Source organism: Erigeron canadensis, chromosome 5 (genome assembly GCF_010389155.1).
Source record: "Erigeron canadensis isolate Cc75 chromosome 5, C_canadensis_v1, whole genome shotgun sequence".
NCBI classification, from domain to species: domain Eukaryota; kingdom Viridiplantae; phylum Streptophyta; class Magnoliopsida; order Asterales; family Asteraceae; genus Erigeron; species Erigeron canadensis.
Window position 1 is genome coordinate 28,312,325 of NC_057765.1, and position 120,018 is coordinate 28,432,342.

Here is a 120,018-nt window from a genome sequence, read left to right on the forward strand (position 1 = left end):
TTGTTTTATTTTACTTAGAACCTTTATTTATATGCTCTCTTTTTTGTATTTTAATTAGTTTTATACTTTGGGCATGTACGTACACATACCACACGATCATTATTCATTCTTGCATTGTGGTCTGAGGTCTTTCGGTATGCCGTTTTTATATACCCTAACATTGAATAAAAAAGTAAAGTTGTTTATATCTATCTCTTTAATATTGTGTTTAGATTGGTAACTATTGTTAATAGAGGGCAATCAAATAAGAACAATCTTAAAATAAAAACATGGTGAGAACACTTAAAAACTACATTTTGTATAACTAAGTATCATTATTTAAGTGTTTAAAAACACATTAATTTGTCAAAATCGAGAAAATCATGTTTTCAGTTTTTTGCATCCAGCTTGGATGCATATTCATCAAAATTGATACATCCAACAAAAATATGACTTTTTTAATTTTAACTAATCAATATGTTGTCAAACATGTTAATAATGATAATAAATCATATACAATGTTAGTTTATAGACTTTTAATGTATCAAAATAATATTTTTAAATATTCTCACTGTGTTCATATTTTAAAAATATTTTCACTAAAGTTACCATATATGTTCAAACTTTCGAAGATATTGTAAATTTTCATACATTTAATCATGCCTCCCATATTCAAAGCGATTATAGGAGGGTCTTAATTAGTCGTGTTTTCAGAAGGAAAAAGAAAAAACACATAGTCATTCAACTTTTAGGTACAATATATATATATATATATATATATATATACACACACGATATTCAATAGTCAAATTTGAGCATATATGTTCAAATATAGACATCTACAAAAAAAAATTACCATATTGGTCAATTCTTCCTTACTACCAACCCATAATAGTAAGAAAAATCATAAGCCAATTAGATATCACCATTTGTTTTTGGATCTATATTTTATACTAGTATTTTCTTTTTTCTCACAAAATAGTAAGAAATAAATAAAAAAAGATGAATGAACTTAACTAAAGAGATCAACTTAAGTATATAATAGTGACACTTGTCCTGAATTCATACCTAAATAATCTTTGATTAAATTTAATTTAATTTGATTTTCTCTTATAATCTTCTTAAAAAGCTTATTTTATTCGTTGTTTAGATTAACATCTGCTATAAATACAAACCTTTTCATCTCTGTTCTTTTGTTAATATTAACAACAATCATGTTTACATTTACTTAGTATAATCCTTTTGTACTTTTTTACGATGCTTATGATCATCTAAACACATCATGAACTAATTAAGTTGATGTACCTGAAATATTTCTCATGCAATTCACTTTCCGAATGTATTGTTTATCAGAATAACGTTATTGTCTAAATTAATAGCATTGGATCATATAGACTTTTGCAACCACAAAATAAAAAAAAGTTAATCACCTATAATAACATATAAAATATATAAAATATTAGCTCACAAATATGTTTGAAACTTGAATATAATTAAAAGAGAAATCAGAGATTTGTTAAGTGGAAAAAGAAAACTTTAACTGAGCATATCAAAAAGACTATTCCACAAAATTATTGTTAAAGGAAAAACTAAATCTCACAAAGTTACTAGTATATTATTATTGTTATATTATTATTATTTTTTACATAATATAATAAAAAATAATTTCAAAGTTGAGGTATGTATATAAAACTATGTCAGTACGATATGCAAGAGAAGATTATAGTTTTACTTTTAACAACAAAATTTTAAATAAAGTAAAATAAAATTTACAATAAAAAGATTTATGTAATTTAAATGTTAAAGGAATAATATTTAGGTTTTTAATGTGGGGCTAACAAGAACCACATGGCAACATACAATTAGCTTTTGACATTTCTTACTATGGGTAGGTGGTAAAGAAATATTGACTAATATGGTATATAATTTTGTAGTTGTCTATAACTAGACATAGAGACTTAAATTTGACTATTTGAGTAATTTTCCCTTTAATATGACTACAAAGTCAAAAAACTTTTTATCCTTTTTATTATCTTTCAAGTACGACATAGATCTTTAGTGCTTAATTTATCTTTATATTTCCACTTGATTAATTGGCTTATTTAGAAGCCATCAACCAAACCCATGCATAAAAATTGGGTAAACATCATATTTTCAACACGAGGGGGCTTGACATGTTTACTTTTAGTCCAATCCATGGAAAAGGAAGAACGAAATAAATCCAAAATACTTTTTATTAATTAAAGTTAAGGTTCATGTATTTTAACTAATCGTATTATTTTTTTGCCTAACAAAATTAAATTATAAGAATTCTAGCTATAAATTCTTGACGACTTTACTGTTTCTTCTAAATGAAGACGTACTATTATTTCATAATAATTTGATTAAACCATAACATGATGAACTCATCTAGTTTATTGTATGGATGAAATTTTATACAATATATCACAATCTCTTGATCGAGTTTCAAGTAGAATGAACAAACAACTTTGTATCTCTTTTGCAACTATTATTCTTTAAAAAAAGAGTATAACAGTAGAAAAGCTCGTTTTAAGGTAGCTTTAAACACATTTGGACCATATAAAAGGCGAATTGAGCCGCCATGCACATGGTCGTAGTAAAAGTTTTCGTTCTGTCTGATTTTCAAAACATTTTCATTGTACGTATATCCACACAAAAGTTCTGAAAAGTAATAATTTTGTAAAAGAGAAGTTACAAGAAGTTATCTCATTTCAAATTTGTCAAATAAAACAAGATTGATTGATATGGTAACAGTCTATGCACACAAGTAGTATAAAATTTTGAATTTTTGAAAAGTAAAGCATGAGATCATTTTAACCCCCACACCAAATCCAATTTTCCACAAAATTTTCGTCTGGTCATAATCTCCAACAAGTTGCTTCATGTATAAGGAAAAAATAATAATACTATTATTTTATAGACATGACAAGATACATATTAATTAATAAATTAACACGGATCAAGTTAGTGTTATTTATTGTTTATCCTTTCATTAAAGTAGAGGAATTAAGCTTGACTTCCTCCTAGAAATAATACTTGAATAATCGGTATGGATATATCCACTTACTCAATCATCATTCTTCAACTTTTACCGAAATTCACTCGCTCATTTTACATTGAACATTTGAACTCCTAAATATATAGGGGATATATTCCCTACAACGTCATGTAGTCAATTTCCTGCCATTAACCTTTTTAAAAAATTAAAACATTATCATTTTAAATAGATTTTCCTTGCTTTCTTTCATTTCGGTAAACTATGTTTGACTTTTTATTCTGTTATATATCTTTTGTTGTTTTTTTCCCTCTTGTCGCTAACTGATTATCATATATGTGTACACATAATTTTGATAGCTTATGTTGGTCACAAAGATACCACTTAGTTTTTAAAAGAAAATCAAACATCCATCTTTTATAATGAAAAGGCACTATATTATAGCATAAAATAAATCAAATAGACACAAATGAATATCTACAATGAACTAGAATTCATGAGATAGAATCTAGTGACACAAACACATCACTTCTTCCCATTGCATCAACTCATGCTATATAAATTATAGAACTTTAGAACTTAAAGTATAAAAAAACATATAAAAACAAAAATATCTTAATTTCACCATTAATTAGATATGTTAAATTTGTTATCATCGAAATTGCTTTATTTTTTACAAAAAATTGGCAGAACATGTTTGGCGGGAAAAAAAAATGACCCGGAAACACAATTTCTAGCCGACAATTTGGTAGTATGATTTGTTATTGAAATATTGTTTCTTTATATAATGAAGATTCTAATTTCTAAATCATAGCCTCTATAAAGTCGGTTGTTGAACAAATATGTTAGCCGAAGTAAACTTGGTGGTTTTGAAAGGATAATTTTTTTAAGTTTTAAAGAAGTTAATGCAGGGAATTGGCTACATGAAGTTGTAGGGAATATATCCCAAATATATATACTATTTATTTATTACTTATAATTAAATAGAAAAAAATTGAATATTAGGTTGATATATATATATATATACGAGAGCAAGTAACCGCGCGTTGCGGCGGTGAGATGATGGGGTGATACGTCATAGAGTGTGATAGCCAAATGTCTTAGCCGTACGAGCTCCGCCCTCGAATTTAAAAATTCGTCGAAAGTATATCGAATAACATCTCTAATGAAAGAGCATGAAATTTTAAAAAACACCCATATAATTTTTATAATTTATCGATGTACCGTTTGTGAGATAAAAAACTTTGAACGAATTGTAGGAATAAATGATTTATGGATGACAGAGAAAAAAAATGATTGGTTGAGATTTGAGGAGAGAGAAATGATGTTTGGTAATATATAATTGATAGAAAGAACATTTTAAAAAAGTAAATGTTGAATTGAAAGTTAAAACTATATTTGCTTTATAATATAGTACAGATATAGATATATAATATAAGGGTGGGGGAGGGGGTGCGCTCAAGTGTGATCAAACCCCTATGTGAGTGAGAACATGCAGCTTTAAAGCATATGTCCAAAAAGAAAGGCATATAAACATCCAATAATGTAAAACATATACAAGCGAGTAAATAGGCATACGGGCATACATGCATATATGCAATGGCGAATTTAGAACTAAGAAGGGACCCAACTAAGAATTAGGTAGGTCCTGTATCAACCTTGACCTGATGATATGGTAGGAGACAAAAAAGCATGGGTCATATTAACGGGTCGGGTTAAGTCATTAAAATAAACATAATACATAGATCAAAAATTGAAATAGTTTTGTGTGATTTATACAAAAGTTTTGTAATTTTGTATTGATATTCATGACATAATGAAAGAATCCGCTTATTACATTTATTTGAAAAATTGTTACAATTTTTGTGACCTTTTGATCTAAAAATTCCTTATAAAAAAAAATAGTAATAACTTAGCATTTATATATTTCGAATATACTACGGTCTTTTGAAAAAAGAAGCATAAAGCCATAAACGCTTAGAAAATTATTACTTTAGAATAGAACTACCAAAAATAAAAGTCAAAGGTTAAAAATGAAAATTTAAATAACTACAATATTAATACAATTAAAAAAGTAATAAAATACATATGAGTCATCTCCTACCTCTTTCCCCCTATAACAATTTGGCCTCCATTAGGGTGGACGGAGTGGGTGAGGCACCGGACCAGTACCGGGCCGGTATTGGATGGCATACCGCCCCGACCCTCCAGTACCGGTTGGGTGGGGAGCGGACTGGGCACCGTGGTGCAGGTTTGGGTGCCGAGTATTTGACCGTTAGAAAAAAAAAAGGGGGAGGGGCCCCACTTCCAACGTGTCTCTCTCTCTTTCTTCTTCTTTCCTTTCTTCTTCCCTTCTTCTTTCTTTCCTTGTTTCTCCTTTCTGCAATTTTGTTTAATTTTTTTTTTTCCTTTCAACACACAAATCACACACACAAATAAGACACACAAATAACACACACATATATTTATATTTTCGGAATCATGAACCATTTCTTCAACAATCCTTTATTTCTTGACAATCACGGCCCAACACCCCCAAATTTCCAATCGGACTCGAGTTCATCCGACGAGACGGAACGGTATATTAATCTATTCACAAAGACGCATTATGTGATTCAACAAGATGTCCGTGATACTGCCTCCTCTTCAAGAACGTATACAAGACGCGACGATCGCAGTGAGTCTCACAACCGTCTTTTTCGAGATTATTTTGCTGAGGAACCGAAATTTAATGAGACTTTTTTTAGACAAAGGTTTCGTATGAGTAGACGGTTGTTTGTGAAGATAGCTGCAGATTTGGAAAACAATTTTAGTGTTTTTCAAAGGAAGATCGACGCTCGTGGTAAACGGGGGTTTTCAACTTTACAGAGATGTACATCTGCAGTTCGCCAGTTAGGATACGGTAGTAATCCCGACAGTTTAGATGATTACCTAAATATGTCGGAAAGATCGTCACGTGAAACCCTTAATGCTTTTTGTGATGGAGTCATTTAGTTGTATCGGCATGAATATTTGCGTAGGCCAACGCGTACTGATACGCAACGCATTCTTGATCATCATGCTTCTTATCATGGTTTCCCCGGCATGTTAGGTATATCTTTACTTAATATATCTTTACTTAATGTATATATGTGTATATATATATATATATTACGTCGTTTAGTTAATAATGTATATATATATATATTTTACGTAGTTTAGCTAATAATGTATATATATATATATATTACGTCGTTTAGTTAATAATGTATATATATATATATATATATATATTATGTAGCTTACTTAATATTTTCGGTCTAATAAATGTGTTTATAGGGAGTCTTGATTGTACACACTGGGCTTGGGATAATTGTCCAGTAGCTTGGCGTGGCCAGTACACGCGAGGTGATCATCACGGGCCGACGATATCGCTTGAAGCAGTTGCATCACAGGATTGTTGGATTTGGCACGCATACTTTGATGTTGTCAGTTCAAACAACGACATTAATGTGTTGAACCAATCTCCTTTGTTCAATCCTTTTGAAGACGGCATAGCACCGTTGGTTCCATTCACTGTAAAGGGAACCAAATTTCAGTACCCGTATTTTCTCGTGGATGGGATTTACCCAAGATATGCGATGTTTGTGAAAACGATTTCCCATCCAACCGGTGAGAAAAGGATTCGATATGCTAAGGCACAGGAGGCTGCAAGGAAGGATGTGGAGCGAGCTTTTGGTATTATAAAAAAAAATGGAAAATACTTAGAGAACCGGCACGACAAATGGAAGAAACCCCCATCCGTAAGATTATGTATGCGTGTTGTATTCTTCACAACATGATTTTAAAAGGCGAGGACCACGCTATAAGTCCTGATTACATTCCAGATCCCCCTGTTGCGCTACAGCCATCGGATGAACGACTGTTTGAGATACAGAACCCAAACGTTCACGGCGATCTTAAGATGGATCTCATTGACCATATTCATCGCACATCATCCGGGCATCGATCGCTAGTTTATTTATGTATTGTGTTGTCGTTTCGTTTAATATTGTACTTGATGTTTATTTTGTTGTTTGTTTATATTTAATATTTGTATTAGTTTTATTTATAAAAAAATGTTTTAGTTTTAAAAATAAATAGAAATGAAATTAAATAGAAAAGGGTGGGGAGGGGAGGGGAGAGGTGGTGAAGTGCTCCTAGGTTTCGGGGAGGGGAGGGGAGGAGAAGAAAAATCAGGGAGGGGAAGGGAGGAGTGGAGAAGCCCTCCCCCCACCCTTAAAATCCAAACTCAAATTGCTTTTTTTTTTCTCCACATTAACAGTTTAGTTTACATTAAGTTCTTCATATAAATCGATTAACGTAGGTCCTAACCAAATTTTAAGGTAGGTCCTCAGAAAATACTCACTATCACTTCTAAACTTTTTTCGATACTAAGGTAGGACCTACCTAATACTACTCTAGATCCACCCTTGCATATATGAGCTTATATACGTCTATGAGTTAGAATTGCGCGCTATAATATTCATGTCCATTGGTAAAGTCTTTGTCTTTAAAATGATCCATCTGGATTCGAATCTAACTTTCTAAATTTGTATGAGTGAATTTATAGAAGATCTTACGGGAGTTTAGTGTTAAGGATACGAAAATGAAAACCATCTAAACATGTAACAATAACACAAAAAATTATAAAGGAGTAATAAGATATATAAAAAAATAGAACAATACTTATAATTAATAATTTAAATGTTAAATGAACGTAAGAGGTAACGATGAAAAAAAGTTATTGTATATTAAAAACGTTATATATCTAAAAATACGGATGAAAATAATCAGAAACCAAATATTTAAAAGTAAAATGTAACTATGTGAAAGTTGTTTGATAAAAACATGCGAACCTAAAAGTTTTGTGTTAAGAAAATGAAAACTAAAAATTTGATGTCGTGTAAAAGTTAAAAGATAGAAACTATAGAGGGTTCAAATGAAAATTAGTAAAAACTATCATGTGCTATTAGGACTTGTACATTGCATGCTTAAAGGACTTGTAAATCTTTATAAGTTTTTAGTATATCTATAATTTTTTTATGACGTACAATGGAAAAACTCAAACATTTTATAAAGATTTGTAGACAAAGTCATCAAAAGAATCATAACCAAATTTCTAATATTCGCTAAAACACCATTGAATTATTCATATATACAAAACTAAAAACAAGTTAGGCAATTGAGTATTGACACATGATTAATGTTTTTAAACATTAACCTAAAAATCTTCTTAACATCATATGAATATGAAAAATGGATTTTACTCAATTTTTTCTCTGATTTTCATATAACGAATTAAGATGATATTTAGGCTAATGAATTAAGAAGATTATTTATTTCTTTTTATTTAATAACCAAACAACAAAATACAAACTAGCATCCTAGATTCTTGGCCCATCTTAAGTCTTGAGCCCATGATTACTTATGGGTCTGTTTCCTAGTGAATGTACATTAGCCCAAATCCTAACCCGAAAGGCCGAAAGTGGTAAGACACCTAGTGACCTACTCCAATCATTTCACATATCTATTTGATACCCATATACCGTAGTCTTTAAAGTATGAATGTACTTGGCTGACTTGGGCTGGGTTTTTGAGTGGAATCAGAATCACAGATATCCCTTTTCCTCGAAATGAGAAAGAAGATGGTACAAGCATGGGGAGCGAACAGGATTAGATACCCTGGTAGCTCTCCTCTCCGCCTCGGAGGCACCTGTTTGGATGAAGGCACGGGTCGTCTAACAAGTCAAAGATTAAGAAAAATATCACAAGTATTAGAACAAATAATGAAACAAATAGCAATCACATTATGGTCTTTTCATCGATCACCATACTACCTCAATAATTAATCTTCTTTGAGTCGATCAACAAAATTACTTCAACAAATCTTTACATGAAAATATTTTTCTAGTCTCAAATGTGACCATGATGTTGCTTCTGCAACTTTATAACTAAATATAATAAAAAGGTGAATATGGGTATTAAAGAAGGTTTCAAAAAATGCATGTTACTCACCCACGATGTATTTTAGTATTTACGTTGTGGTAAATAATAATTCAGTGTATGCCCTCTTGGAGCAGGCAAGGATTTTGGTGATTTAGGTGCCTCGTTTTGTTTGATTTGGTTTGCATAATTGTCAGTCATGTTTGAGCCTCTCAAAACAGGTGGTCAAGAATAACCATCTTCATGTTTGTGCCATTTTGGAGTCTCATGTTGATGATTCCACACTCGATTCCTTATACTAACACATAATGACTACAAGCTTATCTGGTTACGTCTCGAGCTGCTTATTCATTGGATTAGAAAACGAAAAAGAAAAGTAAGTACCCATTACGATTTTAGATTCATGCGCGCATCTGAAATTTGCATACTGTCAATCGAATATTATAACATTTGACCAGGCCTTGGTACCTTAAAAAATAATTTCTTTAATATTCGCGATATATTTGTCCAAAAGACATGCCCAAATCAGAACAATATAAAATGAGTCATTGAAGTAACTAGAAAAACTTATTGGGTATAAACAACGTAGACTACAGAAGAAAATTCTGTTTGGGGGTATATAACCATGTATAAATGTAGTTACCTAGTCTCAAAATGATCTTTTAGTAACATCCTAAGTTTATGAACATTTGTGAATCTATAAACCATATACGACTTTGTTACGAACACTTGGACAATAAATAAAGAAAAACCATGTCATAAAAGAAAGAACATAGGTTTTGTAAATTGTAAGATGGCAATAACACAGCATCTCACCAACAGGCTAACCTTACTGCAATGCCTTTACCCTAACTGCAAAATGTTATATTAAGAATATATCAAGTACATATTAAGAATCGAAAAGCATACACAGTAGGTCATTAACACAACAGCCAACACAAGATAATCAAACACGACATCAAATCTGATTAGTAATCCAGAAAACACTAATTCTTAGTGGAGAACTATCGAGGCTGTGTTTCCAAGAACTTGTATAGTGATATCATCATAGAATCACCTGATATAGTAGCAAGTAGAGTCTCTTTATCTTCCGCCCGTAAAAACTGAACTCCACAAACACCATTTTGGAGATTGGTCCTGGTGGTAATTAATTTCCTTTCCTTCACGTCCCACAACTTGAAAGTCTTGTCCACGGAGCATGATACAATGGTTTTACCCTTTGGGCAAAATTCAACACTTAAAATGGAACCCAAGTGACCTGTGAGCTTGAAAGGTTCATTTTTTTCAAGATCATGTACACGAACGCACGTGTCATACGAACCCGAAACAAGAAGCTTGTCGGCTATAGGTGAATAAGCAAGAGAATTGATAGGCTCGGTTACGCAATTAAGTGTATGCAATAACTGCTTTCTAGGGACATCAAAGACAAATATAGGACCCCCCATGGACCCACATGCCACATGATCTCCACTATTATTCCATGCAACGGAAGTAATATTGCTATTCTTGATGCCCTTAAAACATTTGAGAGGTTCTTCAGTAAGAGTACAAAGTAAATCAAAATGACTATTAGAGTCACTCTTCTTCCATTCATTAACATTCCATATTTTTATGGATGCACTCACCCCTCCAGCACCAGCAAGATGGGTGCCCTGTCAAACACACATGAACGGATTTAGTTACTCTTAGTGGTTTCTTAGAAACAATCTTTCCATAGCTAAGGGATGGAATATACAGTGCATAGAAAGTGAAGGTTTGTAACTACAAATCTTGATCATAAATATTTTAAACTGCTTATAGTATGTACTATGGTTACAAGTATGACCCATATGCTTTAGTTGCTTCAGTTCAGGTACGCCCTCTTCATCTATGCTTCTGGTGCAGCTGCTAGTTTGGAACCAGCATGCTACCAGCATGTTCTGAAACTGAGTGAGCACAGCTGCAGTCAAGGCGATTGCATGGTTACAGATGCATTAGTTTTGGAACACCACTAATGGCAACCAACTGAACCATGCTATTGGGACACACTCATATCAGATGATATAACTGGAGACAAATGTGAATTCTAAAAGCATGTCCACCCTTAAAGGAAGTTCGACATACTGTAAGTCGTACTTATTATATGTTTGGACATTATGTGTACTACACGTATGTAGTGAATTAAATCATTATTTAAACTTGAATGGCAGTTTACATCGTAAAGTGTATAACTTTACACAATGCGGTTTTTCATTTAGTTGAAGATTTGTCTTCAATATTGTTTGCAGTTTGCACATATGTTAAATTGGATTGTGCCATGTTTACAAATAAACTTGTCCGTTCTTCATTTAGCCCGATTAGCATAATGGCCTGATAAAAATTTGGAGAATACTTTTGGATGGGTGATTATTATTGTACTATTCATTCAATATATGTAAATGTAAGTTTTTGGGGAAACAACAAGAAAACAGTTTAAAGAGTACACACCCGTTTTCCACAAATGACCCGGTAACCAAACCTTCCCGACCCGCCCATTTTGACACTTAATAATTGCTTAAATTGCATACAAATATGGAAGCTAATATTAGGAAAACCTAAAAATAAGATGATACCTTAGGACTGAACAATATCTGGTCGATAGCATAGTCAGATTGCAGGGCTTCGTCTTTGGGTTGCTCCAACTTATCTTCCAATTGCGGCAGAACTTCAGGTTGTGGGGCTTCATCTTTGGGTTGCGGCAGATCTTCAGGTTGTGGGGCTTCATCTTTAGGTTGCTTTTTTCTTCCTCTTCCTTTTCCTTTTGCTTCTGGTTTGACTTTTTCTTCTGTTTTTCCTTTCTCTTCATGTGGCTCGCCAAAAATGTAAAAGATTTGTCTTTTTTTAGAAATACTGCCGACTCTTACGGATCCATTTGACGAAGATACAGCTACAGTATCCCCATCTGGATGAATATCTATTGATACGATACTTCTAAAACTATCCACCCGTTCAGTTTTCATCAATGTTTGAAATTCAATTTTACTTTTCGAGAGCAAATTCCATACTTTAACATGCCCATCGAAGTCTCCGGTGACAAGACCACCGGGAATCTTCGGGTTCCAGCTGCACACAGATATGGGTGTTTCAAAAGATAGTTCTCCATTCAATTTCAGATCAATTTCCATGGGCGGCGGTTGGTGGGTTTTCGAAAGAAGAAGAAGGTTATCAGAAGAAGACGATGAAAGTCAGAAATAAACCCTAACCCTAAGATAGTAGTATGTCACTCAATGGGGAACTTTTTTTATTTTATAAATATTTTAAGGGGATGCGGAGGAGATGTGTAAGTGTGTGACAACATTACCAAATTACTTCTAAAGGTATCATGGTCGAAAATTATGTAAGGTATCATCCGTAAACTCTTCCTAATTTAATTATAATCAGTGTAAATTATTGTTAATCAAGGGATTAATAATACCACCTCTCATTTAAGGCGGTTTTGTCCACCGTGGCATGCCAAGTCAGATATCCACTACCAGTTTTCACTATATACACTGGAAAAATAAGCCCTAAAACCCTAAAACAACCAAATCGTCCCCAATCTCTCAAATCGTCCCCCCCCCCTGAAACCCTACAACAACCAACCGATCTAATTGGGTTTTACAATGAGTTCATCTTCTTCAATTCGCTCCAAACATCAAAGCCCTGTATGTTATTGTGATTGTGGCTACAAAATCTATCCTCGAACGTCGTGGACTATGAAGAACCCAGGAAGAAGATTTCTTGCATGCCTGATTTTGGTAAGTTATTTCAATTAAAAATACAACTATTTGTTTTAAAAGTTATTTCAATCGAAACGAAGGTAGTTTGCCCTTAAAATTACAAGTTTATCATATATAACTTTGAAAATCGCATTAAAGGTTAATATTCAAGGTTATTATGTATAACTTCATGTTTCATAGGATAAAAAGAAGAAGTGTGGAATGTACAAATTCCTGGATGACGAATTACCAAGTGACTATTACAAAGACTTGGTTTACGGAATGCACATGAATTTGCAAAGGTTGAAAGACAAAGATTCATCAGATATGGATGAAGATAGTGGGAATTCTGAAGCAGAGGTTTCGAAGTTAAAGGAAATTGTGACCATTACCAAATCAAAAATCAAAATCTATCAAACTTTGTGTTTCATTTTGTTAGTAATTTTGATGTTCTTGTGTATTGTCATTGGTGCCTTGGTGGCCTAGTATTGTAACCATTTTCATGAGTTTTAATGCAAAGTTATTTAGTTAACAAGATTGTCCAATAATTCTGAATATTTGTTCTTAATAAACTGCATAATGCATGAAATATAAACCTTGCAAATAAACAAGTAAAATACTGGCAAAAGCAGAATCATTTCACATAACATACAAACAAAAGAAGGCATATAAGCCTGGGTAATGAGTTTTGCCTGCCATTTAGCTACCTTACATGGACCAACCTAATACCCCTTACTACAAGTTCAAGCTACATTACTTATTACATACCAGAAACATCCCATATTTGTTAAAAGTTTTATCACCATACTTAATACAAAGGTGAAATATATTACATAAATGGGATCAAAAGACATGGCTTCAAATATGACCATGGAATTAAAGTTCCAGTGCAGTGTCAATGGTGTTCCCTGGCCCTTCAACATGCTGAGACAACTTCTTTAAAATTCTTTCGCTTGGTGGTCTGAGTTTCAATGGTATTGCATCCTTTTTACTAGTGGTTGTTTTTGCAGCAGATGTTGCCTGTTTGGTGTCCTGTCTTGCGTTTGGTTTGCTTGTCCCTTCACTAGCAGCTTTGGCAACATTCTTTCTTGTTACACCAAGTTGTTTCATTGCAGCTTTTTTGGCATCATCTTCAGCTAGCTTCTTTCTGTCTGCTTGAATTGCTCTAGTCCTTTGAGCTTCCTGTGCTGCCTTTGCTTGAGCTGCCTCCTCTGCTAACTGCTTTCTAACCAGTGCAATTGCCCTCTTCTTTTGAGTCTCCTCTGCAATTGAAGTTGCATGAACAGTTATACCTGCAACTGCCATCTTCTTCTGACATTGCTGTGTAACTGAGCTTGCATCAGGTTTAAACAATCTTTTGTTTGATGGAGCAACAACTTCACTTGCATCTTTTCTTTGTAATGCTTCTTTTGGTTGGACACCTGCTACCTTCCTTTTCATATCTTTCATTCCTTTTCATTTCTTTGTATATGTATTTTGTGTAAATAATGCACTGATATATGTGTATATATTTAAACATGTTAAATAACCCTAATATCATATGTGTATATGTATACTGAGTAAAATAATGCACTGATATATGTGTATATTTTTTGTCTAAATAATGCTCTCATTTGTGTAAATGTATACTGATGGAAGTAAAACACTGCACAACATTTGAAACACATAATAACAAAGGATATAATTAAATAATTGAAACACATACCTTATGCTGATCAGACATAATAGTAATACCCACACCACCTTCAATATCCAAGTCAGCTGCCAACAATTCCAAAAACCAAATCCAATTATCTGTATTCTCCACACTAACCAATGCCCATGCCACAGGATAAATGTGGTTGTTCCCATCTCTTCCAATTGCAGTTAGAAGCTCACCAGTATTAGGACTTTTCAGAAAGCATCCATCTAGAGCAATCACCTTCCTACATCCCACCTTCCAACCTTGTTTTAATCCTGCTAAGCATATATACATCCTGTCAAAGTATACCTTCTTGTCTGGATTCCTTGTCACTTGCAGATTAACAGTAGCTCCTGGGTTTGAAGCCAACAACTCATCAGCATAAGACCTTAGCATACCATAGTGGGCTTCTATTGATTTTGAGAACTCATTTAGTGCATAAATTTTTGCTGCCCTACATTGGTTTGCAGATACAAAACACTTGTACTTCTTCATGACAAGATCAGCAATTTCACATAACTTTATACCAGGGTGTGCCCTAATCTTGTTGCCAAATTGTATCCCAAGCCATTTATAGTTGATCAAAGAACCAAATCTGAAATTTCTTGCACAAGTATGGTTATCCAGTAAAGAGGCAACTTGGAAGGAGTTTTCATCATTCATCTTCCTGGCAAAACACCTCCATGGACACTTGGCCTCTTCACCCTTGGCAGTTGTTGGGTACATATGCTGTTTCCTTTGTTTTCCCACACTTGGGTCTTTTAGAGTAGGAGGTCTTTGGCCACATCTAGCAATCACCTTCTTCTGTGTGCTTTTCTCATACCATATGCTAAAACCATTAGCTAAACCATAGTAAGTGAGACACTATTTGAAGTCCAGATAGGTTGCAAACTTCTCACCCACTACTGGTTTCTTCAATCTCCATGGAATGCCACTGTTATGGATTGGCCATTTATCCATCTTCTCAACCATTTTGAATGGGTCTTCCAAGTCATCATCTTCATCAGTCTTAAGCTTTCTCAACAATTCCTGAATGAACTTATCATGCTCAACAATGATATCATCATGATCTTGAAACTATCTTGGTGGCTTGGTATGACCACCTCATTTTGGAAGTTTTTTCACTTTGGGTGACTTTTTATTTTCAATTTTCCTTAACCTAACCTGCCTCAATTCATGTTCACCCTCAGACAAAAATTCAACAGATGGTGCCTCACTAGTAGTGTCACTATCTGAACCAGGTTCACCTGCAATATCAAAATCACTATCATCACTGTTAGTGTCTTCAACCACTAGGTTTGCATCTCCCTGAACATCATCTCCTTGAACATTATCCATCACAATCTGTTTGCCTTTCCCTTTATCTTGGAACAACCTTCTAACAAGAGGATTGGACCTATCATCAGTCATGTTAAGGTTTCTTGGTTTATCATTCTTATTTAATTTCTCAACATGTACTTCATCCTCCACAACTGCCTTATCTAATTCACCATGTAGGAACACATTATGTTGTCAATCTGCAGACTTTGACCTACTACACTGACCTACTTCCCTTGGCCCACTATCCTCTATTTCCCCTGGGAGGATCACTACTTTGGGTTTGACAGCACAAAACTCATCAATATGATCATCCTCTAAGTGATTCAGGTAAATGTCTATCTGACCATAGCAGTAGGCCAGATCAAACATGCATGCCAACTCATGATCATCAATCACCTTAACCAACCCAGTTTCAAATTCATTTCCAGGTATTAAATAATACAAACCAACAATTATTGACTTAGTTTGTTCTTCTAAATAATCAGAAAATTCTTCAAAAGAAGTAATCTTTTTTGTAGATATATGTATGTCTATTCCAATGACATACCTCAATGGATCATAAAAGAAGGAACCGTCGAAATATATGCGGAAATCGAAACCTCTAAAATCCATCCTACAACCAAAAAAAAGAAAACAAGAATGTGCCCATTAAAAAATTAAAAAAATTAAATACAAAATAAATTTATTATTATTTAGTATATACGTTGTGGTACGTAAACCCCCATGCAAGTATTCATCTGGTAATCGACTAGAAATTTTTTTAATTTTTTTCCCCCAGATTTAGGGCATAAAAAAAAACATCCTTAAAATTAGGGGTTTTCAGTCAATGTTAATGAAAGAACATCAAGATTCGATGTGAAACCCCATGTTTTAGGTAACCGAGAAAAACCCTAATTTTATATGAAAATATAAAGAAAATCATACCTGCTAGATGAAACAATCGCTGCTGAACTAATGAAGTCAATCCATGGTTATACGTTGTAGATCCAGAAATTACGGTTTTTTCGAGAGATCCGGTGATGATATTTACTAGCAGTCAACGCGCAGACAAAGCGAAGTGTAAGTGTTATGTGTGTTTTTTTACTTTAGAAAGTGATGTATCAGTATCTATAAATAAACTAAGTGTATTGTGTATGTATATAAATATGATATATATAGATGTAATTTGTAAATAAAATTAACAAAAACATTTCCCCACTAACTCACGTGATGTTTTATCCCGCCAAAATCAAGTCAACTGACGATGTGGCAAGATGACATGGCAAGAAATTCAACCTTGGATTAAATCAAGTCAAATACACGCACAAAACCAGTCAAACGAAACCAGATAGTGGTTTTGGTCCCCGTAATAGATCGCGTAATTAGGAGGAGTTTACGGATGATACCTTACATAGTAAAATTTTTCAAGCATGGTACCTTTAGAAGTAATTTGCCCTTATTATAATGATGCAGCGTATCATTTTCCTCGTATAAAAGTCCACCTTATGTTTTTTTCTACGCGCCCTGTATCTCGACCAGCATTTTTAGTATTTTGACCAGACAGATTTTGCAGCGACCCTCGCTGCAAAAACCCTTGCCACGTCAGCATTCCACTAAGCCGCTTTAAATGGTTTGACCGACTTTTACTCCACTTATTGCAGCGAGGGTCGCTGCAATAAGTTAAACCGGAATGATATCGAATAAAAACCGATCCACCCATCAATTCCATCATTTTCCTTCCTCCACCCATCCATTCCATCATTTTCTTACACTTTTTCTTCCGATTTTGTTTAACAAAATTTAACAAATCCATCCACCAAAACACATCCGGCTACTAATAATCCAGTCCCCTTAGTATAACAATCCGGGTATCACGAAGTGTCGGGATCATCACCCCCGCCAGCCACCACTGGGTAGTACCGCCAGCCGCCGCCGCCGTCCACCGCCACCCATCATCATCTGTCTTACAGGGAAGTAGTATTAGCAGCGACATCTGGACTTTTAAGTGCCCCCGTTATTTCTCGTCCGCCGTTAGATTATCCTCCCCCAAATTCCGGCCGGTCGTCCTCCCCCAAATTTTCCGGCCATTTCAAATTCTGGTATGTATTTTATGCTTTTCCCAATATCCCAACCATTATTTTTTAGTATCTAGACCACTACCAGTTTTTGCAGCGACCCTCACTGCAAAAGGTGAAAAAATTGGGGCCTCCATTGTATGTTAGTATAGTTTTTCTATATATATTAGTTTTGTTAATTTGTTAGGATTATTAGTTGTTTATAGGATTTTAATAGGTTTGTTAGTATATTGGTATGTTATTATTAGTTTTGTTAGTTTTGTTAATTAGTTAGTTTTGTTAGAATATTGGTATGTTAGTATAGTTTTTGTATATTTATTAGTTTTGTTAATTTGTTAGTTTTGTTAGGATTCTAAGTTGTTTATAGGATTTTAATAGGTTTGTTAGTATAGTTAGCTTTGATTTGTTGATAATTTAGTGATTTGTTAGGAGCCACTAATTTATTTTGTTAGTGATTTGTTAGAATATATATCATTAAATGCAAAATTACGTAGATTAAAATTTGTTAAAAAATTGATTAAAATAAATAGGCAAGATTATGATCAAACTATATGTATTGAACTAAATACCCAAGATTATGTAAAAAAATTGATTAAAAAAGATGACTTAAAACTTATAAAAAATTAGTTTAACAAAAATATAGATAAAACTATATATAAAGATTAAGTTAAAAAGTATGACGTGTACAAAATTTAGTTAAAAAGTTAAAATATATTATAGAACTAAGTTACCAAGATTATGTAAAAATTTGATTAAATAACTACTTAAGACGTAATAAAAATTAGTTCAACAAAAATATAAATAAAACTAATTATAAAAATTAAGTTCAAAAGTATGACGTATAAAAATTAAGTTAAAAAGTTAATATATTGATTTGTTAGAATATTTTAGTCATTAGTGTTAGGTGTTTTACTTTTTGGTTAGAATATTGACAAATTAAAAATGACGTAGATTAAAATTTGTTAAAAAATTGATTAAAATAAATAGCCAAGATTATGTAAAAATATATGTATTGAACTAAATATACAAAATTATGTAAAAATTTGAATTAAAATTTTTGATTAAATAAACTACTTAAGACGTATTAAAATTACTATAAAGTTAAAATTAAAAGTATAAAAGTAAATTTATATTGTATAAACGGAGTTCTAAAAATTATTATCAAGTAAAAAAGATATATATAAAAGTAATAAAATTTGTGATAATTTTGTTATATGATTTGTATTTTGCAAAAAACGTATAATATGATTTGTATTTTGCAGTATAGATGGCGACTTACCATGGCGGTGATGGCGGCAATGAAGACCCACGTCGACCATGGTGGAAGATTACATGGGGCTGCAAAGGCAGCGGCGGTAAGGAATTTGGTTTTTTATAATTCATATTTTAATTTAATAATTTTTTACAATTTGGTTCTTTATAATTCATATTTTAATTTAATATTTTTTACTAACTTGTTTTTTTAATTTTTGCTAGCCCCACGAAAGGGAAAGAGGAGGGGGCCCTGTCAGAATTTAAATCTGGAGGCCGAGTTCGCGAAAAAAGACCGTCTGTCGATCGACTTTGACACGAGCAACTTAAAAACGTGGCAGGCGATTGGCCCAAATTCTTCTATGTATAAGAGCCTCATTGGCACATTGATCCGTCACATCCCTCAGACATACGACTCCTGGGACCATGTGCCTGCTGAAAGAAAGGAGTTTATCATCCCGACTCTGAACGTAAAATATTATTAATTTTTAACTTCTTCTTTGATGTTTGTATCAATTTTTAATTTCGCTAACTTTTACTTTTATAAATTGCAGACTCGGTTCAAATTGGACCACTTTATTCAGATTCCTAACCCCGAGGATCCTATCAGGCGGGGGTTCAGGCTGTGTGTTGATAGGGACTGTTCAGATCAGTATCGGCTCCGAAAGAGCCAGTTCAAGAGAGCCCACTTTTCCAAAAAGGGGGGCCTGGATGCAGTTCCCCAGTTGGAACAAGCTGTTCCTCCAGAGGGTATGTCACAGGAGGACTGGAGAGCTTTGTTGGGGTATTACCAGAGGGAGGACCGGGTGAAGCAGTCGGCGACAAACAAAACGAACAGGGGCAAGCAAGTTCTTGCGGGGACCCATGGTCGTAAGTCTTACTCTCAGTACGTCCACCAGGAGAAGGTTAATTATGAATTATATATGTATTAAATATATATACTTGTGTTTAAAAGTATAAGTTTAGTAATGTATATTTCTTAGATTATATATGTATTAAATATAAATACTTGTGTTTAAAAGTATAAATTAAAGAATGTATATGTCTTATGATAAATTGATGTGTTTACAGGTTGAAAAAAACCAGGACGTGGACTTGGTGGATTTGTTCGAGATTAAGCACAAGAAGAAGAAGGATAAACAATGGGAACACCCGATGGCTGAAGAAATACATGTATGTGTCTCTCTTTAGGATTTTATATTTTTAGTATTAAATGTTAATTAATCAACCTTATGTATAATGTAACGTTTTTTACAGTCTCAGCTCAAGAAGAAGAAGGAGGAAGGAGGAGGCTGAACAGGACCCCGTTCCAACACCAGATCCTGACATTGTCATGGAGGTACGGGGACCCCGGGCGGGGCATCGTCGAGGCATAGGGCGGGTCATCAGGCAGATAGGTACCGAGGCGTATGACTATACGCATCTTACCCAGGGACAGCCACGTGCATCATTCGACTTGAACAATGACCCACCTCAGCCTAGCCAGACGTCCTCCTTATTTGAGGAATTATTTAACTATTCTAGTTATGCACAGGCTCCTTTTCCTCCTCAGCCGTCCCAGCAGTTGCCCACAGCCCCTCAATACTCAGTCGGATCGTATCATGTCAATTTGGATGACGACGATGATGATGATGAGAGCGATGATGCTCATCATTAGTATCTTGTGGTTATAAACAATATATTTTGTATCGTATGAATTATGTTTGTGGTGTACATGTGTTTATCTTTTCGGATGTGCTGGTGATGATGGTCATAATAAACGAAAAAAACGTAAAAAAAATATGCCTAATCTATATAAATAAATACATCAACTATTATTAGTAATATAATACGTCAACGATATCTAGTACTTATAAAAACAAAAACATCAAAGATAGCTATAGAATACGTCAACTATTATTAGTAATCATTATAACAAATATAAGTAAAAAAATACATCAACGATATCTAGTACTTATAATAACTATTATTACATACGTTAAAGAATTACAAACAAATAATTATACGATATAAATAAACTATTCAAGGATCTCATATCCCGTAGGTGCCTTATTAGCTTGAATGTGTCTGTGGTACTCAGCCAAACGGTCTCTATACTTCGGATGTCTTACCCAGGCCTGCGATGCAGGTTTATCATGTCCCCAAGCTGAGGTGTAAGGCATTGGGCAGTCCTTATCTAAAAAAACCGTAACAAAATGTGTCGACCCTGATACCAGGGCAATGCATATCGGGTCATCTACGTATAGCTCGCCTGGCCCCTTCCAAAAAGGAAAACATGTGATGTTCTCCTCTAAACTTAAACAGATAATTATTACCCCCAACGCATTAGACAGAAGCATAGCGCAATATGGATTCATCATCCAGTAATCGTGTGGGTGACCATTTGGATAAGACATTGATAGCAAAGTGTGTATGTGTTTAGCGTCACCAGCGAATGCACTCTCATAGTATCCGCGCCTGGACTCATACTCCTCTAGCATTAGTTTGCGAATCCACTCGAATTTTTGCTCGTTTTCACCCAAAGCAACAGCCAGTGCCTGAAACCCACTGTTACCATGAGACTGTACATTTTTTATATTGACAACGTATCTTTGAAAGAACTTAGGGAGCTGGCCTAAGTAATGACTCATGTCAAACGATGTTGACTCACTTGGGAAAAATTTGTGTGTAAACGGTTCAGGGTTGTTCTGCGGATTTTGTGTATTCTGTGTAATGGGTGTCGAGAATAATTGATCAACAAAGCTATATGTTTCTTCTTGCGTTTGGTTATTCTGGTCTCCGAAATAACTTTGTGTGTCTGCGAAATGTGAATCGCTACCCACATACGAACTATGTCTGCCACTTTGTCCCCAGTATAGTTATAAGGTTCGCCAAAAGAATCTGTATTTCCCAGGATGTTAAACTCGTAACCCACATACCCACTCTGCCTACCACTTTGACCCCATAATACTTTGTTATATAGTTCGTCTACATTGTCTGGCACGTTCATTGATAGGCCCACATAATTACTTTGTCTCCCAATCTGACCCCATTCGGGCTGGCTTTAAGCCCAATATGAACTGGTTCCCACATGATCATTGTGCCTCCCACTTTGTGTGATTGTGGTTGGCTTTCAGTTTCATTGAAGAAACGTGATGGTGTTTCTGCGAAAAAAGAACTAGTGCCCACATGATCACTCTGTCTCCAACTTTCAGGTGATTGTGGTTGACTTTCCGTTTCTTCGAAAAAACGTGATTGTGTGCTCACGTATTCACCGTGTCTCGCATATTGGCCTTCTCCAAATGCACATGACGGCTGCGAAAATTGATCGGAGAACTCCCCCAAGGACTGGCTTTCCTGAAAAATCGGTCGGGAAAATTGAACCGACTTGGATTTTTAAAGACCGGAGGGTGTTGTGTTTGTCGCTGGTCTGTTATATTCGGGCGCCTGCAAAAAAAACAATTTTAATAACAGATTACACTTACAAGTATACTAACAAATAGGGGGCAATTACCAAAAAAAAAAAAAAATCAATTAATTAAATGTAGTTCGAATTATGATCCGACATACTTGAGGTATATTTTTCTTTGACCCGATTGGTCTTCCACGTTTATTTTTAATAACAGAAGGGTCCTTGATTTTCGTTCTCCCCGGATAGACGATGTCTTTTAATTTAGAAATCCAGTTTTTGCGATTTGACTTCGGTTGATCCTTAAACTGGCCTTTAACATCCTCTAGTAATTCGTCGATAGCTTCGTCATCGTCAGAGTCTTTTCGATGATCGTTGTCCGGAAGGCATGTCGACGGTGTCAGGTCTAGCTTTCTCCAAAAGTCATTTATGTTATGCACCTCAACACGTTTGTCTACATTTTTGACGAAAAATAATTACAATATTTGTGCATTTACCAAAAAAAAAAAAAATCAATTGCCTATATTTCAATAAACTTACTGCAATGTATGTACGCAGCTAGACGGCGGGCACATGGAAGGCCAAAACTAATCCACACCTTACACCCGCACTTTCTCTAGTTTTTTCTGATCTCATTTTTTAATCGTTTAATTTCATCAACCATTATATCAAGAGCTGTCACAGATACAACACAAAGCAGGTCTTTCAAACATGGGTAGTTGTGTTTACCAGCTCTATAAATCCTGCTTTCCTCCAGTTGGCCCTTGATTTCTGTATCTTGTCCGAGGAGGATATCATTAACACATTGAATTATTCTTTGAAATGTACATCTCCCCTGCAACTCGGACTTGAGGAGTGAATGCTCAGCCTCAACTCTGTTGGTAGTGTAGTTACGGTAGTTGAGGTGCTGATCGACCCAAAAGGACACAAACTTTTCCTTGTACGGGGAAAGCCACTCCTTCTGCAGGTACTTGTAAACCTCTGTCATTTTAACATTTAATTAACTTGTGTGGGTATATGTGATTTACCAAAAATTAGAAAATAAAAAACTTCAAAAGCACTTCACTTACTGTCTAAACGGGGACCCATCTTCTCTTTTAAATATGATAAATTGTTGGTGTACTCTTCTAGTGTACGGGACTCGTAAAGTTTTTTCCACCATCCGTAAAAAGGCCCCCATTTCCCTTCCCCTTTTAAAGATGGCATGCTAAATTTGTCTATGTTCCTCCATATGTGCACTCTACACAGTAAATGGTATGCTTCAGGCATAACGGTTTTGCATGCTTTCATTAGCGCCAGATCCCGGTCCGTGAGTACCACGCGCACAGCAAAGCCTTCACCTAACGTCGACTTCAAACACTCCAACACCCATCTATAATTATGCTCTTGTTCGCTTATGATAAACGCATATGATATGCTAAAGGTCCTGTTTGTTGGAGTGACACCAACGATCTCGACCAACGGCATGTTGTACATATTAGTTTTGTACGTGGCGTCTATTTGGATAACATAAGGAAATGCACGCCACAACTTAAATGATGTCGGATGTATAAAAAACAGATTCTCCAACCGACCAGATACACTGTTTGTTGTATGATAATACAAGTAATTATGCTCCTTAAGCAAACTGAACATAACCTGTTTCGTTTGAACAATATGGCGTACATATGTCGTTTCAGATACTCTATCATAGTAAATAAATAAAAAGATATGTAAATTTGATATAATATACCTGCATTGGAGTGTTTCCATGTTTTTCGGCCGCCTTCTTCCGCATAGCTTTTTGGAAATTGTAAATGTCATCACTGCGGGTCAAGTTTCCTGGAAAATTTTCTTTCAATAGCTTTAACATCTTACGGGGCGTAGTACCGCGATGATATTCTTCTTCCAGAAATAATCTCTCCTCTTCAGTCAACCTTCTTGCGTACGCGTAACCCTCCAGATTCTCAGCTGGATAGTGATTATGTGTGTCGTTGTAACACCCCAAATATTTTAAGGTAAAAGAAATTAACCCCTTCTTTTAGTTTTGACATTAAATTAACTTCCTAGTATTTTATTTTTGGATATGGGATTAATTTAGTTGGAACTTTAGCGGATAGCGGGTAAAACACCCACCAAATTGAGAAGTGGGTCGTGGCACCCATAGGAAGTGCCAGACATCTTTTGAGTATGAATCATACTTCCACTCTCATTTTCTTCTTCCCTTCATGCATTCCTTCTCATATTCTTTCAAAATCAAAGAGTAGTTCATCAAGAACAAAATCATTAATCATCTCCACCTATATTAGGAATTTACAAGCTAGGGTTTTGGTGATTTTGGGTGGTGGCTGAAAATCAAGAGGAAAAAGGGGAGAAAAAGGAATTGTAGCCTATAGTCTTGATTTAGCTCTTTGAATCTTGAGGTATTGAATTCCCTTAATTTAGTTTTATCTTCCTTTTGAAATTAGGGTTCATGAATGAACCAAATTGGGGGATTTTGCTAGAAAATGAAGTATGGTTCATTTTCTCCAATTCCTTAGTTAACCTAGTTGTCATTGAGTTATAAGATGTGTTTGATTATAAAATTGATAAGTTCATGTGATGAATTGAGTTTCTAAGAAAAGATGAATATTACTAGTTATTGTTGTGTGAATGAAAATAGTAGGTTGAACTACCTAATGTTATAGTTAAAGATGAAAGTAACTCAATGACAAATGGGTTGGGTTTTGGGTTTAGAAAAGGCTAGTGATTGTGAATGGCTAGGTTGAACTAGTCAAGTTGTGAATGTAAGCTTATGCATTTTTTCGATACGATTTTAGGTTGAAGCTTGCTTGTGCTTGTTGTTAGCGTTATTCTCTTTGTTGCGAAGGAGGTGAGTATTCTTGCATACCTTTATGTATACGTTGGGCCAATTACCATGAGATGTGAATGTTCCAAGCATGGTAATTGGTTCGGCGTTAAGCCCATGGGGGGCATTGTTTATGAGGCCTAAGAACCTCTGGGGCCTAAGAATCCCGATAGTTGATGTGATATGAGGCCTAAGAACCTCCGGGGCCTAAGAATCCCGATAGATATGATTTGTTATGATCGTTTAGCTTATATGGATCCATATATGTATTGTTTGTGTGCAAGGTGAATATGTAAATGTGACATGACGATGCCATAGGTTACATGTGAAAGCCCTTGTACTATGCCCTCCTTCGTATTCGTAAATGTATGCAAGTATATTCACTAAGCCTTTGCTTATATTTTAGATGTTTACCCTCTTATATAGGTAGTTCCGGAGGAAGGAACTAGTGAGTGTTGTTTAAAGATAGTTGATTTAGAGTTTGAAGCGATCTTTGGACGTCCTGAAGGTAATTAGGTCATTCCCGGCGAATGACGATGATTTGGTTAGAAACCTAGTTGTCCCTCTTGACATTGGCTCATGGTACATTTTGGTTGTTATTGGCCATATTTTGATATGTTTTGTAAATGGTCATGTTCATGTCTTTTGTAGTTGATAAGGATAGTTGGTTTGGTTGTAGCATGTCAAATGGGTAATCGACCCATATGGTTACGTGGTCGATCATGGATCAAACTAATTTGGCAAATATGAATGTTTTCGGGTTAACTCTCTTACTTTCAATTCTGGAATGTAATTTCTTATAATTTTGGTTGTGGTTCAAAGGTTTTGGTTAAGTCTTAAAGTGGGCAAAGTTTGATGTTGTTGGGTTGTGGGCCACTGCGGCGCAGTGGGAGCGTGCCGAGCCCACTGCGGCGCAGTGGAATCCCACTGCCAAAATTTCTTTTCTTCCCACTGCGGCGCAGTGGGAGTGTGCCAAGCCCACTGCGACGCAGGGGGGTTCTTCCAGTTTTGGCCTGAGAATTTCCACTGCGGCGCAGTGGGAGTACTCGACCTCACTGCGGCGCAGTGGGGCATATATATATATAAAAAAAAAACTTTTGTGTTTTCGAGTTATCGAGTCGTGTCGTTACAGTCGTCTACAATGGTTATCCTCCAACCATCATCAGTCAAACGACCGATTAATCTAAAGGGGCACTGACATTTAAGTGTCTTTTTAACGAGCCCGCCTATCCTATCATCCATTTTCCCAGAAAGATTACAGACTATCGTCACTTTATTTTTTACACCAACTAAGTTGGAATTTGTTCGTCGTTTGATTAACACATAACCAAGCTGCAATCCTGTACTTTTGGCCCAGTTGACCAATTCTTCGTGTGAATCGAACACCTAAATTAGTTTTTTTTTTTAAATTATCATTAATTTGTATAACTTATAAATATCTAACATTTTAAATATGCAATAAATATAACAACGAAACACAAATTAAATAGTACTAAAATATAAATATTTTAATGATATTTGCCTAAATTAGTTTTTTTTTTTTTAAATTATCATTAATTTGTATACTTATAAATATCTAACATTTTAAAATTGCAATAAATTTAAGAACGAAACACAAATTAAATAGTACTAAAATATAAATATTTTAATGATATTTGCATAAATTAGTTTTTTTAAAAAAAATTATCATTAATTTGTATACTAATAAATATCTAACATTTTAAAATTGCAATATCTAACATTTTAAAATTGCAATAAATTTAACAACGAAACACAAATTAAATAGTACTAAAATATAAATATTTTAATGCTATTTGCCTAAATTAGTTTTTTTTAAAAAATTATCATTAATTTGTATACTAATAAATATCTAACATTTTAAATATGCAATATCTAACATTTTAAAATTGCAATAAATTTAAGAACGAAACACAAATTAAATAGTACTAAAATATAAATATTTTAATGATATTTGCCTAAATTAGTTTTTTTTTTAAAAAGGCGTCTGGTAACCCGACCACCTTTTTGGTATCCCAAATTATCATTAATTTGTATACTAATAAATATCTAACATTTTAAATATGCAATAAATTTAACAACAAAACACAAATTAAATACTACTAAAATATAAACTAATAATGATATTTGCCTAAATTAGTTTTTTTTAAAGTTAACAAGGATACCTGATCGGTGTGGAAAACCCTAGCGTCGTAGTCAAAATGAGGGGCCGCCTCTGGTATCTCAAATTCTTCATCAGGTTCTTCTAAGTGAAGCTCAAAACCTTCCGCACCCATTTCGCCCCATATACTTTCAAAATCCATCTGAAATAATGATAAACTATAATAATAATACTAAAGATCTATAATTTATAGTATATTGAAAATCTAATGTATATTTATATATCTATATCTATATATATAAATGAAAACAATAACATATATATATATATATATATATATATATTGAAAACTATAACTATAATAATTATGAGAAAATAGAAAGAACTGAAAAGTGGGAAATAGAAAGAACTGAAAACTATTGTGAGAAAATGACGCTACGAGTTTCCATATATAGAATCGCCCGTACACTGTGGACTTGATGGTCCACAGTGTACGGTTACGTACAATGACTTTTTGCAGCGACCCTCGCTGCAAAAAGTGTGGTCATTTTACTAAAAAACTGGTCGGGTCACCAGGCGCCTTTTTCTATTTGAATATTGCAATTTGTTTGATTATGTGAAACGTTTAGGATATTTAAAGATTGTTTATGTGGGGTGGGTTATTTTAGGACCACCTCCTTATTTTAGACCACTTAGACCATTTTAGGATATGTAGTTTTTGTAACTTACACACCACCATCATCATCTACTATGATATACAAGACTTTTTTGTAAAAGCGCTAAGACTTTCGAGTGACGGGCCCACTGAAAAATCATGTGTAAGTTACTTACACATGTGTAAGTTAACTTACACATGATTTTTCGGCGGGCCCGTCGCCGAAAAATCATGGTGGTGGTTGGAGATGATCATGGTAGTGGTCGGAGATGATCATGGTGGTGTGTAAGTTACAAAAACTACATGTCCTAAAATGGTCCAAGTGGTCTAAATTAAGAAGGTGGTCCTAAAATAACTTGCACCTTGTTTATATTTATATATATGATCGGATAAAATTAAGGATTTGTAAAGATTTTTTTACAATAACATGTTATTACTTATTAGATATCATTTAGCATATCACAAACTCTAACCGCCTGACAATTAGTTTAACTCGATAAATAGTCATCCCATCCTTTCCATGATAGCATTTAAGCTACTGAATGGATGATAAACATATGCTATTATATGACAAAATATAAGGAAAAAAATCATAAAATAATATGACGAACAATCGATGGGCCCAAACAGCAGCTAAAAACGTGTCCGGGAACCAACAATAGTCCTCGACTATTATTAAAGTGGAAACAAAACCATGTGGCAAAAAAAAAAAGAAAAAACCAAAACTATTTAGTTCACTTTTTGCATAGGAAGAACATAATATTCTCATATTCAAAAATGACTATCAAATTGCATAAAAGGAGTCCACCAACTTTGGTCTGATCTTTGTTTTAGGTGACTATTTGCACTCACAAACGACTCCCCTTAATCACTTGCCATCTAGAATTTTGTAATGACTATTTTGAGCCATTTCCTTATATATACCCTTCCTAATGAGTTTTTAATAAAACAGTTCACTGCTGTTTTAATTAATTAGGGATATTAACCAAGTTATTTTTTGGCACTCAATTAGCCATTATTAAGACTGAGCGGAGTGGATGATTTTTCCACCGACTCTCGCCCTTTGTCACTGGGAGTCGCCCCCCACGCCACCCCATTGCCCGACTTGTGTTTTGTCCGACCTCCATAGCTCGCCCCATTGTGCACAAAAGTCATCCAAAGTCGCCCCCACACCACCCCCTCTTGCCGACTTCTCCTAAATTCACCCATTTTCACCTTTTTTACATACAACACTTTCCTACCCCACATGCCACATGGTACAAGTCGCCCTACTCTTCAAAATCCACCCATTTTCACCTTTTTTAAGGGGTAACTTTTCTTACACCACATGATACATGGCGCATGTCGCCCCTCTATTCCTTTCTTCTCACTCCTCTTAGTCTAAGAGACTATAAAAAAAAGATTTTTGGAAAGGGCGAATTCCATAAAAAGTTAACAAACTTCAACTTAAATTTATTTAGCGTATATAACAAACAAATTTAATTAGGACAGGAAATATCATCGAAGTCAAATAGTTTCAATCTAAGAAAATGAACTAATATGACCGCGAACCTACTTCTGAAGGCACTCGATTAAAATGAAGAGTAATATAACAGCTGAATGTAGATATATATAATAATTTAAAAAAGGTTAAAAAATAATATCTTGTCGATCAATTATATAATCTCAACATGTCTCGAAAGTAGTTCCTGCAAAAGATTCAAGCTCTATTTTTCTAGAGCCGCGGGTAGAACAGTGTGATTGGTATATGCCACAATTCTGCAAAAGGTTCCAACTATAAGGTATATATAACTATGCGTAAGGAAACTAAATCAGGTACAAAAGCAATGAAAAAGCTTATCTTATTTATTTGATAAACACGTTAAGTAAGCTCAGTTGAGCAAGAACTTCACCTTTGAGTGATTTCCCAAGCTTATTTTCAGCTCAAACCCGTATTACTCAAAGGAAGATAATGGAATTAAAGAAGAGGGGAATGGAATAAAGAAAATTGGAATGATTGCTCTGTTTGGTATAACTAAAGAATCGTTATTAGAAATAAAGAAGAGAAGCACTTCTCTTATTTGATTAGGTCATTAAGAAGAATGAAAATGACACTTTTTTAATGCTTACTGACCCTTTTTTTTAATAGAACAAGTTAGTTTTATTTTATGATAAGCGAAAACATGCTCCTAATCAAACCCACAACACAACTATATATGTTACTTACAAACCATAAAATATTGAATAATAAGCAAACTCATCACACGAAATATGGCTAACTCAAAAAGGACACCCAGGTAGCAAAAATGACCACTTCAAAAAGTTACAAATATTCAATTCGAGCTGAGATCGATATATATATCCGAATAAACTAGAAGAAAATATTATAAAAGTTCAATAAAACAATAAATAAACCTAATAAATTGTCTAATGTTCTAGCTATATTATATAAATAAATCAGGTAAAAGTATATAACTATTAAAAACTCAAACTCATGAAGATAATGTAAATATGTAGATCAGAGAGCAAGATTGTAGGATGCAGGATGGGGTTTTGGTGGTTGTATTGCTGGTTGTATAGGTGGTGAAGGCCGATGTTGTATGAGGCGGTAGTGAAGCTTGTTCGGGGTGGTGGTGGTGGTGGTGGTGGTGTTGGTGGCCGCTGGTGGTTCCGGTGTCTATGGCGAGATCTATAGAAGGTGATATTTATCGCCGTTATCAGAAACGGGTGATGGTTCCCGGAGGTGTAAAGTTCACAAGGAAGGTGATAATGATTTACATTTTTCCAGTCAAAGAATGAATTTGTTATGATATTGTTGATTCCTCAGCATTCTTTAGTTTTTCTTTCATTCCCATTTGCATGTACCAAACATTTCCTTATGCTTTTGGAAATCCAGATTTTTTCTTTTTCATCAAAACAAATAAGGTTGGGGATGGTTTGTTGATTCACAGTATGACATGTCTTACCAGAAGACCACATATAGATTGTTCTATTATGAATGTGTTGGCAAACAAAAAAGGTCTTGTTTCAGCGGTAGTATGGTTAAGCGATAGCATAGATTAAAAATTAATTCCTATGTTCCAAGGTCAAAAAAACAAATATGGATCAAGTATGTGTCCATATCAATGAAGAAAAAAAATATCAGAGAGAATGTCTACCAAGTATGAACCATAATACAAGCTGTCCATACTCAGTTTCATCATTATAAAGTGATACACATAAAACAGGCATAACAGGTCTAAACTCGATCAACACTACAATCATTTTGCATTCTGGGGATCTCAGCACAAACTATGTATTCTTAACATGCCTTTTGAATAAATCATTGCCACCCAAAATTTAGCATATCATAACAAGATGATTTGTGGCGCAACCAAAGACCAAAACAACCAACGATGTGTCCCATAAATCGTAGTGAACATCACACCCGAAAACTTCCAATTCGTTTGGCACATTCAAGCTTCTTAATCTTTGCCAAAATCAGCATTGTAATGAGCACTTGACTCAAGCTTCTTTGCTTCATTAAGTTTCCGCACAGCCTATAGATATTTTTCAACAATAACACCAAATCAGATTCATATATACATTTTACACTATCATTAATTCACCTCCCGTATAAAAGTCAGAACCATGAGGACACTTGTTAATTACGTTAATGTCAAAAGTTACAGTCGCTGTTACCTTCATGAAATCTTCATGAATAACATAATCCCGTTCTGCACGGATTGCAGACATACCAGCTTCAGTGCACACATTACGGAGATCGGCTCCATTAAACCCCTGAATCAAAATCCATGGTTCACAATTTTAGGAAGTGCTGCTTTTTGATATAGAAAAAAGAAGCGAAAAAAGCAAAGTTCTCAATTCCAGCAAGTTTCACCTCTGCAAGTTTGACAACTGCCTCGTAATCAATTTCACCATGTTTAGCAATTCCAGCAGCATGGATTTTGAGAATTTCCATTCTCGACTGTTCATTCGGCAATGGAATCTCTATTTTCCTATCTAGCCGACCGGGACGAAGAAGAGCAGGATCGAGAACATCAGGTCTGTTTGTTGCCATTATCATTTTTACCTGATTAGCATACATTGGATCATTAGGATGTCTTCGTATATGAATTATAAAGAAATTATACTATTTAGAGGTGACCAGAGAGAAAAACAAACACAAATCAACCAATTTGTAAATTAATATGTTGTGATTTGTAATATTACAGAATATTTGATAATCGTGAAAACCAAACTTGAAGCAATATACATATCACACCTTTCCGAGCTGATCAAATCCATCAAGCTGATTGAGTAGCTCCATGAGTGTTCTTTGAATTTCACGGTCAGCACTAGTTCCCTCACTAAAACGGCGCCCACCAATGGCATCGATCTCATCCATAAATATGATGCAGGGCTTAAACAACCACGAGGACACTTGTTAATTATGGTAATTTCGTAATTGAGGAAATATTATATCAACTAGAAAATGAAAGTAACAGAGAGATTCAAGGCTTTGAGAATACTTGGTGATCACGAGCATAGCTAAACATTTCCCTGATCAATCTTGCACTCTCACCAATGTACTTGTCAATAATGGCACTGGACACAACCTGTATAAGTTATGCGCAGAAGTTAAAGCACACATAAGTATTTCAATAGAGAAGACGAGACTGACATTTATAATAAAAGAAATACCTTCAAGAAGTTAGCATCTATATTGCTAGCAATTGCTCTAGCCAGTAATGTTTTGCCAGTACCAGGAGGTCCATAGAGAAGAACACCCTGATCAAAAGGAAATTTATTGGCCCAAACAAAGCATTTGTAACAGATTAACTGCTAACAGTTATACAATCTCTCTCAACTTCTATTGCAAGTAACCAACTTTTGTGTAGTTAGAGAAAACCATCCATGTTTTATATTGTCGCTATATTGTAACTAATTTCAAAGTTTCAACTTAAGGTAAAACGATCCGATAAAAAATTAAATTAATTGTGTATCTCCTATTGCTTCCATAACATTTAACTATGTTGACATTTTTCTACGTGTCGCTTAAAAACTGGTTATCAAGGTGCCTTTGCTAGAAAAAAAAGTGAAACTCCAATTCAGTGTGTGTGTGTGTGTTGGGGGGGGGGGGGGGGGTGTACAAATGAATTGGTTACCAATAATGAAATTAGACAAGAAATCATCCATTTGTTAATGCAATTAAACCTTTCATGATATGGAACTTTCAAGATAGATTAATGTGTACCTTAGGTGGCTTAATGCCCACCCTTAAGAAAAGCTCAGGATTCATCAGAGGCAACTCTATAGATTCCCTAAGCTCCCGAATCTGATCTGACAGACCACCAACTGCAGAGTAGCTAACGTTCCCAGGATCTTCATGAAGCATATTATACACAACTGGATCAACCTTCAAAATAAAGAAGTGAGCTAATAACTAAATGATAAGAATTTCTAGATAGATAACACATTATTATAGCACATAAACAAACTTCACGGGGGAGTGCTCGCATAATTGTCAAAGTGGTCATGTCAAGAACCACTCTAGTTCCAGCAGTCAGTTTTTCCTTGTCCACTTTGCTGCGACATCCAACGACATACCTCGGACCGCTGCTGGCTTTAACTATCACTTCAATAATATAAACGAGATAACTTAGTTCAAGATTGTTTTTGGTTTCTGAGACAGTAATATTAAGTTGTTGATGTTGAATATCAGAAGGTAACTCTACATTAGTTTTTCCTAATCTATTTTAAACATTACTCTACATTGACCTCTCACTATCTATTTAAGCCGATCTTATAATTATGTAATTATAAAGTAAAAAATATTTATGAAAAAATAATAATGATAATGGTTGTACTATTTACATCGTTCATTGTCCAAAGGTCTTAGCACTTCTCCAATGATCTGTCCAACACTTTGAAGGGACTTCAAATCATCTTCTGTTTTGGCATATTCCTTTTTTGTACTCCGCAATGTCTCTCTCACTGCAACATAGATTTTGATATTGTTAATCGACCATAAGAAACTTGCATAAGACTTGAGACAACTAATAATCAAAAGAGGAAGTGATAAATTCATGAATATATATAAACCTCAAGTAGACAAGTGAATCAAGTAATTGAATAAATAAAGCATCCAGACACATAAAGAAGGGACCTTGACGGTTCAAACTACTAAGGCCTAAGGCCTTGCAGAGACAACAACATGCTAACCTAAAGACTGCAGATTTACCATGATAATTTTTAAGGTGTTAATATTTGCATGTGCTAATACCTTTTTTAAAAAAATTCTGCAAATATCGCAGACAATAAGAAACAGAAAGATAAGAATGAAAGAAACTGACAAGGGAGGTAATGATGACAACTTAAGGGGAAAACCGAGTAAACAAAGAAGATATGAGATCTGTTATGCAAAAAAGCTTCTTTTCAGTCGATCTATTTTAAAGCAATAATAGGAATATTTAGACTGAAGGGAGTGGGGGACTTATGGGGCGAACTAGCCCATTTTCGGTGAAAGTCGCCCCCTACACCGGCCCCAAGGGACGAACCGGGTTTAGGACGAACTCAAGGAGTTGCCCTTTGTGTCTTTGACTTTTGCATGGACCAAGAAAAGGACAAGGAATCTGACTTTTTTATTATTATTTTTTCTCTTCCCCTCTCTATATATACAACACTTCCCTACCCCACATGACACATGCCTCACTCTCCAAAATTCACCCATTTCCACCTTTTTTAAGGGGCAACACTTCTTACCCCACATGACACATGGCGCAAGTCGCCCCTCCCTCCCAAACCTCCCACTCCCTTCAGTCTTAAGATAACTTATAATATATGGTTAATGAAATCCAAAATATAGAAACAGGTCAGCAGCAGAAGTATTTATCCACAAACTCGAAAGTAATATTCTTATAGAGATGTGCATACTAACAAATGTCTATTGTCGTAGAGAACATTAACAGAGTAAGTCCACGTTATGAAATATCAACTTCCCATTCCACAGAATAACAATGCACAATATTAAGTAGACTCCTAATTCCTAAAAACACTGTTAGGTATTACCAAATACCACGCCTACAAGGAGAACTGTCCAAAAGTGATACGGCTTAACCTACGATCATTTATAAACTATTTCTGTTCATGACAGGGCTCTTTCCCGCAAGTGGTAGGTGCATCATACTACATTGCACCCCTTCCTTTTTTTTCCATTTCATTCCCTCCAGCTTTAAATTTTATTAGTGAGTTTGTTACTTTTCTTTAGTTTTATTCACTTAGCCTTTTTGGGGGGGTATCATATAAGTGAGGCTTCACCTTTAGTCTGCAGGTAAACTTTCCTAGCTGGAAACAAATAGAACCCGATAAACAAAATCAAGACCTCAAATTTTAGCACACTTGTGTCTTGTGGGGTATCGGCCAATGTTATGATGGTATCTACAAATAACATTCAAATTTCCAAACTTATATCCCCACCAATCTCTTACAATTACACGGCGTATTTCAACAAAATCTCATCTTCAAAATTGTCAAACTTTTATCTATTACTTCACTCAATTAACTCCTACATTTCATTATCTAGCCATCTTACCCCTATATTCCCCAAGAAAAACCCTAAACATTATCAAATTATATAACTTTAAAATAAATAAAAACACACCACTAAGTGTAAAAAGTAACATATTAAAAAGTCAAAACCCTAATTTACACAAATAAAGATACAAATAATTAATACAAAATAAGAAATTAGTATCTATTATCTAAATACACACATATATTTGAATAAATTGCAGAATTTAAGGTCTAATAATATATTAGGGGATTTAAAATTTAAAATTATTTTGATGTGAATCTGACCTGCACGGACTCGTGAATCAAGCTCTTTATGCTGAAGCATTTTTTTCCGGTACTCCGTCTCCGCAGTACGGCGGCGGACTGCATCTTCACCTTCGTTTGTCATCGGAAAATAGTCTGTGTTGATCAGATATAGATACAGATGTATGTATATATGTGTGTGTATTCTTACTTATTGTTCGAGACAAGTTTTGTTTCGATTAATTAAAAACCAAAATTATCTATACCGGCCCTTTTGAAAATTGAAACATTGGTGACTATAATTTTTATTGGGCTAACATTTAAGGCCCAAATGTATGGTTTTGGTAGTGTGTATACTGTAGAGCCGTGTGAGAGGTCAATATGTGCTTTGTTTTTGTTAAAAGGGTGTGTCTGAATTTTAATTTTTTTTTTAAACGGTCGAATAGAACATGTTCTTTCCACTTATTAACACCTACGTCTTTGAAATTTCAAACTCATGGAGGGAAAAAACTACCTATTAATCCGTTAAAAGACACACCGATTAATGGGACCATACATATTTCTGACCTCTAATAAATGCTACCTAAATGGTTTTTAGGTGACATATATGGTCTGGTGTTCCTTGAATATCGATTTTTGACTGACTATTCAATAAATGTGATGTAAATTGTCGAATATTTTAAACATCTCATTTACGTCACATATAGATGTGTATATGACATATAGGAGAGGTTTAGATAGCATTTATTGCAGATAAAAAAACTTATACATCGCCCTCTAGGGGGAGAGATGTAGTGCCAAAAAATTGGCTAATTGGCAAGTTTGACAAGTTATCGGAGAATCATATATCGCCACGTGTCGTTGCCAAAAACTAGCCAAAACATGCGGTAAAAGTAGCCAATTTGCCAATTTCAAAACTAAATAACAATGTAACCGGAAATTAAACGTAATTGCCGAAAAACTAAAAAAAGTGACCGTTTTTTGTAAAAAATTAAACTTGGGCTCAGAATTTGGGGGTCGGGATTTCGGAAGTCGGAGACGCCATGGCTGCTAACCCAAGGGTTTACCCCGCCAAGATACACCACGGATCATCCGAGTCCCATTTTTACGAACATTTGTTTCATCATCGCCCTTTTTTTCCGGCAACTTAAAAAATTGTTCAACGATATCATCATCGGCTACGAACTACTTTTTCCGGCTACCTATTGCTTTAATGGAACAAAAGTCGGCAACGCCGCCAAGGAAAAATCCGGCATCGCTACCGTAAAACACTACCAAGGAAAAATCCGGCAATGTAAATATATATATATATATACACACACACACATAAATATACATATATAAGCAGGAAGTCTAACCAGAAACCCAAAAAGAGCACGCCGGAAAACATCCCACAGTAGCAGAGCAGCAGTTAACCAAGAACCCAGAAAGGGATCGCCGGAAAACCACAAGCCGCCATAGCAACAGCAGCAGCAGAAAAGGCTCACCGGAAAACCCAAAAAGGGCTCGCCGGAGAACCGATGCAACATGCAAGATCACAGGAAGAAGCAACAGGAACCAAATCGGAAAACCGGAAACCCCAAAAAGGGATCGCCGGGAAACCAAAGGAACAAGTAATAACATAGCCAACTACACCTCTGTCAAAGCCAAACAAAGATTTGGCCGTAAAAGTGAACGTTTTTGGCCGGTGACGACCGGAAACCCCAAAAAGGGGTTTCAGATCTCACCGGAGAGGTGATATATCACGTTAGGAGCATCGGCAAGTTTTATCGGCACGTATTCCGGCAATAGAAGCCAAGAAAAACGTAGATCGGGCCTCAAAATCGAAAACCCCCCAAAAAAATTTTAGGTTTTCGGCGAGCACAATAACCCAAAAAAAAACGGTCACAAAGTAGACGCTCCCAACGTTCACAAGGATCAGCCAAAACTAGCCGATATATATAGCCAATACTAACCGATTAAACTTGCCGATGGAGATGCTATAGTGTAGCCGATTAGCCAATGCTTGCCAATAGTTTTTGCCGATAAAACTAGCCGACTACACTTCTCCCCCTTATAAAATCCATAAAGTACGGGACTATAAGTAGACATATAGAGCGTTTGCAAAATATGAGTGTGTATATACTATTAGTATGTAGCCTCACCTTTCTACTTAAAAATAGACAATTAAAAGTTTTAGGAGGTATTTGTTTTTAAAGATAAAATATATGAAGTTGATGTCTTATTGGTAACATTTTTAATCTTGATGTAATACACTTATATCCAAGGTTCACTTTACATATTTGTGAGAATGAAATATTAGGGGATAATTTTAGTCAAATCTAAGTTGACAAAACGCATCAATTAACACCATCATCCCCGTTGTTGTGTGTCATATTTACAGTGTTATTAAATCTCGAATTTTTTGTGAACTCTCTAAATCAAGATGTATATAGCATAATAGCAATTTTGTAAAGATAATATAATGGTCATATGTCCTAGGTTATTCAATAGGGATAGAATAGACATCTTGCATCTTAAAAGTTAAGAGTTTTGAGAAATATTGTAAAATCCTAGGTTATAAGTATATTGATTAAAACATATATATATATTGAAAAGACGAGAATGACATTTGTTTAATACATTACCTACTAATTATTAATTACCACTTTTTAACATCAATGATACTCGTATACTATCATATCAAATATGATGATATATACGAGTGCCTATACATGTATATATCCATTCTAATCCATATGTATATATTTATATATCCAAATCCGTATAGACTATATACTGTTGAAATGATGATTGACATACATGCATGCAAAAAGGGGAGGAAACACAAAATAACAACATGATCCTTCCCTTTGTCTCACCACCCATTCCTTCCCTTTGGAGGCAAATGGGATAGAGATACATCTACCTATTTTCCTCCATATCCATGGCGATTTTCCTTCTTCTCTTCTCTATATTCATCATCACCACCACCATCACCTCTAGCTCGGCTGTCATTACAACCAACCCTGCTAAATCCGATACCTTTAAACCTCCCGATAACTACCTAATTGATTGTGGTTCCTCGTCCCCAACAACTCTTCAAGATAGACGTATATTCATATCGGATTCAACTTCCTCACAATATTTGCAATATGATGGTCATGATATCATCGTGGCCGATCAATCTGCTGATGTGCCTCTTCCTATTTACAAAACTGCAAAAGTTTTTAATGATGAAGCAACATACTCTTTTCATGTCACAAAACCCGGTTGGCATTGGATAAGGCTGCATTTTTATCCTATTGAGAATAAAGAAATTAAATTGAAGGAGACCAAATTTACTGTTGTTGCAGCCGAGTCTTTGGTCTTGTTACATGAACATTGTCCTAAAGGCGTTGAAATGGAAGAATACCTAATGAATGTGACAACTCAACGTTTGAATATCAGGTTTTCAGGTGAGAAGGAAAATCTGGCTTTTGTTAATGCGATTGAGGTAGTTTCTGCACCTGATATAGTAATAACGGACACCAGTGACGCTTTGTTTCCTGTGGGGAAAAAGGTTGAAGGAATGACGAAAAATTCCTTTCAAAAGATGTACCGGCTTAACGTTGGAGGGGCTACCATTGGTCCAGGGAATGATACCTTGGGACGAACATGGGATTCTGATCAGAAGTTTCTTAAGTCTCAATCTGCTGCGAAAAATGTCTCAATTGCACCTAATGTTGTTACATATCTTGAAGGTGGTTCGCCGTTGATTGCGCCACCTACTGTTTATGCTTCTGCCATGGAAATGGGGAACGCAAATACAATAGCCCCAAATTTCAATGTATCGTGGCAATTTGATCTTGATAAATCCTATCCATATCTTGTTCGCCTGCATTTTTGTGACATTGTTAGCAAATCGCTGAATGAGTTGTATTTCAATGTGTATGTTGGAGGGAAAATGGCGATCTCAGCTCTTGATTTGTCGACGGTGACCAATGGTTTATCAGTAGCTTACTACAAAGATTTCTATGTGGAGCCATCTGTAGTATCAAGCCCGTTCTTGGTTCAGATTGGCCCGTTGAATGAACCCACAGGAGCCAAGAATGCAATTTTAAATGGTCTGGAAATTTTGAGAATCAACAACACGGTTAATAGTTTAGATGGAGAGTTTGGTGCTGACGGAAGGACGGCTGGTGGCCCTAGCCGAGGGACGGTTGCAGCTGTTGGGTTTGCGATGATGTTTGGTGCTTTTGCCGGGTTAGGTGCAATGGCTGTGAAATGGCAGAAGAGACCTCAAGATTGGCAGAAAAAGAATAGCTTTTCTTCATGGTTACTTCCTCTTCATGCTGGTGATGCGAGTTTTATTTCATCAAGCAAGACCTCATTGGGTTCAAAAAAGAGTGCTTTTTATTCTTCAACAATGGGTTTGGGTCGATACCTTTCGTTTGCTGAGTTACAAGAAGCTACAAAAAACTGGGATGCAAAGTCAGTAATAGGTGTGGGTGGTTTCGGGAATGTGTACCTTGGAGTACTTGATGATGGTACAAAAGTTGCAGTTAAACGTGGAAATCCACAATCTGAACAAGGCATCAATGAGTTCCAAACTGAGTTACAAGTGTTGTCAAAACTTCGCCATCGCCATTTGGTGTCATTAATCGGGTATTGTGATGAGAACTCTGAGATGATTTTAGTGTATGAATATATGGAACACGGGCCTTTGAGGGACCACTTATATGGAAAAGGTTTGCCAACAATCTCATGGAAGCAAAGATTAGAGATTTGCATAGGGGCGGCTCGTGGACTTCACTACCTCCACACAGGGGCAGCCAGTGCCATCATCCACCGTGACGTGAAGTCCACCAATATATTGCTAGACGAAAATTTCATTGCAAAGATGGCGGATTTTGGGCTTTCAAAAGATGTAGGTATGGGGGAAGCCCATGTAAGTACTGCGGTTAAAGGGAGTTTCGGATACTTAGACCCGGAATACTTCCGTAAACAACAATTGACTGACAAATCTGATGTGTACTCGTTTGGGGTGGTGTTGTTGGAGGTGTTGTGTGCCAGGCCTGCCATTGACCCTGCCCTACCAAGAGAACAAGTCAACTTAGCAGAGTGGGCCATGCAATGGAAACGGAAAGGGCTATTGGATAAAATAATTGACCCAAATTTGGTTGGACAAATCAACCCCGACTCGATGAACAAGTTCGCAGAAGCGGCTGAGAAATGCTTGTCAGAATATGGGGTTGACAGGCCAACCATGGGGGATGTTTTGTGGAACTTGGAGTATGCATTGCAACTGCAGGACCAGGGGAAAACAGAGGAAGGGAGCACTGGGTCAGGATCAGCACTAGCAAATGGTGCGCCGCTTGCACCAGCTGTTGATAACAGGCCTGTTACAACATCTGCCCAGTCCAACCAGAATCCAGCTGAAGTTCAAGTCATCGAGGAGCATTCAGGGACTGCCATGTTTGCAAATCTCAACAGCCGGTAAACCCATCAGATAACCAGATCAGACAGAAGATAAGAAGGGACTAAAGGACTAAAGGAGACAATTACAATTTCCTTTTTCAATGTTGTTTTTTATGAACAAGATAGTAGGGTACTAGCATGATAGTTATGCAGTCTTTTCCTTCTTAGTTTAGTTGGTATAATTGTACATATAGCTCTGAGAAAGGACTCTAAGTTGTGCAGTTCAATAGTATAATTACACCAAATTCCGGCCACAATTATTGATAGTTACAGCTTTGACTGCAGTTCAATAGGCTCAGTTCTACTAGTTAAATGTCACAACAAATAGTAATCTCTTTCATAACATCAAGCCCTTCTTAAGTTAATGTGTCTGCAAATCAGTCATTACAATACAAGAATTTACCTGTTAAAAGCTAGTACGATTTTTTGTGGTTGGTATCATCATCCCAGTATTTAGCATTATAGCAACATCTCCATCATCCAATATCTTTTGATTCTTTCAAGTACGCAGGAGTCTAATCCTGTTTCCAGCATTTTGTTTTTGCCGGACTTTATGGCCATCAATAAAGAGCCATTCCCTCTGGTTCTCTTTCATCACGTTCCTTTCTGGAAAATAAACGGAAACAATATTTACACCAGATGTAAACATAAAATATTCATAATTGACTCTGATACTAAGTGAGTAAACTTAGAAAAGTTAACATGGCACTGGCCCAAATAACACAGATTTCCAGAAAACAGAAAGAGCTCAATCAGACATATTTACAAGAAGTTATTAGTTTTCCAGACCACAGAATGAATAGCGTATGGATTACGCTAGCACTGATTTCTTAAATGCGCATTAGGTCTTTCTAGATGAATATTTTCCAGTGTTTTCCTAATATATAAAACAAAAAAGATGAACACTATCTAGTAGAGGATGCAAATTTTACCCGTTCATGGTACAAAGGTCAATTAATACTATATTTTTTAACTAAACAAACCGGTAAATTTAGAAAGATTGGCAAAAATGAAAATAGTTACATGGGTCAAAAGTTGTCAAAGTGTAACCAAAATGTATCAAACCTTAACAAACCTGAGTTCCAGAAGCACGGGACATTCTTTCTTGTTCCTGAAGAGCTACTTCCACTCTCTGAACTGCAGAGCTGGCGTTCTCAATCTCAGTCCGTGCAAAAGCACTTTCTTCACCAACAAGCTTTTTAGCATCTCCTGAAGCCTGTAAGAAGCAAGAGCAAGTGCAAGAATATGACCTTACACAATTTTTTCATGAAAAACAAATCCGTCCGAAGATACAGAAAATCTACAAGAACCTTGTTTTTATCCTGATACCACACAATAGTAAATTGGGAAATAAGAGCTATTCAGACTTCCCATCAACAAGTTACAGAGGTTTTAGTGAAGTATATGTATACCACTTTGAATATATGAGTATTTTCCATTATCTAAGATAGAAGCTGCATCACTCCCATATAGAAAGGACATCTAAAAAGATATTACTGATAATCTTTACAAACCTGCTGCAGAAAACTTGCTGGTATATCAACCTCAGCCTTTTCTTAAATTAACTCTCTCACTCTAACAGTGAACAGCTAATGCTTCAACCTATAATGATGGGATGCAGATATGAATATTTAAACAGTACACATCAATTACAGGGAAAGCTACAAAGAATCATGAAACTGATGTGTATCAGACCCGAAAGTAGCAACACAATAAGAATAAAACAGAAAATAAGAAAAAGAGAAGACAATCGATAGATAATCTGGATTAATGCCCCAGTGGCCCTATCTGGATTAATGCCCCAGCAGCCCTAGTTCCTAAGAACAATAATAATAATCTCCATACCCTAAACAATTGGCTTTCAGCCTTATTTAAAGGACAAGTTAAGACCTAACTTGTCCACCAAGACATTACTATAATTAACTAACTAATTATTAAAAACGACACTTAACCCCCCCGACTTTCTTTCTGCTTTCAATCTGCTGTAACTTATGATCTATATCATTACTCCCATCCCCAAAAACACCTTGTCCTCAAGGTGTTGCTTTAAAAAATAGCCTTGAGTAATTCCGGGATCCCATGGGAAGTCAGTATCAAAATGAACTTCTCTTCCACCGCCTTTGCAACAAAATTTCTTTTCTAGTAACTCCTGTTTTTGATCGGTTGCAATAGGTTTCTCCTTAAAGGTCTCCGCTGCTGTTGTCTTTGTCCCAAGTAACCAACCCCAAAGCAGTTTATTAGAACACTTTACTACAGAATCATATATCTGTTCTGCTTTATAGCACTACGATCACAAACATCTACTAGTTTGGCACAGTCTTCACGTATATCTTCCACCACCACCAGTTTAACAGACACCGTGGTTTCTTTCTCGAGCTCCATACTGATTTCTTGACATGATTTTGTACCTTCAGTGACGTCCACATCTTCAACTCCAGCACTAAAAACAGCCTTGTTCTCTTCTTTTTTTAAATCAAACTCCGAATCTTCTTTATAAAGAGAAGAAGTAGGATCAAAAGGAGAGAATGAATCTTGCAAACCATGAGAATCAATTTCCAAAGCCAATGACATCACATCTTTCAACTTAGAGCAGCTATATTGATGCCATTTAACAAATATCTCCTTGCTTTCAGTATCTAAACCATAGATGAATAGATATATAGCGTAGATCTCAGAAATTTCTTCTAGATTTTTAACTTGATCGAATAAGATTTGAAACGAAAGGCAATATTCTTCAACAGTACCCTCTTGGCTAATAGCCATGATCTTTTCCAAGGCAGATTTCATGTTGCCCGCTGATTTTTCCCCCCGAATGAACAGTAACACGAGGAACAGTAACTTTTCTGGACGAACAGTAACGCGGTGAACAGTTCGCACGATGAACTGTATTTTTTTTTTTTTTACTACCACAGGTTGCAGGAAAGATTGCTCTGATACCAATTGATGTGTATCAGACCCGAAAGTAGCAACACAATAAGAATAAAACAGAAAATAAGAAAAAGAGAAGACAATCGATAGATAATCTGGATTAATGCCCCAGTGGCCCTATCTGGATTAATGCCCCAGCAGCCCTAGTTCCTAAGAACAATAATAATAATCTCCATACCCTAAACAATTGGCTTTCAGCCTTATTTAAAGAAGGACAAGTTAAGACCTAACTTGTCCACCAAGACATTACTATAATTAACTAACTAATTATTAAAAACGACACTTAACCCCCCCGACTTTCTTTCTGCTTTCAATCTGCTGTAACTTATGATCTATATCAGAAACTAACCACAGAAATAGCCTCCGCTACATCATTTCTGTTTATACCTTCCACACGTCCTCTACTTAATTCGAGTGCATCTGTGGGGTTCTTGATATATAACATGTTTCTCCAAACAAGTCACATCCTGGAGTTTAGCCTGTTCCTCATGAGAAAACATTTCCCATTATCTAAAAAATGTGGTTTTCATATTAAAAGATAAAAATGCACATTAGCATCATGCAAACCTCCAAAGGAGAAAACCATTGTCATGTGATTTAGCAGCAGCAGAATCTAAATATTTCTCAAATTTAGCAGCCAAATAACAAACAGAGCAACATTTTTGTTGTTCTAACAGCCGAGCGGTCTTTGGTTATGTGTGTTGCTAACTGCATGCACCACTTGATGTAGTTTTTCATTAGCAGTTTGGATACAGCCAATATATCATGTAGCCATGTAGGTACACATTTGCATTTTCTTCAATAAAAATCTTTGCAGGAGCAGTATCCGTTCTTGAAATGATGGAAGCGACTGGTATCCCTCAAAATTATCTCATGATCAATAATTTTAGATATGTACATGATGGCAATGTGACAGTCACCACAAATACGCAAGTTTTTTGTGATCCTAATGGGTACACCAGGTGCTGTTGTTAATATCCCATAGGCAAGTGCTAACCTTTCGCTGTGTTCTACAAGAAGATCACCTTTCTCTTCATCATCCACATCATGGAGCGCAAAACTTGTATCAGGAACATAACCAAGGGCTTTAATCTTATGCATCAACTCATCAAGAAGATTATATATCTCTTCGGTCAATGGGTGAGTTTTATCTCCAACATAGAATGTTGCAGTGTCTGCTTTCCCCTGAATCCAACTACACCCGGGTCTCTTCCAAACCTCTGTATGTTTCATCAAATACCGAACTTTAGCTACATCTTTCCAGCGCCTAGCATTGGCATATATGTTTGAAAGAAGTGTGTATGTTCCATCATTCTCACACCCTAATTCTAACAACTTAGTCGAAGCATATTCCCCTAATTCTACATTGGTATGGACCCTCGCAGAACCAAGTAACGCCACCCACACTACTGGACTGGGTTCCATAGGCATTTCTTTGATGACCTCCATAGCTTTCTCTAACTGGCCAGATCGGCCCAGTAGATCCACCATGCAGGCATAATGTTCAACCCCAGGAACAATCCCAAACTCCCGTGTCATAGAGTCAAAATAGTCCAAACCTTTTTCAACTAAACCAGAGTGACTACAAGCATAAAGTACAACAACAAATGTCACACCATCAATGGGGAGACCTGCCTTTCTCATCCCGTCAAAGAGGTCAATAGCCTCTGAGCCACGACCATGCATTCCGTACCCAGTCAATAGAGATGTCCATGATACAGCATTTGTTTGTTTCATATTATTAAATACAACACGTGCCACATCAACATCACCCGATTTAACATACATGTCGATAAGACAATTCTCAACAAATAACACATCAGATTTTGCATATCTGTTACGGAGGACATGAGCATGAATTTGCTTACCAGGTCGTAAAGCAGCAAGACGAGCACATGCCATTAGGGCACAAGATATTGTGAAAGCATTTGGCATAGTGGGTTTGTTTTGTTTAAACATATCTGAAAACAGTTTCAATGCATCATTGGCATCACCGTGTTGAGAATACCCACCAATCATGGCCGTCCAAGTGACTACATTTCTATTAATCGGAGCAACAGAATCAAAACACTTACGTGCAAGATCGCCTGCCTTGCATTTGGCATACATGTCAATTAAAGAATTGATCACCATTTGTTCATCTTCTAAGTCATTCTTTTTTGTATCGAAAATCTTTTTCATGGCATAACAATGAATCTCCTTCCCCTGACTTAGTGTCCCAGCACAAGCACAACCCGATAGTAATGAAACAAGTGTGACGACATTTGGCTCAGAGCCAGAAACCAACATTTGCCTAAAAATGTTAAGCGCTTCATGTCCATAACCTCTTTGAGCATAACCTGCAATCACAGCACTCCAGGTTACCACATTTAACTCAATCTTTTCCCCTTTCATTCTCTCAAACAAACAAAGCGCATCTTCAAATCTACCAATTTGTGAGTACCCAGTAACCATCGCATTCCAAGAAACAACATCCTTCACTTCCATCCGCTCAAAAACTTTATACGCATCATCCATCATCTCACATTTCGCATACATGTCCACCACAGCATTTCCAACAAACAAATCCTCAATAACTCTACTTTTCAACGCGTAAGCATGAACTTCTTTTCCTTTCATAGACGCACGACCTGAAGCCAACACGGGAAGAATATTAACAAGGCTTACAGCATCAGCACAAACCCGCTTCCCATTTCCCTCGTCTTCAAACCCCGTCATCTTACAAAACAACCCAACCGCATTTCTCAAATCCCCACACTGCACACAAGCAGCCACAACAGAATTCCACGACACGACATCTCTAACAAACATTTCATCAAACACCTTACGCGCAAAACCCAACTCACCACACCGACCATACATGGCAACAATCGCGTTACAAACAAAAACATTCTCAACATACCCAAGAACCACAACATTCCCATGAACCATCTCGCCGACATTCAACAACCTTAACGCGCCACACGCCTTAAAAACATAAGGAAATGTATAACCATCAGGTTTCCAATTAAGCAAATACATATGAAAATAAACATCAAGCGAGTTTTCGAGCAAACCGAGATGGACGGAACGCCGAATGAGCTTGTTCCAAAAATAGACAGCGGACGAGGATTGGTCGGAACGGGATAAAAGAGAGATAGCGTGTGATGGAGAGTTGTATGTAATGTATAGACTTATAAGTTTTTGTATGTATATTGAAGATGGGTGTAAATGGCCGTTTATAGTTAAGTGTTGGTGAAGAATTTTGACATGGGAGAGTGAACTGCATTGTTGGAATAATGTGGTAGTTGAGTAGAAGAAGAATGGTGTCAGAATGTGGTGGTGGTGGTGCAGGTGATTAAGTTTTGGGGTTTTGAAAACATGGCGCATCATTGATTGGTGTGTGTAGACTCGAAATAATTTATATTATATGTATATATACTCTGCAAATTGAGTGATTGTATGAGTCGTATAGGTTTGTCAGGGGAAGAAAGTGTTCATCAAGTTCTGCAACATGAATTGACTGGTTTCAATAGAAAGGGTGTTTTAGTAATTTACATTTAAAAATTGAAAAACAAAAAGGAGTGCATTCACTGAAACCTTTTTTTTTTTTTTTTAATTCAAGTCATGATTCGCTCCAAACAATTAATATTGTTCGTGTGAGGAAATGCTAAATGAGTTTATGTCCAAACGATGCTTACGGAAGGAAAACTTCTCCAGGTTTTTGGTTTTTGGCTAGAAATAAAGCTATGATCTTCTTCGAGCAAGCTATTTATTTCATTACCGAACCAAATAGATTATTCTCTTCATTTTATATATCTATCTTTTTGGACACAATATCTTGAATACATGGTTATCACATCGTACTGGCATATTACGTATGATAATAAAATCGAGCCCTTGTGAATAAGTACAGCTAGGTGCTCTTATTTTATGAAGGTATGAATGATTGTTTCATTGTTGACTAAGTCACCAAATTAATCTAAACCAATGGATAGTTTTTTTTAAACTTCCAACAAAGCATTTGGGGTAACAACAATTGCTTCCGTCGACCATCAATTTTAAATAGTGTTAAGTGATGGTCTGATGGTCATATAAGACATATGACATTCAAGAAAAAAGACTTAAAGACAAAGCCGGTAAATGAATTTTGAAAGGCTTGTAAGAACAATATAAAGCCTTATAAATACAAATGTATATTAACTCAGTCTCTAAAATTACTACTTTCATATAGATCAATTTCTGTTGATATAGATCAATTTCTGTTGATGTCGTTAGTATTCATCATCAATCTTTAAATATCACTCATCACATTTTGTACAATATGTAAAGATCCAACAACAAAAAAGGTCATTTTATGATTGTCACATTTGAGAATGGTTAACAATGATTAGTCATATTTTTCTTTTTAATGCCTCATCAGTTAATTTCAAAAGTTTCATTTCATGTAAATTATTTTTTAATATAAATTATACAGGATTTTAAAGGTTGACATCTTAAAAGTTTGATGAATGATGATGTTACATGAATGTACCTATTGAAATTCTAATATCTTTCATTGTTTAAATGCACAATTTTAAAGAGAAAAAGTCATAGAATATTGATCGATTATCAAACATACATATCGAACGAAAAAGCATTGAGATAAGTATATTATTGCTATTGAAAAGATGATATACATCAAATATCCTATGCTTGATCATAAACAAAAGGTATGTTTTAACAGGTTTAGTGTATATTTGATTTTCAATTCCTACAACTACCATTATGAGTGAAAAAAGTTTATTAAAGAATGTAAGACATTATTCATATCTATACTTCTATATCTATATCTATACTATTTTATAAAGCATTTTGCCCTTTCTTAAAATCTCAAAAGATGATTTGAATTATTTAAATTACCCTCATTCTTTATTTACTACGGAGTACTTTAAACATCTCTACTTAATATACCTATAATACCCTTAAATCCCAACCACTCATTTTTGTCTCTCTCCTCCATAATTATTTTATTCCTCTAATTTACTCAAAATATTTTATCTCAAAAACCGTATATCGATAAATTATAAAAATTGTATGGGTGCTTTTAAAATTTCATGCTCTTTCATTAGAAATGTCATTCGATATACTTTCGACGATTTTTTAAATCCGAGTACGGAGCCCGTACGGCTAAGGCAATTGACTATCACACTCTACGACTTATCACCTCCTATGACCTATCACCCCACTATCTTACTGTCGCATTACGCGGATACTATGCTCGTATTTATTAAATGAGCACAATGAGAGCAAAATCAAGTGGCAAACAAAAGTTTAATAATCGATTTAAAAAAGTTCCATATCTATTAAGTATTAATCTCTACTTTATATCCTTTAAAAACAAAAGCTGAAAGACTTTTTGTTAATTTTTTACAAGATAAGGATTTAATTACAAAATTAAATATTGTAATGGTAATTGGTAAGTGTCAGCAATTCACAAAAACAAATAATTAGGGCTTTTTATACTAAAAAAAAAAGGACAAAAAATTAGCAAACAATTAAACCCTTTCTATTCAAATTAACGACCATCCTCTATCCCTCAAATATAAACATTACTATTATGCACGCATCGCTAAATCAACAAGACAACAACAATGTAAGTCACTCATGTGATTAATTAATTAATTTAATTCTTCATCCAGTTTTTTTTTTTTTTTTTATTCAGCCCAGATTTTATTTAATGTCTATTTATGATGAATTTTCTTTCGTATTAGTGATTCTTGTTTTTTTACTTTATCTATTTTTGTCCAATAACTGCTAAATTTCAAGAGAAATTCCTATTTCTTATAAACAAATACATAAATAAATAATTCGTCATTGTAAATAATGATAACCCTCTCCTATGACACAACTCATATCAGAAATGAAAAGAAAAAGTAGATCCTATGATATGTTGATTGTTTAGATATAATGTAGGCTTGTAACTGAGATACATTTCATGGAATAGTAGTTTGCTCTTTGTCTATAATTAGTAGTTATATGCATGTGAAGTTGGTTCGGAGGTAAAAGAACACAACAAACATGACACATATTGATATAAACACCTTGTCAATCTTTAAACCCTTTTGTTGTATCTATGTGTCATACACATATTCTAGTGTATGGAGCAATTTTTTATTTTTTTTATGCTTTTTTGGGACGATCATATAGAGGAAATATTTTAACTGGGATACTATGTATGAAAAATAGATTTTGGGAAATACAATAGATGCAACATGACCTATGTCATGTATATACCGTAGAATTTATAAAATATGTATTGCCTATAATTAAGACTTCAAAAGTATGTTATAGCTAGTCTAGTAGATAATAGGCATCTTCCTACAATGAATTACATATCTTCTTTCTCAGTGTTATATTATTATTACATCATATAACACACATCTCACTAGCAAAAATACATTTTTTTTAATTTTTTTTTTAAATATTTAAATATTTGGTTTCTCATTTTTATTGGTTGAAAACTCAATGAACCAAACATTAAAGCTGTAATACTTTTCTAGAAGTTAAATTCAGTTAACATCTTGAATGAATAATGATTAAAAAGAATCAAAAAAAATTATTACAAATAATCATAAGTTATGATTTCGTTTATAAGTGATCAAAGCTGTGTAATTTTTTTTAAGTTACTATATGTGTATGTGTTTTTCCATAAATATAAGTGAACAGTTTTAAGAAAAGTTGTAATAATAAATTTTGTTTTGATGTTGTAGATGAATAAAATAGTTTATTTTGATCTAAATGAAGCTCCTACTAAACAAAATTTCATGAATGTTGATAAGGAAAAATTTGTTATTAATGAAGATTGTCAGAGCAAGATAATTGATTTTGATGAACCTTTTGTGGGTCAATGTTTTTTCCATGAAGAAGAAGCATTTACCTTCTATCAAAATTATGCGAAAATGAATGGATTTTCGATTCGAAAAGGAAGATTTGTGAACAAGAAAGGAGAAAGAAAAAGACGTGATTTTTTTGTCACCATCAAGGGAAACCGAAAGCTAAATTAATTGATGTCAAAAAACAACAAAGAAACCGAAGTTCTGATAGATGTGATTGCAAAGCTCATGTGCGTATAACGCTGAAAAGAATTCATGATCATTCCCCGAGAAAATGGCAAGTCACTACATTCATTCGAGAACATAATCATGACTTGTTTAAGGTTCATCTCTTTTCATTTTATTATTATAAAGTAATAATAAAGATAAGAAATCAACTAAATGATATTTACAGTTTAATGATACATTATTAAGAGATTGTGAAGATTACATCTTATGGTTAATTGGCAAATTATAAATATATTCTAATTTCATGACTTACTACACAATAAAAGACATGTCATAACCAATGAAATTACCGTAACCAATGAAATTACTAGTATATTTAATATCCTTATGCTGTCACGGTTTATTAATAATCATATGTTTTATATTTTGCAATTTTACACCTAAATATTTTTACCATTACACTCAAGTACCCAACCTTTTACTATATTTTCAATTCTCCTAAATTAATGGTTAACATTTATCTGGTTTCAATTTTTATTTTTTTTCCAAAATTTTTATGATTAAAATATCCATATAGAACCTAGGTTCCAAACAATACATATTGTTGATTTCTCTTATTTAATTAACAATTTTTGGGTTTTTTTATTTATTTTATTTAACTTAGTTTTGGTGTTAAATACGATTTTCACGACTTAAAATCCATAACAGACTTTAAAAGGTTTATATTAATAAAAATAAATAAATAAAATGAAATTGGGACAAATTTATTGATTTATTCCATCATAAAAAATAAAAAATATATATAAAAAAAAAAAGTCACCTACTTGATTTGAGCTGAGTTCAGTCTCCCCCGTGCTCTTCTAAACTAGTACTTTATAAAATCCTCCCTTGAAAGTAATAAAAATAAAAATAAAGATAAATAATAATAATATTGTTACACTCGCAAACAACTGAGCGAGAATCTTCTTCTTCTAAACTAACAATGCATGTAAGTCCTCAATCACACTTTCTAGGGTTTTGAAATTAATTGTAAATTATAATAATTTAATTTTGTTTAATCTAATTGTATACTCTCGATCATTAATTATAATTTCGTTTAATTTTATTGTAATTTTTTAAATTAATTAATGCAGTCAATGGACGCTAAAGACCTCAAGAAGAAGAAGAAGAAGAAGAATACGCATTATACCTCAAATCCTACACACACTGGTAAATTTTAATTTATTTTTTCATTATAATAATAATAATTATATATATACGGAGTAATATAAAATAATTATATATGTATGTAGATGTATGTATGTACGTAGTTTGTTAGAGAGCTAATGCATATGATGACAAAGTAAAAAATTGGAGCTACAATTTTACATGCATTTTGTTATTATATATTTTAATTAAGCTGTAAAATTATGAGTGTATTGCGTCGAGATGTAATGAACTGGCGTAAATTGTCATCGTATGTTATGATTATGATTCTATGAATTTGGAACTAACTGATTAGTAGGTTTTTACTGTACATTAGGGATGAGCAAGATTACCGAAACATATAAATTGTGGTCCAAGTGACAAAGCTTTTAGATTTTTCGTAGGGGGAGGGGGGCTTAATACATATAAGTTGTTCGAATGAATTACAGATAAAACTACACTGCTGAGTGAAAAAAGGGGAGGGGCCAGGGGGCCAACTAAGCTTCGCCCTTGGGTCAAATTGTGTATACGTATTGGTGATTGGTTGATCTAGTAGTGTCGACATGATCGACTTTTTTTTAATTATTATTACTGTTACTTCATTTACGTAGTTGATATTTGTTGGAACTAACTACGTAGAATCAAAATGATTTATTATCCCATAGTTCTCAAAAGCGAAATGATTTATTATCCCATAGTTCTCAAAAGCGAAGGCGACCTCAAAGCGCAAAGACCCCAAATAGGGCGAAGGTGAGAGGCGCAAGAAAAGCGCACGCCCGGAAAAAAAGGCACACTAAGTAAACAAATATAAAATATGTATATATAGTGAAAAATAATAGTAAAAAAAATCAGATGTGAGTTATAAAACCAAATATCATTCAAAAAAATATAAACTTTTCAACCAAAAACTTCAAATTATTATAAACATATATAAACAATATCATAATTTTTCTTCCCCCCATTTTATATTTTCACTCTCTTCTTTTATCTTCTTAAATGACTATGGTTACTCAGTTTGGTTGGATCTTGAATGATTTGGTCGAATCTTGACCCATTTGACCATTTTGACCGCCGTTGAAAACCACAGTTGACCGTCGTTGACCGCCTTTTTCATGGTTGACTTAGGCCTAGGGTTTCAGGCGTTGGAGGTGGGCCTCGCCCGCCTTTTGCTCCTAGGCGCAAGAGGCGCTCGCCTTTGACAACACTGATTTATCCAATACAAAACAAAAAGAACTTTTTTTTATATATTAATTAATTTTATAGAAGGGTACCTGCGCGATGCAGTGGAGTAATGGTGGTGGCGTGGTGACGGTGACGGGTGGTGGTGGCGTGCAGTGGAGGTGGCGGTGTAATGGCGGCGGCGGCAATTGGCGGTGGTGGTGGTGGCGGCGAGTAGTGTAGGTAATTGATGTAATGTGATTTTGATAAGTTGTTGAAACTTAAAATTCAAACATAATGTAGCTTGCTTTATAATATAGTATACATATAGATTTGGAATATAATAAAAAAAAAAGTTTATATGGCCTCAAGTATGATGAACACAAAGACACAAATCAGTTACATATCAATATGTTTCTAGTTATTTTTTTTATAGTAAATGGTGACAGACTAAGGATTGGGAGTTTGTAATATTAGATGGTTAGTATTGAAACTCATTACACACAATGATAATTTGTTTTTAAGTACCTCTAAAAATTTGTAACCTAAGTAATGTTGGTAACCTTGATCAATACTTTCTCTGTATTAGATGGTTAGAAACTTCTTTTTGGGCTCGTCCTAGGCCCAAAATTCTTTAGAGCTGCTGGATGCAAATAAATGTCTGGATGCTTAAAACCCTTTTGTGTTTATCTGCCTTGGATTCATAAGAGGTTTTCAACATGCAACTTGGTCTCTTCTAATTCATATGGCTCATTAAGTAGATATGCAGTTTTAAGTAAAAAATCCCTAATCCCCCCCTAATTTGTTTTTTTTAGCATATATGATACTTGAATTTTGGTGCCTAATACTTTAATCTTGTCTAATCTGTTAGTAGTAAATTGCATGATATGGATGACGTGGACTTGTGGTAGGTAAAGAGTTCTAGGATTTGCGATCTTTGATCACGATGTTCTTTTATTCTCTCTCTCTTTATATACACACACACACACATACACATGTTTGTGGCTTGAATCCAACTCAAAATATAAGAAGTGTTTTTTCATTATTTTGATTAGCATTCTCTTTCTAGCTAGTAGTTATAGGCTGTCAAGTAGGAATGTAGGATGTTATTGAAGAGTGAAGAAACCTAAATCATTTTGCAAGTCCGATCTGTTCATTTCTTGTGTCACGAGCAATCAAGATGACTTCTGGAGTTTTGTCCTTTCTCTCATATTTTATTGTGTTATTAAGAGTTTCATGCAATAAAGAACTTGGATTTTGGAAAGTTTTAGAGATTACTTTGGTTCAAGATGATAGATAGGACGGAATACTTCGATTTCTAGGAGCAATTTTGTAAGATACACACCTTATATGAGACCGTTGAGTGGTGAGCAATGAGAATGAGTGAAACAGAAGGAAAGAAAAGAAGAAAACTGAGGGGTGAGAGGGTGAGAGTTGGTATCTGATACTAAAGAAGAGAAAAGCTGTTTGAAACACAAAGTATGTATATGTCAAAATTCAATCCCTTGCTTTTGCAGAGAGTTCCTTTACAACATTTTATACCCCTTTTATAAGACTATAAACCAACTTCATGTTTCTATGTATTGTTTAGACTTCTGTGATAATAGAAATGTTTCCAGCACGGTTTTCTTCATTGTTTATCATTCTTGAAAACCTCAATGGTACATGGGACGTTTAACCATATATTACTGACTTTAGGCGTTTAGCTGTTTGGTGTTGTGAATAAGGACCATCTTGTACAGGAAAAAGAAATTATACCCTTGTGAGTTGGTATTCTGGTGTCCAGTTGTAGAAGTGTTAATCAGATTCTATTATGTAAGTGCAAAACCATCCCAAATGGTGTCCAGATGCATCCCTTAACTGCTGTCTCAGTGTAGAATATCTCACCGTGTGTGGTTTGTGTTTTAATGTTTGTTTCAGAAATGTTCATGGGACAAAAAGTCAATGGGGAAGAAAGTGTATCTCCAAGCCCACTGTACGCTGCATACACACTTGATGCAAACAAGACCAACAAAACTGTGGATCACACAAATCCATTTAATATTAGAAACTTGATTCAAGAGATTGATTCATCCAAATATGGGTCTGTTACAAAAGATATAGAAGACCTTCTTTTGCTAAGAAAACAAATGTTGATGCCTTGTTTAAGAAGATTCCCCTCACTTCGGGCTGATATAATGGAGACAAATCATGTGAAGGACGTTTCCAATGCAAATCCTATGAGGGATGTAGTTATGTTTGATGCTGGCAATGGTCATGATATGAAAGCACCGGATAATGTTGTTAATATCGACTCAGATGATGATGATGAACCCAAATTTGGGAGGCCTTTTCAACCGTATCGAGACATAGTCCTAAATAAATCTGAAGGGCAGTTTTCAATGAAACAATTTTTGGTAAGATGTTCTACCTTTTTGTTCTTCATTTTTATGGTGCAAACTTGCATGGCTCAAAAATTATATGTTGTGTATTTATACTGCCAGATGTCTATGTATTTCATTCATTCTACAAATTAAGTTTACCATATTTACTAGTCCATAAAAGATCTGATTTCAGTGAATGCATGTTTTATTTGTCTGATATTTCTCTTTCATACCATGCAGGAGGGAGATTATGCTCCGAGCCAATCTTCAGCTGCTAAAGGTGGAGGAGTAGGTGCTGCTGCTGCAGCAGGAGTGGGAGGAAGAGGAAGAGGGGGTGTGAAAGGGAAAGGGAAAGGTGGAAGAGAAAAAGAAGGAGAAGGAGGACAGACTAAAAATACAATCGACTCCAAAGGTGTAGACAACAAAGACGCTGATAGTGACGTAGAAGATGAAAAAAAGCTTAGTAAAGGGGAATATGTTGGAAGCCATTCCGATTCAGATATGGATGATAATGATGATGTTAACTTTGACGGGCTAGCTGATATATGGAAAGAAATGAATGTTGGATTAGAGTCCTCAAAGGTATTTGATTTTTTTATTTGTTCTCTGCATGGTCACATGCCAAAGCAATAAAGAGGTAAATGAAGTTCATAGAAAGTATATGGGGATACATTGTGCTCGGGTAAGTTTGCATAACGAAGGCAAAGAAAACTTTGGGCAGGTTTCCGTTTTAGGTGACCGGCATCTTTTATGCCACAAAAAAACCATCAGTTTTTCTAAAAATTGATTTATGGCAACCAACTATCAATAAATGTTATTCAAGTTATCAAGAGAGGGTAACTGATAAAAAAATATGGCAACTGTTGACCATGTTGCTTATTATAATGAAGTGGCGTTTTGAAAATTAGGTATCTTTTGAAATTGCTTTGCTTTAATCTCTTTTGAAAGTTTGACGGGTTTTTTTTGGTCTAGAAGATAGTCATTTCAAAACAGAACTCATACCAAAGTTTGTAACCTTTTTATGTAAAAGTATCTATATAGAAGTGAAGTGATCAAGTGAGAACCAAAATAATGGTGAGAACTGTGAGAACCATTAAAAAACCATCTCTAAGGGCTACACCCGTACCGTATCCAATCGCCACCATCTCTTGGATCGCCGCCCATCAAATCCATACCATTCCCATATGCGTCCGGTGACAACCCCTTTAGAACGGATAAGGGCAATGCCCATACCGTATCCATACATTTTCAACACGTAACCCATATGATTTAAAAAAAAAAGTTATGGAATGGGTTTTTATTAAAAGAAAATATAAAAATTAAAAAAATTAAAAATTAAAAAACCACACCAAAAAAGAGAGTGAGGGAGAGAAACTAATGGTTCTCACAGTTCTCACACATGTTTTGGTTCTCACATTAACCCTACCCCTATATGGAGTACACAACTTAATTAAACAGTTCTTTAAAGTCTATACATCCCTACTAAGTTATGTACGGTGTTTTCTCATCCTCATATGAAATTGGACATCCTGTTGTATCACCTAGATCCCCAAGCAGTCCGTTGAGATTTGATAGCAGGAGAACTGTCAAGTCATTCAGCTTTTGAAAAAACATTTTGAGCAAGACCTTTGAAATTTACCTGATGCGTTTGAAGTATTTCTGTTTTCTGACATCAGAATTTATTTTTGACAATCTAATGCTTTATCTTCTTCAAAGTTACTTCTAATATAACTTCCAAACTGTGTTGTATTTTATTTATCTCAGGATGCCGCTATGGATATTTCATTAGACGAATATGAAAACGAAGTTGAAGAAGTATGCGATCATTCTTTTATATTGAAAGACGATATTGGCTATGTTTGCCGTGTCTGCGGAGTTGTTCAAAAGAGCATTGAATCCATAATTGAGTTTCAGCGTCCCAAGGTCTGGTTCTTAATTACCCCAGAATTATTTATCTATAATTTTTTTATATAGTTCATTTGATATGTTGAGACTTATTCCTTCCCTTGGATAGATAATACATGTGCTTAATGCATGGCATTGCATGTGACAGTCAACTTAGCAACTTATGAGATTTTGTTATTGTATTTCATTTAAATTCAGACCTCAAAGAGTACGAGAACATATTATTATGAAGGCCGACCGGATAAATCAGCTGATGCAAGTGATGCTGTTCTTGATGGAGTTAAATTACCCGGACTAGACTTCTCGGTGCAAGACATAGCTGCTCATCCGAGACATCAAAAGCAAATGAAACCCCATCAAATCGAGGGTTTCAATTTCTTACTCAGTAACTTGGTTACTGAAAATCCGGGTGGCTGCATTCTGGCCCATGCTCCTGGATCTGGGAAGACGTTTATGCTTATCAGTTTCATACAAAGTTTTATGGCTAAATACCCTGACTCTAGACCATTAGTGGTTCTACCTAGAGGTATTCTAGAGACTTGGAAAAAAGAGTTTTCCAGGTGGCAAGTTGAAGACATTCCGTTGTACGACTTTTACTCCCGAAAAGCTGATAACCGGGCTCAACAGTTGGAAGTGCTCAAACAGTGGGCTAACCAGAGGAGCATTCTGTTTCTTGGGTACCAACAGTTCTCAGCCATAGTGTGCGACAATGATAGGAGCTCGGTTGCAGTCAGCTGTCAGGAGATACTATTGAGATGCCCTTCACTTTTAATCTTAGATGAAGGTCATACTCCAAGAAACAAAGAAACTGATATGGTTACCTCTCTTGGGAAGGTTCAGACACCAAGAAAGGTCGTGCTTTCTGGGACTCTTTACCAAAATCACGTTAAGGAAGTCTTCACTATTTTGAATCTCGTTCGGCCGAAGTTTTTGAGAATGGAGGAACCCAAAATGATAAAACGACGTATATTGAGTAAAGTATCATTTGAATCTCGAAAAAACTTTTCCAAAAAATGCTCAGATGAAGAGTTTTCTGACTTGGTAGAACAAACGTTACTCGGAGATGACATTTTGAAAAGGAAGGTGAAAGTTATTGAAGATTTACGAGAAATGACAAGCAAAGTTCTGCACTACTATAAAGGGGATTTCTTGGATGAACTACCTGGGCTTATGGACTTTTCAGTCTTTTTAAACCTTAGCCCCAAGCAAAAACGTCAAGTTCCCGAGTTGAAACAATATACGAGAAGATTTAAACAAGTCTCCGTTGGTAGTGCGGTCTATTTGCATCCGGATTTAAAGGTTCTTGCTCAAACCATTCCAGATAGAAATGATGTCGATGTGAACAAAATGATCGATGAACTATTGGAGAAATTGGATGAGAGAGAGGGGGTGAAGACTAAATTTTTTCTCCATCTACTTCGTTTATGTGAATCCAGTGGGGAAAAGCTTTTAGTTTTTAGCAATTATCTACTCCCTTTGAAATTTTTGCTCAGATTGACCATGAAAGTCAAAGGCTGGGTTATGGGCAAGCAAATTTTTATGATAACTGGAGATGATGACAATGATTCGCGTGAGGTATCAATGGATAGCTTCAATAACTCATCTGATGCTAAAGTCTTTTTTGGGTCAATAAAGGCTTGTTCGGAGGGTATTTCACTAGTTGGGGCCTCTAGGATTATAATACTGGACGTGCATTTAAACCCTTCTGTCACCCGCCAAGCATTAGGTCGTGCTTTTCGACCTGGTCAGGTAAGGAAAGTATATACTTATCGATTAATTGCTGCTAATACCCTTGAAGAAGAAGATCATACCACATGCTTCAGGAAGGAGTCTATTGCGAAGATGTGGTTTGAGTGGGATGAGTACTGTGGTCGTCATGAATTTGAGATGAAGACGGTAGATGTTAAAAGTTGTGGTGATGAATTTCTAGAAAATTCGTGGTTGAATCAAGATGTAACTGCATTAAGTCAAAGGTTAGTAAATTTATTTCTCTCCAGAAGTGGCAAACAGACAGGACAGGCTGGGTGGGTTGGGTAGTCGAGACAAGTTTTGGCTAAAATGATAGTTTCTACAGTACGGGTCAGGTTGTGCTGCCCTGTCTTACGTTTTCTTGAATTTTACAAATATTTAATCTTTTGAGCAAAGAAGATAGTTCTATTACACTGATAATCTTGTTTCAAATTCAAAACCATTTAGGAGGTTGGATGCATTTGAGATCACTTTGGGTGCCTTTTGAGCTATGATATCTAATTTTGCTTTCTCCGTTACTTTTTGTAGATAACGATGGCAAGCCACGATGACATTAGGAGCTAGATTTTGTGGTTGGTACAAATCTCTCTTATTATCTGGTAGTTAGTAGTGATGGTTAACCAAGACGTCATATTCCTGCACTGGACAGTGATTTGTGATTTCCTTTTAGTCGTTTATATAGTATCTTAGTGCTCTGCAATGTACTTGCTAGGCAGAAATCGTTTCGTTTTCTTTGGTAACTTATGACACTGTGCTTGCATGCCTGCTAACTATGAAATCACAAGATGCCGATATGTGGTGTGATAAACAAAAAAAAAAAAAACTGGCCTTTGCCTTTTGGCACTCTTTTTGTATATTGTATGTAATTCAGTGTGGTTGGATATAGTAAAAGTCATCAGTTAGCGCTTGATGTCAAGTTTTGGAAAAGAGAACATTACACTTTGGAAAAGAGAATATATGATGGGTATTAAGAAACCAGAATATCAGATATCTATAATCTACTAACAAACAATTAAACATATACTCCATTAAAATTAATAAGGCTTTGTTTATCGAACGCCGAACACTATATGATGTGTTTTACTTGCTGGAAACATATTTGCTCTTGGAGTCAATGGTCGGGGTTAGCCATTTCACTTTAGCCATATCATGCTATATGATGTACTATTTTCCAGAAATACATATTGATATGTATATCTATTACACTTTACATTATCCAAATATCCAACCACAATTATTTTACCGTTTGAGTCACCAACCTCCACTAAAAACCCATCTCAAAGCTGCCAATGAATCGGATGTTAGCCATTGTGGCTTTCACTTGCAGGATATTGTTATCCCTTATGTTTATTCCATGTAGTGATTGAAAAGGCAGGTCTATAATAGTTGATCATGTTAAATACTTACAAATCTTTGGCAACAATAAAGCTACCGTTTTCAGGAGGAATAAAAGTCTTGTCAATCTTTGAGAACAATAAAGGTTCGTTTCATGCGTGATTTTCATGACAATAAGAGGTAACATATACAACCCACATTACACTATAACAGGATAACCGGTAACATGAAATGCCAACATTCTAGATCAATACGAACGCTGCATAACCAAAATCAAGAGTTTCATTAATGTAGCATATATTTCATCATTGGCATATGCAACAATCTTTCATACCGCATAATATGAGGAAAATACAGAAACTGCAAAATCATATATAAGTTTCATTAATCATGGTACTAATGTTAATGATATAAACTAAAGAAAATAAAAAAATTATCTTCAAGAACCGGGAAAAGTGAAATGAATATATTCTTGCAGGCTATCTCCAATATTTAGAAACAACTTTATACTTGCACTAAATCCCCAAAATGGTCCGAATCTGATCTGGTGGGTGCCTTGCTAGTGACTTAGGATCGGAATAATTATTCTTCGGGTCCAATATCGCCTTGTAGATAACATCATAAGCTTCTGCCAGAGATCTCGCCACCTGGACACCAGCTTCAGACCGCAGCCCTGGAAGCTGCATCTGTTCAAATTCAGGCAGCGAGCTGTCACTTCCTAAAACGAGCCCAAAGAATGCTTTAAGACACTCTGACAGAGAATCATGTGATGTCTCTTCCATCTGAGCTAATGGTGCATCAGCAATAGAGTTAAGAGAGTTGTGGAAAAGAGACATCTTGCTTGATAAATTACATCTTGTTAGAATGGCAGTTACTTCTTTCTCCACTAAGTTGTGCAGGTGATTGTCAATCATTGTGCCAAGTTTCTTCACATATTCTGAAGCAACATCGTGCCTCAGTAATGGTTGTTGAATGGCACATAAGCAATTGATGATAAAAATCTTTGACGGCGTTTCGTTATTCTGCATTAAATCAAATAAGTCATAATTAACGAACAACTTCGAGAAATCTATAAATATTGTAACCAAACACATCATACAAAATACGAGAGATAGATGACAAATTGTGAGAAACAGTACCTTAGATGGAACCACTTGGCTATTGCTTGCCAAGATAGCATCAACAGATGATCTCCGTGACTGACTTGCTTCAAGCCTTGTTCTGCTTCTTCTAGATGAATCGCTGGACCCTTTAGACTTGTGTGCTTCCATTGCTAGCTCACAGATCTAAAAATAATTACATACACGAATATGAAACCTTGATAAGAAATCAACAAAATGCAATAAAATAACAGTGCACGCAGACACAGGTTGGATCAATCAACTTGATGTACCAGCCTGGCTTTGACAAAATAGTAATAAGTGAAGGTCTACAACATTTAGGTTGTGATTTCATGTCTCTAAAGACGGGGTTTGTGCAGGTTTTATTTAGTGAAGTTATTATAGATTACGTCATGGGACAAACAATGTTGGCCCTTTCATCATTAAGGTTAGAAGAGAAGTAAAAGTAGCAAAAAGCTCTATTAATTCAAAGATAATCTACTTTTGTGGAAAACTGATTTAGGATGTTCTATGCACTACAGATAAAATTTGCATAAACAGGGTTTAATTTGAGGCGAACTTTACAGAGAAGGAGAGTTGTCAACAAGTACTGTGGTATGATGGTTGTATATAAACTTTGTTGGTGTTCCAGAAAGCTTGTCTGGAAACTGATCATATCACCTAAGCTTGGTTTTCAATAGCCCATTTCCAATATTAGAAAGTGAACCCATGTTGCTAGCCTAACATTGTAATAATGTCTATTTCCACAGAGTGAAACCAACAGACAGGAGAATTGAGAAGAAAAAAAACATAAAACAATATTTACCTAGAGAAAAATATTCATTAATAATCATAATCTTTCAAGAGCTATTAGTCAGAGAGCATCAGATGTTTATTACCTGTATTATAGGGTCAAGCAAAGCAGATATTACGGGATCAAATGGTGGCTTTTTCCCCGATGCAGGAACCATCATGCTGTCATGAATTCCAATTAGTTCAAGCAATAATGAGACGCCTTCCCTTACTGCTGGTGGCGGGGAAAGATCAACAGAAACTAGTGGGGGATATCGCAAAAGCTTCTCCCCTCGAGTCTTCAAAATGTCAAAAAAGGTTTTTTGAGCAGCATCCTTAAGAGCCCAAAGTGTATTACAAAGAGCTGTTTCTCTTCCAAGCAGATCAGACACCTATCAGAACTTAAACAGTTTAGATGCAAACAATTCAAAAATCAGCATGTTTGTGCAGAGTCATTATCAGAAAAGCCAAAATGGGCAGGTCAGGCAGGACAGGTAATGGATCAGAAGGAATTGAGTTAAAACAGGTAGCATTAAGGTGCAGGTAAAAACAGCGTGCAAAATCCGTACCAGAACAAATTTTTTACACTGTACATATTGTCATGTTATAGAAAAAAGTACATGTCAGATATAACTTAAAAAGTTATCTTACTTCAATAACCAGTCTTTTGAATAAGGCGATTCACAAGATTTAATACATTACAAATACAATTATAGCGGCTTTTGACCCATTCGGCCCATTTCACCAATTTTTTCTTAGCTGTATTTTTTCACCCATTTGAGGCATTCAAAGGCTAACCATAACCACAATTGACCCCAGTGAAAAATAATAGTATGACATGCCTTTGCAAATGACATTATGCTTTTAACTCACAGTGTGGCTGTAGAACTCAAGGGTATTGCTAAGCTTATATGAGATTATGAGATTTGGTTGAGACTGCAACACTTGTTCGACTCTGACTTTAAAAGGCCGGCAAACGCCCTCAAATATCCTATCTAAAACAAATGTCAAGTCAGGCTCTGCCTTCTCTTCATTAGTCTCGGAACTTTTGGAGAATCGACGGGCAGTTGGTCCAGTATCCACCACTGCATCTGGATCAAGAAGCACAAATACAAGTTCTCTTTCAGACGCAAGGGCCTACAATAGCAAAAAGTATTATCTTAACTAATATAATACATAAACAAAAAGATATATTCAACTTTGAAAAAAGGGTGAAAAAGTGAAAATAGAAGCGATGTAATTCACACCTGATGCAGCCAACCGAGCATGTCACCTACATAACGAAGTGGATCATGAGCATGTACTTCTATCGGCCGCGGCATTCCCCCAGGCCCTCCACGTGTAAGAGCGCTTATAAATCTCCTAAACAGTGCGTTGTGCCTCATATTTGCTACCTACAGGTTATGAAATGGTTGATTAATGTAGCCCTACATCAAATGCAAAGGTGGGCAATGGGAAGGTTGAGCAAATTAAGTCACAGAGTCAAAAAGGGTTAGTTTAAAATGGGTCAAAACCAGATCACTTGGGCGATGCCTAGATTGTACACTCTTTTTTTCCGTCTTTTCTTATATTGGAATTTATAAGCTAATACAATAATACATACAGAAAAAAAAACAATGATAAACAAATTTTCATATGAAGCAGCTTAGAAGTAATATACATTGAATATAATTTGGGTAACACTAGACCCGTTCTTCAGCTGTCCCCAGTCAGCTTATTTTCATTTTATCAAGTTTTTTAAGTTTACCCATTTAAACCTTTAGAGACAAAAAAAATAAACCATATTGACCAGTTTATCCATTATTGACCTCAAATTACACCTCGAATCAAAAGTATTATAGCAACTAAAGGTGGTTATTTACGTATATTTACCTCTTCAGCACAATACTTGAACAGGACAGGTCTTTCTTTGAGACAGCGAACTGCCATTTTCAGAAGTTCACTAACTTCAGGATTATCAGTGTCACCCAATCTCTTGCACTCAGTCTGAACCCACCTGCAGGAAGGACAGATCAGCCACAGTCTCATGCAGGGAAGAAACGATGAAAACAAGAACCTATTTAATACTATAGTTCATTCATGATCAGAAGGGACAGCTCAACAATCTCAGAAAAAAGTGAGAACATGGCCTTTGGCACAAATTGCAAGCATCTGAGATTACTACTCAAAAGTTCACTAAAACTAAAGTTTAAGGTTTTAAAAAAGATGTGGTTAGTTGAAGCACGATTACCATGCATCAAATGGTATTTGTGTAGGGAAATCAATTCTACATTTTGTAGCTTTTATTCAGTTTTTGTCTAGAGTATGTGTAGGTCATGATGACATTTTCAGAGTAGAAAAATCTAAAAGATCCACACCTGCTTTACACAAAAACCGAATGTGTGAGAAAATGGAAAATATTGTCAATAAACGCAAACCTAACTTTGTTATTATGCAGCTATAATCAATAAAACATGAACTTACACCAGCTATAATGTCAAACATGGCTAAGGAACTTGTTCTAAAGAAGAAGAATACTACACTCAATTTTCACCATCTCCTTTGTTTTGCATCTTCATTTGATGGTCCCAGTTAACCACAGAATAGATCGACATATGAAATGTAGAATGTAACAGATGAAAGAAGCTGACATGAAATTTTCACAAAACAGAAACTTTTCTAATAATATAAATTGGCTGATAATCCTAGCAAGTGTAGTAAAAAACAGAGCTGTGCAGGTGTTTTAATTGGCTGATTAATGTTAACTTAAAATGATATATAGTAAAGTAAGCATAATGTAAAAGAAAAGATCCTGCAAGTTATGGAATTTGATTAACTATTTCACCTGCACAGGCGCTCATATGCACCTTCTTGATAGACAGCCATCATATCCATGAGTTCCAAACCTGCACGCTGTGAAGTTCAAGAGCTGAGATGCCGTTTAAATAAACATATCCAAGAATTGAAAGGTTTTTGTCAATAGTACAGCAATCGTATGATGCTGCATATCAATATACATGATATTTGACAAACAGATAATCAAACAACAGGACAGGATATGAGAAATTTTAATGTAGAAAAACAACTAAAGGGGAAAAAGAGGGGTTTGTATTACCTGATGATGTGTCCTAAGAAGGAGTTTACAATTAGCATGGATAGTTTGTACATGAGTCAAGGCCTTGAAAAAGTTGTCATTCAATTCTTCATCCCTAAGTGCATTTATCTAATACTCCATAATACAAAAACAGCACGTAAGTTAGTTTGTGATGCATATGCGAATTAGGATTCGGGATAGATAATAGTTATAAAATGTATGAATGACCTCTTCGGTGGAAAGTTGATAATCTCGGAGAAAGCAAGATGCAATTTCTTGCCTCTGAGTAGTTACTTCCAATTCTTGTTTTAGTCTTTCTGTAGTAGTAATAATATCTCCCGTAGTTGCATTACAGTCACTCAACGATTTACCAATTCTGCAACAAACACTCACTTTTGTTATTATCCATCAGACTCTATCCATCCCATCTCTAAGACTATATATCAATTAAAAGTTTCAAACTTTATATGGGTATGCTCGCTCTAACCGGGATGGTATGCCAGAAAAAGTCTCTGAAATCTGGTTAAAACTACCATATATGTATATCGGTTGGATATACACCTAGTAAGTACTTAAACCCATTATATATTAGGTATGATTATGGATATGAATAGAATGAATCTATGCATGACATAAACTGTTCACTATATTAATAATGATAACTCAAAACAACTACATTTAGTCGAGAAATAAGTGATTGGAGACCTATATTGTATTTGGCTTTAAGTCCAATAATAATCACTTTACACAATAGTCTTGGTCTTCGAAAATGTAGTAACATTTTTGCTAATATTTGCTATGATCTACTTTTGTTTTTTTTTTTTTTATATATATACTTAGATATAAATGAGTATTTCCAAGGGGGGCGTGATCCCGAGTTCAAATCCGGACATTGACGTTTAATTACAAACTTGGGGAAAACTAACTACTAAACCTAACATTTTCCGTTCAACAAAAAATGTGTATTCAATTAAATTCTATGAGTTTCATTGGTGAACAATTTACAAATTAAACCCTATTATATAGTAACTAGTAGCAAGTATGCAATAAAACAAAAAGTAACACCTGTCGCAGCATTCAGCAAGGGAATTAACCTCTTCTTCAACCCGATCCAATGCCTATATATTGAGATATTGATATTATATTAAATATATATAATATATAGATATATATTATAGGTATAGATAGACATAAAATGATGATGATGACCTGTTGAGCGGCATGGGAAGCGGCAAGGAAATCATAATTGATGGAAAGAGAGCGTCTTTCGATGGTGGATCGAAGGTTGCGACGAGAGGCTAAGGAATTATCTGTATAGAATGTAGAGAGAGTGTTGAGAGAAGCCAACAGATCTGGATTATCTGTTCTTGTTTCCAACACTTTCTTCAGCTTTCTTGACAGTCCTGGTGCCAGGCCCCCAGTCGCCCCCATTCTTTCTTTCTTTCTTCTATATGTTTGACACCAAACTATATACGGAGTACTAAACTAAAACCAAACCAAGCTTCTATTTATGTTTCTATCTCTATGTCACCTTGTCAAAGTAACTACCAGTACCACCACGTCGTAGTGGTTTAAAATTAGATATCCTAAGTTTTGGATACGATTCAACATTCGGATTATCTAGACAGAGATTATGTATTGCAAAATAAATATTAACGTAAAATAAATAAAACAAGATTTTGATTTTTAGATTATAGTTAAATTGATGCACGAACAGTTGCGGACCCAGGATTTCAAATGACCCGTAACACAATTTATCTAACATAATATATATTATAAATAAAAGATAAACAATAATAGCTTGCCTCATAGAAGTTGTCATCTACGGTCTTGCATATAATATCATACAATCACATTCTTAGTTAGAATGTTATCAAGTACCTCTCATTATATACCACAAATCAGACAACCATTTATAACATTCATCACCCATTCGATTACATAGATCTGACTCCGCAAGCTTCATTGCTGAAAAACATCTTTTAAAGTTGCGGTTGCAATGAGCAAAACTAAAGTTAGCTTTAGTAACCAATAAACCAAAGGAGAAGAACCATGTTTGTTTGTTTGCACCAGCATACGAGCAAGGTCAGTTATTCCCTTTAAGTTAGCAAATTTAACATGTTGTTGCATATTGTGATAATAGATCGTGAGTTGACCTGGAAGATTTTTTCTATGTGTATCATCAAAATAATTTGGATACATCTCACTAAGTTTCACTAACTTTGACGTGTCAAACCGTGTTAAAATTTTAACCTCAAAACGATGTCGATTGGTAATCTTAGTTGTTCGATTTCTTGAGTTAACATAGAAGTCAGTTATTTCCAACATTTGAATATCATGTTTTTGCCAAAACAATGAAATTATCTTCAAAAAACACCAAAGCCCTTTGCCCATAAAGTTTTTAACGCTCACTTTGTGCCATTTATCAATGACACCGCTTCCAAAATATTTGATCTTTCTTTTGAAGACGTCGAGACAAAGTATTTACAATTAAAAAGTTACAATTAAATTAGCGGGTATCTATTTCCACCTCTTTTCCTAAACGATGTATAAAAATGTAATTGGTTTTTTATTGAACGGGTATCCTATTTTTTTTGACCCGTAGCACCAACACATAACATAAAAAAAAAATTTAAAATTTTTACTCTTCACAAACAAAACGGACCCCTAAGTTATATGTAGGTCCGCCCCTATGCACGAAGATTCACAAAACAATTAATTCACGATGATTTTCATGATGTACGGTGATTTTCAATAAAGAGAAACCTATTGTTTTATTTATTTTACTTTGATACTTGTTTTATTTTACATAAAACCTATCTAGATATTCGAAATTTTGAATATGATCGTTTCTCTACCTGTTGGATTTTGCATTGCCGAGCCATCATTAGTTGGGGTTTTGAATAGGAACAACTTTTTTGTCTTGATCTTTTCTATATAAATATTTTTGTTCATTTCAGAAGGTCGAAAATGTATTATGTCACGATCTGTGTAAATCTCACTTTGGGTGTTTACACATAACTTCGTAAAATACAATAAATTAGTTGAAAATGCCCCCATCATTTGCTTCATAAAGTTTTTAGTTTCAACATCCTTTAAGCTCATACCATTTTTTTTTAACGATATGTAAAAACCCACTTTTGGGCATTTCGTTAACTCTCTAAAAACAACCTCTAATTTGTTCTTCACATCTCTTACCAATTTTGGTGGATTTTTCAGCCTGAGTTACATCATACAATCTTTTTACTCGTATCACAAAAAACAATTCATGAGGTGTAACTACTTTGTTGGTCATCATTTACTTTATTTAATACGAGTACTATTATTCACTTTTTGACTTACCAACCGCCTAATTTATGTACGGATGGAGATGGTCTTAACAATTTTTTATTTTTTATTTTGTTAGAAAATGCTTAGGTTTGCATTCAAGGAGATTAAGAAAAATTATACTTTTCATATCTAAAAGTCACCCTTAGATTTTATGGTTAATATACAATTATATATATATTTTTTTTAGATGTGGATCGAATATCACAACGGGGGAACAAGACTATGTTACCTTAATCGGGTCCATGTTACAGAGCCCCTCACCCAATACATAGTAGGTGGAAAACCCTATATTAATAATTTAATATGCTCAAAGGTACGAAATTTAATAGAAGTAAACATTACTCTCTCACTACTCGAACTCACGACTCCCTGAATCCAAGTCTTCATTGGAAGGACTTTCCTTTACAACTAGGCTATTAACCCAACAGCAAGTATACAATTACTGATATGCTTTTAACTATAAATATATTCTTTTAAATGGCATATTTTATTAACATCAACACCAATACATCCATCAATTGATAACCAATAGCAACCTATTAATATTCACTTAATAACATTTTCTTAGGGGTGGGGGGTGGGGGTAAATTAAATACATATAAGTAAAAACCATATAAACATAAAACATAATTCTATTAAAATTTAAAAAACACAATACATAAATAACACTAAAATACACATAATAAAAACAAAACACATAATAAGTAGTAAAAAAACATAAATAATACTAAAAAACACATAATAAAAACATTTCATAAAATACTAAAATAGATAACTAACACTTGGAATAGTCCGAATCCACAGTATTGCCACCGTCGTTGTGGTCAATGTAGCGGTAGGGCTCAAGAGACCCAGCCGCGTCGCCGGTTTAAGGAGATACGTACTCTTCACCCGGGTCAGAGTAATAATCAACATCCTGGCCACCACCGACACTGCCTTGCGAGAATAACCCGTGGTCTAGCGTCGTAGAGGCGACGATAAGCTGAAAAATAACTTGATCTAGCCAATCGATCTTCTGTCGAAGATATAGAAGATACTCACTTTCCACGGTGTTACGAGAATAACCCGGGGCGATAAGTCGGTTGATTTTTGCTTGGTAAGCCACTTTGTAGTTAGAAACGCCTCGAATGACGTTATTCACTTCAGAGCGGTGTTTGGAGTCATTATTCAAGTTTTGGATCGCCATTTTACAGAAGGTTCATTGTAGTGAATAAAAGTGTGTGTGAAAGGAGGTTGTGGTGTAAAAATATTGAAGAATATGTGAAAGAAGAAAGAAGATGGTAATTTTATGTTGTGTGTGAAATAAGGACGAGATTGTGTAAATAGGGGGTAAAAAGTTTTTTTTTTTATAAAAATGAAGCATAGCTGTCACACCCCACCTTAGGCGGAATCGTAGGATATGACGAAAAGAAATAACATAGCACATGGAATTTATAATAGCGTTATACTAAATGAAATCCAAATAAATGTGATTCCCACAAGCGGGATAAGTCTAGGCAACACGCCTCAAATAGCAAAAGAAGTGACAAATAGTATTGAATGTTCAAATGCAATCTAGGAGTCCATGAAGGATCTCTTTACTGGTCTTCCTAAAGTCCTTATACTCAGTCTCCATAAGCATTGTTATTACCTGAAAATGAATGCTCGAAAATGTCAACATAATGTTGGTGAGTTCGTAGGTTTAAAGGAATACAAATGAATTTGTTGTGCATGATATATAAGGTTTGGACAATAGTGTAAATATAAACATGTAGCAGCCTGTATGCAATCCAAATACTGGTCAATGCTATCATAGTTATCCAACAACACAATCCCCATCACTCCTGCCAACAACTCAATCACATCACTTGCCAACAACTCAATCACACATTGTAATACCAACAACTACCAGCTGGAGTATATAGTTGGTCGATAGATTTCAAATAGTCTTCAATAGATATCAACAGACATCTATTGCATCTTAGAATCAACACAAACAAGCTAGCATACACATTTCATAATTACACGTATTTGTCCAAGAAAACAAACAAGTTTTGGCACAACTAGTAAAGAAATGAAAAGTGTTTTGAGCATCATTTTCCCCCAGATAAATAAAATAAAAAGGGGCCATGAAACTCACCTCAATCAGCAAGCAGTTGTGCAAAGTCCAAAAGATCACTAGAATCTACAAAACATATACATGTACAAGTTACAATTATGGACATGGTCAATAACCGTCCATTGTAACCCGCATTTCATGATATACATATATGGATACTTTCAAAATATTCATAATTGATTTTGTCATGTATTATTAAGTTACAAGTCACATAACTTAATATAGTGTATTTGTTTTAATGATGTACCATTGGTTTTTACAAGTTCATATTCACTAAAATTTTTGGCAACTTTATCTATTTTTTATTAGGATGAAACGAACAATTCAAGTTTTCAAATCTTAACTACTGTAACCTTAGAGTGTTATAAACTTACATGAATTTTTACTTAATTTATTCCGCACGTTAAATATTTTTAAAAATTCCATAATCACATACTAGTTAGAAAATTCACTGTTTGCGCGCAGAAAAGTTTTATAAAAGTTAAGGGCCTTCAGAGCTTCAAAAAAAATCCAAATTTTTACAGTACACTCTTAACATCTTAAAAATGTTTCTGGAAAAAATAATCTCCCAGTTCATAAAATCGACCAAGATATGACTATTTGAAATCGACCTAAATCTGTTCGGAAAACTCAGCTTTGCGCAGTTTTTCATTTGATAACCTTAAACTTCATATTTTTACACGAAACCAATTCCACCAGAAATTAGACTTCCTGAATTTAATTTTAGACACCAAAAACGTGACTTAACCATCTTCCATGACCAAGATACGACCTTTCAAAGGTAACAAATCGAATTTGTCCAGATTCTGAAATAACTCAAACTTAGTGTTTTAAAGACTACTATAACTAATATACATATATAAACTTTCAAATCTTTCCAACACCTATTTACATCTGTTATTATGATTTTCATGCCTTCATAATTGAATTTCTTTAATTACATTAATTATTATGCTAAAATAAATACGTAAACTTTTAACATTAATATGATTTATACTTCAAGCTTTTGACTTAACCCTAAAAAAAAAACCCCCCTTTCATTCATTATTATAAATTTATCATAATATATATTCATCAAATAGGCTACTTATAATAAAAGATCAATAAAAAAAATATAGTTATATATATGAAAAGAAAAGATAAGTAATTTACCCCAAGATTGAAGATCACTCCTTAGATACTAAATATCCAAGAAATCTTTAGGATGTAGGCTTAAATATATGATTTATAAAATTTTGGTTTAGGTGATGTATTCCACGGCAGAGAGCAAAAATTACAATTGTGGTTTAATTTTTTTTTTTAAGATATTCACTTTATATTTATTATGGAGATAAGTGTTTTGGAGTTTGAATATAATTAGGATACAATAGTATATAATCTATCAAGAGTTCTAATAGGATTATGATTTCTAATACAAGTTAGAGACTATTATAAAATAATGATTTTGGTGACGGATGTCACAATAGCCGTTTGGGATGGGGGGTCCACAAGCCCCAACGTTAAAAAATCCTTACCCGCTCTTCGGCTTCACTAATCAAAATGGTACATGATTCAACTACCCATGCCTTACCCAATTGCTTGAAATGGTGTAAACGATCGGGTTCAAGTTACCCGATGCTTATCCGACGGGGTACTCCTTCCCCCCGATGTTTTACAAAAATAATTATCTAGTAATAATTAAGGGGATAACTTGGATGATGTTAACATTATTTTGGTTGGATGATGTTGCTCTCACAAACCATTAAAATCATGGGTTTTTTTTGACATGTGTAGAAATTGATTTAAGTAAGTTTGTGAGAGCAACATCATCCAACAAAGATGATGTTAACATCATAAATCATCGAAGCGCGTAACCCGACCAGGCGAAAAGCAGTAACCCGACCACCCACTATTAGCGGCGACGTCGCCGTAAATAGTGGGCCCCCTCTGTCAGTCAACACCTGCCACAGCCTGCCCCTTTTTAACCGTTTCACGTTGTGGTGGTCCCCACTATTTGCGGCGACGTCGCCGCTAATAGTGGGCCCCCCACTGCATTCTGCCGTTACAAACCACGCTATTTCTTCTTCTCCTCTTCTCTTCTCCGTATTATTACAAACCCTGCATTTTTTTACATGTCTTTTAAGGACTTTGTCTAAGCGTACGATTTCATCAGCCATGATGTCCAAAGCTTTAAGTGAAACCTTTCCCAATAGGTCCTTCATACAGTTGTAATTATGTTTCCCCTTCCGGGTCCCGTTGCTATACCCTAGTTGGCCCCTTATTTCTGTTTCTTGAGCGATCAGGACAGAATCAACACATTGCAGGATTCTAGTAAATGTGCATTTCCCCCTCAATTCTTCCTTCAGTAGGTGGTGTTCGGCCTCGACTCTGTTTGTGGTGTGGTTTTGGTAGTTGAGGTGTTCATCGACCCAACAGGACACAAACTGCTCTCGGTATGGGGACAACCAATTATCGGTCAGGTACTTGTAGACGCCTGGGAAACCTGCAAGTTTTTTCTTTAACTCCTTTTCGTTAGACTTAAACTCGTCAAAAGTCCGAGATTGATAGACTTTTTTTCACCAGTCGTTAAGCCTGTCAATGTTAACATCTTTCTTCATCTGCAATGCCGGTTCGCAGTGCTTCATTATGTTTTGCCATATATGGTACCTACACAGTAGTTGTTTCGCTTCCGGCATAACAACCTTCAAAGCTCTCATCAAGGCCAGCTCCCTGTCAGTAAGAACGACACGAACGACAAAGCTATCAGCAAGGGTGGACTTGAGACATCGTAACACCCATTGATAATTCGCCTCCCGTTTGTTTACGATAAACGCATACGCTAAACTGAAGGTCTTCCCCGTTGAAGTCACGTCGACGATCTCAACTAGCGGCATGTTATAGATGTTGGTTTTGTACGTGGAGTCTATTTCAATAACCTAGGGGAATGCGCGCCATAGGGTCATTGATGTTGGATGAATGAAAAACAGGTTCTCCAAGCGTCCATTTTTGTTATTTGTGATGAACTGGTAAAAGTACCTTTTCTCCTGCAACAGTGAGAACATTACCTGCGAAAAGTGACCAAGGTAAAGTAAATAAGTCAATTCCAACAACGTAGTACAATATAATATTTAATGTTTGTACCTGCATTGGAGTACGCCCTGCTTGGCCGGACCTCCATCTCGCTTTCAGGAAGTTGGTAATGTCTCCTTTCCGAGTCAGGTTTCCTGGAAATTCAAGTTTGAGGTTTACCGGGATCTAATGTGGGTACAAACCGCGATCCGATTGGGTCCCCACATATTCCTTTTCTTCATCCGTCATCCGTCTAGCGTATGCATTCCCTTGCAGATCGGTAGTTGGATCATGATTGTGTCTCCAATCCTTGACGGTTAACCTCCAACCACCATCACGCCCAGGGCGGCCTATTAAAGTGAAGGGACAACCTATCTTACTGGACCGTTTGGGTGGGCCAATTAACCTTGCATCGCGCGCTCCACCGTGGTGACATATAAGTGTCACTTTATTGACCACCTCTTTTGAGTTTTTGTTCGTTCGGCGTAAGACTAGAACATAACCCAAATCCATTGCTGTTCTTTGAGCCCACTCCGTTAATTCTTCAAAGGAATCGAAGACCTCGTCAGTTTCGAAGTCCCCAGCTTCGCATTCATATTCACCGTCTACATCAGGTTGCTCAAACACATTATCCGACACTTAATACGTACGTTTTCTGGGTTTGCCCAAATATCCTCCAAACTATCCATCTGAAACAATTCAAGTAAACATCAACCACATTAACTATTAATGGTGTCCATACTATATATATATGTATATATATTTACACATACGTATAATATCTATATCTATATTCATAATACATATATATATATATATATATATATAAACACTAAGATTGAAAAGGAAAAGATACACAATACCAGTAACTACAAATATGTAATGAAAACGATGATTCCTATGTTTGAAATTTTTTTTCGAAATACACAATAATTCAGTATGAAAACCACGACTTTAGGGTATTGAATATCTTATTACTTGCTGTTTTTTCAAGTATACAATATGTAGTTGGACATTCCATACATATATAGTTTTGAAATCGATGATTCCTATGCACTAACATCTTTTGATCCCATTGAACTACGTCAAAATCGATGATTCCTATGCACTAACATCTTTTGACCCTATTGAACTATGTCAAAGAACCATTCCCGATACCTAAATCATTTTCCCAATGATTAAATTGGAGTACATCGTAAATCGATAATCATAACGGTCCATTTGATTTTACCTAGGAAAATTAAAATGGACAGGCTTTATTGAAAACGGACATATTTACCCGGCTTCCCATCAAACTTCACTTCTCAGCTCATAAATATTTTCGAGTTAAAAACCTCTTTCTTTCATTTCCCCCCTTTTTTCTGAATAAAATTATAACAATTCAAATTTCTTAATCACCACCCATCTTCTGCTATATCAACAAATGTAAGTAATTTATTTTGCTATTAATATATGTTTAGGGTTTCCATTTCTTCTTATCATTTATTTAAATATTTATTTTCCATGATCATTATGATTATATGCTATTGAAGTTAAGCTCTTTTACCCCTTGCTCACTAGTTAATTATTTGTATATTAACATTGTTTGTGATATTGGAGTATATTGTATATATCTTTTTTACTGAATGTAAAACCCAACCACCCTAGGTAATACTGTTATCAGAAAAAAAAAATGCAAAATACAAAATTGAAGTAACACATTTTAGGATTTAACGACCGAGGTAGTCTAGTGGTCAGTCGTCACTCACAAGTGTCGGAACCTTCCCAAGTAAATATCTTTGGAGGTCGGTGATCAGGGTAACGGTCTCTAGGATACTCCGGTTAGGACACGTACATCTGAGTCACAGACTCACCCTTTCCGGGTAATTTGAACATGGAAAACCTACTTTGTTTACTCTTTACAATTGGCGGTTTTAAAATTTCAAAATTTTGCGATAAGGGCATTGCTATTTTTACCCTTTTTTGTTATGTTTTATTTTTTAGTAACCCACCACTTCATTTGCAATCAGTATCATCTATCTTCTTACAATGGCAAGTTTTGACACAAATAAGCCGACCAGATGCGATGAACGTGGAGGAAGTTTTGCTGCTGAAGGTATATCGGAATTTTCCACCGATAAGGTACAATGTTAAGATATGTTACTGTACATTCATCTTGTTAATAATCGAGTGATGTTACTGTTTTCTAATAAAAAGAAGTCAATTTCAGGTGTTTAAGTCTCATCAAGATTTAACGGATTGGGTGCAAAATATGGGACGTTCTCTTGGTTACGTTATTGTTATTAAAAGAACAAATGCACGACCTTGTGGGTATGTATATAAAATTAGACTTATGTGTGATCGTAGTGGTGTATACAAAAATAAAAGTCTGGTTGCAAATCCTACGAGCAAAAAGACTAACTGCCCGTTCGAATTGGAAGGAAACTATTCGTGCAAGTACGATTGTTGGAAGTTAAGGGTGATATGTGAAAAACACAACCACGAACCTGCACTAAATATGAAGGGTCATCCATATGCAATGCGTTTGTCTAAAGATGAAGCTCGTTTGGTGCTAGATTTGTCAAAGAAGAATATGAAACCGCAAGCAATTCTAGCAATACTGAAGAAGCAAAATGCAAATAATATGTCCACGATGAGTACCATTTATAATGCACTTACTAAGTTTCGGAAGAGTGGGCTGCTAGGTATAACTCATTTACGAGTTCTTGTGTCATTTTCAGACGAGAAGGTTATAGCTGTTTCATTAACACGCCAGTAGAACTCAAATACCGTTTCTGATTTTGGTTTTTGTATACTTCGTTACAGAAAAATCTAAGGGACAACCCACCACCGGTGAAGAAATTGCATCTATGAGCTCACACACAGTTGATGGAAACAAGTCCAAAAGAGCTGTTAATCGCTCTTATCAGTTTGGATTATCAAACACATGCAAAAATAGTATGGTTAATATTTTCAGTTCAAATGCAGTCTAGACTCTAGAGGTATAAAATCTCACTATCTGTTGGCTTTTATCTGATTGTTGCAGAAACTTTTATGGAACAACCGATCAATGGTGTAAAAAGTTATGTGAACCCCATGTGCCCTGCACATACATTTGATGCGAACAAGTCGAAGAGAAGTATTGATCATTCGGATCAATTTGCAGACCCAGACACTTTTGAAACAAGTAAGGTTTAACATTTTAGTCTAAATGCAGAATTCTCGCCATCTGATTATATTTTATTTTACAATGTTAGATACAGAAACATTCACAGAAAAAGCAATCAACCATGAAGACAGTGCATCTCCGAACCAAATGTACCCTGGATATGTATTTGATGCAAACAAGTCAACAAGAACCATTGATTACATTGATCCATTTTCAGTTCATAACAGCTGTGAAACAAGTAGGGGTAGGGCATCAGCGCAAAATTTAGTCTAGATGCAGAATTTTTCTTACCATAAGTTTTTGGTCTTTGTATGTTTGTTTCAGAAGTATTCATGGGACAGCCAATCAAGCGTGAAGAAGATGCATCCCAGAGCCCTGTATACGCTGCATACACATTTGATGCAGACAAGTCGAAGAGACCTATAGATCATATGGATCCGTTTGTTATTGAAAACTGGGTGCAAGAGCTTGATTCAGCTAAATTTGGTGCTGTTAAACAAGATATAGAAGATCATATGCCAAGAGAACAGATGATTCCTTCGTTTAGAAGGGTTCCCTCACCTCAGATCGATTTGATGGAGACATTTCCAGTGAGAAATATTTCCATTGCAAATGTTGTGAGGGATGTGTTTATGTGTACTGATGGCAAGGGTCATGATACAAGTGCACCAGATGCTAATCTCATAGCCTTCCCGGATAATGAACCCACATTTGCGAGGCCTTTTCAACCATATCGAGACATGGTCTTAAGTAAGCCTGATAGGCAGTTTTTGATGAAACAGTTTTTGGTAAGCTGTCCCAACTTTTTTGGTCATATTAAATGAAGTAATGATGTAACCATCCTTGTCTATTTGATGCAAAATATCGCGGATCAAAAAGCTTGACATGTATACCGGTAGAGGTAACAAGTTGGGTGGTCGTAAAACATATGAATACGGCCACTGCCCTCTTCTATCCATTTTTCTAGTTTATAAACAATAGTTTTGTTCAATTTGACTGAAAATACTATACACGTAAAATAGTTATCTTTGTAATGCACTTTCATAGGTTGGAAGCATTGACACTTTTTAGGCGACTAACATTACTACATTTTTTACTCATTTGACATGTCCTACTTTATGCTAAGTTTATGTAGATTACCCATTCGACCAATTAGAGATAAAATGCAACCCAAATTTCGTTTTTGGTAAATTGAAGGAAATGGCCACCTCAACTTACTGGTTTGCATACCACTTACAGATCATACCTACTTTGATAGTGACAGTCTGGCCACTGGTGTGATTGAATACCTGAAAGGTCTTAAGTTAACTTAAATCATTCATATGTATAGGTTATATATGAAAAACTAGCTGTATGTGAAAGCTGATTGTGTAGGGCCCTTTGTTGATAACATTCTCCCTTAGCATACTAATAACTAAATATATAGATAAATGTTAAAAAGATAGTGGCATCTGGATGTACCACATTTAAATGGTGCATCAGCCATCAGGTTCTTTATTATATCACATAGAGTTTTGACTTTAATCACCATGCAGGAGGAAGATAATGCACATGGGCAATCTTCAAGGGGTAATAGCGGAGAAGTAGACGACGGTGCAGAAGAATATCGGACGAATACAGCTGTTGAGCCAATAGATGAAGAAGACAAAGACATGAATGTTGATAGTGATGTTGAGGTTGAAAAGAAGTACGATAAAGGTGTTCAATTTGATTCGAAACTTGTGGCGAGTTCTCACCCAAAAAAATCAACCCGAGGTGATGAAAATGAAAGAAATTTGGAAGTGGAAGGCACATCAGGATTCTCTACTAACATGGTATGACAGTTAACTTTATTGATATACATGTATATTGTTAAATCATCCATTAACATTACTGGTTTCTAACAATACAAATTTCATTTCAGATGTTTAAGTCTTGTCAAGATTTAATAGATTGGGTGCAAAATGTGGGTCATTCTCTTGGTTACTTTATTGTCACTAAAAGATCCAATGCACAACCTAGTGGGGATGTATATAAGGTTAGCCTTATGTGTGATCGTGGTGGTATATTCAAAAGTAAAAGCTCCATTAGAAAAAATACCCGGAGCAAAAAGACCAACTGCCCATTTGAATTGGAAGGAAAAAAGTCGAGGAGGCATGGTTCTTGGACATTAAGGGTGATGTGTGAAGACCATAATCATGAACCTGCACTACATATGGAGAATCATCCATTTGCAAAGCGCTTGTCTGAAGATGAAATTCGTTTGGTGCTAGATTTGTCAAAGAAAAATGTAAGCCCACTAGAAATCCTATCAACGCTGAAGGCACAAAACAAAAATAATTTTTCCACGCTTAGCACCATCTACAATTTACGGCAGAAGTTTCGGAGGACCAACAATGCAGGTATTACTTATATGAGGGTTGCTATATCTTCTTTACTACAAAAGGGCTATATAGGATTATTTGATTTATATTAGTATTATATATGAAGACACTGGTTAATATAATTATGTAGACAGTAATAGATTAATAGTTAATGACATATAACAATAATGATAATGGAAAATATAGATAACTAGCTAGTCTGAAAAAGTATAAGTAAATTTTTCTTTTTTTTAGAACGGTGTGTTAGTTGGTTAGTGGTTCGAACCCTAGCAGTGACATCTAAGCGGATAGTATGCTAGCGGTTGGAACCCAAAGGCACCCGTGGAGACCAAGGGTCTGATAACACGGCCCGCATGTGTCCGAAGAGGTAAATGCCCGAGACCATGGGGAATTGAGATTTGATCCCTGGACACAAAGCCAACATCCCATCCCCTAGAACCCCCAAAGAAGGCAATATAAATGATATTATGATAATATAAATAAACATCTTATAACAAAAACTTAAGTAGCAGTTAGAAAAATAAAATAATAAAATCAGTAAAAGTATCATATAAGCTGTTAAGGGGGTGTTTGGGCAATAAACACCGTAACAGAATTGTAATTGTATATTGTGATTAAACCAATATTACAAGGGATATATATAAGAAACATAATTACACTTTATAATCCTATACTATAGGCAAATACTATAACTAAAGTATAACTCAATCTCGTCTAATATTCCCCCTCAAGCTAAGGTCGAGAAACGACTTGTAGCTTGGACCGTATAGAGAAAACGTTGTGACAACAACGGCTTAGTAAAGATATCTGCTATTTGATCATTGGTTGAGATAATCTGGACCGACAATTGGCGGCTAGCAACCCGTTCACGAACAAAGTGAAAATCAACCTCTACATGCTTTGTACGTGCATGAAAAACAGGATTTGATGATAAATATGTTGCTCCCAAATTGTCGCACCATAAATTAGGCACGAATTTTAAAGGAATACGAAGCTCACGCAGCAATGTTTGAAGCCACGTGAGTTCGGCAACAGTGTCTGCTAAGGCCTTGTATTTAGCCTCTGTGGATGACCGAGATACAGTTTGCTGCTTACGAGCAGACCATGATACAAGATTAGAACGAAGATAGATGGCATATCCCCCGGTGGATCGACGGTCATTTGGACAACCGGCCCAGTCAGCAACAGAAAAGGCATTGACCATCTTAGGTTTAAAGGTGCTATCAGTATAAGCATGAAGAATTGTACTAGAATCATGTTTGAAACAAAGACCAAAAGTAACTGTCCCTTGTAAGTACCGCAAGATGCGTTTAACCGCGGACTAGTGACTCTCCGTAGGAGAATGCATAAATTGACAAACCTTATTAACAGCAAACGTGAGATCAGGGCATGACAAAAGAACGTACTGAAGAGCACCAACGACCTGTCGATATTTCACCGGATCAGAACATGGGGGACTATCTCCAAGGGCAAGATTAGCCGTAGTAGTAATAGGTGTTGGAACAGGTTTAGCCTTAGAAAGACCAGCACGGTCAAGCAACTCAAGGATATACTTCTTTTGGGACAAAATAACATCTTTTCTCGTATGTATAACCTCAACACCCAAAAAATAAGATAAGGATCCAAGATCTTGAATCGCAAAGCACCGGCTAAGACGTTGTACTACTAAGTCTATAGCTTTAGAGTTGTTGCCGGTCAGACAGATTTTAGTTTTGTTTTAAACTGTCGTTCAACCATGACAACAAACGGTTTAAAAGTAACATACACATCAGATTTTAAAGCTAAAGGGTAAATCCACATGAACTTAGAATAATGATCAACACATAGAAGAAAATAACGATGACCATTAAAAGAGGTAACGGGAGCCGGACCCCAAACATCACAAAATACCAAATCCAAAATATTTGAACTTTTAAAAGAAGATGGCAAAAGATGAAGTTTTGATGATTTGCCAACCGAACATGAATCACAAAAGGAGTCGATACATTTATTTAATAAAGGTAATTTATATTTAAATAACATGGATTTCAAAAGTTGAGGATGAGGATGTCCCAATCTTTGATGCCATGTTGTGGAAGAGACCCGAGCAGTTGAAAAAGCAACTTTTGGAATAGCTTGTATTCGCGGAAGGTGGAAGGAATAAAGACCATGTTCACTTCGACCTGTGAGGAGGATGGTGCGTGTAGACGTGTCCTTCACACAAAAGAAAGTCGAGTGAATTCAAAGAATACGTTATTGTCATGGCAAAATTTTTGAACGGAAAGAAGGTTACGTTTAATTTCTGGAACATGAAGTATATTTTGAAGAGAAAAGGTTTTGTTTGGGGAATAAAATTTAGAGGAACCAATACGAAGAATGGGTAAACCCTTACCATTGCCAACATGAAGATTGTCTTCGCCATAATAAGTTTCAGAATTGTCAAAGTTGGAGAGATTAGGGCTCACATGCTGATTAGACCCGGTGTCAGGAAGCCATGAGGAAGAAGCTTGAGATCTGTAGTCAGCATAGTTTGCAGATGGCTGTGAACGTGTCCTTATATTTGTCAGGTCATGGTTGGGACATTGAGAGGGAACATGGGCTATTCCACACCTGTTACATGTACCATAAACAATATGCTAATTAGTTGCCCAACTAAATGGACTGCGATTACCTCCTTGGTTACGGTTGGTGAAGTTCCCTCGTCCACGATTTTGGCGGTTGTTGGAGCCACGATATGTATTAGTGCTTGATCTATTTGTATAATAAGCCTGTGATGGTGATGAAGTAGAAGGCTGAAGTGTCAAATCGAGCTGATTGGCAAGCTGTTGTATGGCTCGAAGAGCTTCAGATTGATTTAGCGATTGACCAGTTGAGAAGGGGGTACTTTGAGTAGTACTGGCGAAGGCTTGAGTAGTAGCAGCAACGTGAAGGCTTGTGCAGGTGATACATCAGTAGCCTTTTTGATCATGTAATCATAATCAGACAACAAACCTTAGAAGCTCATTAAAAGCAGTCGGATTTTGACGAGCTAAAAGGGTGGACTTGAGTCCATTGTATTCATCACGTAAACCTGAGATAACTAACATAATAAGATCCTTTTCTTTCATTGGCTCACCAATGTTAGCAAGAGCATCGGAGTATTCAGTAGCACGAGTCAAATAATCAGAAGATGACTCATCTCCCTTCATAGTGAGTTTCAACAGTTGAGTCTTAAGAGTGTACTCCCTGGAGGAAGTATGAGGAGCATAGGCACGTTCCAGGGGATAACCACAAGTCTTGTGAGGTCATCCCCTGTACATGCTGGAAAGAGCTTTCAGAGATATTAGACAATATAAGCATGCGAACATGGGCATCATTAATTAGGGTTTGGCTGAGAGGTTGTTGCAGCTGCCTTGTCTTTGTCAGGAGGAGAGCTCTCGGTTTGTATAATGGTTGATGGGCACGAGATAGTGCCATCAACATAACCCCAGAGGTTGTTAGTGACCAAAAAAGGATGAATCATGGCTTTCCAGTAGCCATAGTTTGTAGGGGTGAGAGTGAATCCGAACTTGTGTGAGTTATGAGTTGTTTTTTCTTTTTGATCGAAAGTTGCTGCTTGGGTTAGGGTTTTTTTTTTTTAATTATACGGCAGTATTGTTACTGCAAGGGTTAGGGTTATTGTGCTCTGATACCACAATAAACACCGTAACAGAATTGTAATTGTATATTGTAGTTAAACCAATATTACAAGGGATATATATAAGAAACATAATTACACTTTATAACCCTATACTATAGGCAAATACTATATAACTAAAGTATAACTCAATCTCGTCTAATATTGGGTGAGCTTATTTTTGAAGCTTATTGCTTGAGCTTATAAAGTATAAACTAATAAAGTGTTTGGGTAAAGCTTCTTTTTACAAGCTTATGGCTTCTTATGAAGAAATAAGCCCCATAAGCATACACCAAAATTTTGAAGCTTATGGCTTTTTATGAATAGCCAAATAGGCCAACAAGCATAAGAAAAATAAGCTCACCCAAACACTTGTGAAATAAGTAGTGCTGATATCATTGTGAGTCTAAATGTAAAAGTTCTTACCATCTGTTGGTTTTGTATCCTTGTCACAGAAATATCCATGGGACTGCCCATTGATAGTGAAGGAAGTGCATCTGCAACTCGAGAGTACACCGCATACACATTTGATGCAAACAAGTCGGAAAGCACTATTGGTCACACAGATCCATCTCGTAAACTAGATACATCATACATGTGTTTTAAGTATGATTAATATTTTCAGTTTGAATGCCGTCTATATTCAGAATATCTAAGCATCTGTTGACATTTGCATGTCTGTTTCAGAAGCATTTATGGAACAATCAATCAATAATGTAAACTGTGCATCTACAAATTCAATGTGCTCTGCAAAGGCATTTGATGCAAGCAAGTCAAACAAAACTGTGGATCAAACGGATCCGTTTGAAATCCCAAACACATGTGAAATAAGTAGGGGTTTACATGTTTAGTCGAAATGCAGTCTAGTCTAGATACAGAAAACCTGACCATCTAAGTTAATTTTTTTTTATGTTTGCATCAGATACATTCATGGAACAACCAATCAACAATGAAGAAAGTGTTGGATTAGGTGTTTAAGCCATAACTAAAATTGATGGAAGCACAGTCCTTTTGGGTTGCCCTCGAGGCTCAAAATGAATAGAAGTGATAAAGGAGAATAAAATTCCCATGGAAAGTTTGTCCCACATCGGTGGAATAGAAAAACATGGAGGCTATCCAAAGCTATATATAGGGCCTTAGGGATTCATTCTTTTTGCACATTCTTGGCTTGTGTATTCGCCTCCTTCTTTCTCCTCTTGGAAGAACTCTTCTATAGTTCATCCACACTTAGTTATTTTTTTTTGAGTCGTCGGGTGTGATTCCATTAGAGGCACGACACTTGTGGTGCTTGCTTCCAAGAGATTTGGAGGGATAGTTTTAGTTGTTTACTACAACAACTAAAAGGTATGTAATCTTATTTATTTATTTGTTTATTTATTTATTTATTTCCTTTAGTAAGTTTAGATTATTTACTAGAGTATTAGGGTTATTATCTTATATTCATAGTTATAGGTTCAATAGTGAAAACATAGATCCTGTTTTAGGTTGCATGCTCCCTTAAAAGTTTAAGTTAGTTTGTAATGCCTAAATCCTATCAGAAAGTGCATTTGTGAACTCAATGTACACTGCTAATGCAGTTGGTGCAAACAAGTTGACCATAAGTATCGAATACATGGATCCTTTTGAAATCTCTAAAAGCTGTCAAATAAGTAGGGCTTAACATTATCAGTTCAGATCCGGTCCAGAGTCTAAAAGCTGTTAAATAAGTAAGGCTTAACATTCTATTCTACTTCTATTCCTAAATTACACGTATGCCTGGAAACCAGGACTCTCGAAAAACCCCTATTAATCCACCCTTACAAATGTGAGAAGTGGGACTCGAACCCAGGTGGATCCTCCCAAGGTCAAAGACCTTACCAATGGGCCACCAACCCCATTGGCAGTATTTCTCATCATCTATTGTTGGAATTTTTATGTTTGTTTCAAAAACATTTCTAGGAGCCTCGATAAAGCGTGAAGAAGGCGCATCTCCGAGCCCAACGTACACTGCGTACGGATTTCATTACATGGATTCAGTTGCTAATGAAAACTGGGTGAAAGATCTTGATTCAGCCAAATATATGTCCGTCTTAAAAGATATACAAGAGCATTTGCAAGGAAATAGATGTTGATGCCTTCTTTTAGATGGTTGCTCTCACTAGAAGTATCAAATGGAAACAATTTCCAGTGAAAAATACTCCCATTGAAAATGTTGTGAGGGATGCAGTTATGAATTGGAATGGTAATGATACTAGTGCACTAAGTACCGATCTCAGAGCTGTCTCAGTCTTGTATGATAAGTGAAGCCACTTTTGCAGGCTTTCAACCATGTCAAGACATAATCAAGACATAATCTTAAATAAGCGTGGAGAGCAGTTTTTTATGAGGCAATTTCTGGTAAGCTGACCTAAATTTTAGTAACTTTTAATGAAGATCTTAATTAAAAGGTTTGACAACCTTAGAAGTAAAGGTGGCAAAATGGGTGGGTGTGTAACGTCAATCATATGATTGAGAAGCTTTGTTTTAAAGTAGTAATTAGTGATCCATATTTGTAATTTCATGAAGTATTTGACTGATAAAACTATACCATGAAACATAGCTTTCTAATGAGGTGTTATTGGAGTTCGTAGCAATTAATAGTATCTTTAAGCGACTTACAACATATTTGACCCATTTAATACTTTTAGCTAAATTTATGGAGATCGTCGGACCACGGTTACCGAGTATCCTTAACTCCCATAGATCACCTTTTAGCTTGATACTATTGATGTAATGGCTTATAAGATGATCATGCCTGTAACTGTAAGGCTGTAAATATAGATCGCGTGGCACTCTTTTGTATCGATAATATTCTCTTGGAAAAAAAAAACTAGTTAATTGAATGTTATCTACATATCTAGATAAAATAATGTTAGTATCAAAATATGGAACACTTATTTATACATAAAACTTAAATGTGTAATAATTTTTTTTGGAAAATTTAGGAAAGAGACTAGTGAATCCACGTGTCAAATTCTTAAGGTTTTAGGTTGATTTTTTAGGCATATGAGTTTTAGGTTGATGTAATGCCCCGATTTTTAAATGGTAATATTTTAACTATGATATTATATTTTATAGTTAGTAAGGATAAACGAGTCATTTCCTTATAAAGATGTTAGTGCCTAAATAAAATATTAGATAAACAATAGAGGATAAAATATAACTAATAGTACTAAATATCCTTAATTTAGTTAAAATTACAATTACATTAGAAACCTCCTGGAAGTTCTTATGTGTGTCTGGTCGAGAGTGTTGCACCGCCAAAAAGAAAAAGAAACAACGAGCAAGTGAAGATTTGATCTTATTACTTACTAATTTATCTTTTCTTCCCATCATAATTAAATCTCTAATTCTTAACAACAATAATAATAATATACCTTTGATTGATTTTGGGTGAAGTATGGAAGATTTTATTTAGGGTTTATCATAAGAGATTGGGGATTTCAAGTGTAGCCGGTATCTATAGTTAATTCAAGTGAAGGTAATTTTATTGATAAGTGTTAATATTAATATGTTTAACACATGATGATAATTTATTATCATCATTCTTTTAAGAGTTTTCATGAAAACCCATATTAACACGGGGCTTACGATATTATTAATATTAGATATTCATACATTTAAATCATAAAAGCTTATAATTTTGGTGATATACGATTCAAGTGTTATACTTTAAAAATTGTGGTACAATAATCACAGGTTTGTCACTGTCATTATTAGCGGAGACATTGATAAAATTGTTTGTCGTAGTCATTGTACAAGACACATGGTACAATAACTCCTTTATTATAGAACTTTTTGAAACCAGTTGTACTCATAATGTGATATTATTATATATGATAAATAAGAATTAAAATATAAACATACCAAGTATATGTCTTTAATCATGATGTGAGCTCATAACATGAAGAAGTTTATTTTCAATCATTTGTCCTTTGATAATTAGATAACAATTAGAATTTTTTTCATATTTTTTGATAACAATTAGGATTCATAATTTGAGTGATAATTGTAACTTTAAACATTAATACGCAAAACTAATATAATACGCAAAACTAATATATAAAAAGAGAGAAAATTTTGTAACTTTTTTATTGAGAGATAGAATGAATCTAGAATGGAGTTCATATTAATTTAGATTTAGTATTCAAGTAACAATCTGTTGTAAACCGTGCTTTGTTGATCGTCCCATGTTCTGTGATCCTTATTGTGTTCAAGATAAGGATGTTGCATTTCGTTATCTGTTATTGTGTTTGGGATAAATATCTAAAGTTCATATTGTGTTTATATTAAATATTAAATTAATCTTAATATTTATAATTTATAAAAATGTAATCTAATATATTATTAAATTGGACGACATTATCAATATTGTATTGGATACCAATGTACCACATTTACAGGCATCAATTTATAATATTTTCTTATAAGTAATATTTATCTTTAGTCATGTAGTCGATATTGATATTTATATGTGTAAATCTATATATATTTTTATATAATAAAAAGTCAAGAAAAGTCAAAATTGAGAATTTTAAGAAAATCGAGAGATGTGATTACGTATATTGTTTATAACATTTTATAGGTAAGATAAATTAAAAAATTAAAAAATTTAAATGTAAAAAATACAAGTAAAAGCAAGTTTAAAAGAATATACTTCTAAAACATTGAACACATATGTTGTATTTTATCTTTTGAAATAATTTGTTGTAGATGATATTTCATATGTTAGAAATTTTTTAAATTAATTATATGATTAAAAATTTTAAAAAAATCTTCTCAAGTTGATAGCTAAAAAAAAATATCTTAAATATTCAAGGTTGAAAAGTGTAAGTTATTGATGGAAAACAAAAAAGTGTAAATTTAAATGATTATTTTTTTTTTAAAAGCTTCTCAAGTTGATAGCTAAAAATAAATATAAATTAGGTATTCAGGGGTAAAAAAATGTAAATTGTTGATGGAAAATAAAAAAGTATAAGTTAATGAGAATTTTTTTACAAATACTAATATAATAATATATTTGGATAATGATTATTAGAATTTTTAATTTATAATTAAATTAAATGATGACATAAGCGAAATTCAATTTGATAAAATTAAGCGATTTGATTGGTTAATAAATCATTAGTTCAACTGTCTTATAGTATATATTAAGATTAAGATTAAGATTGTTGTTGTTTGGCTAACTAGAATTGAAATTGAGATTTGAAATAACAAAGAAATATTGTCAAGTGATAGTATGGTGAAGCTTTATTATGTATTTGAGAAATTTATGAGAAAAGTGTATATATGTATTTAGCCAAACACAACAATATATGTATATTATGGGTTAAAGAATTGATTATAATTAAGTAAATAATATTGGATTTGTATTGTGTTAATAGGTTGTTGATTATGGTCATCTAAGATTATTTGCAAGTTGTCGTTTGAAAGGTGAGTACAACTTATGCCTTAAATATATATATTGCATATATGTTAAGATAGAGTAAGTTGATGATGAGAGAATATCGTACTACCAAGTATGTTTACTAATCTGATTATGCTTTGTTGAGATTGTATGGCTACTATCGTAGAAAGTGTGCTTTGTGACAATTATGCTTAGTGGTTGAGCTTGGTGATTGCGCTTAGTGGTTGGGCTTAGTGAAAAAATTGAGCTTGGTGGTCAGGCTTAGTGATTGATTAAGCTTAGTGATAATTATGTATGGTGTTAATAGTGTATTGTACCATAGTAATCAACATGAAAAGATTAGATTTGGTAATGATTGTGTATAATGATAATTTATGTTTAACAAAGATTGTGGTCAGGACTTTGTGTTTAGAGATGAGGTGTTGAGTGATGATCTTGTTAAAAAGGGTCATGTGATGCAAGTTATTGTATGAGTATTTATTGATATGTGATAGTTTATGTATGATATGTTGAACATATGTGTGCGTGTATATAAATGTAGCATGATTTGTACTCACTAAGCAAAATTGCTTATCTTTTTAGTTGTTTATATTTTATAGGTTCAAGTGGATTAAAGGATAAAGCAAAGTTGGAGTAATTAGCTAAAGCCTTTGAAGCGAAGGTAGTGTAAAGTTGGTGTTAGTTAATCCCTTTTACTAGCCAAGCTCTTGATCAAATATTTTGAATGTGTTGTCTTTTGGGATGTAATTTGGTCAAACTTTAGGCTAGAAATCTTTTGGTCAAACGTTAACGTTATGGTTGTAATGTGTTGGTTGTGATTATTAGACTAGTTTGTATGCTCTAATAAAAATGTACTTTTACATGTAATGTATATTTACAGTTGTGTCTAGTAAGTTTGATAGCTAAACTATTTTGAAATTACAGGTTGGATACTAAATATTACGGATAGGTCATGTCGATTTTTTTTTTAAAATAAGAAGTCAAATCGAATAAATTTGTCGTTTTATGTTTGGGTCGTTTCAGTTGATTTATCATTTTCCTTTTGGCAATTGAGCAAACTAGGGTCTTTACCGGTTATTGATTGAAAATACGAGGATCAAAGGCGGTCTGCCTTGCCTTCAATGTTTATCATCTCTATGTACTGGTCATCAGAGATGTTAACTTGTTGAACAGGTAACATGGTGTTCTGATTTAAAAATTCGGAAATTTATTTATTTGATGTTTTATTTTCATCATTGTTCAGGGGAAGAATCGGAGATTATACACAAGGCCAAATCTTCAACAGAGGAAAGAAGCGGCAAAACGAGAAGCTGTTGAAGTAATAGAAGTATTGCTGTTGAGCCAACATTATAAAGAACACAAAGGCAAAAATGTTGATTAGTGATGTAGACGTTGGAGAAAAGCATAACAAAGGTGAACATGGAGGTGTTCCATGTTATTCAAAGGTTGGCACAAAGTTTATGATGGCTGATTGACTGTTGTCTCTTCCCATGAAGAAGATGAAGACAGTCAATGTAAAAGATTGCGTGATCAGTTTTACGGAACTTTCATGAACGAGATTGTAACTGCATTAACTATCAACTTTATTCTTTCGGGTCATATTCATTTGTTTAGCAATTCAAATTATATCTTACCAAAACACTAAACAAGCCAAAAGTGTTGAACGGGCCAAAAGCTACTCAAAGTTAGATCAGCTTTGCAAAATAATGGTTCTTGATACTAATTAATTATGAAAGTTGGTCAAAAGTTTTCTGGGTTGATCTAACCTGACCCGCTTTGACATTTACTTTTAAATTACTTGTTTGACCCGATGTGCTGACTTTGCAATCTCTATTCCAGATATCTATATAGGCTTTCTTATCTAACTTTTCTGGGTAAAGCTTACCCTTGATTATTTATTATGACAACATGAAACATTTGAATACAAATGACTGTTGTCATATTAGTTCATACATATACGGCATGCCGTTTATATGTTAACAGATAAACTAGAATCAATACATCAAGATAATTAAATTGATTGTTTTAACCTGACCGACTCATTTTGTCATCTCTATCTCTATTCCAAATTTCTTAATTAGGATTATTCGTATGTTATTTGGTCACCTTTTCAAAACATACAAAACATTTTGATTTGAGTTAACTCGAATGATCCATTAAAACCCAAATAAATGTGACCATATTAGCTAAACACATTCGGGTCGGGTTATTTGGGTATAGGTATTTTGAGACCCTTAGTTTTGTCTACCTATATTATGATGATACACAAACATGTCAAATAGCTACAATGTTGTTTGGCCCATAAGCCATAGGTAAAGGGGCTGTTGGGGGACACCTCCTTCAAACGTAAAGTAGACAAGAGACCACACACTCACATAGTACAATAACATTGGAAATAGAAAAATAATGACTTAACACTATTTTTAGTCTGTTTTTTTTGTGCCTCAGAAGTCGGAGATATATCTAATAACACTCACCTATACATGCTTATCTTATATATCTTTCCTATCTATATATATGGGGATTTATATAATCCACATGATTTTATTTACTTAGCGTCACCTCCTAACATTTGGTATAAGTTCATATCAACCGAATAAAAAAAGGAAGGGATGGTTACCGATGAAGAATCACCACTTGTACCACTTGTACGAGTTAATCATGGGAGAGATATTCATATACGAAATTTATGGCTTATGGTGTTGCTTAGAATTTGCATTAGCATATACTTATTATATAGAACGGTACACGCGCGATGCGACAGTGTAACGGCGGCGGTGATGGGTGGTAGAGATGTAATGGCGACGACCGTGGTGGCGGTGACGGTGGCGGCAGCGCGCGACAGTAGCGGCGATTGGAGGTGGTAACGGTGGCGGTGACTTATATTCATACAATCTGTATATATTTTCTCGGAGGGAATGGGTCCTTAAAGGGAGGGGGTCTGGCTCGATAGCACCCCATGCACCTCTTTAGAGTCCACAGTGCACCATCAAAGTTTTATTTTCCATTAAACTTTACAGCTTTTATTTATGGCAATAGAGTCTCCAATCTTCATCATCATCTAAGCTTCTTTATACATTTTTTTTGCAAAGTAAGCTTCTTTATACATAGCTCGGATCAAGAGTCATGCTTTTGTTGTTTTTGAATCCATGTCAGTTTTAGTGATCGAGGTATATACATAGATCTATGTATATATAGATCTTAGAGCTACAAAGACGAGATAATCATACAAATAGAGTTTACAAAGACAATATCTACGGGGGCGGTACTAAAGGGGGGGCAACGGGGTCCAATGCCCCCCTCCAAATTTAAATTTTGTCATGTATTTTTAAATTTTTCATAAATTTTTAAAAAATTTCTATAGGTTTTTAACATTTTGCCCCCTTTTAGATTTATTTTTTCATAAGTTTTATAAGTTTGCCCCCTTTGGAATTTTTTCCTGGTACCGCCTCTGAATATCTATATCTATATCTAGAAATGTAAAGTTTGACAAAAATATATAAGGTAAGTATAACTTAATATTTAAGATATAAAGTTCACTAAATCTATAAAGTAAGTGTTATTTAGAGCTAACCGTAAATATTCACTTCTCATGTTGAAAATTTAACTTTTCAATAATGTGGTGTAACTTTAATATAGTAAGTTATAAATAAACTTTTCAATAACCAAACTATCTTAAGTTAGAGCCCTATTACGCACAAAGACCCCACGATTAAATCAAAGAAGTCATAAACTCAACATATTTCAACGTATTATTATCCTTTCTTCTACTTGGATCATATGGAAGATCCATAATGACAAAATCTTCTCCATCACGACCCACAATGATTTTGATATGTTACAAAAAATGTCTATTAGTTTTTTTTATGTGTCAAATACAACGAACTTATGACTTTCAGCAAAATGTTGGTCACAGGTTCGAAACTTTTGAAATGCATATTGGGAAGTCTTTATCAATGAAGTGGGGCATAAGAGTTTTTTCTAGCATTTAACTGGTTTCCTCCATAATGGCAGTGAGACTTCCACGACCAGCCGTTGTCATGCCCTCGGACTAACTGTTGTGGTGACGTGGTCGATATCTACCGGACGATGAAGAGGCAATGTCGCTGAGTTCAATAACTGCTGTTCAAAAAAACAAAAAATAATAAATACAACGAACTTAATTCATGGTTATTGGTTAAAATGGTTTAGTACTTTAGTTTTAATTGTAATATTTGTAATCTCGAAACTCATTGTACTTAGTTACTTACTAGGAACTGGTAATTTTTTTTTAACTGTCAGTTAAATATTGACATCAGAAAACACCATAACGTGGGTTTTTTAACAGACATATTTTTAAAAAAAAATCTCACATACTTTTTACTATAAAAAATCGAACTCAAAAGCAAAAACTAGTGAATGTACCTGTACTCTCTTTGAATTAATAAAGCTGAACGTTAATATAAATAAAAAATAGACATATATTATTCCCATGAAATTTTACTTCACTCCCTCCATAATCCCAATATCCCATTACTAAAACCCTTCATTTTTCTCTTTAAATCAATTGAAATTCAAATTTCATTAAAAAAAATCATTACCCACAATTTATTATCTGCGTAATCAACAATGTAAGTATTTTTTTTTGCTATTAATAAAAGTTTAGGGTTTCTATTTCTTATTATTATTTGTTTTCCATGATTATGATTATGTTATTCAAGTTAAGGTCTTTTACTTTGCTCAGTAATCAATTTAGATTATTTTGTAAATGTAAAACATTTTTGTTATTTACAGTAAGTATATTATCTTTAATTCATACTGGAAAAATGCTTTAATATTTTCAGAAAATGGTTATAAAATGAAGAAACACATATCACTTAGTTGAAATTACTTGTTGCTTTCGATATATTCGCAGTTTGAATATTGAACTTTGCGGATTTGATATCTGAAATACAGGTTGTAACCTGTTGGTTTTGTAACTCAAATACAACTTCTTATGTCATTTTTATGACGAGAAGGTTATACTTGTTTCATTAGCAATGCCGGTAACTTAAATACAGACTGTTGTTGGTTTTGTATACTTGTTTCAGAAGTATCCATGGAACAACCCGAAGAAAATGCATCTACGAGCTCTGTGTATGCATTTGATGGAAACAAGTTGAAAAGAGCTATTGACTGTATCGATCCGTTTGGAAAAAAAAGTATGGTTATACAGTTTCTAGTCCAAATGCAGTCTAGAGGCAAAACGTGTCACATCTAATGTTTTTTTTTATGATTTTTTCAGAAATTTTTGTGGAACGATCTGTCGACAATTTAAAAAGTGTAGCTGCAAACCCCATGTGCACTGCACACACATTTGGTGTGAACATGTCGAAGAGAACTGTTGATCACATGGATCTATTTGCGATCCCAAACACTTGTCAAACACGTAGGTTTTAACATTTTCAGTGAAAATGCAGTCTGTGTAGAATGTTCGCAATCTAATGTTGATTTTTGTATATTGGTTTCAGAAACATTCATGGAAAAACCAAGTAACCATGAAGACTGTGCATCTCTGAAGACAATGTACACTGGATATGAATTTGATGCAAACAAGTCGACGAGAAATATGGATTACATGAATCCATTTTCAGTCCCAGACAACTCTGAAATAAGTAGGGCGTTACATTTTTCATTCTAAATACAGTCTGGATGCAGAATTCTCACCATCTGTTCTTGGTTTTTGTATGCTGTTTCAGGTAGATTCATGGGGCAGCCGATCAAGTGTGAAGAAGGAGCATCCTCAAGTCCACTGTACACAGCATACACGTTTGATTCTGACAAGTCGAATGGAGCTACAGATCATATGGATCCCTTTGCTGTTAAGAACTGGGGGCAAGAACTTTATTTAACAAAATATGGGTCTGCTATAAAAGATTTTGAAGATCATTTGCTAAGAAAACAGATGATGATGCAAAGAAGGGTTCCCTCACTTCATGCTGATTTAGTAGAGACAAATCCGGTGAAGGATATTTCCATTGCAGATCTTGTTAGGAATGCGGTTATGTGTCATGATATAAGTGTACCAGATGCTGCTCTTATAGCTGTCTCAGATGTTAATGAACCCATATCTGCGAGGCCTTTTCAACCTTATCGAGACATAATCTTAAATAAGCCTGATGGGCAGTGTTTGATGAAACAGTTTTTGGTAAGTTGTTTTAACTTCTTTGTGTTCCTTCTTGAAGTTCTATCCTTTTCTTTCGAATGCAAACTATTACGGGTTAAGTAGTTTGACATGCGTATTAGTAGAGGTGGCAAAATGTCTTTGTGTAACATGTGAACACGGGCCATGCCAGGATGACCCTTATCCATTTATATAGTTTATGTACAATTAGGTTAAACTTTATTGAGAATACTTTACAAGTAACATAGTTATTTCTTAATGCGTTTTCAGCGAGTATAACCATTTAATACCTTTTAGCCAATTTACAACCTGTTTGACCCATTTAACTTGTGTTACTTAATGCCGAGTAACTCATTTCTTTTGGTAAGTTGGAGGAAATAGCCGCTTCAACTTACTGGTTTGCAAAACATTTTTAGATCATTCCTACTTCGATAGAGACAGTTGGACCACTAAAGTGGATGAATATGAAGTCACGTAAATTGTATTGTTGTATTAAATTGTCTGAATAAATTAGGGATACCAGGAATATATATATATATATATAGGGTAAAGTTATTTTGAGAACCCTTTTTTTTGCGAGAACCTTTGAGAACTTTTCAAATGAAGCCCAACCGATGATTGTTCTTTACATGAAAATTGTTTTTTGACTATTTTCTGAATAACTTATGTGTAATTTTGAAGTTTATAATTGTGTGGAGGCATAGATTATCATCCGTTATACAATTATGTGGAGATTTGGATTATTGATCACATGTGCACGAATATTGCTATGATCACATGTATGCAAGTCGATCACATATAATCATAGCAATATTCGTGCACATGTGATCAAGAATCCAAATCTTCACATAATTGTATAACGGATAATAATCCATGACTTCACACAATTATAAACTTCAAAATTACACATAAGTTATTCGGAAAACAAACAAAAAACAATTTTCATGTAAATAATAGTCTCGGTTGGGCTTGATTTGAAAAGTTCTCAAAGGTTCTCGCAAAAAAAAAGGGTTCTCAAAATAACTTTTCACTATATATATATATATATATATAATAGACTAATTTACATTAAGATCCTTCTAATATAGACTAATATAATATTAAACCAAATGTGTCTAATATTCCCCCGCAAGCTAAGGTCGGGAAGCCACCTGCAGCTTGTTCCGTAAGAATAGGAACCGATCTTTTGATAAGGGTTTGGTGAAGACATATGCGATCTAATCATGTGTGGAAATGAATTGGACTCGTATTCTCCCTTGGGCAACCTTTTCACGAACATGGAAATCAACCTCTACATGCTTTGTACGAGCATGAGCATGGAACACTGGATTGGTAGAGAGATAGGTTGCTCCTATATTATCACACCATAGAATAGGGACAGATTGCGACACCATACCAAGCTCAGGTAAAAAAGATTCAACCCATATTCAACCCATGTGAGTTGAGTGACTATGTCAGCTAAGGCTTTGTATTCTGATTCTGTAGAGGAACGGGAGACAATGCGTTGTTTGCGAGCTGTCCAAGAGGTATGCTTCATACATAAACCATAATTTGAAGTCCCAAGACGATACCACAAAATCCTTTTGACCGTAGCCCAATGTTGATTAGTTGGGGAGTTGCATGAATCGGCAAACCCAATTTACAGCAAAAGTGATATCGGATGAGATAATGTGACATATTGTATTTGCCTATATTTCACAGAATTAAAGAATATCGGGTTGTCTTTGAGGGATAACACGGTCAAAGTACTTATAGGGGTGGGAACTGGTTTGGCATTAGAGAGGCTGGTTTGTTGTAGGAGCTCAAGTATGCATTAGCGAGCAAACCAGGCCCAAGGGGATTGCTTGAGGCCATAAAAAGACTTGTGAAGTTTACACACATAACCAGGTTTTGTAGTGTCAATAAAACCTAGTGGAGATAGTTTCCTTAAGATTTCCATGAAGGAATGCATTTTTAACGTCCGGTTGGCGAAGTGGCCATTTGTGTGTAACTGCAAGAGAAAGTACAACTCGGATGGTAATGCCGTATTCTTGAGTATAACCTTTGGCTACAAGACGGAATAGGAGTTGGATGGGTGGTTGGATGGCTACAAGGAGGATGGGGTGGTTGGATGGGTGCAGTTGTGGCAGTCGGAATAGGAGTGGGAGTGGGCTTGTCGAATTGTGTAAAATGAGGAAGAGATGTAATAAAAGAAGTATATGGTTTTGGTGTGGCTGGATTATTAATTTGTGGGGTTTGTTTTTGGAAAGGAAAAAGAGTTTCATTGAATCGTACATGATGAGCGATATGTATACACACGGTCGGTGGCACGATCTAGACAACGATAACCATGGTGAACGGGATTATACCCCCGAAAGATACATGATGTGGATCGGAAATCCATTTTGTGTGGAGTGTAAGGACGAAGGTAGGGAAAACATTGACAACAAAAGACACGTAGGAAGGAGTAAACGGGAGGTCTTTTGTGAACGAGTTCAAATGGAGAATAATTACTAATGGAACGAGAAGGCATCCGGTTAACTAAGTATACGCCAGTGTCAAAGGCAAAGTGCCAAAACCGTTGTGGAATAGAGGATTGAGCAAGAAGGGAGAGCCCCGTTTCAACGTCGACATGACGTGTAAGTCTTTTTCAACATACCCTTTTGTTCACTTGTGTGAGGACACGAGCGACGATGAATAATACCAAGAGAGATGAAGAAAGAAGAGAGATTGCGGAATTCACCGTCCCAATCCGTTTTACGCTCTTTAATTTGGTATTGAATTGACGTTAACCATTGTACAAATTGTTTGAAAATTGAATTAACATCTGACTTTTGCTTTAGATGAAAAATCATCATGTACTTAGAATAGTGATCAACAGACAACATAAAATAACGGTGTCCATCAAGAGATAAAGTGGGTAGTGCGTGTATATGTCCTTCACACAAAAGAAATACAAGTGAAACTCAAAGAAAACATGATTAAGACACAATTTGTGAACCGACAATAGATTGTGTTTTATTTGTGGAACATGAAGAATTTGAGATAGAATTAATTTTTTGTGAGGGAAGTAAATACGTGTAGAACCGATGTAAAGGATGGGTAAATGTGTACCATTGCCAACACGAAGACCATCGTCACCATGATATGCCTCTGAAGTACCTAAGCTTGTGATTGGCACCCGAGTCTGGAAACCAAGTTGTGGGTGGAGTCGAGCCATGATCAACATAGTTGGTAGCATAGTTGGCAGAGGGCCGAGAGTGAATGGTGGAAAGTTCCCGATAAGGGCAATCAATTGGGATGTGGCCAATCCGACATCTATTGCAGGAGCCATAGACTGTTGGTGTTAAAGGCCCGATCAAACTGACCATGAGCACAGGAATTGAACCTATTGGTGTTTTGGCGGCCACAACCACAATTTTGAGTTGTGCCCCGACCACGGTTGTTACGGGAACTGTAGAAAGCTTGTGAAGGGGATGATGGAGTGAGACTTTACCCGAATTGAGATGCCAATTGTTGAATGGCCAGGAGCTATGATGGAGGGGCGACGGTGCTAGATGCGGATTGAGTAGCCGTGGCGTTATGGAGAGTGCTATGAGTGAAGGCTTGGGAGGGACCGGAGACAGTAGGTTGTTCTTAGTGGATTATGTAACCATGATTAGAAAAAAGACCTTCTAATTCATCAAACGCGACTGGTGTTTGGCGACCAATAACATTAGACTTAAAGCCATTGTATTCCTCTTGAAGACCAGAGATGACAAGCATGACAACATTTCATCAGAAAACGGTTTACCAATATTCAAAAGATTTGTAGGATATTCTTCGGCACGGTAAGATACTCTGTTGGTGTTTCATTACCTTTCATCTTTAGCTTGAGCAATTTTGTTTTGAGAGTGTATTCACGGGACTGGGTTTGGGGTGCATGTGTTTGTTCAAGATTGTTCCAAAGATTCTGGAAGTCTCTCCTTTAACATGATGAAAGGACTCTTCCGAAACTGTTGAGATAAGAAGCATACGAATGTGAGTATCATTGGCGATCCAAGTTGTATAGTTGGGGTTGGGTCGAGTGGAATCCGGAACGGCTATAATAACAAGATATTTGGTTCGTTTTTACTAATTTGATTGAATGGTAAACTTTTTGATTGAATGCATTATAGGTTATTTAGATGGTATTTACTAATTTGAAAGACATTTGGTTCGTTTTTTACTTTAGTGCGCCTTTTTTTTTTCCGGGCGTGCGCTTTTTTGCGCCTCTCGCCTTCGCCTCATTTAGGGTCTTTGCGCTTTGAGTTCGCCGTCGCTTTTGACAACTATGCTCGTAACTTAATATTTAATTGAATATATATAAATAAATGTCAAAATATGATAACACCTGCAAATCCGGATTTTTGAACGGTTACCATATTTTAACTCGATCTTGACTGAGACAAAATCTTAACTCATTAATGGATACCGATTGAGATACGAGGACTGTGAAGTTGTATCTTAATAATTTCCACGCCTTTAAAAGTTTGTGGATCTAAATCCACTGGTCAATAGAAGTGTTACATTCTTATATTTACATTCTTGTATAGAATTTCTGATTTAATTATAGAATATTCTGTGTAACTGATGTTTTTCATTAATCACCATGAAGGAGGGTGGTTATGTTCACGACCAACTTTCACTGGGAAATAGTAGAGGAGAAGGAGAAGGTGTAGCAGAAAATCATTTGAATACTTCTGTTGTGTCGGCAGATAAAGAAAACAAAGATAGGAACATTGATAGTGATGTAGAAGCTGCAAAAAAACATGATAAAGGTGAATATGCAAGTGTTCAACCTGATTCAAAACATATTGCAAGTTTTCACCTAAACAAATCAACCCAAGGTGATGAATATGAAAGAAATTTGGCTGTCAAGGGCACATTAGGTTTTTCTACCGACGAGGTATATTAACTAACTTTATCACTATACATGTATATTAGATGAATCATCCATTAGTGTGACTGGTTTTTAACAAAACAAAGTTCGATTTCAGGTATTTAAGTCTCGTCAAGATTTAATGGATTGGGTGCAAGATGTGGGCCGTTCTCTTGGTTATGTTATTGTCACCAAAAGATCCAAGTCAAAACGTGGATACATGTCTAAAGTTAATCTTAAGTGTGATCGTGGTGGTATATTCAAAAGTAAAAGCTCCATTAGAACTACTGGGAGCAAAAAAATTAATTGCCCATTCGAATTGGTCGGAAAATACTATAAGGTGAATGATTTGTGGGTATTAGAGGTGATATGTGAGAAACATAATCATGAACCTGCATTAGACATGGAGGGTCATCCACATGCAAAGCGATTGTCTAAAGATGAAGCTCGTTTGGTGGGTGATTTGTTAAACAAGAATGTGAAACCACAAGAAATTCTATCAACATTGAAGGAGCAAAATACATATAATGTGTCCACAATGAGAACCATTTACAATGCACGGCATAAGTTTCGGCGGACCGAACATGCAGGTAGAATTCAAATGAAGGTTGTTATGTCACTGTTAAGACTATAGGGTTTTATAATGTTGTTTCTTTTATAATAATCATCTATTATATAATCACTGATAATAGTAAAATTTTTATCGTTTAAGCAATTGTTATGTAAAGATAGATACAACAAATTAGTTGCACATTACTAATAATAAACAATAATATTAATTTTAAATTTTTCATAATTGTAATAACAATATTGAATGTAATAGTTATAAAATTGGGTAAACTGAAGAGGTCTTTCTTTGTTCAGTTTACCAGGGGAGGGCAAGTCTGTGATTCTTTGCTCTCTAACTGGGGTATCCCTGTGACCATTACCAAACCCTTTATGTAGCCACATCCAAGATGTTTACCCAGGGAGGTTTGAACCCGAGACCTCTTTTGAGGACTTCAGGACGTTTATATATTATATTTTTTTTTTCGAACAGCAAAATATATTATATATTATTATTATTATTATTATTATTATTATTATATAATAGTATTATCATATAGTAGTATAGAAGTATAGAAGTATAGATAAATTAAATAATTGATAATAGTAATAACTATAATAAAAGTATCATATGAGCTGTTTTAATAAGCAATCCAAACCTGTGTGATATAAGTGGTGCTTTCCATTGTGTGTCCAAATGCAGAAGTTTTTTAATATCTCTTAACTTTTGTATCTTTGTTTCAGAAACATCTATGGGACTACCCATCAGTGATGAAGAAAGTGTATCTCTGAGTCCAGTGTACACCGAGTATGCATCTGATGCAAACAAGTCAGAAAACACTATTGGTCACACGGATCCGTCTAGGATACTGAATACGTGTGTAACATGTGAGCATGGGCTAGGCCAGGTTGACCATTTTTGTAGTTTATAGACATTTATCTTGTTAAAATTTATAGAGAATTCTTTACAAGTAACATAGTTATTTTAATGCGTTTTCAGAGATTATAACCATTTAATATTTTTTAGCCAACTTACAACCTGTTTGACTCATATGACTTGTCTTACTTTATGCTAAGTTATTGTATTTTACCCATTTGCCCCATTAGAGATAACATACAACCAAAATTAACTCTTTTTTTTTGTTAAGTTGGAGGAAATAGTCACCTCAACTTACTTGTTTGCATAATACTTGTAGACATAACTTTTTCGATAGAGACATCTGGACTACTGTTGACTGAACGCCTCATAGGTCACAAGTTAACTTGAAACTAGTTCGTATTTATAGGCCATCTGTGACAGACTAGCATGCGTGTGATAAGTGATTGTGTAGGGATATTTGGTGTTAATAATAGTCTCTTTTTACTTAACAATTGATTGAATATATAAATAAATGTTAAAATGTAATAACATCTGGCAGTCCCGTGTTTTGAACGGTTACCTTGTTTTAACTCGATCTTGACCGAGACCGAGTCTTAACTGGTCACTGAATACCGATTGAAATATGAGGATTGTTAAGTTGTATCTTAAGTCTTAACTTAATAAGTCCCATGCCTTTAAATGTTTGTGCATCTAAATCCAGTGGTCAATGGATGTGTTGCATTCTTGAATAGAATTTCTGATTTTAATTGATGAATATTCTGTTCAACTGATGTTTTTCTTTAATCACCATGCAGGAGGGCGTTTATGCTGACAACCAATTTCTAACGGGGAGTAGCGGAGGAGAAGGAGAAGGCATTGAAGAGAATCGTGTGGATACTGATGTCAAGTCGGTAGATAAAGAAGACAAAGACAGGAACATTGATAGTGATGTAGAGGTTGCAAATAAACATGATAAAGGTGAATATGTAGGTGTGCACCCTGATTCAAAGCATATCGCGAGTTTTCACCCAAACAAATCAACCCAAGGTGATGAAAATGAAAGAAATTTGGCCACCAAGGGCACATCAGGTTTTTCTAGGGACAAGGTATAATAATTAACTTTAACTATACTCCCTTAAAAAACATTTTCCCCCTCCCCCTCTCAACTTACAACTTTGATCTCCCTAAAGTTCCCCTAAATTATCAACATCCCTAACAACAAAAATACATGGGCTACCAAAAATACCCTTAATGATTTAATTTACAACATCTATCCCTTAACTTCAAAATATCTATACTATCCCTTTTACGCCAATCATCTTTATATCAATAACCTAGACTACTTGCCGCCACCACCACCACACCACCATTGCCACCACCGTCTACACCGCTATCAACATCGCCGCCGCATCGTGCGGGCTTACATCTAGTTACTATTCATGTATGTTAGATAAATCATCCATTATCCATACCGGTTTTTAACAAAAAAAAGTTTGCTTTCAGGTATTTAAGTCTTGTCAAGATTTACTGGATTGGGTGCAAAATGTGGGCCGTTCTCTTGGTTATGTTATTGTCACCAAAAGATCCAAGTCACAAAGTGGATACATGTCTAAAGTTAATCTTATGTGTGATCGTGGTGGTATATGCAAAAGTAAAAGCTCCATTACAAGTATTAGGAGCAAAAAGATAAACTGCCCATTCGAATTGGTTGGAAAATACTATAAGGTGAATGATTTGTGGGTATTACAGGTAATATGTGGAAAACATAATCATGAACCTGCATTAGACATGGAGGGTCATCCATACGCAATGCGATTGTCTGAAGATGAAGCTCGTTTGGTTGGAGATTTATCAAATAAGAACGTGAAACCACAAGAAATTCTATCAGTATTGAAGGAGCAAAACACAGATAATTTGTCTACGCTGAAAACCATTTACAATGCACGGCAAAAGTTTCGTAGGACCGAACATGCAGGTAGAACTCACATGAAGGTTGTTATGTCATTGTTACGGCTATAAGGTCATATAATGTTGTTCTTTTATCTATAACATAAACAGTGATAGTAATAATAAAAGGTTATAGTTTAAGCAATTGTTATGTAAAGATATATACATATAGTTAGTTACCCATTACTAATACAACCATATTAATTTTATGTTTTTCATGATTATAATAATAATGTTGATTGCAATAGTTTTAAAAGCAGGTACGCAGATGGAAGAGGGTGAGTCTTGGGTTTTCACTTATACGTTGTCTAACGAGGGTATCCTTGTGACCTTTTTCATAGCCACATTCATGATATTTACTTGGGGAGAATTGAACCTGAGACCTCTTGTGGGGACTTTAGGACGTCTGATCACAAAGCCGCATTCTAATATCTATAATCAATAATGGCTAAAATTAGAATCATGGTAATAATGCTAATAGAAAGTAGACTTATGGATACAATATAAATGATAAAAGATAGGAGATGGTTGTAGAGGCGGCCGTGTGGTGGTGGCGGCAACGGGTGGTGGTGGTGGCGATGAGTAGTGTAGGTTATTGATGTAAAAGGGCGTAGTGTAGTTATTTAGAAGTTGATGGATAGGTGTTGTAAATAATTCATTAAGGGTGACCAAGTTTCTTAGCGGTAAGGTGTGTTCATTTGATAGGGGTATTTTTTGGCATTTGAAAATCTGAGTGGTTTAAAAGAGATAAGAGAGGGGGGGGGGGGGCGGGTTAATGGTATAGATAATTTTATCTGATTTGCCATTTAAATAAAATTTGATAAGTCTTTAAAAATAAATATAAAAGAAGTAGCATATAAGCTGTTTTTTATAGGCAATCCGAACATCTGTGAAATAAACAGTGCTTATCATTGTGTGTCCAAATGCCTAAGTTATCTAATGTCTCTTGGTTTTTGTATCTTTGTTTCAGAAAAATCCATGGGACTACCTGAAAAAAGTGCATCTTCGAGTCAAGTATACACTGAGAATGCATCTGATACAAATAAGCCGGAGAGCACTATTGATCATACGGATCCGTCTAGAATACTGAACACGTGTGAAATAAGTACGCTTAACATGTTCAATCCCATGTCCTATTGCAATCTAGATTTAGAATATCTAACCGTCTGTTGGAATTTGTATGTTTTTCTCAGAAGCATTTATGGAACAATCGATCAAGCATGTAGAGAGTGCATCCACAAACCCAACGCGTACTGCATACATATTTGATTCAAACAAGTCAAAGGGAACTATTGATAATGTGGATCCATCTACATCCCCAACCACATGTGAAATAAGTAGGTTTTTAACATTTTCAGTTTAAAACTTCAAATAAATTGCAGACTATTTGACCATCTATGGTTGGTTTTTCTACTTTTAAATGTTTGCTTCAGAAACATTCAAGGAACAACTAATCAACAATGTAGAAAATGCATCTAGAAACCGAATTTCTTCTACAAAGGCATTTGATGCAAGCAAGTCAAAGAGAAGTATGGGTCAGAAGGATTTATTTGCAATCCGAAACACTGGTGAAGTAACTAGTGTTTGGCATTTTCAGTCACATGCATTGTAGATATAGAATATTTACCATCTAAGCTGAGCTGCTTTTTTTATTCTGTTTTATTTTATGTTTGCTTCAGAAACTTTCATGGAACAACTGATCAACAATGAGAAAAGTGCATATCGGAACCCAATGTATACTGCATATGCATTTGATGCAAACAAGTTGACCAGAGGTTCTGATTTCATGGATCCTTTTGCAATCCCTAGCAGCTGTGAAATAAGTAGGGCTTAACATTATCAGTCCAAATCCGGTCTAGAATCTAGATGCAGAATTCTCACCATTTATTGTTGGTTTTTGTATATTTGTTTCAGAAACATTTATGGCACAGGGGCAGCCGATCAAGCGTGAAGATGGTGTATCTCTGAGCCCATTTTATGCTGCTTACGCATTTGATGCAGATAAGTTGAAGAGAACTATTGATAACATGGATCCATTTGCTATCGAAAACTAGGTGCAAGAGCTTGACACAGCTAAATATTGGTCTGTTATCAAAAATAGGTTTAACACTCTTTTGTATATATACTGATTAGAAATATAAGGGGGCTGTAGGTCCTAGATGGTTCAGCCTTTTGGGACTAGATACAGGCCAGGACATGGACCCAGTTCAAGGCCTTTCGAGTGTTTGTGACTTTGTGCATCTCTGTGAAAGGGTCATGAGATCTGTTAGCCGTTGAATAGGTAACATAGATTCTTTGAATGTAGAAATAGTTTATTTATCTAAAGGTTTGTTAGAATCATCATGTAGGAGGGAGATTTTGCCCAAGGCATATCTTCGTTGGGGCAAAGAGAAGGAAAAGGTGTTGAAGAAAGTTAAACAATACTGGCTGCTGCTGTTTGAGTCAACGGATTAAACAAGTAGACAATAATGTTGATAGTGATGTAAAGGTTGAATCAAACATTAAAATAGTGAATATGGAGGCGTTTAATCTGATGCAAATGCTGGTCCGTGGAGAGGGAGGGGGGGGGGGGGGGGGATTTAATATTAACCGGTTACATGACAATGATGAGCAAGGGGCAAATTTCAAATCGGATTTACTAGTTGGGGCTTCTAGAATTACAATATTGGATGTATATTTAAACCCTTCTGCGACGAACCAAACATTAGGTTGTGCTTTTGGCGTGGCAAGCTAGGAAGGTCTATACTTTACCCATGGATTGGTGCCCCTTCCCTTGAAGGTCATACATCACATGCTTTTGGAAGGAGTCTATTTGTGTTTACAAGTCACCTAGTATAGTCTTGTGTGTTCTTATCCGTGCCTGTGTAGATCAATATGGCTGATGAATCGAGCAATGTCAAGGAATTACATGTTGTCGGATGCCCATAGGTAAAAATCTTGTATATTCCCTAGTAGTAAATGGTGACTGGTAACTCAAGTTGTCATATTCTTGTACTGGAAACTGATTATTTTGTTTCTAAATTAATTGTTGTTCATCTTCGTACGCAATGTAGTCGGGGCTTCAAGAATTACAATATTAGATGTGCATTTAATCCATTCTGGGGCGAACCAAACATTAGATTGTGCTTTTGGGGTGGCAGGCTAGGAAGGTCTATACTTACCCATTGATTGGTGCCACTTGCCCTGAAGATCATACATACCACATACAACTTTTGCAAGGACACTTGCAAAAATGTCGAAACTTGCATAGTATTCCGAGGCTATCTAAATTGACCCATATCAACATGTACCGAAAATTACTTGTTTTGATCTATCTATCAACATGTACCGAAACTTACTTGTTTTGATCTATTACCCAACCTGACTGACCTTCCGATTTTGCCACCTCTGTTCCATGTAAATATTTGTGTTTACAATCTTGTGTTCTTACCCACGCCTGTGTGGATCAAGATGACTGATGAGGCGAGCAATGTCAATGAACTACATGTTGTCGGATACCCATAGGTAAAAAACTTGTATATTCTCTTGTAGTAAATGGTGACGGTAACCCAAGTTATATTCTTATACTGGAAACTGATTTTTTGCTTCTAAATTAAATGTTGTTCATCATCAATGTACATATAGTCTACAAAATGGTTTGATAGTCTTTGCTTCCTTTATAAATACATGGCTTTGGTCTGGTGCTTATATGTTTTGCTTAAGCAACTTGCCTTTTCTTTTTGGTGTTTTCAAGTTGGCAGAAAGTTGAAAGGATATTGCCTATTGTATTCGGTTTTGCTGAATGTATGACTTGTAAATCACAAGTCTTGCAATTATATGATTGAAATAACATGGACATTTGAGAAGCGAGGATGGTAAATTATCTGAATCTTGTTACATCTGATGCCTGATAATTCAAATTTTGTGCCACATTTTTGAACTTTTAAGTACTGGTTTGTCTGTTCATATGAAATCTTCTGGCAGAATTTACATCTTTACATGACTTTAAATCTGTCGATCAATTCTTTGCCAATCAAATGGTAAGAATTGTTGCTATACGAATCAAATCTACATTATTACTTGGAAAAAAATTATATGCATCTTATCTTTACAATTACACATATAGTTTCGGTTTCATATTCTGTTTTCTCCATACTAGACAATAGGTCAAGTATTTCGATAAAATGGTCATTTAAATAAAACCGTTATCCTCTCATGCTACAAAATCATGTAACAAGTGAGAAGACCCAACTCTTTGTTGCTGGTTACCTGAATCTGAACAGTCGAAATCAACTGCCTCTGGCCCTACTGATGAGCCTCCAACACCATCATATACCCCACCACCACCGCCACCACCATCTCTCATATCAGCATAACTTTGATGATGGTCTCCTAGAGAGACCATTGGCGGTAAGCTACCATCTTCACAGTGTTGTAACCCTAGTGTAAGTGACACCCCACCTCCATTTCCGTTTCCAAACCTTGGCGGCATTTGATATGCAGCAGCCAGAAGCTGGTTGTGTTCACCTCTGTTTGATTGAACCATCATGTTCTGGAAATCCGAGTCGTTACTGGTTCCTGCCATTTCAACTTCACGAGGTTGATTTGATGACTTTGAGTCAAATGTAGAGGCAGTACTCTGGTTCATATCTTCTCCTTGGTCAAGTGAAGTCTTTGTATCGCCTTTACTGTTTTTAGGTCCGATTTCTGATGAAGAATTTGATTCTATTTCAGCATCTCCAGCTTCCTCTTTATACATTTCTTCCACCATTGGCTTCCATAGACGGACTCTTGCATTTATAAACCAGTTTGAGACCTGCCAATTAAACATTTTATCAGTTCCAACGAGAAACAACTGAATATGGAATGGAAATATGGAATCGAATTTCTGTCCTTCTAAGGAGAGTTTGAAGACTATACTTTACCTGACTTCTGGTCAAGCCTGTTTGTCTTGCTAGCATGATCTTGTCTGAGTCTTTAGGATACCTGAAGAAAATGGTTGATTGAAGGTGTTAGTTAACCAAACAAAAGAGTAACAAACTAAAAATCACACATTTAAATAACACTAAGATTGTCGTGACTCGCCCAGTAGAACTATCTCAACCGAAAACATATGTTTGCATTTGTGGGCTATCCATACACATGTAATCTTACCAGGGTTCTGATATGATAGAAAAAAAAAAGCCAATCCATAGGAACTTAATTAGTTATCACAAGTATTAACTTACTATTTCTCTGTTTTTGGAGAAGCTACAGAGAACAGGAGAGGACGGGCAGTTTTGGGACAAAACAACTATGTAGGAGTGAAACGGGTCAGATCAGGTAGTTCGCCCACTCATATGTCCTATTTTTTTTTTCTTTTTACATTTTCTTTTTATAAACAGTTGAACTTAACTTTTGGAGTAAAGAGATCAAGAAGATTGTAAAAGCTAAAAATGAAAATCCAGTAACACTAAGCCCATTTTCTTTCTAGTTATGATCTCATTTGATGTTTAACCATTTGAACTTTTTAGAGAAAACATAACGCATATCAGATAATCAAGTAACTAATAAACAAGTGGGCAAAGAAACAAATGCATAGACTCATATATATAAGAGAAGGTAATTAGGAATTACGGGTGAAGAAAATGCTCAAACAACCAAGCGCGAAGAATCGACACAGAGTTTTCAGGAAGTCCTCTTTGGGGTCTCCAAGTATGTTGTTGCATCATACCGAGTTGTTGCATAGCTCTATGTTGCCTGAGTTGCTGATCCACAAACCGAAGCCTGGAAATCCCAACTCCTTTCCCATTTGTAGTGGAATCAGTCTCTCCCAGGCTTCTATGAGTTGCTTTTATTTGATCACTTATCGCGTCTCTCAAACAACGAAAATGACATGAAATTGTTTGCAGAGCGAGAGCGGTATATGGCTTAGCGGACCCACATCCAGCTATCACATCAAATGCAGATACAACAATCTGCATTTGATGGTAGTATTGTTTGTACCTTCTATCAACCTGTCCACAAAAACTATGCTTTAGCATTCTTGATCTTGATTACATTCCCTTTAGTTGACTTTCATAGTCAAACTTACTAACTATCAACTATGATATATAAGTGAGCTTTAAGTCTTTTTAGGTAAAGAAAGGTTGATTAAGTTAGCTAATTTTATAAAATCTTTAAACTGTAAATCTGTCGGTTCACTTGTCACAAAACAGAGATCTAATTTGAACTTGAAAAGTAATACATTTGACCTCCAAAGTCAAAAGTTAAGAAAAATATGGTGTACAGTTGAGGAGACTAACCTCTTCTAGCATAGAGATCAACTTTGTCATCTTGTTTTGCAAATCCTGTTTTTCAGCAGCCGAGAGTTCGTTCGTCTCGTGTTGATTTGAAGTAGTTATAGCCTTTGATTCGTCATCAGTCTCTTTTGAATCATCTACTTGTTCTTTCCTGGCATTATGTTGTTTTAAAGCTTTACCAACATTTACAATCTCATCAAGAAGCTGTTGTGCTGATTTTAAGTACTTGGAATCGGTAATCGCCCTTGAGACATTTCCCATTCCATAAGGCGAAATACCGTTTTTTATTGAGTCTGAATGGCTCCCATGAAAACTCACCTTACTGTTATTTTCAACCACTGAATCTGGACTCAAAAACGCCGAAAAACCCATGTTGTGATTACGGTAATCACTGGAATGGAATTGAATTCCAGAAGGTGGAATGTGTGTAGCAAGACTCAATGATAGTCCCTGCCCTTGGCTATGCAAATTCCTACTGCCCAATTGATCCATCAACATCATTTCATGATTCCTACCATCTCTCCATGATTCGCCAAATTCTTGATGATGCGATACTACACTGGAATCGTGAACTCCGACATTTGGCATGTCAATGCAGCTATTTTGCTGGTGGGAATTTGCAGCCTGCAGTGAACCCGAAAACTCTCCGGCTGCAGAAGCTGATGAAAAGTTCATATACATCATCACATTCCCAGCCAGAATTGGTGATTCTGATGAATATGATTCTGATATAGTCTCTCTTAAGTAGACCATTGGAGCTGAATCTCTAACATTTTGATCTGAAGTTGGTATGTAACTTGACATTATTACTTCAAATCTTTATATTCAAGTTTCTGCAAGAAATTGATCAAACCATCAAAATGGATAAAAAGATTTGACCTTTTTTCAAGGATAATTCAAGAAAATACTCTTTCATAAATTTAAATTATGAAAATGGTGAAAAGATTCAATCTTTATGAAAGATGATATAATAAAACATTTCTATATTCAGTTATTCATTAAAATGGTATAACTATATACCAAATCTTTTTTAGGGACAATTTAATACCAACATTTTTGCAAGAAAATTGTATGTGTGTAAAATATTGAACTTTTGAGCTATGAAAGTTATTCTTACAAATAAATGAGTGAACCATAAACACAATAGATATCAAATATCTATTTATTTATAGTATATATAATATGCAGAAACAAAAAACATATGGTTGCGTATGGTTTTTGTAGTAAGTACATTCTTACAACATGTAACTTTTGAAGTTCATCCGAAAATGATGGATCTTTAATGATGAAAAAAAGTACTATGACCCAAAAAGTTAATAACACAAACTTAAATCATAAAATGGTGAAAAAATATATTGAATCTGTGTAAAATTAACATATACACACAAAAAAGCAATGATGTATTTATGGTGGGAGAGAAGGACATAAGCATAAAAGCAACAAGTACATTGATGTTAAATTGTTTGCGTACACAACCTCGATCACATGTGTTGAAAATCATCATCACCTATCTTTTAAACTTTTGCACAAACTCTTTAATTTACCAAAATTTCATCAATTTTTATACAGGAACCCCAAATAAAGAAAGAAAATAGCTGCATGAAAATGACCTTAATGCATGTTGAATGTGAGAATATCTAAAACTTTATTATAAGTTAAAAAAAAAAGCCGGTTTTGCTATTTCATAAAAACTTTGTACAATCTTTGGAATGTTATATATATAAAAACAAGCACAACTCTATTTACCTTAGCTATATATTTCTTGAACATGAAGATGAACCTATATAATTACAAATACTAACATAAAAAGGGTTAAATTCATTATGAAGTTTTGCCACACTTGTATTATAACTAAAAAAACAACCCCACTTTACTTTTTCTCAAAGAAAACTTAATTTGTCCCTAAAACTTGATTAATTTCAAGATTAAACCTTAGTAAGAAACATCATATAAATAGAAACAAAATACAACAATATATACAATAACAATTGCCACAACCCTTCAGAAATAAGATATAGACATTTTTATCTTTACGAAATCTCTCAAAAATATAAATTCTTAAAATAGAAAAATTGAAAAATTGTTTTTGTAGAAAATTATGTTCTAGCTTAATAGTCATATATAGAGATTTATATTTAAAAAAAAAAAAAAAAAAAAAAAAAGTCAACCAAATAATAAAAAAAATGATACCTGAAATTATGTCATGGATGTGTGGTTGTAGGGAACCAATAAGCTTCAATTCATTTTCTTGACACAAATATCATGAATTCATCCATGTTTTACACACATATAATCCCAAGACCAGATTTAATTAATCACTTGCTCAAAATTCAATACAACAATCAATATATTATATAAGACTGCCCAGAATTCAAAGTACATAAGAAGTAGAAGAAGAAATCATCAGGTGCTTAGCATTGATTGAAAGACAAGGAAATATTAAAAGTAGTTTCAATAGTAGTAGTTCTGAAACTTTAATGAATAAAAATATATATCTTTTCTTTTTTGATGACTATGACTATGATGATGATGATGTTTTTGTTCTATGTAGTATATATCATCACTTCATCAATCAATCAAAAAATCATAACTTTTTTTTTTTTAATAACATTTCCATCACTTCAATTCCCACGTGAGAAAAAAACAGATATATTATCAAGACCCTTTTGTGACTATAATTCACTTTCAAAAAAACTTCTCTCTCGTCCACTTTCTCTCTCTATATAGTATATCTATATGTATGTGTGTATGGGTGTGATTGCAGTTTGATCTTCAAAATTCCTTCAAAGAACTTCAACTTTCTAGCTTTTGCTTGTATCTTTTTTTCTTGACTTTTTTTGTTTCTTTCTCTAACCCTCTCTCTGTCTAGAAAATATCTTATTTTCTCTCTCTAGAATAGGAGGAGGAAATTGATAGAGAGGGAGGTGTAGTTAACCTTAGCTGTTGATAATGATGTTTGGTTAAGGAGTGTTATCTCTAACTACCAGTTGGTAGACCTAAACACTAATATTAAAATTAATAAATAAATAGAAAAAACTCTCTCTCTATAAAATTCAACTTTACAACCATCTTTTTCAAATCTTAAAATCAGGTCTTAGTAAATTATTTTGTACAAAAATCCTAAATTACAACCCGGAATTCCGTCCGCGACGACCCGAAACAAATAACAACCCAATCGAAGCCCCATATATTCAACGGTACAGATATATAAATACAAAAAAAAATTATATGAAATCTCAGTCGATATTTGAAGTCCCGACCTCATAAATAAAACTTGGTTGTCTCACCATTTTATCATTCTATCTTTTGAATCATTGGCTCTTAATAAACTATTTGATGCAATATCTACTTAGGTTATAATCATTTCGTCTTATTTTTCTTTTGATAACATAATTTTATTAATTTCTATATAGCTTTTTCCAGAGCGAAAATGTCTAAACATAGAGATATACAGACCCTGATGCATAGTTTACAAGCTAGTAAAGTAAGATGTGTCTGAAGTTGGTGAATTTAACTCTGAAAAAGTAGCTAGGCTTTAAAATTGGGTCCAAATATTGCTTTATTGTAGGTTAATGTTTGGTACAATGAATGAAGACATGGAAAAGGAAAATAGAATTCCTTCCGTTGTTCGTTTGAAAAAAATGAATGGAAATGAAAGTGTACGGCAGCTTTCTCTTTCCCTAATTTCAATTCCTTACAAAAAGTAAAAAAACGGGGAGAATAGGTATATTACAAAGCCTCGTTCTTTCCTCTTTTTCTAATGTGAATTCAGTAAAAGGTATATATATATAGGGGTTGGGTATTGTAAAACAAGTATTAAAGTAAAACAAATAAGACAAGATCTTGACCCTTAGATCATGGTTAAATTGATGCACGAAGATTCACAAAGCAATTGATGTACGATGATTTTCATGATGCACAGTAATTATCATAGAAGAAAAACATATTGTTTTATTTGTTTTACTTTAATAGTTGTTTTATTTTACCTAAAACCTATATATATATATAGGTTTTAGGTAAAATAAAACGAGTATTAACGTAAAACAAATAAAACAATAAGTTTTTCTATAGTGATAATCACCGTGCATCATAAAAATCATCATACATCAATTGCTTTGTGAATCTTCGTGCATCAATTTAACTATGATCTAAGGGTCAAGATCTTATCTTATTTGTTTTACTTTAATACTTGTTTTGCAATATCCAACCCCTATATATATATATATATAATTTATAAAAGAAACACGCTCTTTGTAACACAATTTATAACCCTAAATAAAAATTTTTTTCTTCATCAACCTTCTGATTGTTTTCATCCACAACTAAGGGTATCTTCAATGGAGGTTGAGGAATAACTTTTTCTAAAGAAAAAAAGTCTTTTGAAAGGTTAATACCATTGGGTACAATAAGTTTTTTGAGTAAAAGGTTGATACTGTGTAAATCTTTTTAAATGAAAAGTTTCATATTACCCCTTTATAAGTTTCATTTATAACCTTGTCTTTTAATATTTTCATTTTCTACCTTAACTAAAATGCTTTACTTTATCTATTTTGTTAATTAACTAATTAAACTTTATATATATATATATATATATATTTGAAAAATAAATTTATAATTAAAAAGCTTATGTCAACACGAATCTAATGAACCTAAAATCAAATTTTTATGATCACTTTTTATTTGTCCTAAAAATACATCTTAATATCCTTTTTTATATGATAAAGAAAAAAAAAACGTAAGGTGGAAATTAAAAAAAGCTATTGATAAGTTAGAGTCATTGTGGATGCTTTAAGGTAATCTTTTGATTGTTTTTCTTTTTTATTTTATTGTGATCTGAAATCTCAAATCCTAGAAAAATATAAAAAACCTAATATATATATATATATTGTGTTTTATCAATTACTCTATTTTTTAGGATAATGACATATGAATGTAACCATATATAACAAAATGGTTATGTAATATAGTGACATACTCGGGTGTATATGTAATGTACAAGTCAACGAAGTCAACAAGAGTGGTGACCGGAAAGTGTTACAACAGGTCACACGATACAATACATAGCCTGAATATTAAGATTCTTATATTATATAGTTACCCGAGTAGATCACTACATCACATAATCATTTTGTGATACATTCATTATCCTTTTTCTTTCTTTCTTTCCTTTTTTTTTTTTACAATTTGCCATTTTACATTAATTATAAATGTGTTTACACTTTGTGCCCTTGACTTTTTTTATTCTTATATGTTTCCATATTATGCACATTATTTTTAATTTGAACAACAAATTGTGTAGCTCATCTACTTTAGATTTTTAAGCCAAATGAAGATTATGCTGTTTTAATATAACTTGAAAGTTGGATTCTTAGTTAAAATTTATTTTTTTTAAAAATTAAAAGTTATATTGTGCTATAATTTATATCTTCAAATATAACTTGATAGAAATAAAGATACATAGTCTTTCAAGTGATCATTTATGACATGATTATGAAAATATATAGCCTTCCAATCATCACGGTTCGTTATCATCGATCATAAACTAATTATCGTAGACCCACCTAAATCAGAATACTAATTTCACTAAAATGAGTATACGTTTCTTTTAAGATTCATTGTATCGGTCGCATTCCAATAACCTACAATAGATCATGTGCCTCGTGCATTAGTGTTGGCACATTTTGAGTTGTAGTAAAGTACCAAAATTGACATGTAATACAATGCATATTTGTTTCTTGAAATGTAGCTAAGTCTAACTATGCCAATTCGTTGTCTTGCTCAAGAGTTTGTTAATGACCAACTATTCTTTTCTTTATTATGTTAAGCATATATTCTATGAGAAATGGCACATCCCAACCTTATTGACCTGCTTATTAAAAAAATTATAATCAAACTAATTTTACAATGACTTAATTATCATATAAAAGTCAATTCGTTGGTCACTTTTACTTCAACTATATGGGGAGGCTTAGGCATGTGTAACGTATAATTTAATCAAACTATATTATAAAATTTAATTCTAGCTTAATGGGGCCGAAAAATATTAGATAGTAGTATATCTTTATTTTTATCTTTGCTCATAGAGGAAACCTTTTTTTAAATCTCAAATTACAACTTTGAACTATTTAAATTTAAAAATGTATACCTAATATACTTATAATACCCTTAAATCTCAATTACTCATTTTTTTTTCTCTTTCCTCAAATCTTAATCACTCATTTTTTTTCTCCCCTCTATAAATCATTTTATTCATTCAAAATCTTTTATCTCAAAAACCCTATATCGATAAATTATAAAAGTTATATGGATGTTCTTAAAATTTTATGCTCTTTCATTAGAGATATCATTCGATATATTTTCGACGAATTTTTAAATTTGTGGGAGGAGCCCATACAACTAAGACATTTGGCTATCACACTCTATGACTTATCACCTCCTATGACCTATCACCCTCACCATCTCACCGCCGCATTGTGCGGACACTATGCTCGTTATATTAAAAAATATCTGATTCAGTGCAAAAAAAAATTAATCGCCATCAGTTTAACAAAATATAAAGTGAGACGTATGGTCGTTCATGATATATTAACATAAAAGGAAGCTGGTTTTATTGTTATAATTATTTCCATTTGTCAAGTACATATACTTTTTTCTGGGTGTTTAAAGAACTTATTTTTAAATAATCAATTTATCATTCGGGTCCTCAAAATTTATGAGATACTCTTGCTTCAACTTTATATATCTATATCTATTATCTATTATCTATCTATTATATTAACTAAAACAATAGTTATCAAACCTCTTTAAGACACTCCCAAACTTATTCCCGAACCTCTCTAAACCTTCCATTAATTCCCAAACTAACCATATTAATTTAATTTTTTTATTATATTATTACTAATAATATAAAATTAAATAGAATATGTAAAAAATCTATAAACCCTTACAAAGAGTATTGAAATTAAGTTTAAACATCTTTTTCATTCCCATACTACCTTCCACATTTACTTTATATTTTATACATCCTATTCCTAACTATCGAAATTACTCTTACAAAAAAAATTAAACCCACAAAAATAAACCGATCTTTGATTCTAAGTAAATTAAGACTGAAAAATCTCATAATCTATATAACCAATGTGCTCATCCACAAAAGTAGTTATAAAATTCCGCTGCAAGGTGCGGGTACTATGCTCGTAGTTAACAAAATGCACGGACCTAAATCAGAATTCTAAACCCAATCCTTGCTTTGTTAAACCCTAACCTCCTTTTCTTTTATTCTCTCCACACACATACATACACACAAATGACTAAGGTATGTATAACATCAGTCTCTTATCAAATCTTTTTTCTCTATCTATGTCCATGTTAATATATATATCCCTGTTTACATGCTCTTGGTAATTATCACGACTCATAGCTGATATTATGGATTATAGGCATGGTTTTTGATATTTATAATTTAACTAACTAAGAAGAAAAAGTCTAAAATAGAAAAAGCTTGATTAGGCGGCAATTAATCCAAGGGAGTAGCGAAAATATGTGATCATATGATTTTTATGGAATCTACTCTAAAAACAACTTCACAGTATGCTTTTTCACCATTTAGATTTCAATGACAACATTTATCAAGCAGCCTTACTATAAGTGTATGTATATATAGTTGTTTTATTAAGCTGTTAAGGATGAACCAAAAGATTTACATAATGTCTCTTTAACATATAACTTAATTGGTGGAAAAGAGGCGTTAGTTTTAGAGAAATAACAGTAAAAAAGATACACAAATTAGGTAAGTAAAATATGTAACTTCTGTCTCACCCTTCAGTAATCCATTTTGTTGTAGCCGGTATGAATATAACCATTAATTGCAATGTTTAAGCTGTCGTTACACAAACTATTGTGTCCTTAAGCAATAATCGGTTTACATGATGTAAATCGACCAACACGTTGATCGAGATGGGCTTTATATATAGGTTCAAGCGAAGAATCTCTGCAGTCATTTATATATGCTTGCCAATGATTTAGCTGAAAATACATCAGATGGAACCATCTACTCTGTTCCACAACTAAGAATGAAAAGATTTACGATTAATCACTGGGCGTTATCATAAATATAGGTACGTACATATATACTCGATCTCTTTTACGTACGGTATTTTGTAATTTTTTTTTTTTATCCTCAATTTCTGATTCATTCTTCAATCCTAATGTTTTAATCTGGGATTGTTGTTTGTTTGTTTATTTTCTTCACGTCTCACTTATAGAAAATGATGAATAGAATGGGTATTACTATTAGACCACCATTGATTAACTATAGTTTGTGGTTATTAGACGATTTGTGCAAGGTTTAAAAAGGAAGGATTTATCGATCACTCTTTACCTAAAATCATTTGAAAGTGGATGCATCGCACACAACTTGCATGCCCCATTTTGTGTTTTACACGGACAGGGGAATTAAGATCAAAGATAACCTTATAGTTAACAGAACGGGTGCAACATGGCAACAGTAATAGGAAATTTTGGATGTTCTACACATATAGGCTTATATATCTGTTTAATTTTATTACACGGTCATGTTACTACTACCCTTTTTCTTATGAACATTTGAATTTGATAAAGTCCTGCATCTTTTTGATATGTAACCTTTGGTCATTGCCGGTTCAAGGTTTTTCGGGGCCTTAAGCGAGATCAATTTTGAAGGCCGTATTAATTAACGTACAAAACTAAGATAAACAAAGAAAGCAAAAAAAAAGTTACAAAAGTAAGTCATGTACTGCAATTTACACTACCAAATTAAATAACTAATCAAAAGATAAGTTTAAGATTATATAGTGTGTATCTGATAATTATGGTAAACTGTAAACAATGGCAAAAGATGAGAGAGCTATGAAACTACAGAAAGAAATAGACTACAGAGGCAGAGAGCAAGAAATAGAGTGGTGAAAATTAGGGATAATGATAATCAACATACCTTTTATAAACTTGAATGCCACAATCAACATATCTATATTTGAATTTCTCTACGAGAATAATGAGACTTTGATTTCTAAGAAAAGCGATGATGGTAGAAAAGGTTCATTCTTGACAAACAAATGAGATATTTTCAAGCTCAAGCTATAAAAATTGTTAAGTTTTATGAAAAATCTCGCTGTAGACGTGTAGTCATAGGCTAAAGTATTGAAAATTTAGAGGCCTTTATAATTGGTGGGCCTTAGGCCCATGTCTAACCCCACATAACCATAAGTCCATAACGCCGGCTGTGCCTTTGGTCTTTCCTGTATTAATGTTGATAATTTTATACCTATTTCATAGTATTTCATTTGGAACCATGACTGTATATATCATTAGTTTTCAAAATGATCCATGCTATTTGGAATTGTAATCTCTAAGCTATTTTAACTCTTTGATCATTAACATGAATTGTTATGCTTCATGCTTTTTAAGCATGTTGGTAATCAATTACATGCGGCTTTTCAATCATTTAAATAACTGATTATTTGATAGTCTAACTCAAAATTTTATTTTATTGAGTATTCATTGTTATATACCGCAAACATCAGCCCCTGCTCTCACATTAATTTTTCCAGGTGATGAAATAAAAACTCACCCCCCTCCCTGAATGTGAGGTGAAACAACAGATAACAATTTGCTGTTAACAACATATTAGACAACCTCATTCATTTAATATAACCACAAAAGACCTCGTATAGATATATATGGAAAAGAGTAAAAGGATGTGGCATTTGGAAGTTATATATCAACCAATTGCCGGTATTGAAAACAATACAATTATAATATCTTGTCATTACTAACTAAAACCCCGGATTGTTTTAAAAATTTTTGAATAATGAAAAAAAATGATAATAGTTATATATATTCTTGAAATAATGAAATGTGAATTAATTCATTCAGTATTTTCATGTTGATAAAAATATATACTTTAAAAATATATATAAAGATATTTATTAAACTATATGATAATAATTTATAAAGTGTATAATAAATTTAATAATTTGGTTTTAATGTTACAATGATGTCATAAATTATTTAGTAAAAAAGAAAATAAATTTTTAAAAAGACTTTAGAATTGTCAACTAACATAGTTAGACAAATGATGATGTAATCACAATTGTCTTTTATTATATATAGAGATTCGTAAACTTTAATGTAAACTAAGAAGTTTAATAACCCCGCTTTGCAGGACTTCATTTATCGTGTTTGTGTTTGTTATTGACCAGGTTTATTGTCAGAAAAAAGCCAAGAATCATAAAAAAAACAAAGGCAACAAAAAACACCATATCATATATATGTTTATTAAAAAGTATGTCATACCAAATTTATATGTATTTAAGAGCAATGTTACATCTAGAGCTAGCATATCGTGTCGACGTGTCCGATACGATACGATAAGATACGAACACGATAAGGTTAAACACGAACACGACACGATAACTAATCGTGTCAGCTTTTTCAAACACGAACACGACACGATTTTTAACAGGTCACACGATAAAAGGTCACATGATAAAAGACCTGTTAAGGGA

The 120,018-nt window shown here is 34.6% G+C and overlaps 9 protein-coding genes and 1 long non-coding RNA gene across 12 annotated transcripts; 5 read left to right on the forward strand and 5 right to left on the reverse strand.

Moving 5' to 3' along the window:
- Positions 1–9,700: 9,700 nt before the first annotated feature.
- On the reverse strand, positions 9,701–12,245 carry LOC122599164 (WD repeat-containing protein VIP3-like). Its single transcript, XM_043771620.1, has 2 exons — positions 11,551–12,245; positions 9,701–10,611 (listed from the first exon to the last, which is right to left on the reverse strand). Exons 1-2 carry the CDS (start codon positions 12,100–12,102, stop codon positions 9,964–9,966), a joined length of 1,200 nt encoding a protein of 399 aa, XP_043627555.1. The 5' UTR covers positions 12,103–12,245; the 3' UTR covers positions 9,701–9,963.
- An 18,805-nt stretch (positions 12,246–31,050) lies between these two features.
- Positions 31,051–35,986, reverse strand: LOC122599162 (26S proteasome regulatory subunit S10B homolog B-like). Its single transcript, XM_043771619.1, has 10 exons — positions 35,789–35,986; positions 33,806–33,925; positions 33,430–33,566; positions 33,186–33,347; positions 32,633–32,719; positions 32,461–32,547; positions 32,214–32,351; positions 31,830–32,021; positions 31,631–31,729; positions 31,051–31,488 (listed from the first exon to the last, which is right to left on the reverse strand). Exons 1-10 carry the CDS (start codon positions 35,889–35,891, stop codon positions 31,414–31,416), a joined length of 1,200 nt encoding a protein of 399 aa, XP_043627554.1. The 5' UTR covers positions 35,892–35,986; the 3' UTR covers positions 31,051–31,413.
- A 1,280-nt stretch (positions 35,987–37,266) lies between these two features.
- Positions 37,267–41,487, forward strand: LOC122601494 (probable receptor-like protein kinase At4g39110). Its single transcript, XM_043774248.1, has 2 exons — positions 37,267–37,359; positions 38,643–41,487. Exons 1-2 carry the CDS (start codon positions 37,267–37,269, stop codon positions 41,205–41,207), a joined length of 2,658 nt encoding a protein of 885 aa, XP_043630183.1. The 3' UTR covers positions 41,208–41,487.
- Positions 41,488–41,520: 33 nt separating this feature from the next.
- On the reverse strand, positions 41,521–47,482 carry LOC122601495 (pentatricopeptide repeat-containing protein At5g16860). Its single transcript, XM_043774249.1, has 3 exons — positions 42,700–47,482; positions 42,261–42,401; positions 41,521–41,791 (listed from the first exon to the last, which is right to left on the reverse strand). Exon 1 carries the CDS (start codon positions 47,480–47,482, stop codon positions 44,912–44,914), a length of 2,571 nt encoding a protein of 856 aa, XP_043630184.1. The 3' UTR covers positions 41,521–41,791; positions 42,261–42,401; positions 42,700–44,911.
- A 4,507-nt stretch (positions 47,483–51,989) lies between these two features.
- On the forward strand, positions 51,990–60,195 carry LOC122601994 (protein CHROMATIN REMODELING 35-like). Its single transcript, XM_043774728.1, has 7 exons — positions 51,990–52,123; positions 52,269–52,344; positions 55,399–55,874; positions 56,082–56,423; positions 57,606–57,764; positions 57,945–59,719; positions 60,024–60,195. The coding sequence occupies exons 1-7, from the start codon at positions 52,118–52,120 to the stop codon at positions 60,025–60,027; spliced, it is 2,838 nt and encodes a 945-aa protein (XP_043630663.1). The 5' UTR covers positions 51,990–52,117; the 3' UTR covers positions 60,028–60,195.
- Positions 60,196–61,188: 993 nt separating this feature from the next.
- On the reverse strand, positions 61,189–67,329 carry LOC122600332 (conserved oligomeric Golgi complex subunit 6). Its single transcript, XM_043773040.1, has 11 exons — positions 67,005–67,329; positions 66,861–66,913; positions 66,024–66,171; positions 65,817–65,924; positions 65,547–65,614; positions 64,595–64,718; positions 63,970–64,116; positions 63,596–63,859; positions 62,830–63,114; positions 61,970–62,116; positions 61,189–61,852 (listed from the first exon to the last, which is right to left on the reverse strand). The coding sequence occupies exons 1-11, from the start codon at positions 67,224–67,226 to the stop codon at positions 61,346–61,348; spliced, it is 2,073 nt and encodes a 690-aa protein (XP_043628975.1). The 5' UTR covers positions 67,227–67,329; the 3' UTR covers positions 61,189–61,345.
- An 8,970-nt stretch (positions 67,330–76,299) lies between these two features.
- On the forward strand, positions 76,300–84,032 carry LOC122601496. The gene is made up of 9 exons (XM_043774250.1): positions 76,300–76,392; positions 76,481–76,955; positions 77,077–77,208; positions 77,297–77,437; positions 77,508–77,663; positions 77,744–78,207; positions 78,955–79,233; positions 79,323–79,800; positions 83,872–84,032. Exons 1-9 carry the CDS (start codon positions 76,300–76,302, stop codon positions 84,030–84,032), a joined length of 2,379 nt encoding a protein of 792 aa, XP_043630185.1.
- Positions 84,033–84,129: 97 nt separating this feature from the next.
- LOC122600944 lies at positions 84,130–90,606 on the forward strand. 3 transcript variants are annotated; one of them, XR_006324112.1, is made up of 6 exons: positions 84,130–84,247; positions 84,339–84,760; positions 85,355–85,792; positions 89,441–89,502; positions 89,904–90,014; positions 90,085–90,606. It is a non-coding gene; the product is annotated as an uncharacterized LOC122600944 (long non-coding RNA). The 3 variants fall into 3 exon arrangements; XR_006324111.1 differs by having other exon boundaries at positions 89,904–90,606; XR_006324113.1 differs by lacking the exon at positions 89,904–90,014.
- A 3,312-nt stretch (positions 90,607–93,918) lies between these two features.
- Positions 93,919–105,770, forward strand: LOC122598879. Its single transcript, XM_043771358.1, has 14 exons — positions 93,919–94,021; positions 94,105–94,248; positions 94,331–94,474; positions 94,559–95,007; positions 99,599–99,889; positions 99,981–100,452; positions 101,153–101,316; positions 102,083–102,373; positions 102,771–103,242; positions 104,185–104,319; positions 104,408–104,551; positions 104,648–104,782; positions 104,894–105,037; positions 105,129–105,770. The coding sequence occupies exons 1-14, from the start codon at positions 93,919–93,921 to the stop codon at positions 105,266–105,268; spliced, it is 3,228 nt and encodes a 1,075-aa protein (XP_043627293.1). The 3' UTR covers positions 105,269–105,770.
- A 1,477-nt stretch (positions 105,771–107,247) lies between these two features.
- LOC122600613 (BEL1-like homeodomain protein 7) lies at positions 107,248–112,373 on the reverse strand. Its single transcript, XM_043773358.1, has 5 exons — positions 111,665–112,373; positions 109,478–110,307; positions 108,810–109,189; positions 108,119–108,179; positions 107,248–108,009 (listed from the first exon to the last, which is right to left on the reverse strand). Exons 2-5 carry the CDS (start codon positions 110,276–110,278, stop codon positions 107,407–107,409), a joined length of 1,845 nt encoding a protein of 614 aa, XP_043629293.1. The 5' UTR covers positions 110,279–110,307; positions 111,665–112,373; the 3' UTR covers positions 107,248–107,406.
- Between the last annotated feature and the right edge of the window lie 7,645 nt (positions 112,374–120,018).

Bases quoted from the DNA above. Each gene is read 5' to 3' on its own strand.
- LOC122599164 (XM_043771620.1), bottom strand. From the start codon at position 12,102: ATGGAAATTGATCTGAAATTGAATGGAGAACTATCTTTTGAAACACCC. The intron at 10,612-11,550 runs GTATCATCTTAT...TGTGTTTGACAG, and splicing joins AGATATTGTTCAGTCCTAAG to GGCACCCATCTTGCTGGTGC.
- LOC122599162 (XM_043771619.1), bottom strand. From the start codon at position 35,891: ATGACAAACGAAGGTGAAGATGCAGTCCGCCGCCGTACTGCGGAGACG. The intron at 32,548-32,632 runs GTATTTCTTTTA...TAACTTATACAG, and splicing joins TAGATGCTAACTTCTTGAAG to GTTGTGTCCAGTGCCATTAT. The intron at 32,352-32,460 runs GTATTCTCAAAG...TGGTTGTTTAAG, and splicing joins GCTATGCTCGTGATCACCAA to CCCTGCATCATATTTATGGA.
- LOC122601494 (XM_043774248.1), top strand. From the start codon at position 37,267: ATGCAACATGCAAGATCACAGGAAGAAGCAACAGGAACCAAATCGGAA. The intron at 37,360-38,642 runs GTAATAACATAG...CAAATGGGATAG, and splicing joins CCGGGAAACCAAAGGAACAA to AGATACATCTACCTATTTTC.
- LOC122601495 (XM_043774249.1), bottom strand. From the start codon at position 47,482: ATGCGCCATGTTTTCAAAACCCCAAAACTTAATCACCTGCACCACCAC.
- LOC122601994 (XM_043774728.1), top strand. The intron at 55,875-56,081 runs GTAAGATGTTCT...CATACCATGCAG, and splicing joins TTTCAATGAAACAATTTTTG to GAGGGAGATTATGCTCCGAG. The intron at 57,765-57,944 runs GTCTGGTTCTTA...ATTTAAATTCAG, and splicing joins TTGAGTTTCAGCGTCCCAAG to ACCTCAAAGAGTACGAGAAC.
- LOC122600332 (XM_043773040.1), bottom strand. From the start codon at position 67,226: ATGGGGGCGACTGGGGGCCTGGCACCAGGACTGTCAAGAAAGCTGAAG. The intron at 65,925-66,023 runs GTCATTCATACA...ATGGAGTATTAG, and splicing joins ATCAACTTTCCACCGAAGAG to ATAAATGCACTTAGGGATGA. The intron at 64,719-65,546 runs GTGAAATAGTTA...TCCTTCCTGCAG, and splicing joins GCATATGAGCGCCTGTGCAG to GTGGGTTCAGACTGAGTGCA.
- LOC122601496 (XM_043774250.1), top strand. From the start codon at position 76,300: ATGGCAAGTTTTGACACAAATAAGCCGACCAGATGCGATGAACGTGGA. The intron at 78,208-78,954 runs GTAAGCTGTCCC...ATCACCATGCAG, and splicing joins TTTTGATGAAACAGTTTTTG to GAGGAAGATAATGCACATGG. The intron at 79,234-79,322 runs GTATGACAGTTA...ATTTCATTTCAG, and splicing joins CAGGATTCTCTACTAACATG to ATGTTTAAGTCTTGTCAAGA.
- LOC122598879 (XM_043771358.1), top strand. From the start codon at position 93,919: ATGGAACAACCCGAAGAAAATGCATCTACGAGCTCTGTGTATGCATTT. The intron at 94,249-94,330 runs GTAGGTTTTAAC...TATTGGTTTCAG, and splicing joins CCCAAACACTTGTCAAACAC to AAACATTCATGGAAAAACCA. The intron at 104,320-104,407 runs GTACGCTTAACA...TGTTTTTCTCAG, and splicing joins ACTGAACACGTGTGAAATAA to AAGCATTTATGGAACAATCG.
- LOC122600613 (XM_043773358.1), bottom strand. From the start codon at position 110,278: ATGTCAAGTTACATACCAACTTCAGATCAAAATGTTAGAGATTCAGCT. The intron at 109,190-109,477 runs GTTAGTCTCCTC...TTTTGTGGACAG, and splicing joins TGATCTCTATGCTAGAAGAG to GTTGATAGAAGGTACAAACA. The intron at 108,010-108,118 runs GTAAAGTATAGT...TTTAATTGGCAG, and splicing joins CAGGCTTGACCAGAAGTCAG to GTCTCAAACTGGTTTATAAA.